The 144,179-nt window shown below is 39.1% G+C and overlaps 1 protein-coding gene across 2 annotated transcripts; it reads right to left on the reverse strand.

The window, feature by feature from the left end:
- Positions 1-16,042: 16,042 nt before the first annotated feature.
- On the reverse strand, positions 16,043-111,479 carry GAP43 (growth associated protein 43). 2 transcript variants are annotated; one of them, XM_019734880.2, is made up of 3 exons: positions 111,067-111,479; positions 57,554-58,169; positions 16,043-16,736 (listed from the first exon to the last, which is right to left on the reverse strand). In XM_019734880.2, the coding sequence occupies exons 1-3, from the start codon at positions 111,094-111,096 to the stop codon at positions 16,648-16,650; spliced, it is 735 nt and encodes a 244-aa protein (XP_019590439.2). In that variant the 5' UTR covers positions 111,097-111,479; the 3' UTR covers positions 16,043-16,647. The 2 variants fall into 2 exon arrangements, with proteins under 2 accessions (XP_019590439.2, XP_074187680.1); XM_074331579.1 differs by lacking the exon at positions 111,067-111,479 and adding an exon at positions 59,183-59,201.
- Positions 111,480-144,179: the final 32,700 nt, after the last annotated feature.

Below are 144,179 nucleotides of genomic sequence, written 5' to 3' on the forward strand. Positions count from 1 at the left end.
ACTGTACAAATGGCCTGACTTGACTCATGCCATGGACTTTCCTAAAATCTCTCAAAGGTTCACAAACCCCAAACAAGCAGCATCTGCCTCGGCATGCCCTGTACCTCTTGCTCAGCAGCCCCAAGCATGGCACTAGTGGCAGCTGGCCTCACTTTGTAGCTTAGCCTCTCCCAGGCACATGAAAGCCCATCACAAGTGGCAACCATCTGTAGATCACTTTGTAGCTCATTCCAAGTTGCCCTGGGCAGAGCAAAGGCAGCAGCTGACCTTGGCCTGCTACCTCCCAAGAGGCCCCAGAACCAACACACCTGGTGGCCAGCTTCAGACCACACCAGAGCACCACCCAACCATCTCCACAAAATAAACACCCAAAGGGCAGACTGGGAAAGCACCAGAGCCCCACTAAAGTAAATCATCTCCATAGGGTCAGCCCCTGCACAACCAATCAGTCCAAGGGTCAGCTCCCTCACTGTAGTCATGGTGAGTACTCACAACCAATCATTCTAAGGGTCAATTTCTCCCACTGATATGCAAACAGCAACCAAGCTTCATCTACAATAGGAAGGCACACACAACCCACATAAGAGACACACTTGGAGCACCTGGTTCAGGTGAGCAGGGAGATTGAGCCTCTGGGCACCACATGACACCTACTACATAAAGCTATTCTACTAAGACCAAGAGACATAGCACCTCTACCTGATACATAAAAACAAACTCAGGGAGGCAGTCAAAATGGAGAGAAAAAGAAACATGTCCTAAATGAAAGAACAGAAGAAAGCTCCAGAAAAAGAACTAAACAAAATGTAGACAAGCAATCTACTAGATGCAGAGTTCAAAATACTGGTTATAAGGATGCTCAATGATCTCAGTGAGAAGTTGACTGAAGAGATAGGAAACATAAAAATGAAGATAGAAAACATTAAAAAAGAATCAGTCAGAAATGAAGAATGCAATGACTGAAATGAAGAATATATTAGAAGGAATCAAGACTAGATCAGACAATGCAGAGGACTGAATTGGCAATTTAGAAATTAGAGTAGCAGAAAACACCCAATCAGAACAGAAAGAAGAATCCCCCAAAATGAGGATAGTGTAAGGGCCTCTGGGACACATCAAGTGTACCAACACTCACATCACAGGGGAACCAGAAGGAGAAGAGAGAGGGCAAGGAATTGAAAACCTATTTGAAGAAATAATGGTGGAAAACTTCCCTAACCTGGTGAAGGAAATAGATATACAAGCCCAGGAAGCACAGAGTCCCAAATAATATAAACCCAAAGAGTCCCACACCAAGACATATCATAATTAAGATACTAAAGTTTAAAGACAAAGAGAGAATCTTAAAAGCAGCAAGAATAAAGCAATTTTTCTTACCTACAAGGGAGTTCTCATAAGACTGGCAGCTTATTTCTCAACAGAAACTTTTGCAGTCCAGAAGATATTGTCAGGAAATACTCAAAATGATGAAAAGCAAGGACCAACAACCAAGATTACTCTACTCAGCAAAGCTATCATTTAGAATCAAAGGACAGATAAAGAGCTTCCCGACAAGAAAAAGCTAAAAGAGTTCATTACCACCAAACCAGTATTACAAGAAATGTTAAAGGGACTTCAAGAAGAAGAAAAGATAAAAAATATGAATAATAAAATAGTGGTAACTACATATCTATTAACAATTACTTGAAATGTAAATGGAATAAATGCTCTATTCAAAAGACCTAGGGTGGCTGAATGGAGAAGAAAACAAAACCCATATATATCTATACTGCCAACAAGAGTCTAACTTCAGATTAAAAGACATAGACAGACTGAAAATAAAGATATAAAAAAAGATATTTCATGAAAATGGAAACAAACAGATAATAAAAGCTGGGGTAGCAGTAGTTATACCAGACAAAATAGACTAAAACAAAGGCAATATTAAGAGACAAAGAAGAACCCAGTAATCCCACTTCTGTGTATTTATCCAAAGAAACCTGAAATACTGCTTCAAAAGAACATGTGCATCCATATGATTACTGCAGCATTACCTACAATGGCCAAGACGTGGAGAAAACTTGAGTGTCCATCAATGGATGAATGAATAAAGAAGAGGCGGTACATATATACCTTAAAAAAGAATGAAATCTTGCCATCTGCAACAACATAGATGGACTTAGAAGGTATTGTGCTGAGTGGAGTAAGTCGAACAGTGAAGGACAAATGTCATATGATTTCACTTACATGTGGAATTTAGAGAACAAGATAGATGAACAAACAAAAGAGAAACAAGATACAGAGAGCATTTTGATAGTTGCCAGATTAGGGAAGGGGAATGGGTGAAGAGGGAAGGTGATTAAGAGGTACAAATTGATAGTTACAAAATAGTCATGGGGATGTAGAATATAGTATGGGGAATATAGTCAATAGTATTATAATAGCTAGGTATAGTGTTAGATAGGTACTGGATTTATCAGGGTGATCACTTTGTAAGTTATATAAATGTCTAATCACCATGTTATACTCCCTAAACTGATATAATAGGATATGTCAACTGTAATTGAGGAAATTAAAAAAATATTGGAAAAAAAAAGAGTGGAGATTTATTTCACATAGATATCCACTGCTCTAGTGCTTTTTATTGAAACAACTATCCTTTCCCCATTGGTTACCTTGGATCTTTATCAAAACTCAACTGAATGTATAACTGTGGGGCTATTTCTGAATTCCCTATTCTGTTCCTTTGAGATATGGCAAATCATAGTGTCTTGATTACTGTAGTTTTATAGCAAATTTTAAAGTCAGGTAGTACAAACTAGTTCTGTTTCAAACTTAAGTTGCCTGTTTTTAGGTCCTTTGCACTTCCTAATAAATTTTAAATTTAGCTTGTTAATATTTCCCAAAAAAAGCTTGCTGGAATTTTGATCATTAATCACCAGTGAAAGGAAAATTGAAAGCACAATGAGATACCTCTATATACTCACTAAAATTATAAAGTCTGGCTATGTCAGGCATTGGTGAGAGAGGATTTGGAACAATTGGAACTCTGCTACATTGCTGATTAGAATGAAAAATTTCCACTTTGGAAAACAGTTTGCAAACTTCTTAAAAAATTAAATAGTCACTCACTATCTAATCCAGCAACTTTACTTAGTTATTTACCCAAGAGAAATGAAAACATATGTTAACACAAAGACTTGTACATAAATGTTAATAGCAGTTTAATTCACAATAACCTCAAATTGGAAACAACCCAAATATCAAACTACAGGTGAGTGAATAAACAAATTATAGTGTATCCATACAATAGAATGCTATTCAACAATAGAAGCCATGAACCACTGGTACATTTAAATAACCTGGAAAAATCTCAAAACAATGCTGCTTGAAAGAAGCAGACACAAAATAGTACATACCATATGATTCTGTTTATATGAAAATCTGGAAAACACTGTTCATATATACAATGATTGAAAGACGATCGGTAGTATATTTGGAAATGGACTGGGAAAGGATGAAAAAAGGAAGCTTTTGGGACTAAGGGAAATGTTCTCCATCTTGATTTTGATAAGGGTTACATAACTGTATACTTTTGTCAAAGCTTTTTGAACAGTGCAGCTAAAATACATGCACTTAATTATATGTATACTGTGTTTCCCCGAAAATAAGACCCAGCCGGACAATCAGCTCTAATGCATCTTTTGGAACAAATATTAATATATTTCCTGGTCTTACTTTACTATAATATAAGACCCGGTCTTATATCATATCATATCACTTAATAAAATAGAATAGAATCATATAATATAATACTGGGTCTTATAGTAATTTTTGCTCTAAAAGACGCATTAGAGCTGATTATCCAGCTAGGTCTTATTTTCTGGGAAACATGGTATACATCAATAAAGTATATTTTACATTTACTATGATTAACCCCGATATCCTTCTTGAAACACTCTTCTTTCTCAAAAATTTTGCACTTTCATGGTCTTTCTTCTATCTTTCTAGTTGCTGTCTCTTGGTTTTCTTTATTCCCATGCATGAGTGCCCCGGGTCTTAGTCCTGAGCCCTCTTCTCTCTTCTTTATCCAAGTCCATTGAAACACTATCTGCAGTATTTATTTTTTTTAGCTCCAGCTCAGCTTTTTCTTTCTATGTTAGAGACCCATAAATTCATCTTCCTACTGGATATCTCCAATTAAAGGTATCATAGATATCTCAAAATTAACATAAATAATGTTAACTCATTTAATCTTTCAAAACGGTTCCTCTTTCACTCTTTGCTTCCCCACTACATAGCACCATTGTATACCCAGTTGTTCATGACCACAGTGAGAAATATCCTTCCAATCTCTCTTTCCCTCACTCTCCGGACACAGTCTACCAGCAAGCTTTGTTGAGTCAACCCTTAATAACACCATATGTATTTGTCAGTGTTCTCCAGAGAAATAGAACATAAGATATGTTTATATAAAGATTTCTTATAAGGAATTGGCTTATATGATTATGGAGGTTGACAAGTTCAAAATCTGCTGGGTGGGCTGGCAGGCTGGAGACACAGATGGGTCAGTGTTCCAGTTTGAGTCTGAAAACCATCTGGCTGGAGAACCAGGAAAAGCCAATGCTCCAATACAGTCTGTCTATTGGAGAATTTTCAATTACTTGGGGAAGGATCAATCTTCTTATTCTAGTCAGGGCTTAAACTGATTGGATAAGGCCAAACCACATTATTAAGGGCTGTCTGCTTTACTCAAAGTCCTCTGATTTAAATAGTAATCTCACCCAAAAACACCATCACAGAAATCCTAGAATAATGTTTGATCAATTATCTGGACACCATAGCCCAGCCAAGTTGACACATAAAATTTTTATTTTGTTAATATGTTTAACTATACGTAACCTCTTCCCTCCTTACCTACCACCATTTCTCCTGTCCCAATCACCACTATTTCTTACTTGGCCTGGAACTTCCATTCTTTTTTTTTTTTTTTTTCTTTTTTTTTTTATCAAGGCTAATGACCTAATGACCTGGTCCATTTTATCCTGACAGTCTCACACTGCCCCACCTTCCCCTTTACTCATCACCTTCTAGCCACACTACTCTGCTTTTGTTTCCTAGAGAACAGACAGCTCTTGCCCACTTCAGGGTTTTGTACTTACTCTTTCCACTGCTTCATTTTCCCGTCACTTCTTTTCACAGCTGCCAACGTCTCAACTCTTATTTCCAGTGCTTTCATTCATACTCCTCATCTCTCATCTCAACAACAATTTAACTTCCTAATCAGTCTTCTTCTTCACAACTTCCTCGGACTCTGCAGTACTACCAGTTTTCTTTTCAAGCCACATACCCAGTTTCTAAAATATCATTTATACAAAGTTCTTAAACATTTTGTTCCGTAGATCCTTTGACAGCTGACTAAATGTATGCATTCATTATCTTCTTCTCAAAATGTTGTGTGAAAATCATAAAACATGCATACATTTATGACACAAATGACTGCAAATTACAGTTATTAATTTTTTTTCAAAATTTGTTATTAATTTGCTTCCTTGTTGATAACAATATGTAGCGGGTAGTTCTCATCACTAAAATTTTGAAAAAGTGATTAGCATGGACATCATTTCAAGGTGTCTGCAACAACTGTAACATGAAATGAGAATACCTGATGTTTCGTGTGTGACAAAGTCAGAGGTACTGCCGGTACCACTGTGGTTTGTTAGCTACAATCATAATTGAAGGTGTTATCACTGAATGTTTGTTTCCCCCCAAAATTTATATGTTGAAGTCCTAACACAGCATTATTGTACTAGGTAGGAGGTGGGGCCTTTGAGAGGCAAACAGGTTTAGATAAGTTGATGGGGGTGGAGGCCCCATGATGGGATTAGTACTGTCTTAAAAAGAGAAAGAGACACCAGAGCATGAGGCTCTCTCTCTCTCTCTCTCTCTCTCTGTTTCTCTCCCTCCCTCCCTGCCTCCCTCCCTGCCTCCCTCCCTCCCTCCCTCCCATGTGAGGATACAGCTAGGGAATAGCCAACTGTAAGCCAGGAAGAACCAAATCTGTTGTCACTTTGATCTTGGACTTACCAGCCTCCAGATCTATGAAAAATAAATTTGTGTTATTTAAGCCACCCAGTCTATAGCATTTTGTTATACAAGATGTCCAAGTAGAAAGAAACGCCCCTTAGTTGTATGGACCTTGTCTTGTTTCCTGTGCTATCAACTGTGTCTAAAACAGTACAAGTGTTTAATAAAGTTCTGTGAAGTCAATTGATGACGTCTTGAACCTGTAGCTTCTAGACTCCTGTGGAGTACCCAGAAGACAAAGATTGAGCACATACACATAGGAGATGTGAGTCCATCAGAGTTGCTCTAGTAATGATTTTAAAGTAGCAGATGAAGACTTGAACTTAATAATATGCAATAGCTCCAACTTTGGGCTCCCAAAGACCATTTGGAGAAAAGGCAAGCAAAGAGGAGAGAGAAACAACAATGTGACTTTGCCTGTTCAGGAATATTATAAAGCCCCTTTCGAGGGCAGGCCTCAGGTGCTAGGTAATCATCTCTATTTTATGTGATACCCTGGAAAAATGAGCTCTTTCTATCTCCTAATTCCTTTGGGAAAGGTCCAGGAAAGACACAAGTGACAATTGATTCGGTGTTATAGCTGTTTAGGTGCGGCTCCACTGTTTTTGTTTTTATTTTGTTTTTAATTTTTAATTTCTTATCTCATTTTCTATATCTGATCAATTATACATATATACACATATATATTAAATACATATGCAAGAAGTGGAGTACAGCATTAGGAATAGAGACAGTGGAAATGCAATGGCTGTGTGCGATGTCAGAGGGGTAGTAAATGGGCGGTGGGGGGTTATCACTGTGTGAGGGATATAAACGATAAATGTTTAACTATTACATTGTTTTGTATACCTGAAACTAATTTTAAAATGTTAAAAAATACATATGTACATATATACATGTATGTGTACATACATATATATCATGTTTTCTTACTCTAGGCAACAAAGCTACACTATTTTTTATTTCAATAAACACCCACTCATAACAGTAAAATACCCAGAGTAAATATTTTAAAATATTTGTTCAACGTAGTTTGCTAATAGGAAAGGATTCATGTTCATTAAGATGTATAATTACTTTCATACCATATGCTGTTCTAATGTAAAATAAGTTTCAATTTTTAAAGGGGACACCTATGATTTCAAGACTAAATCATATCCAATACTCTGTTCTAAGCATAAGACGTACTTTAGGACTTCTACTCCGAGTTCGGGGGTGGCAGGAATGTCATTGGCATCACTGAACCTCACTTCCAGATTCAGCTCTCTGTTATGTTCTCCTCCTCTAGAGATATAATGGTATTGTCTCTCAGCATTTTCTGTTTGTGCATTAAATCTTGAAAATATTTGATCAACATGTGGGGGGAAAAATGATAATGCTATACACGTTGGACAACAAATCACCATGCTTATGCCACAGATATTGTGAAAACGTCCAGGGGCCTGGAAACTAGGAACATCATGCATTGGGTTACTAATGTGTAGGGGTTACTGGGGTGGGGGAAGCACAGATGGGCTGATGTGTCAGGAACCTTTTAATTTGTACATTGGCAGAAGTGTGATTCAAATACACTTATTCAAAAACAGAAAAAAGGGGTATTAAAATACATAACTGAGAAGTTCAAGAACAATACTTGCTTTAGGAATTGTTAGAACTAGAAGACCAAACATTTTTCACTGGGACTCTCTCTTTCCATTTCTTGGGCTCTCCCCACATGGTGAGCAAACAGCCATTATCGGTGGAAGACTTGCATTTACTTGTCTAGAAATCCTACCAGGAAGAAAGTTTTTATTTCCTGCTAGCTCTGGCAGAAAATTGAAGGGGAGGACTTAGCGTAAGTTCTCACTTTGGCCAGGAGATGTGATGGTCTGATTGGCCAGGCCTGGTTCTTGTATATATTCTATGTTGAGAATGAGAGGAAAAGATTCAGGTCAGCTCCATTCAGACTTAATGGAATAGATCTAACATAGGAAAGAAGTGGTCTATTACTACAGAAATGTGAAAAGATGCTGAGTGGGCAAAACAATGGATGTCTATTACTAAGTAATATTATGAGACAGTGACCCATGGGTGAATGCTATAGTTAGGAGGAATCAGTTTTAAAAGTGAGAAAGTAAAAAAAAAAATGTTACAAATTCAAGGAGCAATTAAAAGACTTAAAGTGAAATTTGTGTTTTGTAATTTTGAGAGAGGTTCATTCATTTGCCATTTACTAAAATTGTGCTCAATGCCAGGCGGTGTCTTAAGATCTGAAGACAGAAACAAAATAGGGAAAGTTCTTGCATTTGTGAAATTTATATTCTAGTAAGGAAAGACAGATAAATAAAATACTGAATAAAGGATATAGTATTTTAAATGGAAATAAGACTTATCTTTACTTGAAATGCTTTTATAGCAAAGGGTGATGAAAAATATTGAGTGATCTGGTCATGGAAAGCTTCAATGAGAAGGTGATATTTGATAAAAGACCTGAAAGAGCCATGTGCATATCTAGAGGAAGAGTATTCCAAGCAGAGGAAACCACAAATGCAAAGGGAGCAATCAATTCATGAGGATCCACTCCTGCAAAGTCAGGGACAATAAGGGACAATGAGGTTGTGGCTGGAATCTCTCAAATTAAATTGCTTTTGCACTGCAAAGGAAACCATCAACAAAACAAACAGGCAGCCAACTGAATGGGAGAAGATATTTGCAAACAACATCTCCGATAAGGGGCTAATATCCAAAATATATAAAGAACTCGTACAACTCAACAACAAAAAAACAAACAATCCAATTTTAAAAATGAGCAGAGGACCTAAACAGATATTTCTCCCAAGAAGACACACAAATGGCAAACAGACATATGAAAAAAATGTTCTATTTCACTAGCTATTAGGGAAATGCAAATCAAAACCACAATGACACCACCTCACACCTGTCAGAATGGCTATTATCAACAAGACAAGTAGTAACAAGTGTTGGACAGCCTGTGGAGAAAAAGGAACCCTCATACACTGTTGGTGGGAATGTAAACCGGTACAGCCGCTATGGAAAACATCGTGAAGGTTCCTCAAAATATTAATAATAGAATTACCATATGACCCAGCAATTTCTCTTCTGGGTAGCTACACAAAAAATCAGAAAACATGAATCAGTAAAAATACATGTACCCTGATGTTCATTGCAACATTATTCATGGTGGCTAAGACATGGAAACAACCACAATGTCCTTCGATAGATGACTGGATACATATATACAATGAAGTGGCACATATATACAATGGAATATTACTCTGTCATAAAAGATGAAATATTGACATTTGCGACAACATGGATGAATCTTGAGATTATCATATTAAGCAAAGTTAGACGGAAAACGTCGAGAACCATATGACTTCATTCATATGTGGGATATAAAACTGAAAGCAACAAAGGGACAAAGAAACAAAAACTCATAGACACAGACAATAGTTTAGTAATTACCAGAGGTGTGGGGACAGAACCAAGAGTGCAGTTTCCAGGCTCTCACCCTTACATGGAAAGGTGCTCATTCGGGTAGTAAATGGCCATCAACTGTGATTGGATGGCCATCAGCTGTGGCTAATTGGCTGTCAGCTGTAACCAGTGAGCTATTGGCCACTAATATAACTGCCGAGGCTACACTAGCAGAAAATGGGGGCTATCAAGAAGATGGCGGCTGAGCTAGCAAGCACGATTGCTGTTAGCACGTCGGATTGCAGCTAGCGAGGGGAATCGGTCAGTTGGCAGAAAAGCGGACAGCAGGTTGCACTCGTATGAATCCAGCCTCCAGTGAGACTATAGTGGTGTGACTCCCCTACCTATGGCTCCATGGGTGTTCTTTTTATGCCTCACCATATCTTGTTGTGGAAAAATGACGAGGACCAAGAGACTCAAGCAGCACGCAGAGATCAGGGAGAACACAGCTGTATTACGCCGGTGGGCTCAGCGGGATTATTCCCAAAGACTGAGCACTTACTGGGGTCTGACGCTTTGTTTTATAGGGTTAGGCCTCTGGGTTTGGGGGGATTAGCGCTATTGCTATTGCAATGCTAGGGATTGGTCAAATCTGGCTAGGGTGCCGGGAGGTCCCTCCCTAACAGTTGTGATCATTCAACATTGTTTTGACGGGGAGGCCTCTAATTATGGTGCCCTCCGGGACAGCTCCAATAGGAGGGGGATGGACCTCTTAGCGGGGCCCGCCGGAAAAAAACGTTCGGATATCCTGTGTTCTTATGTGGGGAGAAGGACCAGAGACCCTGCGTGATACCCTGCACCACAAGAGGGTAAGGGGGGAGGAGGTCGTAGAAGAGGATAAGGGGGTCAAATATATGGTGATGGAAGGAGAACTGATTTGGGTGGTGAACACAAAATGCAATATATAGATGATGTATTATAGAAATGTACACTTGAAACCTATATAATTTTACTAATCAATGTCATCCCAATTCATTTAATAAATAAAAAAAGAATCGAAGCCCATTCATTCATTCATACATTCATACATTCATGAAGCACTTATTTAATATCCGACTGTTATTTTCAGGCACTCAGGTAACCAGAGTACAAAACTAAGCAGTTCAAAAATCCCACACGTAAGCAGTTTACCGTCAAGCAGGAGTCGTCTCTGCAGACAGGGTGGGCTCCATCAAGGACAGGAAGGCAGGATTCACAGGTTCAGGCTGGCTGGAGGTCAGGAAGTCAGCAAGGGCCGCTCGGCAGAGCACTGTCAGTGACCTTCCAGCCCAGCTAGGCTCCAGGTGGAGGCTGAAGAGCCTTCCGGGACTTGCTGTTGTAGAAGCCAGGTACAGGTGCTGCCCCTCTGGCTTAATGAACACTTCCCTTTGGCTTAATGAACACTTCAGTGTCTCCAGGCTCTGCCCTCCCTCTACTTACTAAAGGAAGAAGGCGGAATTAAAACAGCAGGAAGAGAAAAAAGGAAAGAAATGAATGTTCCTTCTTTTGTTTCAGTGTGTGTCTCTTTTCCCAACAGGGTGGAAGAGAAATGTTTAAAAAGCATAACTCTTCTTCCAATGCTTTAAAAAAATTCCAAGACAGAGAAATACCTTCTTTTTACTTCTATGTATAAAATGAAATAGATCTACAGTTGAAACAAAAATTTGCACTCAGGGTGAGTTAATACATGAGTGATTAGTTCCCACAACACTTAGTAATAGTTTCAGTTTATAAGAGGCCCTAGTTGATCAGCTTCATGAACACAAGTTTTGAAGTGACCATATTCAGTTTTATAACCCTACTCTTCCCAGACGAATGCAGCCGTGAGGAGTGGTGAAAGCCCACGAAGCATCGCAAACTGGTGGTTTGGTTTGGCAGCCCTGGTGTAATTCTTGTTTACTTTTTAATTTATGTTCAGAGTGTTTAGGTAGTCATGAATTCTTTCATTCACCACAGCCTGGACCAGCTTGGAACCATTCCATGTTTTCTATATCCAGCTGTTTCATAGTCTATACCTTCTCTAGAAAGCAAGGAAACATCTTAAAGCAATCGTATTCACTTTCTAGGAATATTAGACATTTAATTCCCGGCTCTTCATGGCCCAACCCACTCTCAAGCCTTACAGTCCCTGGATATTTACTAAGACCTCACATAATCACAGATGTCTAATCGTCATCAGAAAATGTTGGTCTAGAAAACAATGATTCTAGCCTTCCCTCAGGGCCCCGACTAGGGTGAGGTGAGTGAGGCACTTGTCTCAAGTGTGAAATTTATGGTCATATCAAAAAAACTGACAGTCAAGATAAAATTTTAATGCAGTATTTTAAAAAGCAAAATTAATTCAAAAATATCTATGATAAACAAAATATTAAAAACATCAAATAAAGACAGGTTGCTGTTTGTTTTACCACCCTGCGTGATTTCACAATGGTATCCGTCCTTTCCAATCAGCCCTCAGGCTCCTGGCTCAGAAATGCATCGCAGTTCTCGTCCACCAGCAGGAGGGTTTCTGAGTGCTGACAACAGGTGGGGCAACGTGGAGCTTTCTATGGAGCCATGGTTTTGATTGTAGAGCTTTTATTAACCTTCCCATTTAGTTCAAATAGGGGATACCATTTTAATAAGTGTCTATAGAATTGCACATTTTTTCCTTTTGTCTCAGGCTTAAGTAAGGCATCAGGAAGCAATGAGCACCACAAATGTTAAAGTTCTCTGTCTCTAATCGGGCAATCTATATGAAAATCTCTGCAATGTGTAAAGCAGTTTACAAAATAATATGTACAGCATGAGCCAATTCTTGACTTAAATGTACATATCTATAGATACATATGATTATAAATAAATAAATAGATAAGTGATAAATAGATAACTGTATAGAAAGGTGGGAAGGCAGATAAGAAGGCAGACAGACTATATAAAGCTCTATCTCTAGTATTAAAATGCTGAAATCTGGGTGGTAAACTGTAGATTATGTTATCTTCTTTTTTCTTATATTTTCTACCTTTCTAGAATGAAACAGTATTATTTGAGTGATTAAACAATAAAATTATTTTAAGATTTATATGAGAATCTCATGTGTTCTCATAGCCTGATCATATATGTTGTAATGACATTAAATGGAAACATTTATTTATTTTTTGTATAAAGACATCTCACTTCATCCAAAATATACTTAGTAAGGTACCATCTGTGACACTGAAGACGTGGTAATTACCAACAATGACACATACCGATAAAAAAACAAATCAGGTAACCAAGCTGCTGGAAAATGTACACTAAAAATGTCCTTGCCACTTTAACAGAATTCTCCAAGAATGTTTAATGACTCCACATTCTCATAGCTATAATCTTGTCTTCATTCCCAGTGACTGAATTTCCAATTGTATAGGACTAACTATGACTAAAAGAGATGGTGTGTGTGGATGTAGGCTTTGCCTACATGATAGACAGGCATGAGTTTTAATCTCCAAAGGAAAAAAGTTAAGTGAGGGTTGTTGGTATTTTGTTTTTTTTTAAATGAAGAAAGCCCATATTTCTAATACTCATTAGTTAACATTTAGCCAGAAGGGTCACCAATTATTCAATTACTTTTATAGCCAGCTTAGCAGAAACTGTGTTTCCATGACAACAGACAACGTATGGGAAGGTTAAAAAAAAGTTAATGGAATCAGTGGTGATCTTAATAATGCTTTATGGAAATCATACATTAATCTGATTTTCCTATTGCTCAGGCTTCCATGCCAACTGCAGAATTGGCTTTCCTGGGACTGGCTGATGTTGGGAATAATGCATTTTTGATAGTTCCAAAGTACCTTTTCCCTAGGGATATGAGACAGAAATTTGGTAATCCTTCCCCAGTTTCCTTTATGAGCTGAATATGGGAAGGGACAACTGTAAAAGATCCTGAGATAACTTCAAGCTCACCAATGACAGGGAAGGTTTGGCCAGAGCAGCAGGCACAAGTGTATCCTTATTTTCTTCTGGAATTCACATCAGCAGGTTTGCTCATGAATAAAATGTTATTTGGAAGAAAAAGAATTCTCAGGCAGCTTTCTGGATTTCTGAACTAACCCACTGGGTAGACGATGGTGGAAAAGATTGAAGGATGAGCAAAGTGTAAATAGAGTGATGAGAATAAAGGGTTCAATTTTAGAAATCCCTTCATCTTCAAAGAGACTCCAATTGTATCACAGCATGACAATGTTTTAGATCTGAGTAATACAACTCAGTCAAAAGACCACTTCATGCAGACATGGACATAGTTTTCTGTCAATGGGATATTGGGTCTGTTGGCCAGAATATTAAAGATCTTACCACCATTTGAAAGAATCACTTGTCAATGCTGAGGCCTTTTTTACTTGTTCTCAACCTAGTTTTTACTTTTTGAAAAGTAAACCAGGTGTAGATGTTTTAGAATCAACAAATTATGACACTTTTGGAACAGAGTTAGAATCTGTTTGTTTTTGTATCTCAAATGATCTGTGTTTCCCAGTATCACCTGACTTTGTATATGCTGTATACAAGCTTGAATCACACTGTTTTGCATCAGGGTGTGAGCTGCAATTATTCTTGGTATTTCTTTTAAGATTATTATGAACTTCCTTCATGTGTCTTCCCCCATCTTTAAAATTCTATTAAGGAGCCAAGACTTTATAAACCAAATAAAAAGATATTCATAAGTAAAAACAAAATCTCAACTCTGACAGAACTGGTTAAGGTCACTAAACAATGTATATTAATATAGACTTAAAACATCATATGCTACTGTTTTCAGTATAACCATGGATTCAGTGGAAACTCAGAATTTTATCCTGAAGAAGTTGAACTATTCCAAGTCATAGAAATGTTGCTTTGAAGTGTAGATTTGAGAAAGAAATCACAGCATTTATCTTACCAAAAAAAGTTAAAGTTAAAGTAGAATTCTAAAGAAATATACTGCCAATATGGTTCCAACCATGGATGATCTTTTCCAAAACCTTATCTCACATCTGATGAGACCCGAATCAGATCCAGATTGAGCCCCAGATATTTGCGCCAAAGTCTCCTTTGGAAACCACACCAAGTCAGAATGAATTCCAAACTCTTATTTCAATGTTATTGATGCTTTCTGACCTTTTTTCTTTATGATTGCTTCTCCCAATGAAAATCCCACTTAAAGTGTCAGTGCCATGAAATTATGCTTTGATCTAGTGAGGGCTGATCCTTTGCTTGACATCTGCTCTCTTCAAAGCATTAATCAGGCATCACCTCCACAGAGCTGAGTAGAGTTACCAAGGTCTAGGTTGTACCTCCTAAGAGCACTTATTTTTATGATTTTCATTATTTTGAATGTTTAGAAACAATTTTCACTTCCTTGCTAAAAAATTCCATGTGCAGATGAGTGTAAAAAGCTGAAGGGTGTCCATTGCCCAAGCTGGTCTGTGGGAGGAGATTGAAAGTCAGGCAGTGTATGACTTGTTAGGAATTTATACCAGGCTTGATTTAGGAAAGTTAGAGGAAAAATAGAACAGCATCAGATACTTCAAGATTTAGGACATTGCTGTTTCTCATGGGAACTGTTTACCTTCTAATAGAGGGTACTTAGAAAACAGGAACTGGAAGGAAAATTGAAAAGGGCGGATATGCTAAATGAACACCATTTCTTTATATACTATTAGTATCAGAAGAATGATTATAACTAATCAAGAATCTGACAGCTGCCTTGTGTGGGAAGAAGTCCAAGAAAAGTAAATAAGCAGAAAAAGAATGGACTGTGTCAATACTTGGGTTAAAATAAATCATTTAAACAAAAGACGGGGGGTTTTCAAGCATGATGTATGCCTATAATATTTAACTTAGCAAAACCTAGAATAACCTGCCCCTGGATACTTCTCCTGAGAGATGAAAATACTCTGAGGTGACTCTAGTAAAAAGAAGTCTTAGTGCCTGTTATGGGTTGAATTGTGCCCCTCTTCCCCAAATGTATAACCCCCAGTAACTCCAAGTATGACCTTATTTGGAACTAGGGTCTTGACAGAGGTAATAAAATTAAAGTGAGGTCATTAGGGTGGGCCCGAATCAAATATGACTGTAATTTCCCAATTTGTAATTTCCCAATTATAAAAAGGGGAAATTTAGACATAGAAACACCCATAGACAATGAGAGATATAGAGCAAAGATGGCCATTTATAGGCTGAAGAGAGAGGCCTGGAACAGATCCTACATTCACGGCCCTTAGAGAGAGCCAACACTGCCAACCCCTTGATTTCAGACTTTAAGCCTCCAGAACTGTGAAAAAAATAATTTTTTATTGTGTAAGCCATCGAGTCTGTGGTCCTAGCAAACTAATATACACAGCACCCAACAATCCCATCGAGGATTGAAGCCATTGGTCTGACCAGAGCTTTAGGCTTCATCCATCTTTTCCTTATCAGGGTTGTGGGTGTCAGACTGGGAGGCCAGAAAGAACATAAAATGTAAGACCCCAGTGTGTCAAACCAACTAATGAGAAGGTGGAACAGAAACACAGAGCCACTGGACTTTGATTACTCTCGTGATTTATTAATATTCAGATTGAAAAAGGAGCCTTAGAGCCGCAAGTTACGCTAATTGGCACATTTGCTTTATTTATTTGTTTTCAAAACAAACTGGGTTTTTGATTTTTTTCCTTTTTGTTCATTCCATCACATTGAAAAGGAGGAAAAGAAAAATGGTTTTGAATTCACTCAATATTTTGGACTCCTCAGATGAACGGAACATTGCACACACACTTGGAACAGAGAGAGAGAGAGAGAGGAAAGTGGACTCCCACAGGGCCACACGCACCAGATCAAAAAACTTGGATACAGTGCAAGAATTTCCCCAAATGATTGGATCATCATTACCAAAAACTCGCCATAACAACACCAAGAAACAAAAAATGTTTAAGCCACACTGTTTGACTTGGGATCTTTCCTGCTTTTTTTTTTTTTTTTTTAAACTGTTTGCCACACAGAGAGAAAGAGGGCTAGTGGGTGGGAGAGGACGGACTCACAGACGTGAGCAGGACAGGAAGGGAAACTTCAGAGTGGAGCTGAGAAGAGGGTGAGGAGAGACAGGGCCCAGGAGAGGGGAGGGTGGGGACATGGAAAGCCATTTCTTAGAGTTCAGGCATGTTCTTGGTCCGCCTCACGTTCTTCTCCTTTACCCTCATCCTGCCGGGCACTTTCCTTAGGTTTGGTTTCATCTACAGCTTCTGAGGAAGAAAACAAGATGGGGGTGAGGGGAGAGTTAGTATTTTTGTCTCATCTGTTCATATGAAAGCACAATGCATTTCTTCTTTTTATACCATTTCATAAGAGCTTTAAGATAAAAAGAGATTACTGCTATCTTAGTAATATCATTTTCAAGTTCAGAAGAGTTTACCTCCAGAAGGTTGTTCAATGACACATCTGGAGGAGAGCTCAGGAACAAAACTATGATGCTGGGGGCAAGGAGTCCAAATAGAAATCACCATGGTCTTTAATCTCTCAGCCTCACAATCAATGTATCCACATATAGGCTTTTAACGTAGGGAATCAACAGTAATCTTGCATCACCTTTCCATCAGTGTCACACTAATTGTGATAGATACTACATGTGGATCATTGATTGAACAGCCATCCCAATGCCCTTGCCCCTTTTTTTCAAGCATCATAAAGGCTGGAAAGTGAAATACTTGAATTTCCAGCTCCCCTTAAAACTAAGGATGCCCACGGAACACAGTGGTGGCCAATTAGATAGAGACAGAATTCCCTGGGGAGGACTCCAGAGGAGGTGTTTGCCCTGTACTTTCTCCTATTGCTGGTGACTGAGGCATCAACAATACCTGTCAGTGTAGCAGCTGTCTTGTGATCATAAAGACAAAAACTACACTAAGGATGGTGGAATAGAAAGATAGGGGAAAAACGTATTACTGAGTAACCGTAGCATTTCCAAGGTGACCATTATTAGCTCTTAAAGAAGCAGCACACCAATCACATTTTCCAGCAAAACATTTTGGATGAAACTAACTCATTTCTGACCATCGCATTACTCCAGGTACCAGTAATGTTCCTCACGGATTACAGAATTTTGGTACACTAATGAATCATTTAATTTTCTGCCAAAAGAAAGACTCCAGATTTATTTTACTGAGGGCCTTCTATAGCGATTGGAAGTCCTTTCAGAGAATTTACTTAGTTCCACAGCCCTGCCCAAATCTTTGGATACTATAGGTATGTCCAGGGTGGTTTATTATCCTTATCAACTCCAAAAAAACAAACAAACAAACAAACAAACCCAACATATCTAGTGACCTCTTCAACTGCAAAAGAACAGAACATTGATTTAAATTGTTTGGAAACATATAGAAGGATTAGCTATAGGGACAAGATAAGAATTTAAAATTCTCTTACAAAAATAAATAAAAATTTGGGAGCTATTATGTATGATTTGACAGAGATTAGGACACTCAACAGAAAAGATGGACAGAGGTGAAGGTAAGAAGAATTACATATTTATGGACTAATGGGAACAAAATTCAAAAGGTGAAAACCAAAGAACAAAGATTCAGGTAATTCTGAGAAGCAGCCATACTTTTTGTCCCCTATTAAAGCGGAATCAGGCTAAATCCTCCCAAAGTCCCCCACTTTTCTCTTGTCATCTTTTGCCTAGGCCTAGGAGAAAAAGTGAAACTTGGCACTCATCTCTTTACTGTGTCAGCAAGTCACTGCTGTCTATTTCCTATTAAAAGAGCTTCAACATCTACACATGGTCCCCTTTAAATGTTTCAAAGTATTTCAAATTTATTCATTTACTTATTCAATAAATTGTTATGAAGTGCCTGCAGTGTGCCAGACATTCTTTTAGGTATTGAGAAGAAGCAGTGAAAAAAAAAAAGAAACAGCAAATAATGTTCCCCTTATTTAAGATTTTTATAATATAATTTTAACAGACAATGAAATCTACAATCAGCAGTGAGAGGGAACTTTAAGAACATCTAGTCACTAAACCATAACTCTTCAAAACAATATCTATTTTTGCTCAACTTTGAACAACTAACCCCCCTCCCCTTCCCCTGACACGTCCAACCCGGAACCTAGTGCAGGGAACGCCTTCAATTAATATTTATTCAATGAAAGAATCCTCACATCCTCATATCACAGATGAGGAAACTGAAGTCCAGGGACATAAAGAGATTTTCCCTAAATAATAAAATTTGCTTATGACCAAGACAGGACTAAAACCGAGGTCTTCTACTTATCCAGGTTTTCCGATTTTATAAGTTGGCCAAACTCAACCAGAGGGGGTCCAGGTCCAATCTGTTTTAGCAATTCTCCACTGGGAACTAAGTAGCTAGAGTCCACAGTCTTTTAGTGACCTATACAACTTCTGTGATTAAAAAGGAATTGTTGGCTTCAAAATGTAAAATAAAAACCGTAATATTGAAACTGATAAAGTTCAGGTAGGTGACCGCAAAAGAAAACATATCATTCAGTTAGCTGGGACTCAAGTCAGCTGAACACACACAATTTTACATATACGTACATTATATTTGATATGAGATGAGAGTAATTTTATACTTGTTTGATATAATTGAACATTAAACAAAGGGGTCATCTTTATGTTACATGAAGGAATAACTAGTTAGTAAAAACAAAATGTGTCAACTCAGTGGATTCAGTAAAACTTTTATAGGCCACCAGGAAATTATGGGGGGGAAAAAACATGCAGGAAACTATCTAAAGTAATAATCTTTTACAACCACAAAAATGAGGTAAACTGAGAACTCATAATAAAATATTTTTTAAATTAACCTTCATGCAAATGAAGGAAACAATAATCAGATGTGGATCACACATCTACTCTAGCTAGATTAACTTTGATGGGAGACTGCACATGTATTTGGAAAAGGTTTTAATCTCAAAGGGAAACTTACTGTGAAAAGAATCTGAGTTACATATAACTGGGTCCATTTGAGCGTGAATGTCAGCGAGAACTTCTGAATATTGCTAACTTGCTCCTTCTCCCACTAATGCCAACTCTGAACATGTCAGTCTAGTTAACTAATCATGTTGACCATATAGTGTATATCTATATTTTCTAACCTGTTCTATTCAGCAGCTTCACTGCCTGGAAAGAACCATGAATTATGACTTTCTTGGCCCCTTGTATAAAGCATTTAGCTATAGTTAACATATTTGATCTCTTACTATATGCTCAGAACAGTTCTAAGCGTGCCAGTGTCATTCCATTTAATCCTCACAGGTACCTTAATCATCCATTTTATAGCTGGGAAGCTGAGGCACAGCAAGATAGCCTACCTAAGGCCACACTGTTTGTGAAAGACAGCAGTGAACTCCAACCTAGGACATAGCCCTCTAATCTAATTTAGATTGCTCTTCCTACCCTGAACTTTGCCCAAGAAGGGTGGGTGGGTGTGTCCAGAGTGGGAGCTAGCACAGGGAGCCCACAGGTATATACATCTAGGGCCTACAATGTCTAAAAACTGGTCTTGGTAAAAACAGCTCAGAATGGAGGGAAGAATCCTGATCAGTCTTGAATACTATGACATTTTGCCTTGGTACTCTCTGGCACTAATCACATAATTCATAAATGCTAGAGACAAGTTAATATGCAATTTTTTGTATTTTGTGCAAAAAAATTTGATCATCATGGTGAGTGTCAAAGATAGATGAATTGCTGAGGCCAGCTGGTCACTCCAATTATCATGATCTAATTAGGGTAAATAATCACCTTCCCCATCTAGAAGGATCAACCTCCCTCTGAGACAGTTATTGCTTAAGAGGCTGTAGAAGCTAAATACTGAATGAGATTTTCAGTACCAAGGGACATAGAACAAATGGGTAGAAGTAAATGGGTCTAGAGCTCACAAATGAGAAAAGCCTGAAGTTGCTGATATGACAGCTGAAAACCAGCAAGTTAAGGAGTAGAAATGCTTTCTCCTTTTCAGTTTAGTTCTGAACATACATTTGTTTATATTAAAATGTGAAAACCTAATGCTAATGAAGTTCAATTAGATGTTCATCTACTGTTAATAATACTAAAATTTTTGTTAAGACATTATAGGACAAGAGCAAGATTAATCACATGATATCTATTTCTTTCTATCATCTATCTATTATCTATCTATCTATCTATCTATCTATCTATCTATCTATCTATCTATCTATCATCATTTATCTGTCTATCTCTATCACCCATCTATCATCTCAGGTGACCGGTGAACTTACCTCACTAAGAGTCATTAATGTTCTGTCTAGTGATGGCTTCTCCCTCAAATCAGTCCTCTTGAGGGGAAATCAACCCTCAAATCCAGTTTTACCATAAGATGGAATATGTTCAAGAAAAACAAACAAAAACAAACAAAAAAACTGATGATGCATTTTAGTGGTCTGGTCTAAAAGGGGAAATAATGTTCTTTTTTAAATGAAATAGGGTGATTTTTATGATAGTTATTTATACTAAATAATATTTAAATTCTCAAAAATTATATCTTGTCAATTTAAACGGATGATGATGTTAAAATCTGGTCAAGGGCTATAACCTTCTCCAACTTTGGCATTTTAGCCGTCACAAAAACATTACATTTTCTGGTCCAAAGACATCCTAGAAACCACCATGTTCTCTAGCAGTTTCCATGAATTTTGTCATTTCTGTATTAAAAAGGGAAAGTGAACATCATAGACAGTAACACCAAGTATTTTTAATGTTTTAGACTTGAAGGATGCTTCAAAGGAGAAGAAAAAAATGTGTTAATTCATTTATTTATTCATTCAGTGAAAGATCCTGGGCCTTACTATGTGCCATGTATTGTTCTATGCATTGCAAATATAGCAGTGGTGATACAGCAATGAAAACAGCAAAAATCTCTACCTTCTTGGCATCTACCTACTAGTAATTACTGTCATGTGTACTGTTTGTTGGAGAAGGTGTGTAAAGAAAAACATAGTAACGAGACAACAACTCAGACCAAACGGACATAATTTCTCCTGGGCCACTGCTTCTGGATTTCCAAAGTTGAGCATCTTTAATGAATCTCTTAAGTTTTGAGATATGGAAAACCCTAGTAGTTTTCACATTCTGGATCCACAACCACCATTCCTAAAAAAAAGAGCAAGACCACATTAAGAAAGCAATAAACATGGAAGTCATTTCTGTACCCATTTAAAACACTGCGCTGATAGCTTTAAACGAGTAATGGTACCCACCGTGGTCCTTGAAAAACATATGCCAAACTGGCTCTCTGATTCTTGTTGAAATAAATTCTGGAAGCAGTTCTTGCCCTTGTGCATTCCATTCATTTCCTCGAAAGGGTGAGAATACCACGTCTGCACATTGTGTTGGTGAGCAAATACCAGCAGCATATGCAGCAGCGGCTGCTCGTGTGCTCAGCCAGGCAGCCGGGCTGCAATGCTGCTGGAGGGATGGCGGCGTTCCCAGCTGCCATCGCCTACACTGAGCTCTAATGGCCCTGTTTGCTGGCTCTGGTCCAGGCCCCTCCACAGCCCTACATTACTGAAATTAGGTTGAGTGGATTTCCGAGTAAAACATTACCTCTTGGGACCTGCCCAGCAATCCCCAGCCTTGTCAACATTGATTAAATAGAAGCTGCTGTCATCCTGGGGCCATGCCCACAATTACTCTACCAGTCACCACTGGGCTGGGGTGTTTGCTCCCTTTACTTTTTTATTTTCATCTTTCTTGAATATTAAGCATCATCATCTCAAAGGCTCAAAGGAAAGTAATAAAAAAAAATTCCTTAGCTAACTCACATACGTCCCTCATTACTTTCAAGATCTTCTTCTTCTTGAGCTATGTACCAGATGTCAATCTGGAGCCTGATCGTGGCTTTTGTGGTCACTGGGGCCACATTTTACTCTTTTCGTTAACATATTCTATACTTTAAGTTAGTTTCAAAGCACTGAGCCAGTGTACACCATTTTGATGTCAACAGAATGGTGCAAATATCACCTATGTCCCCTCCTTGCTTTCTGAGCTTTTGAAAGAGGGAATAATCCTGTTACATATAACACTATTCACTTGAGGTCAAAGAGTAACAGGTAAGAATTTAACCAAGAAGAAAACTCAGAAGCAGAATGGCAGGGCGGCAGTGATATCTGAAACACACTACTTTTCCTCTTATCAATTTAGGTCTAGGACCAAGCTGATTTATATTCTAGCCTTGACCGTGCATTGCAACCAATTAGTCATATTACGTCAGTGAAGTTACTTTTCCTTTATTTGTCTCAGTTTCCTAATCTTCAAAAAATAGTAAATAATGGCTGCCCCACCTTATTGGAGGTTGTTTGGAGGTTGAAGGAAGGTATTTGAAAGCACTTTCTAAAATTTAAATTGCAGAATGTAGTATGTCGAGATGTTAATCCAACCTGTTGGATTTAGATTTAAAAAAAAAAACAACAACAACACCCATCGAGTTTAACATTTTCATCCCAGGAAGAAAAAAGCAGTTTCCCAAAGAAAACAAATAAACAAACGAACAAAACCACTTCTTTGCCAGATAAAAGATTAAGAGAACCTCTTCCCCAGAATGTTCCTACAAAGTCTCTGACTCTGACCAGAAAATAAGAATACAATTGATTTATCAATTAAACAGTTACTCAGCTATAGAAGTTGGAAAAGAATCTAGGATTTCTAATCTATAGAACAAAAGTTAGTGTCTTTTTCTGAATTGAGAAAATACCTAGAGATTTAAAAAAAAACTACAACAAAAGTCAAGGTACAATTTGACTGGCATTGAAAACTTCTTACACGTTTTCTGTTCAAAATGTCCAAACCATCAAAAATTATTGTTCTACCTTCTTCCCCCATTAGAAACATCCAGAAAGATAAAAATTATAATTTATGCAGCTTGCATAGTTGCCACAAATCATTTTTGGGACAAGATGAAATAAATATATAAAATTCAATGGTGTTAACAACATTTCTTACCATTATCACAATGAATAAGTCAACTTTTAAAAGTTAAAAATTAAAAATTGGGGGATATTTTCATTTTAACATAATAGTCAAGTGGACTCATTTGTTTTTTCCTCCCCCTAGCTAAATTACTAAACGACGTGCTGAGCTGGCAGTTAAATGTGTAGATTTATTGAGGCATTGCTTAATGTCAGTATGTGGGAGGAATAGAAGATGGCGAGTTAGCATGGATAATGATTGATGGCTCCTCTGACACTGAGAATTTTTGAGAAGGGCTATGTCAGAGATAGAGAAATAATGTTGTGATATCGAATGTTGCTAATAGTGATGATTAGAAACAGTTCAGCCTAGAAATTAAGTTTGTTTTGCTCTTTTCTATAGAATTATGTGCGTTTGTGTGTGTGTGTGTGTGTGTGTGTGTGTGTGTATTTAAGTTCAAAATTCCATCTGACAAAAGTTCTACTGTGCATCTCTCCTTTTCACTTCATAGTATCCCAGGTGAGGAGAATCCTAGCCAAGAGAAAAATCTTAGTTGCATCTCTCTAGCTTTTATAAACTCAATTGTCTAAGGGGACAGGCAGATAATAACATTAATGTGAAAACCTAGCCATAAGTAAAACCAGTGGTGGAGTCTCTGGGGAACTGGAAAGTGCAGGCATTTCCTAAAGGCATTCAAAAATTTTGAATAAATAAAAGGGCGCAGGGTAATGCAATAAGACTCTTAAATTGTACCAGGAAGATACAATGTGGACTCCAATTTCAAAATGAAAGAGGTTCCCTTTAATCAGAATAAAATCTAGTCATATTTGTCTTCAAGAATGAACTTTAAATCGGAAGTCATGAATAACAGTGCAGCCTTTTCCATTTTGCTAAATATAAATTACTCACATTTAAAGAATTTTTTAGTGAATGATATAAAAAATAAATCATTACTATTTCATATTTTAAAAATGACTTCCCAAAGCAAAAAGAGATAGCAAAAAATCAATTCTCAATATTCTCTCTCCCCTCCTTGCCATTCAAATATTCTCAACATCTCTACATCCCTGCCTATACCTTCCAGATGTCCTACGTTCCTTGTCACAGATACTGTTGGTGACCCTCTCAGATTCTCTTGCCAGGCTCAGGTACCCATCTCCCAGCTACTGGAGGCGTTGGCTGCCAATGCCCACACCTGCCCCTTGGACAGGGAATATAAGAACCACCTCAACTTGAAGTGCCTAAAAGGTCATGCCTCCTTCACAACCCATGACTCCAGAGCCCTTGCTTTCGGGCAAAACAATGTCTGTACTGAAATTTGCGCTTCAGAGCTCACTGTGGGATCAAACTGAGATTACGCATTCCTGAATGCACTTCTTCCCCTGGCCTCTCCTCTTTCTTCACTTCCTTAGAGATTTCCACTAATGAGGTATTTGTATAAGATTCCCTTCTCAGGCTCTGATTCTAGAGAACAAAACCAAAGTTATTATTTTAACCAAAAATTAAGGACTAGGGTTGGGAGGCAGGCCAACGACCCCAGCCAATGTATCTAGCAAGTGCTGCTGAATGATGCCCCATGACCCAGCTCAAATGCCCTTTCCACACCTCCAAACCTATCTTAGGCAGAATCAATCACTTCCTTCTCTTTATTTATATGGAAAATATATCCTTGGCATTATATACTACTCTGTCGTATCCTTTCTAGTCTTCTTGACTAAGAACTAACTTCTCCAAGGAAAAGGATACATTCGTTAACATTTAAACTCTACAAAGGAAGAAATGTTTGATTTTGTTCACTGATGAATCCCAAATGCCTAGGAAATTGTATATATGTATGGCTGTATTAATAAATCAATGCATGTATATTACCCTCAACTGCTAGTATCATGTTTATAACAAGACAAGCATTCCATGTTTATAGAAGGAAAGAAAGTAATGGAAAAGGGGAGAAATCCCAAGAAGATTTGTGACATTTAAATAAAACCTCAATTAACCTCAGGCAGAAGAAGTATAGACCTGTAATGTTACCATGACCGAATAGCAGAGATTTGTCTGAATTTCAAAATATTGGATTATAAAAAGGAGCCCTAATATTATCCTGATTTATAGCCATGGAAAACATTATTCCATCATCTTCCATGTTTTTCACTAATTTTAATTTTATGTCTTCCAATTTATAACAAATTATTCAAATAAAACAAGCCCAAATGTAAAAAATAGGTAGCTACTATAAAGAGTAGTGGTTAAGAGAGCTAGTTCTAGAACTGAACTATTAGCATTTAAATTCTGTCTCTGACACCATGATTTTGAGTAAGTTACTTAACCTCTTATTGCGTCATTTTCCTATCTGTAATTGATGATAATATTAGTCTCCATTTCATGGGGTTGTTATGAGATTTAAACATGTTAATTATTTCAAGTTCTTAATAACGAATGGTGTGTTTCAGTAAGTTCTCAATAAGTGTTGGCTATTATTATTAAGTGACTGAAGAGGAACTGACATTGGTTTAGTGTTTGCTCTGTGCCAACCATTGCACTAAGGGGTTCCACATATAGTAGCCAATATGTATTTCCTTGCTTTCCCATTTCTTCCTCAGTAAAGTGGGGATAATAATATCTACCTCATAGATTTGTGATGAGCATTAAATGAGAGAATAAAACCTCACACAGTGCCACTACCTTGCTCACACCCATGTGCTTTAATGAATGACAGTTATCTTCTCCATCATCACTAATTCATGCTTATACGATCTTAGCCCACAGTCAAGGAGAAACTTTCTTCAAATATCCTGAGAAAGGGAGAGAAAAAGTCTGTGACTTAGGAAATTTTTTCTTGTAGAGTGAAGAAAAAAAAAATCATTCTTTTTAAAAAGGCTTTGACACCGAGGGCCGAGGGCCAGAAATTATCACAAGGGCAGAGATAACCATTGACCAAACTTGAGGAGCCTGATTCTATAATGAAAAAGATCAAGGCTGCTAAACAGTAATGTCTCAAAAGGCAAGAACTTCTCTGTTAGTGTCTCTACTTCAGAACAGAACAATCTTCTCTATTTTCAACCCAAAGAAGAGCAGCCAGTTGATTTCAAAAGGAAATAACCTTATCCTCGGCCTTAACTCCATTTGATTCCCTAAATTTTGTAGCAAGAATGTACCATACTGAATGAGCAAGAACCATCTCCCCCTGCTCCTGGATGTGGAGTAATTCTCGCATCTAGTAGGCAAATTACAGAGGGGATGACAAATCTGCAGGCTTAAGACATCATAGCATATGTAATTTTAAGAGAAATTTCCTTATTCAATAATAATTATTGAATCTAAAACTTGAAAAAGACTTAAACTTCTTGTCTTGTAACTTTGGGGAAAATAACCAGATACAGTGACATGAGAACGATCTTTTCATTTCCAAGAGGGCTTGCAGCCCTCTGGGGACAGGACATATGTTGGGGGAGAAATCATGAGACTGTGTAGAAGTTATTGTTTCTACTGATGCACAACACTCTCATTTCTGGGTCTTCTGAAGCAAGGAATTCCGGCAGACTTTGAAGAATAGAGTAGAGATGGAGTAGGAAGGGACCATTCTCTTAAAAAAGAATTCCAGGCACAGTAACACCATACTTCTCTTGGGTTAAAGGTAGCATTTTCCCTCCTCCCCTAAGAATTATCTCTAATTCCTCCTGCTGCATTTTGGAGGAAGATAATAATTTTCAAAAAATCTGACCTCAGGTATTTGATATTAACTATTTTGGTCCATAGTTAGGAGATGAGGAAAAAAGAAACAGGCTTTGTTTGCCATTTTTCACTGAATGTATTTTCTTAGCTTTTCTTTCTTAGCAGTTTTTCACATTTATTGAAACAGGCTGCTTAGACATTGTACTAGCCATTTCAAGTTTGTTTTTCCTTAGGTATTTCTATTATACTCATTGTTTTCAACAATGAGTCACTCTAGATCTTATCTACTGATCAGTTCCAAAAATCTATTAATTTGTGTTTGTCACATCTTGAGATAGTTAATGAACAATCCTCTAGGTTACACTGGTTTTCATTTAAAAAGTAAACTAATTATTTGCAATGTTTTAACATACATTGAGTTAATGTGCCTTATTACAAAGTTTGTATTTTCAACATTTGTCTTTAAAAACAAAAACAGATCTAGGTTTGTGGAATCCTACAATCTGAAATTTGATTACATGATTTGATTATCTGACTCCAGGGTTAAAATACAGAAATCAAAACTAGACATAATTCTACCTCTGTAAGAATCACTCCAATAGCAATGCAGCCGCCTAAATTATTTTCCTATGTGTGAATATATATCTATTGCTTGGGTAACATTTAAATTTTAATATAAAAGCACTACATTTATGAGTCATATTCAGCACATGCCCTGCCATCATATATTGAGGTAGTATTTGCGATTCGCCAGACAATTATGTATCTTTGTTGTTTAATTTTCCCTTATGTCTGTATCTAACAGCCCTAAGAAAACTAAAGACTTGGCAGTTGTTTTGCTAATTTTAACAATGCAAATGGATAAACCACATAATTCAGGACAAAAGTACAAAATCTGTATACATTGTCATAGCGTTGGCTTGTAATTATTTGTAAAATTACGGACTAGGGGAAGCTGAAGGAGCTCTTAGAGATCATCTAATCTCAGCCCCTCATTCCCTCTGAGAAAAAACTGAAGATGGAGAGTGTCCGTGACCTGCCCAAAGTCACACAGCTAATTAGAATTCAGTGCATCCTCCCCTAATATCATAACACCTCTCTCAACCTTTGGGGATGAGTGAATTCTACTGCTTGATGTCAATTTGCCTTTCTTTCCAGTAGTCCTCAATGCACTATGTAAACCTATTCTTCCCTTCCTTGTCTCCCTCCTTTTCTTTCTTACTGTACTCCCTGCCCTTATCTGTCTCTTCCTCCCTCCCTCCATTTCTTTTCCCCGTTGTGAAATAAAAGGTAAGCTCAATATAATTTTGCTTGAACGGCTACCAGAAGTAATTTTAGATACTATGGAGGCTTGCAGAACCAGGGCTGAAAATTATAGTTGTATCAGACATCCACATATTATGTACAGATTGTGACAGGTGAAGTGGATATTCTATGCAGGGAGGAAAAGAAATGGGAACCTCTAAAATTGTAACTTAGGCTGAGTAGTTGTCACTGATTATGGTTAGGTTTCATAAACTAAGTAACCAAAGAATTACTAGATAATGGAAGCCCAGAAGTAGCTAAAATTACTACAAATACTGTCATATCTAAGAATCCATAAGAGATTATGACTACGTCCTGAAGAAGAGAAAATAAAAGTACATGCCATTCCCCCATCTACCACCACACTCACTTCCCAAGGAAAGCAGTGTTAAAAAACCCAACTGAGAAGGTTTAACTCAATGTTGAAATTAATGTAAAAACATTACTATGACAAGAAAGTACTGTAAAAGGTGTTTGTGTTACATGCTTGCATGTAGGTAAATAAACGCATTCCCCATCTCTTACTGTGACAATTCATTTTGTACTCATTGTGAGTTTCAGCTTCCTGGGGTTTGTCAAATTATGGCACTGCCTTCGAGTGAAAAATTCTTTAAGAATCAATAGCACGCACTGGAACACAACCAGAAATATCAAAAAATTAATATTTGTATTTGTACTGATTTTTCTCTTTTTAGTCAAAGATCCCAAAGCTTTTTACTCATTTTTACTTATATTTAGTGGTAAAAAATGTAATAGCTTTGGCTATTACATCATGGGGACATGATGGTACAATACCCAGTTAAAGAATAAAGACTCCTGGTGAGTCTGAAGCTTATCTAGGATAGAACTCTAAAATCAAATATGTCTGCCCATCATGTAATACTGCCATTTGAAAAATCAGGGCTGGCCGGTTGGCTCAGTTGGTTAGAGCACAGCGCTCATAACACCCAGGTCGTAGGCTCAATTCCCACATAGGCCAGTGAGTTGTGCCCTCCTCAACTAGATTTAGCACAAACGATTTCACAACTAGATTGAAAGCAATGACTTGACTCAGAGCTGATGGGTCCTGGAAAACACACACTGTTCCCCAATATTCCCCAATAAAAATTAAAGGAAAGAAAAAGAAAAATCATACCGCGGAAGGCATTCTCTCTTTTCTTGACACAGTGTTGTTGTTTTTTCCCTCCTAACAAAGTCATTTTCCAAGACACACCTTATGTCTAGCATCTACCTCCTACTGTCTTCTGTCTTTCAGAACCTATTTATTTGAAAGTAATCAGACTATGTACCGAAACCTTAGATTAGAAAGGGTCTTAGGAGACGCTTCATTTACACCTCACCTAGTACAGGAATCCCCAAGAACACTTAAACTGGACAGCCTCTGCTTCAGCAGGTCATTTCGGCTCTAACTGTAAGTTATTCCTGATATTGAGCTATAATCTACCTCCCCTAAGCTTTTATGGAGTTCTTTCTTCTGGGATAACACAGAACAAAACAGATCCTCAATATATTTTCTTTTTGCTACAAGACTGTCCAAAAATGCAAAGATAACATCTTCTTTCTTCAAGTAGTTTACAAACCTGCTTTTTTCTCTTCAAGCTTCATGAAAGAACAAATTGTAATTATGCCATCTTTTCTTCATCTCACCTTCCTTATTTCTCTATGAGCTGACTTTAACGTTACCATTTTTCTAACAGTGCTTCCTCAAATTCACCAAAAAGCAAAAGCAAACAAACAAATACATATAGGTCGTAAGGCCTTTTCTCATTCTTGATTTTTTTCTGACTACACCTTATTTTGACACTGTTGACCTTTACTTGAGCTCTATGCTCCAGAAAACAGTGACAGTTAGGAGGTTCCCCCAACATTTTGTTTTCTGAAGTCTCCCCATTCTTTGGTGCTCCAGGAAATGGCTTCTGGCAAAACACTCTTTTCCATATGATTTACTGTCTACTCTTTCTCATGATTCCCAGAAGACTCATGGGTGACTCCCTTTTTTACCTGTAACAAGGCCAAACACAGATCTTTCCCCTGAACCTGCTGACAAAGCCAGACACAGACCCTCCAATTTCCTATTCTTTGCCTCATAAATGAGTAACTGAGATTAGAATTGTTTGTCCCTTTAAAACAAGTTAGAGGCAGAGATAAACAAATCCTGCTCAGTTAACTGACTACCCTTCTGATTGAAAAACAACTCCAGTTGTAAATCACCCTACCTGTAACTTATCTGCTCCTCCCTATAAAAGTGTAAGCAAAAACCACCCCACGGAGACACTATGACCTGGGGAGCTAGGGTCCATATTGCAATAGCCTGAACAAAATCATCTCCTCAATTGTTGGTGCATTTTTGTTTTTCTGACATCTTAAAACATTTCTTTTTTCTTTTTTTTTTTTTTAAACTTCAGTGAAGACTATGATCTGGATTTATTTCCGCTGTTTTCCAGCATTTCTTTTGCTGTTCTAGGTCTAGTTTTTAGTCCGTGTACCCTACTTTCCAAGATTCAACTCTATGTTCTATTTGTAGACTGTATCAAAAAACCCATTCTCTCTACTAAGTTCAACCCATAACCATATAACCACCAAATATATATTATCAGTGTCATATTGTTAATCCCTATACATCACTGTTACCAGTTTTGTGTTCTTTATCACAAAACTTCAATGATTCCTGGTATCATAATCAAATTCCAATTTCTACTGCCAAATATTTCTCCACAACCTTGACTCTACTTCTGGCTCTAGTCTTATATCTCAGGCCATATTGGACATCACACAATCACTATCATTACAAATATAACCAGATTGGCCTTATCATTCGCTCAGGCATCCAAGTTTAAATTCTTTCTCTCCACATGCACTTCTCTACATCTATTTAGTTTTCTTTCTCAACAACACATCTCTCCAATTGAGGACTTAAAAATAGAAAGAAAAAATAAAAATAAGAACTGTACTGATACACTTGATGAAAAATATGCCAAACTCAGAGGAAATAGAGACTAACCATACCACTACTATTACCGTATTTCCCCCAAAATAAGACCTACCCCGAAAATAAGCCCCAGTTAAGATCTCAGCCAGACGGACGCATTTAGTACGTTAGGATGATGTTCCAGAAGATGACATGACTGTATTTGAATAAAAATAGATTGTTGTACATGAAAAAATAAGATATCCCCTGAAAATAAGCCCTCATGGAGCAAAAATTAATATAAGACACAGTCTTATTTTGGGGAAAACATGGTGCTACTACTACTGCTACTACTACTTGGGCATGGAACCAGTAGGAAGCAATGGAAGGAAGCACAAGTGGATAAGGATAACACAGTATCTAAAGTACCTGGTTAAGGAACATAGTCAAGTATGAGGTCAATAACAGGGGAAGTCAACAAGCATTGGAAGCAAGTAGAACATAGCAACTGGAAAGAGGCTAATATAGAGAGACCATGGACATGTGGGAAAGTCTGTCAGCCAGGAATAGGGCTCCCTAATCATGGGTCCAAGAACAATATTCTGATCTCTAAGAGGATGATGAAAATAAGGCAGGTTCTTAGTCTCAGAGAAACCAGAGTACAAATGAGATGAATGAGACAGGGACTTAGGTAAAGCCAAGCAAGCTGAAATCCAGTTAGTGGGACTGTTTCAAGTAAGAGACCAATTACTAGTGTTTAGGCACAGGTTGATTTGATGCCAAGCCAGTTGTGTGTAGGGCTGTTTACTTTTCCCAGCCCAGTAATGAGAATGACATCAATTCCAGAACCAGACATAGAACTCAACCTGAAAGAGAGATGGTGAGTGACCTCATCAGTGGGGCCTACAGGGACAGACAGCACTACAGCAGGCTGGCATTCCAGGGGGTGCTGGAGTCACCAATGTCTGAACCAATGCAATCATCTCTTAATATGTCTTCCTGCTTCCGAGGTGGCCCTCTTGAAAACGTCTCTGTCGTTGATAGTGGTAGATAAAATCGTTATTTAAAGCCAACAGATGATAATGTGAAAAGCGAGAGGCTTTTTCGTATGGTTGCTGCCCCAACAAATTCTCTGACGTCACTGAGTTAAAAACAATGACTTTCCTTTTCATATAAATGACAGTGTACTAAATACAGTTTTTTTTGGTCATAATCTCACTATAATTTTGTGTAGACGTGTTTGATGTCAGCTGTCTGTTTAACCCACATGTCTTCGCCATCACTGCTGACTCAGGTCATAGAATTGCCAAAGAGTAAGTAGTACAGAGGCTTTTTAAACTCATCCAGGGGCCTAGGCTCTCTTGCCTAGTGGTTGAGACCAAAACCAAGAAAATACTACAGATAGGAAAAATAAACTAGGGGTTTTGGTTTTTGAAGTTAGATTTTTACGAGATCTTGAAAGGAGAATTGGTGAATTAAGGGACACATCAATTTGGGGATAAAGGCAGTATGGAAAATATTCAGAAGATGTGGGGGGGAAATAAGAAAAGTTTTACTGAGCCGGCCCAGTGGCTCAGGTGGTTGGAGCTCCATGCTCCTAACTCCGAAGGCTGCCAGTTCGATTCCCACATGGGACAGAGGGCTCTCAACCACAAGGTTGCTGGTTCAACTCCTCGAGTCCCGCAAGGGACTGTGGGCTCCGACCCCTACAAATAAGATTGAACACAGTCCCTTGAGCTGAGCTGCCTCCCAGATGGCTCAGTTGGTTGGAGCACAGGCTCCCAACCACAAGGTTGCCAGTTCGATTCCTCGAGTCCCGCAAGGGATGGTGGGCAGCGCCCCCTGCAACTAAGATTGAACACGGCACCTTGAGCTGAGCTGCCGCTGAGCTCCCGGATGGCTCAGTAGTTTGGAGAGCATCCGCTCAACCACAAGGTTGCCGGTTCGACTCCCACAGGGGATCGTGGGCTGCACCCCCTGCAACTAGCAATGGCAACTGGACCTGGAGTTGAGCTGCGCCCTCCACAGCTAAGACTGAAAGGACGACAACTTGAAGCTGAACAGCACCCTCCACCACTAAGATTGAAAGGACAACAACTTGACTTGGAAAAAAGTCCTGAAAGTACACACGGTTCCCCAATAAAGTCCTATCCTCCTTCCCCAATAAAAAAGAAAAAAAGAAAAGTTTTACTGATGGAAACCGAGTATAAATTATAACACAAAAAGAAATTCTATGGAGTGTCAATACCTTCTAGCCAAAGACTACTGGGAACACATCTATAGTTGAACAAAGTGGCGTTTATTGACATGCTGCAGCTCTGGGGAACATCCACCCTGGGGAACCATGAGGCATTCCAATGAGAAGGGGGTTAGAAAGGACTTATTTGGGCTTATGCTAGGGGATTTGGATTCAAGGAGGCAGAGCTTTGCTCTGGATTGGATGCTGTCATGAAATGGAGATCGTTTTATGATTGGGCATCTCAATAAATATTATCTACAAGGAAAGAAGAATGAAGCAAGCATCATCATTCATATTAGCCAGGTTAGGGAAATACTTGGACATTTTATGCTTTAGACGAAGTCCATTCTTAGTTTGTGGTCAAACAGAATTATGGTGGTTTGTTTTGTCTTGAACAATCACAAAAGTCTGACATTGATATTCTATGAAATTGTTCTTACAACAGGAGCATTAAGGCCTATCTGTGAGCACCAGGCCAGCTCCTGGCTGTCAGAGACTGCTTTTCTCTTTCTCAGGAGAAATAGGGGAGATGAAACTTGACTTTTCCATATCTGAGGCATCACTATTAAGGCCCGTCCTCATATTTGCCTGTGTCCCCCTCCAAAGTTTTCCATCTAGTAATATTACGGACGTGTGACTCCCTTGAGCATCATAAAAGAGAAATCATATTGATTGCACAGAGACAGTAAAAAGATTCTACCTCTACCCAGTGCCATCAGCTGAAGCTCTATCCTGAAATGCTTTTACTGGCTCTTAAAGATGCTTATGGATCCCAATGGACTAGTGGCACTGTTTTCTAATTTAAAATATTTTAATTAAATAAAATCCTTCGTGAGGAAGAAAGAGTGAGCCAGATTGGAGTCTGTCACCTCAGTTGTTTTCTCACTTCACTGATATGACAAGACAGCAAGTTTGGGGTTTTCCCCATCTCTCTCTTCCCCTCCTTCCTTTAATGGCCTGTCAAAAGGTAATTCCATCCTGTGTTGGCATTAATGCCTGCTGTAAATAAAGAGGAAATGGGAGGAAAAGGGAGGAGGGAAAAGAGGAGTATGTGTGATAAAAGCTAGATTTGCAGTTCAATTGCAAGGCATCTCTCAGTGTCTAGACACCAGCTGCCTGGTAACCATGGGAACCCAGTAACTTTGGCTGATGGGCTGAGGAGTAATGACTGTCAGGAGATCTGGGTGGGAACATGGTGGTGGGGGCAGAGGAAGGAAGGTTGGGAGAGATGGCACAGAGCGTATTAGAGTAATACGGGAGAGAACAAGAGAAAATAAAACTCTCTCTGTGAAAGGGTGGCATTAACCTTGTTACCATTTTTTCTCATGGCAGATTTGCACATGGTGACAAGGTACAAATCTGCCATACCGGGCAGGTGTCAGGACACAGGTTGTTAAAGATGAATAGCTGAGCTGGAATGATTATATTCCCATCAACCTCCTGCCAGTGCCAAAGTATTTCCTCAGTAAACCAAAGCTTTCCATGGTAAACAGACACGATCAACAATTGTCTGAAGTCTCAGGGGTAGGAAATTCCCATCCCCAAGAATGGCTGTCACTTTTACAAACACTCAGCAGTGAAGATTAATCACAGCTCTTTCCATCTACTGTGTCCTCCCTTCTTGCTGCTCCCATTTTCTCTAGTCATATGCAGGGGTTGTGTGCTGTTCAAATAAAGGCGGATGGTGGTAGGAAGGTTGAGGGAATGAGTCAGAAATGAAGAGTTACCAGTTTGGGGCCAAATCATCAATCATACAAACATATTTTGTTCTCTTATTCATGTTAGATTTCTATCATCAGAGGTTACCAGTCCCTAGATTTTGCAGCCTTGCAGTTGCTTGCTGTCACCCTTTTTCCTTCCTACTCACACATTCCTTTTGATTGGGATTTTAGGTAGCACTGGCACCCCATCCCATCCTTCTCATCACCAAATGTTGTGCCCCTTCCCACCCCCTCCTCACATGTCCCCACCCCATTTCCTTGACTAAGTGCCACCACATACACACATACTCCCAAGAACCTCCAGCCTCTTTGATAATGCAGAGCAGCCCTTTCTCATCCAAGTTTGTCTGCAGCTATACAGACTAGATGTACTGTCTGTCTCATAGTGTTTCACTTTTAGTCATGTGACCTTACCCACCACAGTTAGAAGTCGATAGGAGACCTGCTGGTTTTATTGGAGTTATCTGGGTCACAAAACTGTTTCCAATTGTGCAAAGCTAACAGATGATGTAAGTGTTAATCCTTGGACTCTGATTGAGAAAAGCCAACAGGGATGTCTGAATATGTGTAGGTACATATATATAATATACATTATATGTATAATATATATTGTATGTATATAATATATATACATATAGCTAAAAATGTATACACATTTTAAGAAAGGAAAACTGTATTAAAATTATAATAATACATACTGATAACAAAAGATGAATACAAGTCACGTTTGATTTCTGCAATTACAAGAGGTGCTCAAAGTGGTTACCATCAGCGCCCAGACACTTCTGATTACGGCGAACTACTGCTTGAGCAGCGTTGACCAAAGTGCCCACTTGTATACATTTTTTGGCACCCCTGGTATGTGTACATATATCACAACTGTGTATATGTGTATATACTCACACAAACATAATACTGTCTGTAGATTTTTATGCAATGGTTCCTCTCAAGAAATGCTCCTGTGTGAAAAAAATGTCTCAATCATATTACTCTATAATCAACATGTAGAAATATTCAACATACTACAAAGGGGCTACTGATAGGTAAATGCACATCTAACTATAATTTATGATAAGTAGAACATTTTAATCCACCAAAGACTCTTTATTAGTAATTAAAACTTGCATGACGTTGATCTGATGATCTAACATGACAGAAAGACAGCTTGTCCCTAAGCAAAGGCTTCTTTTTGTCATCTATTCCCAGTCAGGGTAGAATTCCCAGTGGTTTTGAACTGCTAAAATGGTCCTCTGCTTTTGGAGACACATCTTTTGCACGGGCAGATGAAACCGATGTGTCCCTATAACTCGTGCTCCCTGAAGGGAGTGACTGTGAAGCAGTAGCACTAGGGCAAGGACCTGGTCCTCTGGTGCCACTGACACCGCCCACTTACAGACACTGTCAAGTTGCCTACATCTTCCGGTCATTAGGAGGGATAACATTGCATGTGAAAACTATATGAGTCACCAAAGAACTTGTAGGGGGAAAGGAAGATGGGAGAGCATCTTCCCAGGAGGTAGAGGGGAGGCAAAGCAAATGAATGTAAGAGTGATTGGGGGTCACCCTTGCCATATATGCACTTGACCATCAACGTTGACTCAGCTACTGTAAGTAGCTATCTTCTTCCTCACTCATTGAATCAATCACATCTACTGGGCATTCACTATCTGTTCCAGTTGCTGGGGATATAGCTGTTTACAAAACAATAATAAAACAAAAAATATCCTGTCCTCATGGAACTTATACTATAAATAAAGAAGTAAAATATATAGCATGTTGGGTGATGGTAAGAGCTATGAAAAACATAAGGTTGGGAAGGGAAATAGAGCGTTCTGGGATGAGGTGGAGTGAGTGACAATATCAAACAGTGAGAAAGTGTCTTTGAGAGGTGACATGTGAATAGAGAGCTGAAGGTTAGGGCGTGAACTCCAAAGAGCATCTAAAGGAGGGAGCTTACTAGACAGAGGGAACAGTTACGGCAAATGCCCTAGATTTGAGCACACATGGTTGTTGGCGTTGTAGTAAGGAAATCAGTATTGCTAGAAAGGGACAGTAAAGGAAGATGATCTTCAAGTAGTAACCTAGAGAGGAGGGTGTTAATCACAGAGCAAACTGAGGTTATTTTAAGGAATTGGCTTTTATTGAAGTGAGGTGGGTGCTAGAAAAAGGGAGATGTGCTCAGAGTATAGATATATTTTGATGGTGGAGCCAACAAGATTTGCTGACAGATTTCATGTTGTTAAAGAAAAACAAGTCAGGGATAATTCCAAGGTATATGGCCTGAGCCTCAGGAAAAGATAAACTTGCCATTTCCTGAAGTGGGGAAGCCTTGAGGACTATGTTCAGGGAGAAAAGACAGACATTCGGTATCCAAAATGTTCAATTTGAGGTGCGTATTAGATATATAAGTTGAGACGTAGAGTAAGCAGTTGCTTGGAATGGGGAGAGAGGTCTGGGCTACAGATGGGGATTTATTAAGTTGTACACAATATTTCAAGCCATAGAGAAGAAGCGGTACAAGATGGAACCATGGGGATACTCCAACATTTAGAAACCAGGAGAAGAAGAAGGGCAAAGGAAACGGAAAGGGAACAGCCACTGTGGTTAGCAGAAAAATTAGGAATAGGTAATATGCTGCATGACCAGTAACAAAAATATTTCAAAGAGTAGAAAGTGGCCAACTATCAAATGCTGTTAGTGGGTCAAAGCAGATGAGGTCTTAAAACTGACCGTTACATTTTAGCCACGTGGAGGTCATTTGTGACTTTGGAAAAGTTATTTCAGTGGAGGCTGAGATGGAACGTATGATTGTTGTGGATTCAAGAGAGAACGGGAAGAAATAAGTTGGAGACAGTGAGTATAGAGAACTGTGGTTAAGAATACTGATTCTGGAACTAGACTGTTTGAGTTTCAATCTGGAACCACTTCCCAAATGTGATACCTTGGACAAATTATGTAATCTCCCTGGACCTTGATTTCTCCACCTCTATATAAAATGGGAGCACAGTACCTACTTCGTAGGGTTGTTGTAAAGTATGGTACGTATAAAATGCTTAAATGATGTGCTCAGTAAGTATGAACTAAAACAGTCCTTAAGAGAGTCACTTCTCTTAACCCTTAGAAAGATAGAGTCCTTGTGAACAAGTTCTATTATCAGCTCTGGAGACTAACATAATAAAAATTGTTGTCTGAGCAACTATGATGAAAGCTGCCAGCCTTGATTTACCCTCATATTGCTTTGTTACAGATTTGGATTGAACCACCTCAAAGGAGTGTCATACTTCATTTTCCACATAGCATAAGGTTCTGGTTTAATAAAAACATAGTCTAGGGATCCAGAGTACTTAATGAATTTGAGGTTTTACAAACACTAATATTCTTAAACTCTGAAAGACCCCAAAAGATTTTTTTCTGAACACATTGAACTTCAGTGGTAGTTCACATGAAGTACTTTAAAATATACAAAAATCAAAGTGTTAAGGCATTGATATTTCTATGCTACAGAAAGTTCATCTGGCATTCTGTGAAACAGACACCTTTATCAACTCACGCTGCTGCATTACAATAAAAATTGGCATTTATATAATGGTCTGGAAGTGTTTTATGACTGTGATTACTATACTTTTAATGCTGTATATATTTTATTATATCTCAAATCTTTTCCAATTGTAAATTCAATAACAGTATAAATGGGAATTATTAATCAAAACACTTGATTAAAACATTAGCCAGAATGTTCCATTCCCCAGTCACATTGGAGAACACAGAATTTACTGTAAATGCGTTGTCTTTAATTTTGAGGACACCCAAGTTAAATAATAAGGACAATAAAAGTGACTATATAGAGGGAGCAGAAATGAGACCCTAATGTAGTCACACTCACTAGTCGTGTGGCCTAAGATAAGTTCTCTTGTTCCCGTTTTCTCATCTGTAAAAGAGGGACAATGATAGCCCTCATCATAGGTCATTGTGAGGTTTAAACAAGAAACTCCATGTGGAGAATTTAGCAGAAAAGTTGGCACAAGACAAGTAAATGTTATTCATATTGTTATCATCATCATTATTATTTTGACTATCGTTCTTATTCTATGTTGAGGATCTAATAAGAAAACACCAGACCAAAGACTGAGTAATTCAAAGCTATCAAATATGCATTAAGTTGGCTTCCAATGTTAATTAAGGCTTCAGTTAATATTAGAAATTTAGAGTCTTCATTGTCTTTGTGAAGAAGTCTCAATTAATTATAGGAGCTCAATAAACATACACGACATATGATATATTCATATGGATTTATTCCAGATAGATGGCTTTTGGGGTGGGGCTGGAAAAAAACAATCTGGGCTGCCCGCAGCAGCAGCCATAGCCACTCAAGGCTTCAAGAGATGCTCACACAGGCTTCTGATTGACTGTACCCTCCCGAAGTGACAGGGGGACAAATGGCTGCTGTCTCATCACACATCCTCCCTTCCTATCTCCTCCACTCTCCTGCCAGCCCAGCAGGCACGTGCCAGCAATGAGTTGCCTGCCTCACTGGGGTCCTCAGCTCCATTAATAAGCCCTGCAAGGCTGATAATTGGGGATTTGTGGAGCCTGCAGGCTTTCAATAAGCCAGGTTGTTATGGAAACGAGAGGCAGACCTCCATGTCCACACTATTGATCCTGAAAAAAATAAAATGAAAGTGGGGTGTTGAAAAGGATCATTTCAATCCATCCTCTCTACCCCCCATCATTTTATTTAGAAGTTCACCTCCAATTTTCACACATGAGAATTCACAACTATTCTCTCTTTTGGTTTCCTTCTCAGCACTCCCCTACTCCTTTCTTAATTACAATTGCATCTTTTTCACCTCTAGCAAAAAAAAAAAAAAAAAAAAATCAGTTGAGCAGGGTACTATAGGAACACCAGAGCAGACACTCTAACTAATTTACCACCATGGCATCAATTCTGATTATCTGAGCCAAGAAATTAGCAATGAATGTCAATGTGCTTTCTCACCATTAAAAAAAAAATAAAACAAAAAAACCCAATAACTGAACAGGATAAAAAAATGGCCTCAGAGTCTCTCACTGGCCTGTCAGGAGGTATTGTTCTATAGCAAGATGGCCACCACCCACCATGAGTCATGTTTTGTGTTCAATGAAAGGAGTGTCCAGCTCTCAAACTGTCAGAGTAAAAGGGAATAGTTTTCTTAGACTACTTTTAAAAATTAACTGACAACCTCCTTACAATGAAAATCCGATTACTCCATCTGGTTAATAAAGTCAGGCATGATGCTAGAGTATAACTGACTGGAAGACCTGTAAATAGCTCTAAATGGGTCCAGCCTGAAGGCTGCTGGGGGCCTAGTATCATGGACTCAGAGCTCCTGCACTGCAAAGACCAGTGCACCATTGTTTCCTGCTGAACTTCCCATCTCCTCCCAGCAGAGGGCACCAGCGTAATTCTGTTCCCAGCTGTGGCGCCTCGGTGGAAGGCAAAATCAGGAAGTGACTCCAGGCAAGTGCTAGAGAGAGGCAATACGGTAAAAACAATCTATTGTGACTGGGTCTTACTTTGAAGCTGTCCTGAAATTAATTTTTATTTTTCAGATCTTCCAAAATGATTAAAACCTCAGCCTGAATACTGTTCATTAAAGCGGCTTTATCAAATAAACTAAAATTGTTATGTCTTTGAACTGAATTATTAAGTGTGGATTATACTTTGTGCAGACCTTGTAAAAACAAAAAAGTCATTCTTTGAGCAACAATAATATAATAAAGTAAGAACTTCAACCACCCTGTATTTCCTACTGCACGAAGAGTGAAGTTCTCTGACCATTTGAAGGCTTTCAATTAAGTGGACCCAGCATGTCCCACCTTCTCCACACTTACACAAGCTCCTGGGGCCAGTATCCTCACCAATACGCCAGCACTTCATGTCTTTCCTTTGGGCTCTACCCACCATCCTGACCTCTGAATTCCTTCTCTGCAATTGACTGCAGCTTGCAAGCAATGGCGCACTTACATTGTTCCTTACTGATCTTGGATTTTTTTTTTTTAAGACCATTACTTTTATCCTCAACCAGATTGTAACTTCTATGACACTAGATATTGACTTTTATACACCTATATCCTTCATAGTGTCTAGTGCAGCATGGAAATTATATATACTAATAAATAAAATTAATTGAATGGCCGGGAAGTACAGTTGTTGGGATATGTGGGTTTATCTTCTCTACTCTGATACTAACTCATTGTGTGACCATTTACAAACCACACAACCTGAATCCTTGAGTATGTTTCATCTTTCATTAAAACACACAGCTATACAACTTCTCCTAGAGACTGAGAACAGTGGAGCTTAATCTTTTTGTGTCATGGTCCCAGTGGAGTATCTGATGAAATATAAGGACACAAGACTATCACCCACACATACACACACACACACACACACACACAGTATATCACGTTGCAAATAATTTCAGAGGATTAAAGGACCCTCCTGAAGCCTAACCAGTTCCCAGGTCTATGTGATTTTTAAGTTTTCTTTTGGGTTTAAGACTAAGATTGAACCAAGATATGACAGTTGATAGCTGGTATCTACCTAGAAAGAGTACATTAGCTATTTCCCCTTAGGGAACCCCAACCTTCTTTTATTGAATCCCTGAATTGCAGTTTCTGAGGGACCAATTACCTGGAGCCTAGATTAATCCTAACGTCACTACGTGGTGGCCTTGGCTGACTTCCAGACTCAATCATTACTGATAAGGTAAGGACTTGGTTATCTAGCTGAGCTACAAGGTAGGCCAAATAGAATAGTCTCTGACTCCCAGCAGAGACTGCAAATCACTGTGTGTCTCTTTTGCTGGCCATAAAACACATCCTACTTGCACAGTAATTTCCTTTATAAAATGAGAAGTGTAGTGCCAAGAGAAAAAAGTTTCCTAATGGCTTCAGTCAAAAGGATCCAGAATCAAGGGTGACTTTCTATTAGGCCCTTAGTATGTGTTCAGTAAAACACCACAGTAGGCACTTTACACGTGATCTATTTAATAATTCTAACAACCACTAAGTTCAGCAATGAGAATATTATATTATTACACAGGTGACAAACTGATGTCGAGCTAGCGGCACAGAGCTGGTTAGGGAGCAGGTCTCTGATGCAAACCAAGACAGGTTCACTTCCAACACCTGTGATCTCTCTCTTGCCCTGCAGGCCTCCAAGGAACAGAGTTGGCTAAATCCATGGCCTTTGGAATTCTCTGCCTACTGTTCCAGGATCCACTAAGTAATGCGCTTTTCTTTTGTAGTAGTTTATACTCATTGAAATTCTTTACTTTGGACCAACAAAAAATAAAAATAAAAAAAGGGTTCTCTTTATTTACTGGATGAAAGATTCTCTTCTACTAACTATTTTATCTACGGAAATATGACAGACCATCCTTGCTTTTACTATCTCCAATGTGAAGATCATCTCTGAGGATCTCTATATTGGAAGTGAACTATTTACTTCAGACTATCAGAAGAAAAGTAAAGCAAAGTGATGTTCATTGAGGACTTACTCTGTACCCGTTTCTTTAAATATGTACACATCATTAAATTCTCACAACTGTTTGAGGTAGCATTATTATCTCCAATGTATGAATGAAGAGGCTGGGTGTTAAACAAATCATAAAAGCCACACAGTGAGAAACCTGGAATTGAACTTAGGGCTGTCCAGTTTCGATACTGCTTCCCTAGGAGGCGTTCTAAGTGAAAACAGAAAGGAAGGAAGAAAAATTTCTGAAACATGCCTTGGAATTCATAATGTATTTGTATGAAAACAGACCTACATTTAAACTTGTAGGATAATGAAGCTCAATTTTTCTTTCCTTTTCCTGCCTGGAAGCAAGCAGAGGCAGTGTCTCATCTCTCGGTTTGTTGAGGCAGAGCTGATTGGGGACTGATGCAGCGAGGGCTCTAACAATAGTCAGCCTGGTGTGTGTTGGGAGGTGTCTGTCCTTGGGGAACCAGGCCCCATCTGCCATGTAGGTCTGCTCAGAGACAGAAAATCTATTTGCCAGGGAGCCCCTTCAGGGCCTGCTATTTGTGAAGTCAAGAACAGAGAATGCTAGAGATGGAAGACGCCTTAAAAACTATATCCTTTCATAAGAGAGCAAAGTAAATTTGTCCTGCCCATGCCAGAGTGTGTTAGCAGCAGAGCTATAGGAACCCAGTCTCCTGATACCTAGCTCTGTGACTCTCCTCTTCTCTGGACTGTGTCTCCAGGCCTCTTATCCCAGGCTTCATGCTTTCTCCTCTAACTCCCCTCTTTCGCTTCCCTACCTTCTCTTCTTTCTCTGCTTCCTTCCTTGTTCTTTCTGCTCCCCCTGATACTTACGTTTCTGATTCTCTTCTAATTTTCTTTGCCCTCTTTTTTTCCCCTCCTATTTTCTACCTCATACTTCCTTCCATCTACTTCCTTTTACCTCTTCCTTCAGTGAAGAGTCCACGGCCACACCCCCAGCTGGTTCTTTCTAGGGACCCGAACTTTTCACACTCCCACCAATTTTCCTTCTGAGCCAAACACCCTCATCCAGACTCAGAGTGTCTGGGTACCTAGGTGATTGATGTTCAGAAGTAGGTCATGGAAAAGAGGTTGCTAATTTATAAAGTCTAAAAGAGTTGGGCTGCAAGCAATAAAAATGGACTGTTGCTTGAAAAATTCTTAGCTCCTTTTGTGAGCTGTAAACTGGAAAAATGAAATGATTCTTTCCCTTTCTCAAACTGCTTATAAAGAGAAATCTCTCCCTCAGTGAAATTTGTATTGTTAGTCAATCAGTGGGCGTCCACTGAGGGCTATCTGTGTGACGGGCTCCATTCTGAGCATCGGGAATACTGTGCTTAAGGAGCCTAAGCCCCTGCCTTTAAGGAATGGAAAGTCTGGTGAGAGATAATATAAATAAGTCATTTTATATAGACATATACAGTTATTTTAGGCATTGAGAGTGATGTGGAAAAAAACATGTAGAATTGATAGGGCTAGCAGGCGTGGCACCATTCTGGTCAAGTGATCAAGAAAGTCTCTGAGCAAGTGACCTCCAAATAGAGACCTAAATGCTAAGGGGCGGCTGTGGAAGATCAAGGAAGAAAGCAAGTGCAACGGTCCTGAGGCAGGAACAAACTGAATGTGTTCAAAAGACATTAACAAAGATTGTATGGCTAGAGAAGAGCAAAGGTCAGAGCAGGACAATAAGATCACTGAGCTAAGCAGAAGTCAGATCATATCCAGCCTTTAGGCCATGGTAATAATTTAGATTTCATTCAGGTTGCACCGGAAGATTTTATGTAGGGTAATTACATGGATAGATATAAGTTTGTAGCTTTGTATGAGTGATCTTCAGAACAGTCTGTTAGAAATTAAAAGAATTAGCTGCAGCCTCTCAAACCCAAAGCCTGATTATCATGACATTATTGGATCTACTCCTTTTACCAGATGGGTTGTTTCACGTGATATTAATCATTCAAGTGACATTTAGGATATTAATACCTGGAGTTAAATAAGAACTAGCCCCATCACTCATGAGTGTTTTCCTTTCAGACATCCTTCTGACAGTATAAATAGCAATCATCCACTAGGTCTGAGGAGTGGGAGAAAAAAAGGTGACAGATTTTTTAAGACTTCTTGAGACAGATTTTGGCTTTAACTTTCTAGAAATCTTATTTTTGTGGATATTTCAAAATTACGTAGATGGAATTCCTTAAGTGGTATCTCTTTAGAGAGAATGTTTTGTTTGTACAATTATGTTGCAAACTGAATACTATTATTGTGTTATTAGTGTTTCTTTTTCCTAAAGACCCAGAAGCCATGGATGTAGTAGTTTTACTTAGCTTTGATTAGTAGCCCTGGATGAGTCACTTACTTTCCATTTGTTTATAATTTGTATTATATGCAAACGCTTAGAATTTGAATAATTCCTATAATATATCTGGGAAAATCATCTGTTTGTAAAATAGATAATTCAAGCTAAGTATAGAATAGACTCCTGAATGAAAAGATGAGTTCTGAATTACCTTCAGTTAAGTTGTAATCATGCCAACATTCAAAGACTTTTGAAATTGGCTTTAGATTTAGAACAATAATTTTCAATAATTATTAGTTAAAATGTCAAAGTTTTACCAAGATTCAGAAATAGTCAGTGGGGAAATAGAGGATTGTGGGATTGTGGAAGACCCAGATCTCTGCCAGCCTGGCCTCTGCAAAATAACGCAATACCCATAAACCACTTCTGAGGTGCTTGGAATTCCTGGGCTCCAAGTGCAAGGAATTCCAGGGTTCCAAGGAGTATAATTCAAAATTCACTGATTCAAAGCTTTAAAGCAAGGCTTTAGAAAATAAAATGTTCTTGGGTTTATTATTTATAAAACATTATTATAAAATAAATTTTTCATGGCTTTATTACTATATGGTACCAAAATAAAATAGAACATTGTTTAATGTACTAACACCACAGTTAGAGGTTACTCAGACTAATCCTATCTGTAACTGAACACATGGATTATAATACAAGGGGATGGTTCTCGTTGACCTAAATAATATACATAATTTACTTTAATCAATATGATCACAGTTATCCAAACTTATTGTGAAGTCCAGCTGCAACAAGTGAGAGTGATAGATTTGGACTTGATGTTAACTATTTGCTGGTCATATACACAAAGTCATTAACAGGGAAAGTCCTTAAATTTATATTTTCAAGCTGCACTTAACATGCCAAACAAAATCCATGTGGAGAGGAGGGATAGAAACAAGAGTACCAGGAGCTCTGGACCTCTCCAGCCATCTCCACTTTCCCCTACCATTCTCAACCAGATCAGCTCTCTTTTGTGGGTTAGTATATATGTATTTGAAAGTCACTTGAACAAATGGTGCCCAGGCTAAGAATTACAAAAACTTGTTATACTACCCTCTATGAATTCATTGCTTCACAATGCTCCTCCTGGAATTAAAAACATCATTCACACTAAAATTTATTCGGAGGAAAGAAAGAGGCAACACTTCCTCTACATTAGAAGTTAGAAAAGTCAGCAGTGGTTGCAATTCAATCCCACCTTGAATACATCTCTGAAAAGATAAAAAAGCCTTTTGATTCATTAAAAAGGTGCAGCTCAGATCACACTTTTGAATACAATACACTCATCCCTTCAGTACAATTGTTTTCTTAATTGAATAGCAGGTACAATTCCAAATTTTACCCTTTTCCTTAACCTAAATAAGTGCCCAACACATAACAGAAATCAATGCAAATGTTAGAATTAGTTCTCAGGGCATCACATACATATGTATATAAGTAGGTGAGTGCTACATACAAATAGATATTTATGTGCTTCTATATTGATACATTGTTTGGGAGCTGATGATTTCTGTTCCAATATTTTAAAGTTATCAAAAGTAAAATTCATTAAATTATTAAAATTTGTTGATTTGGGGTATGATGGAGCTGGTTCACATTGGCTACTGAGAGCAAGTTTTTTGCATCACTTCCCAACTGTGTGTTCAGTGACAACTCATCAGTAGCTTGAAATCAGCCATGATGGGAGTATTCATACCATAGAGATTGGCAAACCCTATAAATCAGGGCCTTTTGAGTTTGGGGTGTTTTCTTTTTTCTTTTCTTTTTTCTTTTAAAGATCCAGTTTACCAGTACATCACTGCAGATATCTGATAAAACTATCAATCATGAATGACTTATGTCCTGTTTTTGTTTGTTTGTTCGCTTTACATTGTAACATACATCCATGTGCAATCATCATGTACCTCAGGGTAAATGGCCAATAACTAAAATGAATATAAGGAAAGACTGAGGAAGGGAAATATTATTTTACGATACCTGAAAATGTGAGAAATGCTCTTTCTAACTCATATTTCAAACTAACCGTATGATGCAGACTCCCGATGTGATAAACATGTAATCAGAGTCACAGCCTAATCTTGAACGTGAAAAACCATTTCTTCATTTGTTGATCGATAGATACTCTTACAAAACCCACTTTTTATCAGCATATTAGGAAAACAGAGAAGGATTTCTCCTCATAAAAGTTCAAAAGCAACATGTAATTTGACAACTGCACCAACTCTGTATCCAGACCACTATTAATGTCCCCGTTTTTCCTCTTTTAAAAACTGGCAAGACACAGGGTACTGATTTGTATCTGCCAATAAAAGCCAGGTTCTCCTATCAATGTACTATAGTTAAGCCATCCATATTAAAGGAGAAGGAAGAAGGGAAAAAGAAATCTTCCGCCGCTGCTATTCTTTCTAGAAAGATCTGATTACACCAACGGAGAGAAGGCTGCAATGACATTGCTAAACTCTCGCTTTCTTAGCCCTTTAAATCGGACTAGAGACAGTTTCACAAAGTGGGGCCCTGTCTGCCTTTTTATCAAATATGTGAGAGTTGCTTCAAGTTATATATATATGTGGGGGGGGGAAATTTGTTCAACCTCCCACTCCAATGTCCCCTGTGGTCTGCAATATGAATGGCTCACAAGCTGTACACAAATTATGCTTATACTACTGTGCGAATGGAGAATAGGCAACAGAAATGGGAAAGCCTATTTTCTGGTCTCTGTCCCAAAACTGTTGGTTTGGAAACATATTAACAATTCATCCTATAGTGGGGCACAGCAGGTTCAGAAGATCTTAACACCTTGCAAAGATTACTTAAAACATGTCAGATGGGGAAAAGGAGCCAAGGAACCTGGCAGATCATTCCTTCCCTGGGTGTACCTGTCACACACTGGCAAGAGCCACACACACAGGTCATTCATGGGGCTGGAATGAAATTAATCACCTGCTTTGAGAAGGGAGCAGCCTTGGTTTCCTCGAGTTCTCAATATGTTTCTAAACATAATGCAAAATGCTCACATTGGTCTATGAAGCTCTAAGTGATTTGAAATCTGGCCGCCTCTAGCATGCCGAATACCCCTGAGTAACAACAAAATTTTCAGTGAGCTTCTACATTCAGCTTCCGAAATAGCAAAAAGGTTGACGGCAGCACAGCTTTCTGTTTGTGCAAGTGCCTGTCTCCCCTTGCCACTTAGACTCTACATCTAAGGTTAGAATGTGTCATAACATGGGCATTGCCAAAATGGTGGTGATTTTGAGATCCTCTGTCTAACATTTTTGTTTTATGAAAGAAAAAACTCATACCCAAAGAACTCAAGGAATTTGCCTGACCAAAGTTTTAATCTAGTTTCCTGGGTCAGTTTTGGACTTCCTCTACTATAATAACATTAGTCATTCATTCTTAACTCATTTATCAAATACTTACCGTCTTCTATTTCCCAATCATTACTACAAGGGCAAAAGATTCAACAATAAACACAACGTAGCATGGAGCTAATTTTTTGACTGAGGGTTAATCTCTAACAGCTGCTGCTGAATTATGATGAATTAAATTATTTGTATTTTTATGTTAATTTGAATGAAAGGTAGTTTCTTGAGGTTTTTTATTTTGTTTTTTTGTTTGTTTGTTTTTTTGCTTTTTTGTTTGTTTTTTAAATAAAAAGTATCCCTTTTCATTTGATACATCTTATTGTTCAAGGCTCAGCTGAGGTAACCTCAACACCAAGAAGTCTTCCTGAATATTTTCCCCCTAATTAGCCTAAACAGATTTTAATTTACAGACATTATAAATTTCATCATAGATAGCCTAGTCCCAACTTCTAATTCTCCCCATCTCATTGTAGATTTACAAGCACATCCTGGTAATATACCCAGCAGAGAAAGGAGTATTACTCTCCACACATGCCAACAGAGAGACATTGTCTCGGAGCCATTCTCCACTTCTTGTTCTCCTGAAGAGTGAAGAAAATGTGCAGCTTGAAGTATATATTTCCAGGAAAGAACATTAAAATTGAGCATGATTTATAAGGAAAGGCAAAAGCCTTCCTGGGTACTTTTTTCCCTCTGAAGATACCTTAAGAATTGTAGTTTCCCTTATAAATAGAATGGTGTGAGATGATCAAACTGAAATATTTTACCGTCCACAATCCCATAATTTGTGATTTGAAGACTGAAAATATCTTCAAATATGAGAATTGTTGAGTAATCGTATCTAACTTGCTCATCATTTACACCCTCTTTTCTAAGGATGTTTATGGCCCAGTTCCAAACACTCAAGCCTGTTCGTCAATTTCACTAATGGTCAAAGATCAATTACTGTGACAATAGAGTGAATAAAAGAATTGGAGGAAAGTTGTTTTAGGCCTGTTTATATAATTCTTATGTTTTAATGACAGTCTACTGAAAATTCTTAAAACCTATCAATCACAGTTGTCTATTAGATGCTGCCTTTATTCTGTACAGGAACCCAAGGCTTTCTGTACTCTCAAAGCTGTTTTAGTTACTCTAATGAAATAAGATGGGTATAAAAATAAATTAATAATGAATTAAGTCTAAAATTAAAGTGAAAGTATTGACAGCAAATTATGGCCACTATAGCTGCAGGGTCCTACCTAGGGTTAGGAGGCCTATAAGCAAGACTGCCATGGCATACTTGCGTTTTGCTGTGAGATCAAACCACATAAGAAAACATCACTGTCAGCTCTTTATTTTCAATCTCAAGCGTAAGGTAGGTTAGAAATTTTCATTGAGATTTCCTTGCAGCCTCCTGGGCCTCTTGTGTAACCATACACTTCCTTAGAGCTAATTTATTCCTGGATTCTTTGCCCCTCTATCCAGACTTACCTACTGTCAGCCTATCCCCTAAACCCATTATCTAATAATTTAGAAAACAAGGGAACACAGGAAAGTGAGGATGGGAGATTAAGAGGCTCTTTGCCCACACTTCAAAGATGCCTCTTCAACCTGCCATGGCATACTTGCGTTTGGTCTAGAAGGCAAAGAAGACCTAGTCGAACACACTTACTTTACAGATGTTGGAACTAAGCCCAGAGAGTAGAAAGGCTGGTCTGAAATCATCAGCAGAAGCTTAACAAGAGCACAGGTCTCTTGATTGTAGGTGGTGTTTAGTCTATTGTGCTGAAAATACAGAATGTTTTCACTATATACTTCCTATAAGATATTGGATCTATTAAAAACATGATACTATTCATTATCCTTATGAAAATAATTTATGAGCAGTTCTTTTAAAGAAGTCCAGAAATAAATTATTTGCTTAGAGAGCCAAGCTTTATTGCTGTGAGATCAATAACTGGCTTTTCTGAAGAAGGAAGTAATTCAAATTTTCTTAATTATATAAATTGGCTTGAGGTTCAGCACCTTATTCAGCCACTTTTTTATGGCACAAAATTCAAACAAGACTAAGAGGGCTGGCAAAACTTACGTACACATCCCTTTCAAACCTTCCCCTCCTCTTATATGCATGCTATAAACCATATCATCTTGGAAGACCTTCACGGGCTCAGGTCTTATAGCTTTAAACAGCACCACTGGCTTCCTCCTTCCCTTGCTTTTATGTCTGGTTATACAAAGCTTTTCATTCTTTATTTAATGAAGCTGTGATTATGAGAACAAAATAAGAGTGGTGACCACTCAGTGCTTTTAGTCCATTAGATTGAGTGCTCTGCTCTCTCTCCATGCTTAGCCAAATGGACTGACTGTGTCATACTTGCTGCTCTTGGTGCTTTCGCCTCTTCCGTTCAATCCTTCTGGGATTGTGTGTGTGTGTGTGTGTGTGTGTGTGTGTGTGTAAAAATATATCTGATGAATATGCATTAGTATCTGAACTATATTCTACATTTTAAGAAGTATTGTTTGATTTTCAGTTCCAAAAATAGTTTCACTGTTCTAAAATTGGGGGAGTTATTTACATGCCTTTCTGTTTACTCACTTCTTTATAAAGTGATAGTAGTTACTTAAGATGAGCTATGAAAGAAATGGATCAAAGGCCTCACAATATGAGTTTCTTGACTGACTCTAAAACACATTTCTTCTTATTTTTTGCCTGCTTACACTTTTTTAAACGAAGAGATAATGATTGCTCCTCAATCTTTCCAAAGTTCTTCATTTTAGTTATAAATATAAAGGTATTGGGGCCCTTTGGAAATACCCCTGCCAAAAGGGGTTGAAATATAAACAAGAATTTAAAAAGATACTAATTCTTGTAAGGCAAATTTAGAGGAGGAATCGCCTAGAATACATGAAATTACTTTCATCTGATTGAGATCTGAAAATTTCAATTTCTAATTTTCAGTTCTCTCAGAATATTTAATGGAGTCCCGGTAAGAACTATCAATTTCAACTGATCTTTACAGCTCTCTTAGGACTAATAAAACTTGAAGATCTTCAAATTAAGAACTACTCAGAACTACTTTAATATTCCCAATAATTTTGGGGTGATGAGCCTATGAGGGAATTTTGACCAAGGACTATGGTTAGTTACTGGATACCCATCTGTAAATGTACATCTGGAATATCCAATTATACAAATGAGGGGGATGTTCTGAGATTAGGACATGATGTTGGGATTCTTAGACATTTCTCTTGATTTTCGTTTCTTCCAGAATAGTCCTTGTGGGGGTGTTAGAGTTCAATATTCGGCCTCTGTAATCAGGCCATCTGGGTTAGGCTCCTGGTTCAGCTACTTGCTAGCTGTTGACAATGATTAGAGGCCACCATCTCTCTAAACCTTAGATTCCTCATTGGTAAAAGGGGAAGAGGAAATTATAGTACTTACACTACAGTGTGGTTATGATGATGAAATGTGATAATCCCCACAGAGCACTTAGCACAAGACCTGCCACTTAATAAATGCTCATTCAGTACAATTACAGAAACTTTGTATTTTAAGCCTTGAAAAAAAAAAATCTTAAAAACCAACTCCCTAGCTTCTCCTCTTGAAGATGAGACAACTGAGACCCAGAGAGACGTAGTGGCTGGCCTAAGATCCCACAGCTGGTTAGTGAAAATATTAAGACTAGAATCCTAGTCTCCTTATTCTAGTCCAGCACTATTATCCTAGGGAAACCCTGCATTACCTAACTGCGCATGCACTCCAGAAAATGCCCGAGGAACGTCGTGGGTGATATTTCCCAACAATAATAAAAAAGTGTCATAACTGCTAAGATTAAGAGGAAAATGCAGGAATTGCGATAAAACATAGCACCTTAAAAGAGAGGTAAAGAATTGCAGAGCTGAAGTTAAGGGGAGGATTTTAGAGGTCTATCAATTTGATCCATTTTGTCACTGACTATGCCTGTGGGCACAATACCTATTTACTTAGCCCCTATTCTCAGAATGCGAAGTAGAAATGAAAATATTATCAAATGCTACTGGATTGTTGTCAAGAAATGCCAATAAAAATGATTACTCTAGCAATATAAAAGAGCACCATAAAAGCTTAATAATCAACAGTATTTAAGCAGCATGCCGCTGAGTATCTGACAGGGTGCCCATGTTTTATAGACAGCATTTATGGACTTTCACAATCCAAATTTTCACTCTTTATGAGTGGTGTATAAATTTGGGAAGTGGTTGAAACCACATTTCAAATCAAAACCGCCTAAGAGGCACTCTGCCAAATAAGTGTAAATATCCTCGGGAAATTTCACATCTAACAGAGCTTGGTGGAAGTGGATCTGGCTTTTGGAGAGATAAAAATATTATGGATGGTTACCTTGGTCCTTAGGCAAACATTTTTCTGGGGAACATAAATAATTTTTCCAACTCCAGAAATAAGGGCAGAGTACTTCACTTTCTTACACATAATTATCATTTCAGAAACTATAAATTTTGCATCTATTCTTTTCGCTAGTAATTTAGCTGTAAAGACACACATTATACAAAAACTTATTTATGGCATGTATCAAACTGCAAGAAGCACCGTCTCATTCATATTGTGTCCCACAATGCCTTGGCACTCTATAACTATTTGCAGAATTTGAGTTGAAATTATTACTGTGATTGTTTTCAACACCTCTCCCTGAATTTCATCCCACTCTCACTACCAAATAAGAACCTTTTAAGATCAGCAACCATATCTCACTCAGCTTTGTGACCTCAATGCCTAGCACAGTAGAAAGTTAATATAAATAGAAGGAAAAATAAAAAAGAAAGGAAGAAAGGGAGAGAGGAAAAGAAGGAGGGAGGAAAGGATGAAGGAAGCACACAAGGGAGGAGAAAAAGAGGTAGGGAGACACTAAATTAATTTTCCTAGTTAGAGAATGGCAAATAAAACTCCTTTCTTTCCCAGATCATTATTAATGACCCCAATTCAAAGGAGGCAATGAGACCATGAAAAGAAAATACAGCCATGATTAACATACAGAAAAATCTAGGGGAACTCAAGAGTTACACTTCCTACTAGTTATTAGTCTAGGACCCTGTGGCAGCCACCCAGTCAACATGTCTGATTTCTAGTCACCTGAATGTGTTACCTTGGTAATGCTATGTCACAGAATATGGCCACAGCAGAAGTTCTGGAGTCCGCTACTGTTGCCTTACAGCTGCCAAACCCTTTGTTCTCCCGCGCTCTTCCCAGGATTTCACAAGGGAGTGCCTCAGCAAACTGAGGCCTGGTGGAGAGATATCGGAAAAGCTCCTTTGAGGGGAAGTCTCAGCAAACTGAGGCCCAATGGAATTATATCGGTCCCTCCCCTTCAATGGATTCCTTGGAGTTGTGTGTGTGTGTGTGAAGGCAAAGTACAAGCTGGAACACAATGGGAACTTTCGGAGAGACAGGCAGCAGACTACGTAACACACAGATCTTGAGATTAACAATCTTTTACCTCCTTAGAAGTTAACCAATAAAAGCTATGCGTTGGCCTGATTTGGGGCCAGTCCTTGAGGCTGCAGCCCCTTGGCCCCGCTTGCACCCTATTCTTGACTACTGTCTTTTCTTAGCCCTGCGCTGCCCTTCTCGCTTCCCACAGCTCTTGTCATGTTGGATGCGACACGCTACAGGTGAAAGTCAATGGGATATCATGGAGAAGAAGAAACATAACAGAGAATTCCTTCGCTGAGAGCCCAATGGGCACAGGGACACACTGTCCTGGAGGAGACACCAGTGACACAGTCATTAAAGGAGGCATTCTCTCCTCATGGCTGAAGAAGGGTAATGTCCTAGAGATGCTTTCAACACTCATCTTCCTATAAAGGAATCATCATCAGAAACACACTGAAATCTTTTGATCATAGGCATGTCAAGAGATGGGAAGGCAGAGTGGCAAAGCAATGAGAGGGAGACATAGTTGGAGTATTAAAAACAACAACTCCAAAGGTCTTACTGCAAATGGCATCCACCTATAACAAGCCCATAAATGGTAAACGAAGTAAAATAAACATGTTTATAATTTACAAAGCATTTCCATATGTTTCCATATTAAAGATTTGGTACAAAGTTTTTGACCCTCTTAACTGACAGAAACTGTCTTGAATATCTCTTGTGATATGTTCTGCCCTAACACCACTCCACCTTTTCAGATTATCCCTCCAGGCAGTTATAGAATCCTAAAGCAACCCAAGGTAACCGTACATTTCCACACAGTACAGTGTTTCCCCAAAAATAAGACCTAGCCAGACCATCAGCTCTAACGCCTCTTTTAAAGCAAAAATTAATATAAGACCCAATATGATATGATATGATATAATATGATATGATATGATATGATATGAGACCCAGTCTTATACTAAAATAAGACCGGTCTTATATTAATTTTAGCTTCAAAAGACACATTAGAGCTGATGGTCTGGCTAAGTCTTATTTTTGGGGAAACACGGTAGAGCCCAATTAGAAGTACTGTTATTTTAACCTGGGTTGTAAATCTGGGTTAAATATATCCAATGGGAGACAGAGGAAAATGTCATACAGGGCCCCCTGGGAATCTGGGCCAGAGATGCTATAATAGATCTTGTCACCTTTAGTTTCTGTGATTCTGTAAAATTCACCATATCTAGGTAATTTGTGCTTGTCACATACAGCAGGCAAGGCTAATAGATACATCAGCCAGAAAAAAACTACAGGCAGCATTTCAGGACCTAACTCAGAGGGCAATACTGAGCCAAAGCTCAGAAACAACGTAAAATAAATTGCCCATTGCGATTACCTTCAAGTTGAACTTTACCTATACCTTCAATTACCTTTCAATACACATAATAAAATCAGACTGAGGTGTTTTTCAGCCAGAATTTGTAAAATCTGGCACAGAGCACAATCTCTATTTGTTTTCATAGACCAGGCATATTTTCAATCAGATAAACAAGTGAGTAAGCAAAGTTGCAGGAGGATTATATGAATGAGTGAACAAATCGTCTATAAATTAAATCTAGTCAATTTTCATTCATTCAATATTTGACATTTATTGTGTACTACATAAAATATTGTATTCATTTGGGTTATCATAACTTGAAAAGTAATGAAACTAAATGTTCTTAAAAATATATTGTATTTTAAACTTTTCATTGATTCAAGCAGTCTGTTTTTCTATTAAACAAAAACTTGACTGTACACCTAAAATCACATTGTGTCTTTCTGTGTGCTGACAATTTTAGAAGCCCCAGTTAAAAAATATGGTCTAAGCAATGTCAAACATTTTCTATATTTTAAAAGCATGATTGATTTCTAAGATTTATGAAAATCACACAATAGGTAGTCTATCATATGCAAAGCGGTTTCCAGCTATCTTATCTGAGGCTAGAATCCTCAACCTACAGAAAAGTCATGAACAAGATTTGTTTTGCTGAGTAAATTAAAACCAATACCCCATTCTTTACAACATGCCTTACCTTTTCCAGGGAAAAAATTCTTATCTTCTTAACCCCAAGGTGTGGTATACAGTTAAGACTACTCTGGGGCAGGTATATAATTAGAATGAAGATTTAAAATGAGTCTCTGATAGAAAGGTGTGTGATATACCTGTAGCTAGAGAATGCTAATAATAATAATAGTAATACAATCTGGCTTTTTACTCAGAATTTGGGGGTAAGATGAAAGAGATAGACCTGAAAATATCTAGAATAATCATCTGCCATCCTCTAGTATATAATTTGGAGAAATAAAATGAGGGCTCATGTCCAATAATTACTTTCTCAATCTAATGATCGGATGTCAAAACATTTCCCAGAGCATTCTCATGCAGTAGGTCCTTTCCAAGGGCACAGCATGGTCCAGTCCAAATTTGGGTCCTTGGACACATCATGGGTTAAGTCCATGAAGTTCTAAAGGATTAAACTCAACCTTTTAAACTGGCACAGAAGCAACTCTATCTTAAGATCTTTGGGGCTGAAAGATATTCATGGCTCATATGAGGCTAGAGAAAGACTCTGGAAACTGCTTCCTTCAGAACTAGGAATGGGTGGGGTGAGGCACGGGTCTAGTCTCCAGAGGTAAAGGTCTGTTAAATGTATCTTGCTCTGGGATGCTCCATTTCAATGCTGCGCGGGCTCTTTGGTTAATAATAGTGAAAACACTCCAATTTTCAAGTAAGAGCTCCAAACGAAAGAGAATCCAGAACCTTTCTACAGTCATAGTCAGCTCTCAGTTATTTACGCATATGGTAAGAAGTAGCGTCTTCAATAATAAAATGATGATTTATGTTTGATTTCACAATGTGTTCTATATTTGGGGTTTTTCTTTTGTTTTTGGCAACTTCAACAGACTTATTTTCCTAATTAGTTTGACCCTGATTAATGTTACAATTAACATTCTCTGAGTATACACACACAACGCACAGCGCTCACCAATTTGATGGTGGGGAGAATGCGCAGTAACATATTGTGAGATAAGGGAAAGGTGGTCGGAGATTATGTTTTTGCTGCTGGCAATTCACAAACTAGATCATTTGAATCAATAAGGAGTTGGCTGTATTTATAACAGGCACTTCTTAGAGCCAAATCATCACATTAGCTAATTCCCATCCACAAAACATATGTGGCCTCAGAAATTGCTTATTAAACTAAGTCTAACCACCACATAGAATATATATATATATATATATATATATATATATATATATATATATATATATATATTTTTTTTTTTTAATCAGGGTTACCTAGTTTTAGTGTTTATGCCAATCCAATTAACAAGATAATTGCTAGATCTTCTAGTACTGGCGGCTACACAGACCTGCCTGAGTTCTCTCTCAGGCTTGGAGATATTTGGGGATATAAGTGGCCAGAGTTGGTTCTTAGTCCTGCCATTTTGGGGAATTAAGCACAGCCTTCCTTGATTTCCTGAAAACACCTTATAGCCTTTTCCCTTCTCCCTTGATGGCCCACGTGGCCTGGCCTTCCAAATAGGCTCCAATGAGCTCCCCACTCCTGGCCTCTGGCTGTCACGGTTGCTCACCTATCTTCTCCTCGGCTTGGCTGCTCTCTGAAGTCTCCGTTGGAGGCTGGGCTGTTGCCTTGGTGGCAGCATCCTCTGCAGCAGGGGTGGTGGCAGCAGCAGCAGCAGCAGCAGTGACAGCAGCAGGCACGTCGGCTTGTTTAGGCTCCTCCTTGGCTGGGGCGTCGTCCGCCTTAGAGGACAGCGAGTTGTCAGTGGAAGCTTTAGTGGCACTTTCTGTCTCAGCAGAGCCGGCCTTCTCCTCTGAGGGGGCAGGAGCCTGGGGGGCTGCCTGCTCTGCAGCAGCATCAGGGGTGCTCTCCCCTTTCTTCTCCTCTGAAGGAGTTTCTCCTGCTTTGCCGGTCTCCTCAGACTTAGGGCCAGTGGCTGGGACGGCTTCAGTGGTGGGACCTTCTCCCCCCTTCTTCTCCACACCATCAGCAACAGGGGCTTCATCCTTCTTCTCACTCACTTCAGCCTCAGCTGCGTGGGCATCACCCTTCTTCTCTCCTTTGAGCTTTTTCCTTGTTATGTGTCCACGGAAGCTAGCCTGAATTTTGGTCGCGGCCTTATGAGCTTTATCTTCTGGTTTGATGCCATCTTGTTCGATCTTTTGGTCCTCATCGTTTTTTTCAACCTTTGTGGACAAAGTGGGGGAAAAAGGAGAGATAGAGTGATTTTTTTTTCCCTGCAAATCACAGCGTTCAACAAATATTTATCAAATGATTTATTCTGTGCCAGGTACAGAAATCTACAATACTGTAGAAATTCAAATCAAGCCTCCTCTCTCTGGTGGGGGTTTGAATAGAGAACACATTATTTTATGGCAAAACTCATGTCCTTTCAGGCTTCCAGAATCACCGGCATTATTTGATATGTATTTCTTTCCCCAGCTCAATGTCTCTCCATTGCCAAACTTAAACCAGCTTTCCTATAGATGTACTTTGATAATTCAAATAACATTCACCCTAGGTTTTACATAAACAGTTCTGAAAGGTAATGCTTTCTCAGGGTTTCTGAGTGGGACTCTGTTTAAACTTCACAATTTAAAAAAATATTATGGGAAAGTCTGATTATTTTATCCAAGATTTCAGGTCTGGTTGTGAAATCAACAGATCTGGGACAAAGAGTACGGTAGAGGTTTAGACAACAAATTCTATCAGGGTTTTATGCAACATGCAAATGAATTTGAGGGCTTTGAGGGTTTTGTTCAGAACGCGACAACTCAGAATGCTGGTCACAAAATGATGTCCAATTCCCCCGTGTGTGGTCCAACACCAGTAATCAACATACCAGACCTTCAAAATCTGAAGACAGAAAATGGCCATTATTCTTGAGTTTAAAAAAAGAGTGGAAAACACCATTTCCACCTTTGAAAGAGCAGCATATATTTACCAAACCTCAATTTCTTATTCCCAAAGCAATTTAAGCCTAAAATTAGTTCTATATTATTGTCGATAGAGCCATCCTAGTACTGAAAGCAAGAGATTAGAATACAAAATTTTTACCATTTGGTTGCAATATTTAAAATATTTACAACATGCCATAAATAATATTTTTCCACAGGGAAATTAAATCAGAAGATAGGTATCGTTATGGAAAGAAACATATAGGCAAGTACATAAAATTCCGTATCACTCCATTGCTCACCATGGTTCCCCAATGTGGTTACTGATAGTCTCCATTCATTCCTTCCTTCAACTTTGGAGCACATAACTTTTCTTCACTTTTGTGAACAATGTTCTAAATAATGGGGAAATACAACAGTGAACAATGCAGCAACTTTCCTTCAAAAGACCAATAATAAAAGAGTGCTTATCAGGTAACAGGTCCTGTGCTTGGCCCCAATCTTAACCTTGGCCTGACCTTCGCCTTTGTTCCAGTTTAGGAGGTAAGCCACAGCAGGCCAACACAATGGTATGCTTTCCACCTGTCATACCAGCTCTGCCCCACTGACCTAGATCCAGCTCTTCATGATGCAGGCCTGTCTGACATAATTTGGACAAGCAAATGAGCCTGCTGTTATGTAGGTCCATCAACATGCTAGTGGATATACAAAGGCATTTTTGAAAATACACTACATGTGAGAATAAAAGCAGGACTGACAATTTTCCAATAACATTCAAGAAAAGTTTTCCTCTTCCTCAGTTAACTGTGCATGTCTCCATACAAAGAAAGGAGTGGGTGAAAAGCACTTTGCAGAGGCTCTGCCTGCTCCCTCTTCCCAGCGCCATGTTGCCTCACTGCTGAGTTCTCTGATGCACCCCCACCTTCCCGCTGTCCTGCTGCTCTGGATGGTTCCTACTGGGACACACACAGCACAATCTGGGGCATAGGAGCAGCTGTCCCTGCCAGGAGCTCTCTGCTCAGAGATGGAAGCATAACCCTGTTAAATTAACAGTTGTGAATGGAGCATGGAGCCAAGATACGGTTAATTTATTTTACTCTATCTTGAGTTTTCTGAATGAGGCACCATCTTATGTGACAGGACATCTGCACTTGGGTGTTGACGCCAAGTGGTTCTTTAATACAAAGACTGCTCCTTGGGAAATAGATAAACCAATTATTTCAAAGTGGGCAGGTGTGCAGAAAAGACCCTCTGGTGACTCAAGAAAGCTATAAATTCAGACCCGCCTCTTATAAGAACATAAAGCAAAAATGCTGATGAAATTCTTAACAAGCTGGAAAACATAAACAGAAGGAAGCTGAGAATCTGCATAAAATAAAGAAACTTTATATGGATCAAGGAAGAGTTCCTCTCAATTCTCCCCTCACTGCCTCAATTTCTCAGATGATCTGCCACTTTACCTTTCCAAATTATCAGGACTTAAGCTTCTGTACATAGCATCTACGCTAAAACTACTATTTAAAAAGGCTCAGACTAGACTTGGGTGCCAAAATCGTGGGACCAGGCTTACCTGAACAATTCAAGCGTTTAAAGGATACAAAAGAGGAAGGGGTGGGCAGGAAGGGAGAAAATTTTGAAAGGGCAGAGTCAGGAGTGAGAGGAGAAGATGATTCTGTAAGAGCTAGGTACCCAGACGGGCGGATACACCCAGAGAAGTGATCAAAGTACTCCTTGGGCTTCTAGCTCATCTTGGAGGAATGGCTGGATCACTTACCATCATTAGAGATTTAGGGAAACTGGATTCTAGAAATTGGTTGGAAAAAGACAACTATTACACATTTTTCAGATAGAGGGACAGAGAGAGAAGGTGAAGGGAAGGGAGGAAAAAGGAAGGGAGGGGAGGGGAGAGAGGAAGGGATGAGAAAGGAGGGGGGAGGGTAAGGGAGAGAAGAAAGTAGCCTATGAGGCCAGACTTAAGTGGTTGAACAGATGCATCCAGGCACAAAAATATTTAAGTACAAACTGGATCTTAAGCCAGACAGTGCCAGATTGTGTGTGTGTGTGTGTGTGTGTGTGTGTGTGTGTGTGTCTTTTGTACCTCTAATTGATTCTATTAATATGTTTCAAACTATTGGTTATTTTCTGGCATAAATACTTTCGCAGTACTAGAAGTAATTGGACTGAAAGTGTATTTTTTTGAGAGACGAGACGAGAAGGAAGACATTTCCCAAGACTGGCTTCCACACTGCTAACCCCAAGATGTCAGGCCACATAGACTTTTTCCCAGCTAGAACTAGAAGACCTTACCTAAGACAAAAGGATTTCTGAATCCAGGGAAACCAGAGCATTCAATATATTCAGCACAACCCTTTCAGTTTCTAAAAGAAAAAACTGTGGGGGCCCAGAAAAGTGACTTGCCAAAATTCATAGAGTGAATGAGTGAGTAAGAGGCTCAACTTGTATTTGAACTCAGATCCTCTCCCCTCCCACCACATCCGAAGTCCAATTTTATTACATCAATGACCGGAAGCCCTTGGACTTTCTTGTAGTAGACAATCCATAAAGTATCCTGTCAACATTCTCATTCATCTATTCATGTAAATATACTGAGTGTCTCTGCTAAGCCTTCCAGTGAGCATGGATATGACATCTACCCACACAGGACACACAGGATTTTTTTTAATATGCCTTTTGAAAATAACCTGTTAAAATAGTATTTTAACAATCAGTAACTTACCAGGAATTCACAGTAGACACCTGATCTTATAACCATCCTGTAGAATAAGGCACATAGACTAAATATGTGAGTTATCTAAGGAGGAGGTCCATAAAAAGTAGATTCTGATATTTAGTGGCTAAAAGGTCAGTTCATAAGTTTCATTAAAATAGATTTATTTTTTAAACTTAGCCTTGCCACTGACAAGCTTTGTGCTGAGCTCTAATGTTTTCTGAGGGAATTTCAAATCTTTCATTTTTACATGGGATTGTTGCTGTCTGTGAATTCACTGGAGGACATTCCAGTGCAGAGAATTGTATGTAGGAAGAGTATCATTACAAGTTGCAATAACTTTCTTAGGAATCTTCATTGCTGTAGCTTAGTATTTTTACTGACCAATGTATTTGGGAGCTCTGTAATTTATGAAATCTGAAAGGAAGCCAAGGGACTATATGAAATCTTCACTTTTCAACCAAGGCTAAAATCTTGGATGACTACTCATTAGTTTGAAGAAGATGAAGGGTATCATTACATTAACTTGTCGAGATCTAGTCAAATTTCTAAATCCATTAGATGAAAGAGCTATAATTTTCATCAGTATTTAAGAATCACAGATAAGAAAGCCAAAACTAAGAAGTAGTTATTCAATACCCAACATTGTTGCTCTGGTGAATAGTTTTCTTTCCCTCTGAGGGAAGGAGGAGTGGACAACTTAGGATTCATTCTAAGATGTCTAAACATTGGCATTTTTTATGTTAGAAAAGAATTTTGGGCAAAAATCCATGAACGCCTGACTTTTAGAACTAAAATAACATCATCCACTCAACTGGGACACCTCACTTCATTTAACATTTTCCAATTATCATAGGAATACCTCAACCTTCTGAGCACAGAAAAACTTAGCCCCGTATCTACTTCTGCCAGTTATAAATATCACCATTATAACTCTTCACATTTTCTCTTAAGCAGGATTGGATTTTAAATGTTTTAAAAATCATTGATGTACACCAATTCCTCTTTCCGAGACTATCTTTAGTAAACCAAAAGATTTCAATTTGATTGAACAAAAGATATTTCTGAGAAGCAAAATCGAAAGGCCAGAGATGTCCTAAGCAAAGTTTTCTATAACATACCACAGTTTTCATGGCTATCACAATTTTATGCAGCCCATAAAGGAAGCAGAATAAAGGGTTTGTGGATATGTATGAAATCAGTCAAATATCTACTTATGACTCACTGCTTTTTATTAATAATGTATTGAGGTGACATTCACATCAGAAAATTTCACTCTATTTTTAAGCATAGTTGATAGTACATACTTTAGAGAAAATGTCCCATTATTAAAGTTTACAGTGGAGCTTCTGTGCTTCCTTTGAATCTAGTCCAAGATCAGACATCCAGTGAAATGCCCCTTATCGAGGAGAGAAAGGAGGATGGGCCAACCTCCTCCAGTTCTGTAGATGAATTGTTTTCATGTTTCTGGGCAGTTGTAGGAAAGAAGCTTTCCTACATTTAAAAGATGAATGTGCACTGCTGGAATACATGGGGTTCCAGGGATACTCCGTCTGGTTTAAAGCTCTAACTACAATGTGAGGGGGTGGGGAACAGGGTGAGGGCAGAAGCAATGAAACTGTTGTGCTTTTGCCAAGAATTGTCATCACTTTTTTAAACTCTGATTTTCAGTCCAGGGAAAAGGCCTTTTTTGGTTCCTAGGCAGGTGGGAGCACAAATATATGACTAAGCAATTCTCTAGGGGAATGTCAGCCATTAGGAGTGATCTTGCAAATCCTGGCAGAATGGTAGTAACGGAAGTCGGTTTCCTCCTTCAGTTGAAGGGTACAACATATTGCTGCAGCTCCAGAGCTTCCAGTGGGAAATAAATGCTCACTGATTGGCTTACTATGTAAGAGAACCAAGCACCCTATATTGAAAATTGAAATAGTATCATTAGCTTTTTAAATAATAGCTAGTGATCAAGATATAGGTCTTTAGTTCACATTCATATATTTATTTAACATATACAGACCACTTGCTTCTAAAAGAATACGAAGTGGCATATTCAACACACTATAAAGTACTATTGGAAAACTCATTTTCCATTAAAAAGAGTTAGGTTTTATTTTATTTTGTATATTTGTAACACTCTTTGTCCCACAAGACAGAGAAGAGACAAAGAGTATATTATAATTGGCACCTTCTAACAGACAAAAGTCAGCATAGGAAAGACCCTGTCTGTTTTATTCACAACTGAATCTCCAGTTTCTAGAATGGTGTCTGGCACACAGTAGATGCTCATTAATATTTCTTGAACGAATCCAAATTTAACCACCTCAATTAGTGTCACTTTAGAAAGATGATGATAGGCAAAGAAGTCTGGGATTCCGTTTTGTCAACTTTTATTAAAATCCTTTATTTCCCAGTGATGGACTTCAAGAGCATCCAACTAAGACAAGTATATGTTTCCCCAACACCTAACTGAGTAACTGACTTCATATGGTGAGGTTGAACACAAAAACGAATTATGAAAATAAATGAGCAGGGGTCAGACAAGGAGAGAAGCCATAAAACTATAGAAACGAAATTATGATAATAGTAATTGTAAAAGCATGTAGAAATGTCAATAAATCTAAAATAAAAACAACTGACTTATAGTCATCTTATCTATGGACTGGCTACAGTCATATCAATCAAATTATTTTTAAAATATATATTTCTATTTCTCTATTTGTAAAACAGGTGAAAATATTCATGGGATTATAGGAGTTGCTCCTCTTCCCTGTATTAATACTTAATCTGTAAAATGAGCCCCAGGGCATAAAGTTGTAGGCTGGGCTGACTAGTTTCTTCATTATTTAAGGAAGGAAGTCCCCTTCCTCAAACTGGGGTTGGGAGGAGCCCAAGGTTCAGATGAGACACATACTTACGCTGGTCCATCTGTCAGGGCACATGATGGATAGAATAATGTGACTAAACTCTTTCAGAAAACCTCTGGGTATGGCAGACATAGGTATAAGTCACCTGACTGAATCAAGGTCAAATTCACTGATGCCCAAGCAAATACCGGCTGAGAGTCAGCTCTGGGAGAAAGCGGCTCCACTCTTGAGCGGTGGGAGCTGATCCTCTGGTGAGCATTGCCTGTTCATTACATCTACAAGTGTTTCCTACCTTTACTAGTATTCACTACCTCTACAGTGTTCATTACCTTTACAAGCCACATGTTCAAAGAAAAAAAAAGGTGGGCAAGATGAGGGAGACACTAAATCCTGCCCTTGGAGAGGTCTCTGTGCCTATAGTGGTGACTGAGCTGGGAACTTCCCATAAGGCTGCTGAAAACGCTGAAAACACACACCAAGACATGAGAGGGACCATGAAGATTCTTCTGCTAACAACTGGAGAAAAAGGAAGAGCCACAGGCAGCCAGTACATCTGGGAAAAGATGGAAAAGCAGTCTACCAGCAGACAGCCCCTTGTATCACCATGGCAGGGGAATTCCTTTCAGTTACGTGTTCACAAAAGCAAACCACAGTCTGAGCTTCTGGAGAAGGTGCCCAGAGCCAACCAGCAGGAGAAAAAGCCAGAGTCCAGGGAACCAAGCAGAAAACTGTCTCCTTCCTTCCTTCCTTCCTTCCTTCCTTCCTTCCTTCCTTCCTTCCTTCCTTTCTGCCTGCCTTCCTGCCTTCCCTCCCTCCCTCCCTCCTGTCTTTCTTCCCTCCCTCCCTCCCTTCCTTCCTGTCACCACAAATTGTCTCTTGTTGGACACAAAGAAATAAAGGACACAATAAGTATTTAAATTACTATATTCTTCCTACTATGCTGAATAGTGATTAGTAATTTATTTTTAATATTCAACCACTTTCATAAATTACATTCTAAGTCGGTAGTACTTGGTACATTTTGTTCAATGAATAAATGATTGAAAAAAACCTTCTTTATCTACTTTAATATGTGCCCTTCTCCAAGTATTGTCACCCTTGGCCTACTTACCTTATTTTTCCTTCTGCACGCTTACAATCACTTGACATATATTTTTATTTCATTATTAACTGAGTCTTCCTTTGGAATATAAACTTTCTGAGAGCAGGACCTTGTCACTTTTCTACAATACTCAAAGCCTTGGTAGCTGAAATACTGTTGGCACAGAGTTGATGCTCCAAAAATATTGATTTGTAGTTAAGTGACTACGTGTCACGCTATGTTAGTGATCAGGGAGCATGTAAATGGGCAGCACCCAGCGCACTGGCTGGGTGTCCTTGCTTTGCGCTGAGAAACTAATGCTTGGGGTCTGCATCAAGCCACTCTCCAGCAGTCACATTCCTCCATCCTCTTACATTTATGCATGGACAGCATATAGTTAGTATGTCAATTCAAACCTCATCATAACCATGGTAGGAACACATCACTGTGCCTGTTTTATGACTGAGATAATTAAGGAAGCATAAAGGGGCCCAGTTTATCCAGCTTCTAAATGACAGCGCCCTTCTCAATCCCACTCCTCATCCAGTGCTTTTTAATATAGAATATAGGAAGCCAATACTCCCTGGTGTATAAGAGCATGGGCTGTAGAGTTAGAGGTGTGGAGGTCTGAATCTCTGCTCTGCCACTTAATTACCATCTCTTGAACTTAGGCAAGTCAGCCTCAGTTTCCTTATCTATAAAATGGGGGGAATATCAGGGCTATCTCATTGTGTTGTTGTAAAAATTAAATGAGTTAATGTATATAAAGTTCTTAGCATAGTCCCTGACATATTGTAATCGCTCAAAAAAGGGTAGCTCTAGTATTTTTCTCATCAGAATCATTGCCATTATCAATATCATCTCAGAGTAATTTCTATATTACCATTAGACTAAGGGAAGACATGTTAATAAGATAAATATCAAAGGAGGTTTGGCTGTGAGACCTTATTTATCTTTATGATTGCTGGTATCCCCACCCTGGGAGGGGAGAGTCCAGTTCCTTAACTCTATATAGTACTACTGAGCTATCTGTCCTCAGAGATAAGCAGAAAACTGTCAAAAATGTGCTATAATACTCATTCTGGTTCTTTCCTATCCTTGGGAAGGGGGCAGATCTGTTTACACTGTCCCCAATAAATCACAATCCCACTACTCTACCACCTAACACACAATAATTCTTTTATCCATCCCTAAACCTCCACATGGTCCAGGATCTTGTTGATGGAAATCCACTTAAATTAGAAGTCTATTCATTCTCAAAATATATGCCTTTTGCCTGACAATGCTCATCCCACAAAAAAATCTCATTTAGCTACTATTTCATATATCCATCTCACTGATCTAGCTGTATCCTGTACACACCCAGTAAAACAACTGTGCAGATTCTGAGACCTACTCTATTTACTCGTGTCTGATAAAAGCTGTGAATGCAACTGCCAGATACTTCGTGGGGGCTTAGCTTAGGAGCATCTGTTCCTGAGGAGAGAGGGGCATCGTGATTTGGGATTTCCAACATAATTTGGGATGTACCTCCACTAGATAGTTAGTAAAGCTCTTCTGAATGCCATTGTACTTCATATCTCATGAGAGTACATAATATGTCATCAGAGTGTATGTCATTATAAAGCCTAGCTGAATGGAAAAGAATTTGGAACACCATTTGCTAAATAAAATACAAAAAAAACACAGTAGTTTGAATTTTTAAACTACAGGTTATGAAGTACTTTCAACTTTACAAAATTGTTCCTCAAGGAATTACAATAAAATAGGCTAAATAAGTGTGCTATCCCCCTTACAAAATAAAGAAACAGATTGGTGGAAAGACCCACAAATGGTAGAATAGGTCTTAAACCTAGGCCTCCAGTCTCCTACATTTTAAGAAACCAAACAGAGAATTCTGTCTAAGAATTCAACACTAAACACTCAGAAAGTATTACTAAGCAGGAAGTAGTCCTAACATCAGCACTAAGACTATTTGAAGGACTTTTTGATTAACAGAATTTCAGATCTTATGACGGGGTCGGCTCCAGAATCTCTATGTAGGAGGGGCTATGGTCAGGAACATACTTGGAGGGGGAGCTAGGTGATTTTTCTTGAAACTGCGCTTGCACAGCAAACACACTGCTTTTTATAATATGCTTATTTATAGAAGGTGGTTGGTGGGATGATTTTACAGACACTGGTATCTATCAACACTCATTCACACATGCCTTAATGGTCCACGTCAATCACAAGGTAAGTGAGTGCCCATTACAACAGTACTTGAGAAATCTAAAACAAGTGCAAGTATAGTTTCTCTCTGATTTTTGAAGATATGTTGTTGTATTCTTCTGCATGTGGCAAGAACAACTGAATTTTTTTGTTGGGGAGGATGGGTGTCACGTAAAGGACATACAGTTTGAAGACAAATAGACTCCTACAGAGGGTGCAAAAAAATGTATACACATTTTAAGAAAGGAAAATACTATTAAAATTATAATACTTAATATGTACTGATAACCAAAGATGAATACAAGTCATGTGTATACACTTTTTTGGCACCCTCGGTATTTTAACTAGATTTCTACCCTGAGCTGCTAAACAGTTTAAGGGCAAATACACAAGACTAGAAAACTCTGGAAATAATAATTGAGTCTAAATTTGCTTATGATGTTATTACCCTTGTCATTCTTCCTTTCTTGCTGCTCCCTTTGTTTTTCACATCCATTTCTCTCTTGGTCATCAGTCACTGGCAGTCACTGATTACATGTTCCCTGGCATGGCTTTGGGGTCAAATGATTTGAGTTCAAATCCTGGCTCAGCCACTGTTTAAATGTATGACCTGGGGCAAACTACTTAATTTCTTTAGAGTTCAGTTTCTTCATCCCTCACTGGGATACTTATACCTATTGTGCAGAATTTTCTTGAAAACAAATAGTATTGGTAAAGTGCCTTGTACTTAAGAACTCGATAAATAATTGCTTGGAAGAAGACAATATAAATGAAGTGAAAATTGCTACTTTCTTTCTGGAGACTAGGGATTAGGTGCCTCATTTGATAAATATTTTATGTCCCCCCCCTTTTTTTAAACTTTTATTTAGGTGTGTTTTTCCAGGATCCATCAGCTTCAAGTCAAGTAGTTGTTTCAATCTAGTTGTGGAGGGCGCAGCTCACAGTGGCCCATGTGGGGATCGAACCAGCAACCTTGTTGTTAAGCGCACTGGGCTCTAACCAACTGAGCTAACCAATCGCCCCTATTTTTTTCTGATAGCTCATAGAGGAATTTTTTTCAGGGCTATGCACATTTCATAAAATAAATGCACCCCTCCCCCAAAATATCCTTTAAAGGTTAAGACTATAAAATCCTTCTATAAGGACCTTCAGATCCTTATAGAATACGATAATTAATAATACATTGAAAAATTATATAGTACTATGCACCAAGTACTTCTCTAAGCACTTTATCATGATATATATATATATATATATATATATATATATATATACACAAAAATATATTATATATATTAAGTAATTTAATTCTAACAAGGCTATGCAGTGTACTATTATTTTACAGCTGAAGGGATGGAGGCACACAGACATTAAGTACTTTGCTCCAAGTCACACACAGCTAGTAAGGGGCAGAGCTGGATTTGAACTCAAAATACTTGTACAGGTTGCACATGAGGTAAAATCACCCTAGGAAAACAGGGATGCTCTACACTTGCAGGTTTTCTCTCAAGGCTCCCAGACAAGGTGAAAAGTGGAATCGAGGGTGGGAGAGTCCAGAGCAGGACTTTGTGGTGGTCAGTGCCTGTCCATGCTGGGCTAGCTCTGAATGTCTAAAGAACCAGGCTTCCAATCTGTCACTGCCATTGCATCTTCTCCTTTCCAAATCACTGTACGATAGAAAAGCACAAATAACATTTCAAAGCTAGGGGTGAGGTATCATAACCTCATCACCCAGGTGACGCTGTGACTCATTTTCCTTGTGAAGATTTTGACAGGGCAGATTCACACTTGAGACATTGACAACAGCCCAGAGATCAAGTTTCCCATTAATTCTGAAAGCAGGAGAGAGAAAATATCAGAGAGCATAGAAAGCAACACTGGAGGAAATGGGAGGTATGGGGCCTCAGGCCAGGAATTACGGCTATTTAATTAAACGAGAAAAGCAGATGAATAAATTAGAGTCACCCTTATGCATTCTTATCAGAAGGAAGGGGTTGAGCAGGTGGTAAAGAGCAGGTTTCTGTGATTTAGTCCCGAGTCTGAGAATTTAAATCCAACCAGAGTTCCTGAATTAAACATCGCCTTTTCCTTGAAACAACTATTCCTGTTCTTTTCCTGACAATTGCGGCAGATAGAGAGATCCGTCTAGAACTATTCCATGGGCATCAGTCATACTTCTTGTTCTGATTATATTCTCCAAAAATGTCATATTATTTATGCCACCTAGCTGGCTGGAGGAATTTAGTGACGGTGTTCAGCATGACACAAAGAACCAGCACACCTCCCACATTATGGTTCTACAGGGAGAAACACTGCACCCTTTGGAGCCATCAAAGAGTGAGAATTACCTCTTATCTGTTTTTAAACAAGGCAGGCAAATTCTACAATTTCTGAATTAGTCCATATGAACCTACTGTCCAGGGATTTAAAATAACCTGATCTTTGAGTCAGAATAATTCAGCTGAATTGGGTAAAAATTTAAAAATATACTAAGTCTGATTCTGAGATCTTGAGGTCAATAAAAATTACTTTTCTTCTTGATGCATAGACAACTATGAGATGTGCCACAACTCTCCCATAAGCGATGTTACATGACCCAAAGTGTCACACAGAGAGCCAAGCCTGCCCAGCACGGTGACACGGCAAAAAATGAAAATCTTTACAGATGTGTCCTATCATGGAGTTTTGGAGATTGTCCTGGGCTGGAGAGTTCCAGGAAGGTAGGATGACACAATCACTCTTGCCAGAATTCTGATTCATTCATCAGAAGTCATTGATTCCCCATATTCCTGTGTCAGCTCAGGACTAGACCCAGGACTAGGAATAGAAGATTCCACAGGCAATCCAATGACCATCTTTCCTTGTGGTTGAGGCAATGCAACAAACAGCTCCAGGCTAAAATAATGCCCTAGTTTTAAAAGTCATATCAAAGTCCAGTGAGCTTAACAAAATAAAACTGCACGGCCTTGTGGGTGTACATCAGTCCAGCTCTGCCATGTTATATTAGGTTGGTGCAAAAATAATCGCGGGTTTTGCAATTATTTTTAACCTTTTAAACCACACTTACTTTTGTGCCAACCTAATAGAAGCACTCAGAAACATACCACAGGTTTAAAACACTATGGAGAATCAAGGTAATAATGGGAGTGGCTGGCAGTAATAGTAGAGGGGGTATGAAGGGAAAACCTAGACAAACATTCTCCTTTTGCCAAAAATCTGAAATTCTACCTTGGAATATTATTCCCTCCTTTTGTGGTTTAAAACAGACACTGAAAGCTAATACTATAGATGTTTTCTTGGTCTGTCTTCTACTCTATGTTATACATTTTATCAGATTGAGCTAATATAGAATTAGGGTTTTATAATATGCCCACTCCCACCCACCCCAACCCCATCCCCTTAAAAAACTTTAAATATTCCCACTGCTTATCAAGCTAAGAAGATACGCATTTTAGCATTTGAGAAATTCATGGGATGGACCCAGTCTGCCCTTCCCACTTCTCTTGTGAGCACACCCCTTCCTTTAGCCAAATAAATCCACATCCTGTTCACCGAACATGCTCCCTACTTCATGAGTTCTCTGACTTCTCTTCCAGCGTGGCCCCTCGCAAACATTTCTCTTTCCTATGGGTCTGCTGAAACCCCACATACCCTTCACAACTCATCCCAATTCTCACCTCCTTGGTTGGAGAGTTTTCTTGCATCACCCTAAATGGGCAGTCCAGGGGTCAGCAAACATTTTCTACAAAGGGCCAGACAATAAATATTTTGGTTTTCTAAGCCATATATATGGTCTCTGTTACAACTACTCAACGCTGTCATTGTAGTATGAAATAAGCTATAGATGCTACATAAATGAATGAGCATGGTTGTCTTCCATAAACTTTATTTATGAACGCTAAATTTGAATTTCATATAATTTTAAAGTATCACAAAATACCATTACTCTTGATTTTCTGTCAACCACTTTATAATGTAAAAACCATTCTTAGCCTACAGGCTGTAGATTGTCAATATCTGGGGCAGGGGATACCTTTATGTTAAAATCCCACTGCATCCTTGGTTGTTTTTTGTTTGTTTGTTTGGTTGGTTTGGTTTGCATTATAGTAGTTCGTGTACTTATTCCCCAAACTCTCCATTACTCTGCAAATTCTTTGAGGACAAGAATATTCTTATTAATAATAGAGTCTGTGATATTATGATTTATACGACCATGTTTCCCTAAAAATAAGACCTAGCCAGACAATCATCTCTAATGCATCTTTTGGAGCAAAAATTAATATAAGACCCAGTCTTATTTTATTATAATATAAGACTGGGTCTTATAATATAATACATAATATAATACCGAGTCTTATATTAATTTTTGCTCCAAGAGACGCATTAGAGCTGATTGTCCGGCTAGGTCTTATTTTCAGGGAAACACGGTAAGAATATATACTTGGATTTTTGTCCCCATTTCTATCACAGAGATCCTAAAACCCTTGGAATTTCCTGTGATGAGAGCCATAAAGGTATGTTCTGTTATGTTAACGGGGTAACTTTTGGACCTCACCTAAGGATGTGGGGGGGCTCTTTGCCAGGAGAACTAACCCAGTTCTTAGAGGGTTGGAAATTTCAGTTTCACTTCTGACTTCTTGGGAGGGGAGAGGGGCTGGAGGTTGAATCAAAATATCAATGGCTGATGATTTCATCAATCATTTCTATGTAATGAAGCCTCCATAGAAATTGAAAAGGATAGGGTTTGGAGATCTTCCAGGTTTGTGAACACATGTAGGTGCAGGCAGAGGGGCAGGTTCAGAGAAGTCATGGAAATTCCTCACCTTTTCCCATATCTTCCCTATGCAACTCTTCCATCTGACTGTTCCTGAGTTATATGTATAAATATAAAATAAACCAATAATCTAGTGAGTGAACAGGTTTCCCGAGTTGTGTGAGCTGCTCTAGCAAGCTAACTGAACCCAAGGAGGGGGTTGTGGGAACCTCTGATTCATAGCTAGTCAGTCAGAAGTATAGGTAACAACCTGGACTTGCCATAGCATCCTGAGTTGGAGGGCACCATGAAAACCTCCAATTTGCAGCTCATCATCAGAAGCAAAGGTTAACAACCTGGGCTTGTAACTGTCATCTTAAGTGGAGGGTAGTCTTATGGGACTGAGCCCTTTACTGATGAATCCGATGCCATGTTCGAGTACATAGTGTCAGCACTGAGTTGAATGGTAGGACACCAAGCTGCTATCTGGAGAATTGTTGTTAGTGCGGGAAACCCCTCCCTCCACACTGGAATTGAATTCAAGATCCTTTTAGAGGATAATATGTATTAATCACTTTGTGCCAGGCATTGATCTAAATGTTTTGCATGGTGTGGGTGTTCAGAACAAGCCACCCCAAGAGGTGCTCCTGTAATATGCAGATTGTTTTGAGCTAAAGGCAATTTTAGCCTCAGGTTAGAGAGAAACTTCTGCTTCCTCCTTTAACTATCTAGAATAACTCGAATTAGTGACTTTGCCCCTGATAACAGATTATCAGTGATAAACGTGACCCACTTATATGTCAGGGCAAACTTTTATTTACTCAATTTACTAAACATCTGCTCTTCTTATCATCCTGTAATGACTCTTTGAAGCCCCCAAGGTGCATTGCCTCATCCCTAGCTCAGAATGTCATGTATACCCATGTTCCCTTTCTATCTCTGAACCTCTCCTGCATGTGGGGTCTCTGATTCTCTCATGTGTGTGGGATTCCCATACATATATATGCATTAAATTTGGTTATTTTCTCTTGCTAATTTATCTCTTGTCTATTTGATTATTAGACCAGCCAGAAGAACCTTGATGATAAAGTTTGTTCCTCCCCCACAATGGAAAACCTTATAACAAATGTATAGTAGGTGTTATTAGAATGTATGAGGTAGGTATTATTATTTTTACACATGAGAAAACTAATACTTGGAGAGGTTCCATATTTAATAAGTGTAGAGCTAGGATTTGACAATTTAGGTAGTCTGACTACAGCACACACCCTCTCTACCAGTTTCACATAGTAAGACCTCAATAAATGCCTGGTGAATGTGTATTATAGTTGGATTAAATTCTGTTTCTTCCCTGAGAACAGCTTCTAATAAGAAAGAGGAACCTCTGAGGCAGGCAAGCTTCGGAGAATGAAGAAATGGTCGTCCCTGAAGATTTTCCGCTGTAGAAGGTCCTCTGCCCTGTTATCACTTAGCTAATTGCTGAACTCAGATGCTGCACAAAGGCACTCGGACCTGAATCTACTCGTAGGTATTACGTGCAGCTTGAGAAACACAGGACAGAAGTGAGTGGTGGGAAATGCACAAAGAGACTTGCTGAGCCCCAGATGAAAGGCCACGCCTATGAGCTAGCAGCATGCCAGCTGCACTCCCAGAAGGAGAGAAATAAGCTGCAGCTGGGAGGACACTTGTGTGAGAGAGAAAAAAAAGACTTTTTTTTTTTTTTTTTTTTTTTTTACCATCAGAGTTGAGTAAGTTGCTTATGTGAGAAAGGATTTGTGGAATCAAGTGAGATGGTGCTATCTCACTAGACAAAAGATCACACCCTCCGGCTCAAGATACCTGTCTCTGGGGACTATTTCTAACAGTCTCAGGTCTGGGTGAGGATAAAGCAGTGAAAGTCATCTGGATTAGCTGAGGGAGCACAGTGACCTTGTAACAGGGAAAACAAGGGGGCGGGTGGGGGGGCTCTAAATCCCCAGGGCTGTGTTATCTGTGGGAAAGGAAAGGCAAAAGGGAAGGCAAAAGGGAAGGCAAAAGGGAAGGCAAAAGGGAAGGCAAAAGGGAAGGCAAAAGGGAAGGAAGGAAGGAAGGAAGGAAGGGAAGGAAGGGAAGGAAGGAAGGGAAGGCAAGGAAGGAAGGAAGGGAAGGAAGGAGAAGGAAGGAAGGAAGGAAGGAAGGAAGGAAGGAAGGAAGGAAGGAAGGAAGGGAAGGGAAGGGAAGGGAAGGGAAGGGAAGGGAAGGGAAGGGAAGGGAAGGGAAGGGAAGGGAAGGGAAGGGAAGGGAAGGAAAGGAAAGGAAAGGAAAGGAAAGGAAAGGAAAGGAAAGGAAAGGAAAGGAAGATGCCATTTACAATTTTGCTGCTCCACAGCACCTGGGCGGCCAAGAGCTGGGTGACAATGCACTCTCACTCCACCCCAGATCTATTCATCAGGATCTTTATTTTAACAAATCACAGTGTGAAATGTACTGACCTATAACACTCATACGAAACACACCTGTCCTGGGCAGTCCACAGACCCTCTTGTAAACAAAAGTACAATTTCAGAGGTGCCTCTATTATGAAATTCAGAATATAAGAAGCAGTGGGTAAAGTAACAAAAGCCCTGGATTAGAAATCAGGAGACCAGGACTGTAAATCTGACATGTTCCAACCCGACTGGAACCTCATGGATGTCTCTTCACTTCTCTGGGCCTTCGTTACTGTGTCTGTGCATGAAGGGAGTTAAGACTCCCTTAGATTTAAGACTCAAACATTCTAAGTATGAAAGTCCTAATTGTGTGCAAACTTTGGCTGTATATGTTCTGTTTTCCTACTTTAGCGTCAAAGAAGTTGACTGTGATCTCTAATCCTACTCTGGCATGGACAGCCTACCCCATACATGTTGGCCTCTACTGTCACTTAACTTCTTAAATTAGTTATATACATTGAACACATCATGAGATTAAGATCTTTCTGTAATGTGCCAGTCTCCAGAGAAGATCACCAACCTGAGCGGACACAGAATTGATCCGTTGGCCAGTCTCCCATGCACTGAGACTCCTGACTCTGCACAGTTCAGGATGACTTCATTCATATGCTTCTGTGAACCAGTAAATGACCCACATCATCAGGAAAGCAGACACCACCTTCCTTTAGGCACCTAATTTCTTTAGGCACCTCTCAGAATGCAGGAACACATCATTCATCAGTCAGCAAAAAGTTGCACCTTCCCCACTTTCTCCAAAGCCTTTACATGAGAGAGTGAAGTATTCTAAAGGAGCGCTTTACTTGACAATTTTGAAAGGCAAATTGTCAGTGTGTGTGGAAAATCTGAATAAAATCCACCGTCCTAGTTGGAGGGGGAAAAAAAAACACCCGAGACTGCTAAAAATAAATAAATAAGATATGCAAATCATTCACCCTCTGCCACAGTTGGTTTCAACCTATTTTAGCAAGAAAAAGAGGTCAGAACACAGAGAGAGGAAGTTCCAACTCCCAATCAGCTTCCTACGCTTAGCACTTGCAAGTGTGCTGGTCTCCTCGGCAGCTCCTCCATTTTCCCATCTCTCTTCACAGTTGTTCCCCTTCAGCGCTGGGGACCCATCCAGGCCCTAAGTAGCTCAATAACTTGACACCTGGGCTCTCTTCTTCTCTTCCTTACAGCTTAGCTATCCTCTCAAGTGGACTCAGGTCACTTTACAGCCAGAAACAAAGTCCATCACAGCATAAGTGTTCAATACATAGTGTTGAAATAAATTTCTAGGCCCAAGATGGAGCCACTCCTTCCAGGGGTGTCATGTCAGCAAACGAAAACTTAAGTAATTTTTATGTCCCTGTAAAGGCTCCTCTTGACCAGCTATGCAGTATATCCACTTAGCCAATCCCAAACACCAAACCAGCTCTAGGCTCTATATTTACTTCCTTGTTCCTGTAGACGAAAAGGGGGCAAGGTCAGGGGAGGCCTGCATGATGGACTTTAGAAACTCTTGAGACCAAAAATACCCACACAGGATGGCCTGAAGTAAAAATTCCTAACTAAAAGAGGGTCATGGCAGGTAGTCACGTCATAGGACTATAGATTCCTTGACAAAGGTCAATCTTTACCTTAAATGAGCCCATCTATTGTCTTTTTGCATCTAAGATAACATAACCTTTGAAATGTCAGCATAATCTTTTCCAGACCCCTTGAAGTCACAACCGTCAGCACAAAACTCCTCATGGTTATCTTGTTGCCCTCATACCATCTCTACGTGCTGTAAATGTTTACTATCCTGTACCCACCAACGTAAAAGAAATATGTCTCCCCATTTTGCTTTTTATCCAATCCCAGAAATTTTCCAGCTTTGCTTTTTCCTGCCCCCTTAATCTACTACCAATGGATTCCACGCAACCCTCCTTATGTCTCCTCCTTTGATTCTAATGTATAAAAAAAGCTGCAAAACTGCCATTCTTTGGAGCATTTTCTCAATCCATTGAGATTTTGCTTCCTGGCAATTGTCATCAATTTGGCTCAAATAAATTCAAAAAAACTCTACAGGTTTGGACGTTTCTTACATGGCCATTACTTAGTCTTTATCTTATAAACACTTCCTGTCTTCTGCCCCATTTTGCTGTTCTATGGACCCTTGGGTAGGGAGACTGCCGGCTTCATGAAATGGTAAATAGTTTGTATCATCTAAACTGTCTTTTAAAATCATTTTTAAACAATACTATTGAACGAATGAACCAATACGTACTGGTGCCACGTGTCTCCAAGCTAAGAAAATCTCACACCAATTCTAAATTTGGCCACACCTACAGAAGTCATCTCCCTTCTCCTCACCTGCTTCATTTACTTTACCCACAACACCAAAATAAAGAAAAAAAGACTGAAAGGAAAACTCATTTGCAATTGTCTCTGGAGCCTGCATTCCATGTGGGAAACAGAAAGCTCACCTGAACAAGAACAGAAAACTTTTTCTTTTAATAAAAAAGAATCACTGTCTATGGGCGCAGACCTTAGCTGATATTTTCTCCTCTGCTATATTCTAACGACAAGGCATTCCCACTTAGTTTCCAAAGGCCTTTTCCTGCAGACGTAAAGAAACCTTCCTGCCAACCTTCTTTCCTTCCCGATGCTAGAGAAACTGGTGCCAACAGCCCTAGGAATGCTAATGTGTTCTGTGCAGCCCCTAGCAAGGAAAAACTGGGAGGCACAAGAATGCAACATCCAATCCACCCAGCTTCCCTCCTCTTCCTTCCCCGCCTACTGTGTCACCTTGACCTGACAGAGGGCTCTGTTTCTGGAAGCTGGCTGCTGCTGAAGCAGCCGGAGGTGAAGGTCAACAGACTAATGAAGGGCGGAGGGAGCTCGCATCGCCCCTCGCTACCGTGGCGAGGCCTGGCGCACGGGCTGATGCTTTTGTTGTCCCAGCCACTGAAAGAAGCAATTATCTCCCAAACAAGAGTGTGGAGGTTCGTTAAATGAAAACTCCGTAGGGTTCCTGAGAACCAAAACTCCTCCCCAAGGTTGAGGACATTGGAGGAGGGGCTCCACTGGCAACTCTCTCCCGGTGGCTGGCAGAGGCCACAGCTGGCGCAGGGTCCGAGCCACGCCCTGCAGTCCTGCGGGCTGAGGCCAGGCCCCGCCCACCACTGCCGGCCTGGAGCTGGGGATGGGGCGCAGGGAGGGGCCGACTGGTGGCAACCGTGCAGAAACAAAGGGATGAGGTCACCCTGAGAGGCCGGATGGAATGCCTAAAGGAGGCAGAGAATGAGACTGAAAGAGGGGCTATGGGAAGGAGACCAGAGTCCTAGTCCAGGGGGAGGGGTCTGGGAGACAAAAGCCGAGGCAAGAAGACACAGACTTGGGGAAGGGAGACCGAGCGGACGGTTTTCTGCGCAGGAGAGAAACAGTGGAGAGGCACAGAACCAGCCCTGCTTAGGAAAAATTTAAGTTTGCTAAACACTCTCCTTTGCTCCTCATCATGTTGTTTCACAAACTCCCACCATTTGGTTCAATTCTTTGAATTATATATAATCTGAAGTATTATGCAACGTACCTCATTTATATGGTTATTTTTCTGTTGACTGTCCATAACTTGACCATTTTGGGGTAATGGGCGCCTCTGACATTCCTAGAAAAGCTATGGATTGCATAATACTTCAGATTCACAGACACCCTGAAGACCATCCTTAGACCACTGCAAATTACAAAACAAATTATTTACATGAGAGAAGACTGAAAGCTGGATTCTGAAAGACCTAGAGGTATGTAGGGTGGAGAAGAAGCAGGGGAGACAGTCAAAGAGATATAGGCAGGTCAGTGAAGAAAATGAACTACTGGGCCTGTTTTTGTTTCTTGTTTTTTGGTTTTGTCTGGGCTAATACTGAGGCAAGTCACCAATGGAGTAAGCGTATACCTCACTATATAAGAAAAACGTTTACTAGTATCCTAAGGCCACTCTTGTGACTGGTTAGCCCTCCACCCAAGTGTAAGTTCATTCAGGGCAGGACTTTGTCCCCTTGGTCATTTCAACATCAGTTCTAGCATAGTTCATGGGACATAATAAGGATTAATTGTGTAATAAATAAATGAATTACTAAGTGATACATATATTCTCCCCTCTTCCCGATAAATTGACCAGTTCCCTAGAGGCCTTGGATTAATTTCGCCATCTGGTGGTAAATATGGGTAATTGACAAAAATCTCTTAACCACCCTTCCTTTCTTTGCCCTGGGGGTGAACATGTGAACACCCAATAATTTTTTCTCTGTAGACTTAAGCAGCTCTTCTGTCCTACACTTCCGGTCATCACCTGCTCAAATAAACCTCTCATTTCCTCTTTAATCCTCTTTTTCTCTTTGTTTTCTTCCTGATTCCAAACCTCCCTCCCCATTCCAACTTTTGCCCAATCAGCGTTGGAAATTTCCTTTTTCATCCCTCTTTTCATTCCACATAAGAATTCCATTATGACACAAAGGTACCTAATAAACCAGTTTTGCTATAATTTTCATTCTCACTACTGCTTAATGAGGCTAGCATAACACCTAACCAGAAAAGGAAAGTTATGTGCGCGCGTGCATGTGTGTATACATACATGTGCGTATGTATATATTTTTTCAATTGAAATTAGATATAAAGAACTGGTTATATTACTCTCCAAAACCCAGTAACATTATTGTTTTCTCCTGTGTTCCCATTACAAATGAATAGAATTTCAGCTACATTTCAGATCAATCTAAATTTTATAGACAGGTCTAGAAATCTTAAGACTGACTACACTATTTCTGTAGGGAAAGCATTTTAAGTTTCAAGTTGAACAATTTGTTTTTGAAATATAATCCATTTGCAACTAGGAAATTGCTTGCTTTTCTAAGAAACTGTGTTCTAAAAGGCCATTTCACTAACACTTACACTTTCTGGAAAACGAGGAAGGGCAGATAATGTTTCCTTTATTATAAAAATGAGGTTTCGGGTAGATTAAATTATTTTTTCCCCAATAAAATTTCAGATTAGCAGAAAAAGTACTCTTTCGCCTAGATGAGGGTTTTTCATACTTCGGCATATGTGTTTACAACGAGGGGCGCTTGTGTACATCAGATCCATGGCCCCGCCGCCTGCACTGACTGAGGAAGTCTGGTGTAGAGCTACGAAGAAGCTGAAATGCATTTTAATAAGTCTTCTCGGTGGCTTAGACCACCACGAGGCCTGAGCCACAGTCCTGTTTGGAAAAGCAGCTTCCTTGATTTGGATGAAAATATTTACATTAAGCAAGTCAGAATTTTCTATCTGTATCCCACTGCCTCCTGATTTTAGAGACAATTGGAGCTATCCCACACCTATGACCAAGAATTTGTGTTCTAAATTCCAACATGCATCGACACACTTAACACAGACACGAGCTCTAGAAGAGATCATCAAACCGTATTGTTTCAGAGCCATAGAAAGTGAGACCTAGAAAGGGAGGCAATCAGGGATAGAGATGGGGCTAGAATTCATTCCTCCCTGTGTTTCCATTTTGAGTCCCATGACCACGGAGAATGAGGCTGAATTTGGGACAAAGTAGATAGCTGAATTAGATCATTAGTGTCGAAAGGCATGCTTTGGCCTAAGACACTTGGCATGTTTCTTTATTATCCTTCCATTCTGGTCCTGAAAGATCCAGATTAGCAGACTAGATTGTTCCTCTGTTACATTTCAATCATAGAGACTTGATTTGGTGCTGAATAGTTTGTATGGAATTATGAAAGCAGAAAAGCATAGCCTGAAAAAAAATTATGCTTTTCTGCCGAGGAGCAAAATTCCCAAGTTAGGCATAATGTCACTGAATATTATAGTATGCAATGTAAATGCAAATTAGCTTCCAATGTTTTATCACATTTACTAAGTTATAGGATACGTATTTGTCTTCTGCAAAGTTTTGGTGCATGTGAAGGTAGAGATCCCCAGTCCAGGAGAAATCTCATGCTTTAGGCACACACTGGACCACTCTATAACATTCGCACACAAACATTTGACATAGTTTAAGAGGAAAAGAGAATTCATACAGAGAGAAGCTTATAATGACATACATACTTGTGATAACAGACCTGTCAATAAGCTATTTTAAGACTATAAGCTTACCTTGGTTAGACTTGTTTTAATTTTCAGGGATAAAATACTGAGTTCCATATATTTATATAAACATTCACCCTGAGGGAGAGCAAGTATTTTCAATGCAATAAATTACTTAGGAGAAATTATTTCATCTAATACTTCCAGTTATATCCAAGGATTTGGATATAAAAGAGTCAACATAGGCTTTTAAAGTAAGGAACCATTGAATTCTAGTTTTCAGAAGAGGACCTGGAGACCCCTGACCCCTGCCAGACCCTGCAGTGGTCAGTTTAGGAATATTCTGGTGTTCACATGTCAAAAGTATGATCACTTTGGTACAATCTGGCCTCGCTGAAGTCTTGTTTATATCTAAGATACACAGACCTCAGAGATGTATGGAGCACCAGAGGTTTCCTAATTCCATTCTCTACTCAATACGTATTTCTTGCCTAGAAAAATTTGGAATCAAAATTTGTTATTACCTTCTTTGGATATGAAGATTCAGTCATTATTGCTAGAAAGTTTTAAACACACTAAACTGAATCATTTTCTAGATTCCTCCAGACTTCCCTGCCAGGAGCCCTACTGAACTTCCATATTCTTTAAATATAAGCACATTCAGTTATAGACACTAAAGAGACCTTGGCACAGAATGTTACAGCTGCACTGCACTGTGTACATTTCTGGAAAGTGGACTTGGTATTATTTTCCCCAAGAAACCACCAATTTACACATCTGTTCTTTGCAGCAATGGTTATAATTACCACGATGCTGTTTGTAGGCACATGACCCTCTGAGGGGGCACTGGTTAAACATCTGTAAACAGGGATAAACATCATATTGTGTCTCCTTCTCCAGCAATTTGAACAATTTTTGCTGGAGGGAAGAAAAAAACAAAAAAACAACAACCAAAATACATCTTTTGTCCAGTCAGTATTCAGTTGTATCTGCTTTTCTGAGATTATGACTGTGAGAGATTGCTTTCGCCCCCACGAAGGCAGATTTTACTGAAGCACTCTTTTGACTCAGGAAAGTAGTGTTCAAACAAAACAGGGCTTTGAAAAAAAGACTGTGAGGAGTGTGCTGAAGTAGTATTGGGTTTGCTCACCGTTTCCTCAGCTCTCCCTGGAAAGAGCTGGGTCCTTCAGTGAAGAGTTTGTATTTGCCTGGGTCTTTTTCCAAAGAAGAACTTTTCAGATAAACTCTCGTAATTTGCTGTTGCATCCACTGTAGGTGGTTAGTGAACAAGTATGAGACTAGCTTAAGGTCATACTAAAGACGAATCTAATAGTCAATATTTGAATCGCTTGGGACTTTGTTCTGAGCACCAATTCTATTTTACACATATAGTGACCAACCGATAAATTAAACTGCAAACAATGCAATACTTGAAATATGCACTGTTTTACACCAGAGCAGAAAACTTCAAACCAATGTGATTCAACTAGCTGAGTTTTCCAGCCTTAAAAATGGCAGAATTATCTTATTGCACAAGCAATGCTTCAATGCTTATATACAGTAGATTTGGGTTAAAGGAAGGATTAGACAGGGGAGAGATGGAGAGTAATATTTTTTCCTACTGTCATTCCGTATATTCTGGAAAATATCCTTTAGAACTAATTTTTTAATTCCAAATGTTAAGTGTCTGAAAAATAAGAAGGGAATCTACTTTTTTGGGGTGTAAAAATCCACTAAACACAAACAGCACAAAAATCTTATTTTTAATAAAACAGCAATATTTTCATTTGGATGGAGTTATCCAAAGTTTAGGGCCAGGACAAAATTGGGATTTCAGAGACAAGGCCCAGAGGAGCAAGTCACATATCTCTAAACAGGAGATTTGAACTAGATGGTCAAGTCTCTTCCAGCTCATCAATTCTAAGAATCTGTAAACCTAGTCCCGGGAGATATAGGAGTTCAAGACGTAGAGGTTATCCTTGGTAAACTCATGGTGTAAAACACAAAGTAAGCAGAAATCATTCCTCCAACATTTTCCTACCCTCGCTTGACACTGGAATATCTGCACCATATTTTGGTCAAGAGATAGAAAAATGTATATACCTTGATATTCTCCCAAGTGAGGTGTACAAGTTCAGTCTCTGATTTTTGGCTCAGCCTTACCTCTCATTTAGGGGTCTGCTTAAACTAACCTAACTCTGGATCCTTCAACTTGCCTCCTAAGTTTTTTGACTGGTAACTTGTTCTGAATAGCAGGACACATTTGGTGCAAACTTGTATGAAATTGTACAGAATCGACTGTTAATAATATTATAGAAATTCTATCAGTAAATTTATTAACTACCATTTTGTCTCAAGATGATAGTCTGAACCACAATTAAATCTTTGTATCTATTAATTTTCATCACAATCTCAACTCTTTAAAAAAATGACCACAATGAGAGTAATACCTATATGCAAAATATTAGCAACTTAGTGGAAACATCTTAATAATAAAAATCATTTCTTGAACCTGGAGAGGAATCAGGAACATAGAGATGTAGAAAATGTAAGTCTTGCCCTCAAAATATTTATTATTTAGGTATGGTAACAAGCAATAAAACGAAAGAAGTAAATAACATATAGCAGCATACATTTGGAATTAAACGGGTGGTAAAGTTAATATGTGCTTTAAAAATTCAGATGAGAAAATCATCTCTGAGACTGGAAGAATCAACGGAAAGGAGGGAATTCAAAGGAGAAGACGGATTTGGAGAAAGGTGATGGACTCAGTTTCAATTATAAACATTTGTAAGGGGGACTCTAACTATAGATATCTAGTAAGAAGCATGTTAGTACAGGAAATATAAACTTGAGAGTCATTTATAGAAAGGTTATAGTTGAAGCTATGAAGGTGGATGAGATTTCTGATGGAGAAAATTAGAGATAAAAGGTCTTGTTTTGGGGATACCTGTATTTAGAAAACAAAAGGAGGAAGGTGATCCAGTGAAATGCAGCTTAGACGAGGAGAGTAAGAATTGAAAAGGTTCAGAATAGAAGCCCAGAGAAGAGAGAATCAATCCCAAGAAGGGGTGTACAGCAGAGTTCAATGCAGTGAACTGTTAAGTGAAGACTGAGAAAAGGTCTTTGGAAATGGAAATGAAGAGGCCACTAGGGACCTCAGAGGGCGCAATTTTAGAACAGTGAGGGATGGAAGGAAGGGCAGATTACATGTGTTTAAGAAAAGTGTGGGCCAGATAAAAATGGAGGAAATTACTATACTATTTTGAGCATATTGGCAAATTGACAGAAGGAAATTGAGAAACTAAAACCTCCTATTTCTGCATTGGTAAATAAAATGGAATGCAGAGAGAAGAAAGAAAAATATAGAATTTACATATGAAATGAGTTTAGGATATGTTTACTCTTGATGACAGGGTCCAATTCAATGTTGTGACATTCAGCGTTGACTCCCTTTGACCTTAAATAACTGGTAGTAATTTATTTTTTTTCCAAACAGAAAACCCCAATCAACCAATGAAACTAAAAACAAATAAGGTAATTTTCAAACACCAAGCCAAACTTTTCAAACAAAACAACTCGTGTGTGTGTGTGTGTGTGTGTGTGTGTATGTGTGTGTGTACGCGCGTGTGTGTGGAGAGAGAAAAAGAGAAGAAGGAGAAGAAAGAGAGAGAGAGAGAGAGAGAGAGAGAGAGAATATTTCCCTTCCCATCACGCTACAGTGTACAGAACTCCACCACCAATGCCTGTGATGCCCTATGGTAGGCCTCCTGGCTAATGGGTTCCAAATAATAAAAGCTATCCCAGTGTAGCAAAATTGAACTTCACATTTTTCCACACGTTTTCTTTCCCTTTTACTCTTTATGAGGAGTAATGCTAGATTAAGAAAGAATGACTTTTTAATATACAATAAAATAACAAAGTTAGGTTAGGGAGGGGGTCAGGATTAGCAAGTAAATGTGTTTTTCATCTTCTGCATGTGCAGCTTCGAAAGCTCTAGTGACCACATGTCTGAGGCTGCTAATGGTGACCCTCTAGGATAGAACATGGAGCAATGCAAAGAACTCTAAAGATCTAATAATGTCCCACTTCAAGTCTAGGATGAAACTGGGGTGGGGGAAGAAGAAGGACAAAGGGAAGGAAAATGGGATGTGAGAAAAGAGGGGGGAAAGGGGAGCCCAGAAAGAGAAGAGGACTCCCAGATATCCACCTGAAGTAAACTCTTAATGGATCGAAAGAAAAATTCAGTGGAAAAAAGTAAGTGGTTTACATCATCTAAACTTCGTGTGTATACGTGATCAGTATTGACATTTTCTTTGTGGTTGTAGGTATACTTTAATGCTTTCCTGGATAGTGTGGACCTAACCAAGAGCTCATGCCAGTGTACTCTGGGATGAGCTTCGTTCTTGTCCATGGAAATATACCTAGTACAGGGAGCACTATGAGGGATGTGAAGAGCTAAATGGACACAGGATGAGAGATACTGTAGCTTCTTGTTAGGTTCCTAAATTAGACGGTGTTTCCAAGATGGCTTCACGTTCTAATAAAGCACTGGCTCTTGAATTTGGATGCATAAGAATCATGTGAGGAGCTTGTAAATGAAGTCTCTCCTCCAGATACCTTCATTTTAACAACCTGCTCCAGGTGATGTGAAGTCAGATGACTCATAAACCACTTGGGAACATGCTCCTTAACTCATTCTTCTTGCTTGGTAAACTCTGCTGAAGATTTTTGTTTCCTCTTTCTACTCTGAGCTGCTGACCAAAGTGTTTCACCAAGAAATAAAAAAGAGGGGGGTGTTCAGAATTTTGACAGGATCCCCTGAATATCTCAATCCAACAAATTTCTCATCCTTATCTTTTTCCTAAGGGACATAATTTTTCACAAGGAACCCTCTTGAAATCTAAGAATTTGAACCCATCCCTTCACTGACGTCACATTTACTTCCTCCTTTAGCCTATCAGTCTCCCCTTCTCTACTGTTCCCTATGTTTTGAAACAGGTCTCTCCCTAGCACGAAAAATACATCCTGTAGTACCCTTTTACTACACTCTCATTTCTCTTCCTCCATTCAGTGCCAAATTTTTTGAATGTGCGATCTCTGCCAATTGTCTGTATTTCTTTCACCTCAATCCCCTTCTAAGCCCCTGCAATCTGGCTTCCATTCTCACCACTCTAATAAATTGCCCAGTTGGAGGCTATCAATGGTCTATTCTCCATTCTCATCCTTCTTGATCACTGATTTAATAGCGTTGCCCATTCTATTTTGGAGCTTTCTCCTTTACTGACTTTTCTTATTCCCTGTGCTGGTTCTTTTACTCACTGATCTTTCTGTTTCTTTAATGAAGTATCTTCTGCCATTGAAGGGAAAGTAAGCCCTTCCCTCAGCTCTTCTCTTTCTAACTCTCCTCAACTGAAGACTTTGAAGATGAATAAGCTTTCAATCACCCTTTGAATCACTTGCACCTGTCTCCTCTCCTTCCATTTCTGGATCTTCAACTAGGCATTACTTTTTGGATGCCTCACTCATACTTACCAGGCTACAAATCAAAACTATTGTCTTCCTTGCAAAACGGCTCTTCATTTCAAGTTTATCAGTTGTACCAATTGCACTTCCACTCCACTATCTAAGCTGGAAATCTTACAATTATGTTTCATTTCTCTACCCATCACAGGAAAAGTTAGGGAAATTGGCATGCCTTGCAGAGTTCAGTAGGCTTAAAATGGGGTGATGGAGTTCAATGCCATAGATGGTGCCCAAGGGTAGAGAAAAAAGCAAGGCGCAGAGCACAATGGACAGGAGATTCCGATCTTTGAAGGCCAAGAAAGAATGCTTGATAGGGTCCACCTGAAGGGGTCAGAAGCAGGAAATAAGGGTGGGATATAGAGCTAGCAATCCAAGAACTAAGGAAATAAAAATGAAAAGCAAGTAGGTCTGCAGAAGGGCCTGCAGTAATTTCCTAAAGCAAGGATGCTTCTGTGACTTGCCTTGTCACACTGCCTATACCTCATGTTACTTGGTCAGACAAATTGGAAGGGTCACAGACCTCATGTATTGACAGAGACTTTTCTTCATACCCCATAGGCACTGAAAATGGTTCATTGTTCTCAAAAGGTCTGCAGTTAGCTTTACATTTTAATTCCTGTTGTGAACATGCTAGTCCAAGGTTTCATTTCCTCATTGATACTTAAAAAAATAATCTCTTAACTTGCCTTCTTGTCTTTAGTCTCCCCACACAATCGTGTATGCATATATACTATACACCCATATCATATAACACCTTCATCAAGTACTCACTCCTTTTGCCAAAAGCTGCTAATGGCACAAATGCCTTGCTACAACAGGCGGAATAGTTTCACTAGGCTTCATCTACACACCTAGTTTTCCCCCTAATTCTTATCATTAAACACTCTTCTCGTTTTTCAGGATGGTCCCCTCAAAGCTCCTCAAGCATGCCCTGGGTCATCTCACTTAACTGAAATACTGCCTCTTCTTCCTCATTCTAAAACCTCCCTGCATTTCCCACCCTTAAAGTCTTCATGTTTCCCTGCTTCCTCCAAGGAGCTCTTGCTGATCTTTCATAGCACCCGTATCCTTTAATTATAGACTGCCTTGTCTTATTTTCATGTGTCATTCCTCAGTTTATACATATTTCTTAAACATCAACATTTTCCCCCTCCTTGATGGTGAGGTTTACATTCCCCAACCCCAACAGAATATGTCCCATAATACCTAACAGAGTTAGGTTCATAATAGGAGTTCAGGAAACACAAATTGGTAGTTTAATTTCTTGGAAAGAGATACTAAACAAATATATAAAACAGGGTGAGAAGGGGGTTTCTGACATAATATGGCATCAAGTTGCAAATGAGTATCAATGGAGAGATGTCTTGTGGCTGGAGTCTTCCCTGATCATATCTTCTCTATAAGAAATTACAACCTACTAATTTAGGGCATTGCAAATATTTCTGAAGGCTTATGTTTAATTTACGATGCCTATTGAGCACTACCTCCTTTGTCTTGGATTATTTCTACTTTTTTCCACTTCTTCAGAATGATTTAAAGGTCTCTCTCTCTCTCTCTCTCTCTCTCTCTCTCTCTCTCTCTCTCTTTCATTAAACCCTTCAGAATCTTCACCTATAGTAACCATCCTTGAGTCCTTCCTATATCACTAAGGCATACTGTACAAACCTTGAACACTATAATTTTGAAATCTTCTCCTTCAACTTCTATCCTTGACCAAAAAGCATGTGTCAATTAAGCCTTTCTTGGCTCCAACAAATAGGAAAGAAAGGAAAGAAGGAAGGAAGGGAGAAAAGGGAGAGATAGAGGGAGGAAAGGAGGAAGGGAAGGAGGGAGGGAGGGAGGGAGGGAGGAAGAAAGAAAGAAAAAAAGACCCAGCACAGCAATAATTAGTTGTATAAGCAAAGCAAACCTGGGAAATGACAGCTTTGTAAGTTTCCACTGTGCATATAAACAGTTGGCTTAAGCAGAGATGCTTGCAGGAAAAATCTTTATAGGTCACAAATGTTGGACAGATTGGTGGCCTAGGCCAGACAATCTGTTTATCTAAGGCTGACTTACCCTTGGCCCTGAGTTTCTGGACCCTGACAGTGAGGGAATATTAGGAGAATCTGAGATCATGGTTTAATAATAATCTTATTAAGAGGCATAATCTAATATGCTTTGGTTTTAGTATCTTTTAAAATTTAAAAGCCCAATGTTTAATTTTTAAAAATTATTATTAAACCAAAGTTCTGATAAATGATAATTGACCATTACCTTAGACCCAAACTAGAAATCTCAAAAATCCCTAGAATTTTATATGTATGTGTTTACAGGCCATTTGATTTTTCATTTTGTGGGAGCTCCTGATGCCGTAATCCTTGCCAAAGCCAATGCTGAAAAGCCTCAAGAAATGTTTTCCTTGGGATATTTCTAAGCATTTTACAAATGTAGGAATTTCATTTTCACACTTCAGATTTATTCCAAAGCTTGACTTTTCTATGCAAATAAAGCTAAACTGAGTTGATGAGGCTTTATTCAAAAGAAGGGAAGGTGTTCTGAAATACTTTAAGAGGTTTGAGGATATTTTTTGTGGCAATGAGACTAACACTCACTGGAATGCAAATATCCAAATTTAGTGCTTAGCTCCCATCTCTGGATGAACATGGGGACTTGTCAGGTACAGTGAACTTTGACAGGGACCGAGATAAGAAGACAAAGGTGAAAAAGTTCAGTAAATTAACTGTTCAAAGTTTCAAAGATTCTACTTTGATCTCTGCATCTGACTTTTTGAATGATGAGGGGTGAGCCAAGTTTCAGTTGGGCCTCTCTCCCTTTTTAAGTAAGGCTAACCTACTCTTTCTCATTTGAAGAGTGTGTAGGTGAACAACAACCACACACAAATGTTGCAGATACTCCAGCAAGGACTGAACTCCAACCTAACAAGATGTCATGAAGAGGAATAAATGAATCCTGTAGATGGGACAACCTTATTGGAGTCACATAATGGGCCTATAACCTTTAGTTTACAGTAGGCACTCAATCAATATTTCCTGATGGATAAATGAATGGCTCATAGACCAGGTGACTTCTAAAATCTCTTCTAACTCTGAGATACTGTGAAAGCAATAGGTGCTCTATTAATAAACCAAAATACAGTAATGTACCGCATAATGACATTTTGGTCAAAGATGGACCACAAATATGAGGGGCCGGTGGTTCTCATAAGATTATAATGGAGCTGAAAAATTCCTATTGTCTGGCAATGTCCTAGCCGTGGTAACGTCATAGCACAATGCATTACTCATGTGTTTGTGGTGATGCTGGTGTAAACAAACCTACTTCTGTCTGTATAGCCCATACAATTATGTACATATTATGTATCAAGTACATAATACTTGATAATGAAAATAAACAATTATGTTACTAGTTTATGTAATTACTATACTACACTTTTTATTCTTATTTTAGAGTGTACTCTTTCTACTTGTAAAGTTTGCTGTAAAAGACTATGTCATGTTATGCTAGCAGCCTCATACATCTCTTGTCTATCTCGTCTTTTGATTGCATCATTTTCTCTTGTGCTTGATTTAATCTCATGTTTTGTACAGTAACATGCTGTACAGGCTTGTAGCCCAGGAGTAATGGGCTGTACCATACAGCCTAGCATGTAATAGGCTGTATCATTCTAGGTGGGTCTAAGTGCATTCTATGCTTTTCCCACAAAGACAAAATTGCCTAGCAATGTATTTATCAGAACTTCTTTTCCTCGTTAAGTGGTGCATGACTATAATATACCATGTTTCCCTGAAAATAAGACCTAGCCAGACCATCAGCTCTAATGTGTCTTTTGGAGCGAAAATTAATATAAGACCCGGTCTTATTTTAATATAATATAAGACCAGGTCTTTAATATAATATAATATAATATAATATAATATAATATAATATAATATAATGTAATATAATATAATGCCAGGTCTTATATTAATTTTTGCTCCAAAAGACGCATTAGAGCTGATGGTCCGGCTAGGTCTTATTTTCGGGGAAACACGGTAGGGGACAGCCATACCTGTACCTGAAAGATGTCTTTCTCTGGGGAAACAGGAAAGATTGACTAATAGCTTTTTTAGGCTCCCTGACTCAATAAGACTGTCAGATGGACCCAGACACACCACAGATACCCTATATTAGCAGAACTATCACCTCACTTCTGTCTAAAATAAAGCTTCTGATGAAGATCGGGCTTCAAGAATGCCAGGGGAATAGGTTTGGATTTGAGGTCAGATTGGAACCACAGAACCTACTGCCTGACATTGCGCCACTATGCATTTCAATTTTTAACTTCCGCAAATCAAATTTTCTCTTAGAATGTCTTGAAAAAAGTTTCACTCTTTAAAAAAGTTTCATTTTTTAAAAAATCTCCATGTATAAGGCACTGATGCTGAGAAAAAGTATACACAGAATTCCAGATGCAACTAGAACTATGTGGAATCATGGCATGCTCAGTAACCATAAAGGATTTTTCTTTTTGCCTTGCAACTTAAATCTTCTCTAGAAGATCTTGCTATTTTTATCTTGGAATGTTTTTGCCATGTTGACTCTTTGAAGATTAACCTGGAATGCAAATAGGATACACGATGGATGTTCTTTTTTATTCAGTGTTTACAATACCTCATGGCATCTGACTTATTGCTACAGGTTTGTTATCCTTTCTCAACCAGTGTTTGAACTCCTCCCACTCTTACCCATTCATCACCCTGATAGTCCTGTCCAAAGACTATCAGGTAAAAATACAATAATCAGTCAAAGCCAGATGGTGCCAGTGGCAAAAGCAAGCATTTCCCCTCACGGTGCCTGCAGTAAATAAATAAATAATACAGTCACAGTTGACAATTTAATGAGTATAAATTTACCACAGCAGGAAATTCCTCCCCAAATATTTAAACAATTAAAATGTAAAAGGAAACATAAATAAGTATTTTGTGGTGGTAGGCAGCACCAGATTTCTCTTTCATTAATCTTAGAAAATACACTACATCACATATCTTGACACAGGTGGAAAGAAGTATATGGGATGTTGCTGGTCAAGATTAAGGGACAGAAATCGAGAATGACATGGAGGTAGGTGGAAGAGATGCATTAGCTATAGCACATTTTTAGCTCATTACTATCACTGCATCTGAGCAGAATTTAAATTCTTTCATTCATTCAAGAAATACTTATTGAGCATTCAATATGTGCCAGGCACTGTAATAGATGCCAGAAAATATCAGTGAATAAAAGCATCAAGAAGCACACATGAAGTTTGCATGCAACTGGTGTGAACAGATAATAATAATAACTACCGTGTTTCCACGAAGATAAGACCTAACTGGAAAATAAGCCCTAGCATGATTTTTCAGGATGACATTCCCTGAACGTAAGCCCTAATGCGTCTTTTGGAGCAAAACTTAATATAAGACCCGGTCTTATTTTGGGGGAAACATGGTATCTTGGGTGGATATAAGGACTAGAGAGAAAAATGGAAGAGAAGAAAAGGAGATAGGAAGGGCGTGTAGAAGTAGGGTGCTACTTTACATAGTGTGATGAGAGAAAGCCTCCCTGATGGGATCTACATAGATGAGATGTGAACATAGCCCTGAGAATGTAAGGAAGCAAGTCATGAAAATGAGGCTCAAAAACTAGTCTGGAACCGAGGGAAGCAAGCTGGCCCTAGGAAACAGACAAGGTGAGACCACTGACAGGACCATGGGCACCACAGCCAGCAAACCCTAGATGCCACCATCACCGAGGATAACTTATAACATCTATGCATCATTCCTTGAAGATTCAAAGTGGCTGAGTCTAGGTCTTGAGATGCTCACATTCCAATTGTTTGGAAATGATGGGCTTCTCTAGCTTCTAAGTGTGAGGCAGGCTGAAATTTCTATTCCTATTTTATTGACCATATCTATAAGCTAAGCTAATTATATTCCGGTTCCAGACTCAAGAATGAATATATACTAGCCCTAAAGAGCTTTGAATGTTATTAAACCTCAGGCACACACACACACACACGCACACACACACACCACCCTAAAGTCCAGAAAGTAGTCCTTGTAGAATTCCTACCAAAAGATGCTTAGACATATGATTCATTTAACGTACACATATCACTCTCATCAACAGCATCAACAATCACGAGCAATAGCTAACATCAAGTGCTTACTAGATGCCAGATACAGTTCTAAGTAGTGTACATGTATTAACACATTGAATTCTTAAAAATCCTTTGGGTTTTCACATTGTGGTATTTAAGTCTTAATACCTACAAATGTTCTCTTATTCACTAAAGGTATCCTTCAGGCCTCCAAGGCAGGTTGGATAGTCACATCTACGTGAAAACGAAACAAAACACTAATGCATTCCTATAATGGGAAGCATCTTTAAGCAATTAGGAAAATACAACTGGTTAATGAAATTATCTAATAGCACATTCTAGAATACAGACTTTTAAATGAACACATATGGGTCTACCACACTATACTGTGAGCTACTCGTTGGTAGAGAGTGTTTCTTTCTTTCTTTTTCTTAAAATTTTATTGGGGAATATTGGGGAACAGTGTGTTTCTCCAGGGCCCATCAGCTCCAAGTCATTGTCCTTCAACCTTCAATCTAGTTATGGAGGGTGCAGCCCAGCTCCAAGTCTAGGCACCGTCCTCAATTTTTAGCTGCAGGAAGCGCAGACCACCATCCCATGCAGGAATCAAACTGGCAACCTTCTTGTTAAGAGGTCACGCTCCAACCAACTGAGCCATCCAACCACCACTCTGGCAGCTCTGCTGCAGCTGGTTGTCTTCAATCTCGTTGTGGAGGGCGCAGCTCACTGGCCCATGTGGGAATCGAACCGGCAACCCACTCTAACCAACTGAGCTATCCAGCCGCCCCCATCTTTCTTTTTAAAATTATTTCTATATTTTCAGTACTCGGCATAGTTTCTGATTCAGTAGATTATGAATAAGTGTTTGTTGAATGAATAAATGACTTTCATATAACATTTGAAGAAAATACTGTCTCCCAAAATTAGTCCTGATGAAAAAGACTAATTGGAAAATAAGAGGAGTCAAAAGGTGGAAAACAGAAAAGTAACTTCTAGTCTTCATTTGCAAAAGAACCTTGTCCATTGACGAACCACGTAAATGCTGACTTCACAGATTTGGAATATTTAGGGGTATGGACATCCAGAGATTAAGAACACAAACCTCTTTCACCCCTCTGAAAGAAGTAGCACTGATACAGGAAGGAATTCCAGTTCAACTCTTTCTGAGGGGAATAATCTTAAGCACAGAACTTCCCAACTTCTGCACCAGGAAGGACTGAATGTAGCTCAGTGTTTCCAAAACGCTGCTCCCTAAACTTTGTCTGAGGGGCTTCAGAGGAGAGATGATGGGGCACACCAGACAGAGCTCTGGGCCACCAAACCCTTCGTTTGCCAAAATGGCCAATTTTATCTGTTTTGTGCATTTGGGTTTTGAGAAATATCTAGGACAAAAGTTTCTGTGGCTAAAAAGAAGGAAAACAACAACAAAAACACCTAGACAATCTCTAAGATCCCTTTAAGTCCACTAATCAGTGATGATTATCCCCACTGAGCATACAGTGAAAGAGATGACGACTTTTCCCTGGGAGATTAAATAAAAAGTTAGTTCATAGCTGAAACTGTAGACTCAGTATGTGCAAGCATTGTATAGTCCCTCGTGAAATCTAAAGAGAGAACTCAGGAATGAAACTTAAACTGTGTCTAGGGAAATAGCAAAAGATAACACGTGTAAGTATAAAACATATAAAACACACAACATACACACATGCATGAGCAACATGGGGGAGGAGGAGTTACTAGGAAGGTTACTATTGTACCAGCAGCATGGATCCAGATGTAGGATAAAGAAATGTCTGGAATGGTTTTATGAAGTAGGTAATTTTTCAACACAATTTTTGGAGGCACAACATGGTTTGGCAGAATGGAAGAATGAAAGCATTTCAGGAGGTGATAATAGCATCACTTAATGTTAGGACGTAATAAAAGCTTATATGTATAAAGAATGCCTAGAAGATTTTGTTACTCCCTAGTCTAATTAGTCTATTCTCTCATCTTCTTGTACCAACAGAGGCCTGACCTGTTGACCTTCTACTGGAATCCAAAGAAAACTCTTCTTGGTTCCAGAGAATTTGGCTGAAATTTAGTTTAATCAGAACAATGCAGATTTGTTAGCTATTCCTGGAGTATGATAAGATTTTTGGCAACTTAAAATTTACAGTGGCCTGACACTGCAGTGTCTCTTCACATCAATTGAAAAGAAGTCCAGAGCGTTGATGTGAAAATGGTTCTCCACTCTCTGAAAGGCTCATTTGAGAAAACAGCCTATGGAAACAAAGGAATGTACAGCTAGATCAGTGGACTGGAAAATGAATTATCTTCTAGAAATGGCTCCAAGGGTTCCACCCATGTCTGCTGAGTCTTTTAAAGTTCCACTATATCCCACCAAAGCTCTCCAATGTTGAATATTTGCTTCCCTCATATATTGTCATGCATCTTTGCCACCTCCCACATAATTACTGAAACAAAAAATGTACAACTGAGGAAAGTGACTCATTATTTTTTTTGTCAACTGTAGTCTGCTTCATCTCGCCTTCCTTTTGCTCTTCCATTCCTTAAACAGGAAAATTATATTCTTTAGGTCCTTTTCAAGTTTGATTTTGGAGTGAACATTACCCCAACCTAAAAATGAGATGTGTTTCCAAGTTTGCTTTCATAAGTTAGTTGTTTGAAACTTAGAATATCATTTCCTGAAGCAAAAAAATCTAAAGAAGTGTTAAAGTTTCCCATCCAAAACAAAAAAAAGTATATTTAATCTCTGTTATTTAGCTTTAGTTCAAAGGGACCTACCTACCTAATAACCAAGAGGCACTCTTCTCCTTCTTGATTCTCAAACATATTCTTAAAAAGGAAACAGAGTACATGGAAGAATATTTCTCCCTCTTCAGAATTCCACGGTGGGGGAGGGGGCATTGCTTCTCAGCTACACTCCCCAGAAGGAATCATTTTTGTGTGTAAGAAACATAAGTCGGATGTTGATAAGTAAATGATTACCTGGTCATTCGCTTCTTCATTTCCCTGTAGGGAAATCTACTAGTATCTTTCCTTTTGTTTATAAATTTGGAAGTAGGTACAACAACATCAGACAGATGGATGCTTTCATAGCACATATTAGAGGGACCAGGAGAAACAACAAGAACAACTAAACATCATACTGTATAATTTTTCTAACTAGAAATGAAAGAGAGTGAGAGGAGAGAGAGTGTGTTTATATATAACTACAAGTGGTGCCATGTTGTTCACAAAGAGGAGGGATCTGAAGCTTCCCCAGGATTCCTGTGGGGTCAGCACCAGGAGAGACCAGTTTTAGATGTTAGGAAAGGGCTGAAAGTTTAGCACCAGGCTGAGAAGGCAGATTAATGGGTTAAGAAAACGACTGTACCTATATATTTTAAGCTGCTACTCATCCTTAGCCTAGATCAGAAAAAGTTAATCATGCTAAGTATGGCCATGTTTTTGTCTGTGTTAACATATATTTCTACAAAACGCTTCTTGTTATTTGCTGAAGCAACCAGCTGGTACCACTTGGGTGAAATCCAAGTCTGCATGGTCTTAGCTCTGTGTGAGCTATCTCTTAGGTGCCCAATTATAAACTGTACCAGAATGGGCAGGTTCCATGATTGATCAGAGGGAATCAAGAAACCTTTGCTTTAGACCTAACCAAATTTTGCCATTACATACTATTCATTGGACATGGATGTTTGTTCATTTGTGTAGGCTCCATTTACTCAGCTCTTATTTAATGGGAGCCTATTATGTGCAAGGCATTGAACTAGAACTATACATAGGCAATAAATGAAACATGATTTCTTCCTTAAAGGAGCTCCTACTATAACGAAAGAGACAGACATGTAAGCGTATACTTATACAGTCTGTTGGATGTTGTCCTAGAGGTACATACGAGACACAATGATGGCAGAAAGGAGAGGGTATTCACACCTGCCTGGAAGGTCAGGGAGTCGCCCCCCAAAAGAAAACAACTCCAGCCACATTGGGGAAATAGATTGGAAATGTGCTACGTAGAAAAGGCGAGAAAAGATATTCCAGGCAAAAGGAACAGTATTTGGAAAAGGAGAAAAGGTGAAATAATATGGGTTCTTCCATGAAATTATTCAATTTCAATGGAGCATGTGATGTGAAGAAGAGTGGACTTTGAAGTTTTAAGAGATAGGCAGGGACCAAAAAATTAACAATATATATACAGAGGGTGCCAAAAAAAAGTATACACATTTTAAGAAAGAAAAACTGTATTAAAATTGTAATAATATATACCAATAACAAAAGATGAATACAAATCATGTTTGATTTCTGCAATTACAAGTGGTGCTCAAAGTGGTTACCATCAGCGTCCAGACACTGCTGATTTCGGCGAACTACTGCTCGAGCAACGCTGACCAAAGTTTCCACTTGTATACATTTTTTTGGCATATATGTATATATATATATATATATGTGTGTGTGTGTGTGTGTGTGTGTGTGTGTGTGTGTGTGTATATTTAAAGTCAGATCGAGAACAATCCTAAAAGAAAATTAAAGAAATGGGGCGATGTGTTAGAAAGTTATTTGGATACCACTCAGATTTGTCACAGAAGGCGTCTCAAAAACCCAGAGAAAGAGCATTCTGTGTAGAGGGAGCAACGCATGCAAAAATTTTGAAAAAGGAATCTGTGTTGTGTGTTTTAAAAACTTAAAGGAATTCAGCAGACTTGGTGATCAAGAAGGGGAGGTATAAGCAGTCAGACAAGAAGGCAAGGCCTGAATCATGTAGGATTTTGTAGGCCTTGGTAATAATGAGTTTGGTTTTGGTTCTAAGTGGAATGAGAAGCTATTTAAGGATTTTAAGTGGGGAAGACACATGATCAAACTAACATTTTAAAAAATGCCACTCTGGCTACCGAGAGGAGAATTATTTAAGGGATTGAGGGTAAAAGAAGGAAAATTAGAAGAGAAGGCTATTGCATTAATCTTCATGAAAGACAACTGGGTTAGAGTTGACAGTGGGGATGGAGAAAAGTGAATAGATCAAGACATAATTTTGAGGTAGAGAGTGAGGGAAAAGGAGGAATGAAAGGATTTTTTGTTTGTTTTTTACTTATAGAAGTTAGAAAAAGTAGCAGCATCTAGTGACAAAAGGCAGATTGGGGGAATGAATGAGGGCTGCATTTCCATTTAGGTGACGGGACAAGAAAGGGGAAGAGATTTGGGAATAAGATATGATGACTTATTTTTAGGATCTGTTGAGGTTGCGGCTCCTGAGGGTCATCAGAAAAAGATTTTCAGTAGACAATTAGATGTAAGACTCTAGAACCCATGAATTAGAAAGCCTGGAGAATTTGAGACCCACTGGTCCATGTGAGTTAGGGACATGGATTACTTTATCAAGGAGCTTCTGTTGAGTAAGAACATGCAAGAATAAGTACAAAAGCCCACCTGGGTAACACCAGCTTTCCAGAGACTGGCAGAGAAAGAGGAGCCAAGAATAAAAGAACAAAACAAACACACCACCAAAATACATATGCAACCAAAGATGTAGGAGAAAAGAATCAGCAGAAATGGGTGTTATGGATGCCAAGAAAGTAAAGAGATTCAAGAAAGAAATCATGATTCATGGTTTTGAGTGACCCAGAACTGTCATAATTCTACTTGTCTTTCTGAGAGTTTACAGGGCTTTGTCTTTGTCCTATACAGCCCGACAGAGTCTAATAAAGAACTATCACAAAGTAGATATCCATATATCAATCAGCATGTGGTTTTTGAGCCAGGCACTGAACTGGATATCTTACCTTCAGAGGTTTTGCAAACTAGTTGGAGAAAATTAGGTGCCTACAAATACAAATGGATAATCAGGTAATCAGGTAAGATTTAATGAATGCCAAAGAAACGGGACAGGTAATATGTACTACTGAAGAACTAAGAGGGGAAGATGGCATAGAGAAATGTGGTAGTCAGGAAAGCCTTCACAAATGAAATAACTCTTGATTCAGGCCTCAGGGGTTGGATGAGATTGAGTTAGGCAGAAAGGGAAGCAGTGGAAATGACAATAAAAAAAGTACATGGAAACTAATACTTAAATTCACACTAAGTCTGACTGGGACAGAATGCCAACGTGGAAGAGGAGCTTTGCTATAGAACATGCTATTTTATAAGCTGGAAAGCCTTAGAGGCAACTTAATTCAATACTTTTGTTTATATACAGATGACAATCCAGAGAGATTAAATTTGTTTAAATTCACAAGCCTCGTCAATGGCAGAGCCAGTAGGAGGTAAGGCAAGAATACAAGACTGGTATCAGATTCAGAGAAAAACAATCATAAATAAATACAATTAGCCCTGTAAACAAAGAAAAGTCATTGAAATTTTAAGGAAAAAAAGAAAGTAAAATGCAAGATTAACCAGTAAGCAGTGTGCAAAGGTGATGCCAAAAGCAGGGAATTTTGGTGACTATCCAGCCTTTTTCACCTGGGGTTTTTCATCTGATCAACAGAACACCAACAACAAAAAGATCCGAGTAATTGTTTTCTCCATTCTCACAAACGGTTGTGTGTAAGTAGTACCTGTCCTGTCTAGATGCTAGATGTTAATTCTGGTCTTTCGTGCCTTAGGACATTAGGTCTTGATTCTCTTAGAATGCTGGTTGAAAAAGGCTGGCAGAATAAGGAAAGGACAGATATGAAAGACATTGCAAATAGAATTTGGCAACTGATAAGATAGCATGTGTGGCTTTCATGAAGGAAGGAAGAGTAACCAGTTATTCCATGTAATGAGCTGGGTAACTGGGAATGTGCTGGTCTGCAAAAGATGTTGTCAAAAGTAGGGGAGTCAGAGGTCTAATCTAGGGAGAAAATAACATGACACTTTCTGAGGTGACAATAAAGAATAAAAGGAAAAATAATAATTTTAATAACTGTAGATCTTGAATTATGGGAAAGTTAATTTTTCTGTTGGTTTTCCTATGGCTCTTATAGTTTAGTTCTTTAGAGATGCATTTTACAATATACCCAAGTTCAGTAAAAGCAACACTCTTAATAAAATATACTTAATAAAATAAGCTTCAGTTTGTACACAAGCCAATCAGTGTCCAGTGATACTAGAATGATAATATAGGAGAATTACAGAGGCCTGCAGGAAAACCCTTAATCACTGAAATATAATCCAGCATAAAATAAGACAATGCCTGTGAAGACAAAATTAGCATTCCTTTTTTAAGCCAAGAATCAATAGTTTCTTCCCATGTAAGTGAGGATAAAATTGATTTTGTTCCTAAGTATGCTTAAGTATGCTTAAGTATACTTAAATATACTGGTACCCAAACTTCTTGAATTCTTTCCTGAACACTCTTGTTCTTGGGCTTATTGTGTCTTCCAGATGACGTTCAGAAGTGAAGTCTGAACCATCTGTGGTCATTAATGTTCTCATACAGTTTTCACTCAAGGATTATGGTTTAATTCTAAATTGAGTAATTCTATTTTATAACTCCTCCTCCCTTTTCAATCATAATCATCATTTCATCCTCTTTACTGGTTTTACCCCAAAGATGTAAAGTATGAAGTTCAAGATGGAAGAAAGAATATTCAAGAAACTAGATCTTGTTGATGTTTTCTATGGAGCTCTCCAGTTAACTGTCCTGTTACCACCCTGCATCTTCCAATGAGAGACAATCAAAGCCATGGGAAACACTGAATTTAGATTAGCACGAAAGATGTTTAAATGAATACTAAATGTCAACCTGATTTCTCCAGAGGAGGTTTCCCAGGTGATAGAGAAAACAGAATCACCTTCTCTTTCATTGGAGTAAATAAATCCTTGAGAGTCAAGGGTTAAGGGTAAGATTCTGAAGATCTTACTCTTTAGAAAAAAATATATTTGAATAAACCAAACCCCCAAGTGAGATTTGACTAAAGAAAGAGCCAATAATTTTTAAATGAGATAATACCATTTTCTCTTTCCTTTTGAAAATCTCAGAAATTGTTAGAACTATTAACCCAATAAAAATTCTCCAAATGCCGAGGTGAAGATGAAGTGAGGGAAGTTTATGATGTATCTCTGATGAGGCCTCACTATTTTTTTACATGTCTTAAATGAAATACTATTTTCTCCCATTGATTTAAAGAGAAAGGATTTTGAAATGCAATGTCCACCCTAAATATATTCAATGCCTTTTCCCTTCCCCCATTAGAATTCTGTAAGAGTCTGGATAACAAAAATAGGCTGCCCTCAATACAACTTTTTGTAGAAATCTAACTGCAAGTTAATTATTTGCAAACTGAGAATTTTTCTTCAAAAAAAAATCCTGCCTTGATTTTTTTTCTTTCTTTTTTAAAAATAATGGAGACAATTGCCTCTCCTGGAGTTTGAGTACAACTGTGGAATGCATCCCTTTGGAATACTGTTAAGGATCTAATTTGGCAATTAATTTTACTTCTCAGCATATATTCCAAGCAGATAAATTAGTTTTTGAACCAAAGCATATAGGAGTGGGGAGAGAATTTACATTCTAGCAGCTCCTAATCTAGGCTAGTTTCTAGGCTAATTGTGCTGACTAAGAAGTTCTGAAGCCACTTAGAAAAGCAGCGAATTCTTGAGTTTGCTTAACATTTGGAGATAATTTCATTTATTTTCTCTTTGCTTCATCTAGCTCCTTTATATATTCATTAATGGGAAGATATGAGGGTCTTTCAAATTTCCATTTAAAAATAACATTTTTGAACAGTTATTAGAACTGGGATTACAAATAATGGATGTAAGGCTAATTGCCAAAATTCTGCATTTAGAGCAAACTGGTGCATATGGAGACAACAGCTCAATATTTCAGAAAGTGCCAATTTGCTAAAAATAGATAAATATGATGATTATTGCTGGAATTAATTCAAGGACATTCAGAATGAGATGACTAATATCAAGGAGTAGAATTTCTCTGATATAGATCCAAGGGAGATGTTTTATACCCATTATTGACCAATACTTTCACAGAAACAGATTCCACAAACTAAAAAAAGAAAAGAGAGCAAAACCACACCATGACAAATTAGCAGGAACATATGGTATTCCTCTTAGACAAGCGGTACCTGCCAGAGTTCAGCTTCTGAAAGACGGTGAAAAACCTGTGCCTGTCAACTCCAAGTGTAGAGATTTGCCTTAACCATTCTTTTTTTAGATATAAAAGCTCATGAGATCAGTTATCTGTGTGGTCACTACTTCTTTTTAGAATCATTAGTGATGATTACCTATCAACAATAATATGTAATACCGACAAAGATGAAAACAACCAAAGGGAAAATTTAGTGGTCCATCACATTTGAGGTAAGTCCCTCCTGATCTGGGCAGCTACCGTGCTACAGGGATACATGCAAGAGACTCTTTTGCACAAAATTACTCTCTCATAGGTGTGGCCTTTCAGAACTGTGTCTAAACCATGTGACCTGGCCCTTCCTGTAGACAAAGATTGAGAGATGATTGGTCCATTGGTAACTAGTTGACCCAAGAAAGACCAATCAGATTCATTAATTTTCATTCTTTCTCTAACTCATTCTCTCTCTCTCTCTCTCTCTCTCTCTCTCTCTCTCTCTCTCTCTCTCATTTAGAATTTTGAATGGAGAGACAAAGAAGCTAGGGTTATTAGTTACTGAGTCTTTTAAATGCAGGGCTCCAGAAAGAAAGTCTATTAATTCCTGTTATTGAGGTTCCCAAATCTACTACTCTGGTTCCCCTAGGTTTGAAAAGTATTTTTCAAAATATGCATAATATTATTTGTTCTATTTCAGACTTTTGGCTTCTAGGAAAAAAAGAATCGTTTTAGATAAACTGGATCCAACTGTTATACTTAAAACTATTTTCAAATATTATCCATATATTAAGAAATAAGAGTCTTTAGTTTGCTAAATCCCATTGCTTATATGAGAATTTGATAAATTTAGTTTCATTACATTGTTAACTTATCCCAGTCAACTAGGGATACAGGAGAACTGAAATGTGCTTTGCAGAGATCCTGAAAGCTTAGAAAATTATTCATGGCATTTAGAATTGAGTTGGAAAAGGCTCAGGATTGCATATCACTTCTGATCAAGGTTAATTTCTGACGCACTGAGGAATCCTAAAGTTCTATAAAAATGGTGCTCAGGTGATAATCTTTGAACTTTCCCCAATCAGGCTTCACCCCATTTTCAGTTTTCCAACCAGTCCCGCATTCCCTCTCTACTCTTCTGCCTGACTGGGCCCTCATGTGATGGATGTGAGCACAGCATGCCTGGTAACATTAATGCTGAGAACCCAGTTTGAAAGGGAGGTGGGGGAGAGGATGGGGATAAAGGAGAAGCAGTCAACTTAGTGGGTGGAGACAAGAAATGTAAACAGGAAGAAAAGACTAACACATAAAAAGAAAAAAAGAAATATAGTGCACTTTTCTAATGTATTTGAACTGACCCCTGAGTTGTTGTAACACAGATATACTATACTCCCATTCATTTGCATGGTTAATTTTTACTCTGTAGAGAATAGAAGAGAAGAGATGAGAATGGGAGACCTATATCTATATTGTACACAGAGAACAAGGGTACTTCTTTGCATAGAACCATGAATACTTTAGGTTTCAATGTGTGGAATTCCTGAATTAGTGATATCCTACACTTGAAAAACACATTGTTTGAAAAACACTTTTATTTTTATAACTTTATTTGAGCCTCAAACCAACCTAATAGAAAATACAAGTGAGGAATTGGAGTGTTCTTTTTATGTGTCCACTACACAGATGAATAAACTGAGTCTCAGGATGATTGAGTTACTTACCCGAGGTCACATGACAAGCAATTGGCAGAGCCAGGTCTAGAACCCAGGGGAAAGGTTTATTCCACTACAAAGACATGAGACAGGACATTAAACAAACAACGTCTAAGAAAATAAGATCTGTAAATCATTAAGGATAGGAAACCTGGAGGGTCAGACTACCATACTACAATGAAAACTCACTGCAAATGTGCCACTCTGATCTAAGCGGACAGGAGAGGGGATTGTAACTGACCACACCACCTGTGAGGAGGACCAATCACTGAACATGTATGTACAGCCAGCTTTGAAAAGGTGTATGAGAATGGTCTTCTGTCCCAAACATCTCCCCTAATGGCCCGTCATGATGATACTTCCCTTCCTACTTTTATTACCTCAATAAATGTTTATTTATTGAGAAGTTAATATGTGTTAGACATAGCTTAAAATGCCTGTTTTTTCTAAAACATCCATTTGGAAAGTTGGACGAGACACCCTCTTTCTGAAAGTTTTTTTTTTTCGTAGCCTCACCCACTAAATACTAGTATGAGGTAGTATTACTTAATCAGGAAAACTCCCCTTGGATCTGGGAGGAGGAGAAAAAATAGAAAAACTCAAACAGATTGAGAGCAATGAGCCAGATATAGAAGAGTGTGGAGACTGGGAAGCACTACTTAACTTTAGCAGCTGAAGACAAGTTTCACCTATAAATCATTTTGTCTTACTGCTCTTCTCAAGGCCATGCCAATTCAGTCAGAGAAAACATACTATCTGGAGTCTGGCAGGGAGTATTTTCATGGAAAGCTGTGGCTGCAATGTGCCCCTTATTGGTCACAATAAGCCTACTTCAGAATTAAAATCCCTTCGGTGTAATTTTATCTTTCAAACCTAAAAAAGATAATTGATCTGATTTTCCTTCATTTAACTGACACTTGAAGGGCTGCTTACCATTCAACCTCCCTTTACCTCTATGCAAGACTTTTCTCTGAGGAATATTATTATGTGGCTACTTCAGCAGAAAGGAAAGAAACCCAACTGGAAATAAAATTAATTCTTGAACACAGGCCCCCTGAGCACAGACCAGCATATTTCGAACTTGGTGTGACCAATGAACTAAACCAACCAAGAGTAGCAATAGATTGAGTCGAGGTTTATCTGGAAATGTTGTGGACCAAAGCAATAAGCATAAGCCTTTGGGGCCAAAAGAAAGGGCACCAAAAGACCCAACACTATTGTGACTATGCATCTTTCCAGGGACTTTGCTAACCTCAGAGAGTGGGGCTATCTGTTGGTTGGTGGGGGAGGAGGACATCAAAGGAAGGTTTCCAGATAATACCAGTTATGGTAGTTTGGAGAAACACAATAATAATGGGCTCATTTGTGCCTGCTTTCATTAAAAGGATGGTTATCATCTTAGGTCAATAATAAGAATCAATGATGATCAGCTCTACATCAAAATTTGATGCCAATAAATTAAAGGAAAAAAAATACTAGTGGTTCCACCCATTTAGACAGGCTACAACTTCTGGAAAGTCGGTAAACCTGGTTCCATATTCATTTAGTAAACAGATTATCTACAGTTAAAACAAGTTACTATATTTGGCAAGTATTGTAGTAGGCACTGGAGATAGAAAAATAATTATTCTATCCTTTCCTTTAAGCAGCTCACAGTATGGACACCAATAGGTGAAAGAAAAGAAAAAATGAAAACAAAAACAAATGCTATACAGTGCAACAAGTGATATAATAGTGATATTACAAAATATAGCAGTCACAAAAGAGGTAGATAGAAGAAAACTTAGGGAGGGCAAGAATGGCTTCAAAGATCTAACTCTTAGAGGGCAAATGAGAATTTTTTCCAGGCTGAGATGGAATATAATGTGGGAAGAGAGTACAGTATGAGGTAGGCACCAAGATCTGAAAAATTGATGTGGCATCATATGGTGAAAGAAGGTGTTTAAAGATGGCCCTGGAAAAGTAGACAAGACTAGATCATGTCATCTATGCTGAGCAATTTGTATTTTAGCTTACAGTTAACAGGGAACCATGAGAGGATTTTAAGGAGGAAAATCACATGACCAAATTTGCGTTAGGTAAAGATAAATGCAGTGTTATGTGCAAGGAGCATTGAAGGAGAGCAAGATGGAGGTAGGGAGTCCATGTAAGAAGCGATTGCCTTTGTCCAGACGAGAGGTAGTGAAAGTCTGAACCCAGTTATTTGTGGTGGTGTTGAAAAGCAGAGGATGGATTCAAAATCTTTTTAACTAGAATCCAAGGATTTAGTAACTGGATGTAGGGATTGAAAACAGGATTATGTTTAGGATTACTTCCAGGTTCCTTGAAAGCTGGATAGACAGTGTTGATGTATAGGGAGGGAATTTGGAAGAAGACTCAGTGGCACACAACACAAGGCACTGAGTATGAATTTGTACCCAGTACATGTGGGTATCTATTAAATACTTAAGCGTCACCTATAGGTCAGGAGCTCAGGAGAGATATCCAGTATATAGATTTAGAAATCCTGCAGTTGGTTAAAACTCCAGACAGGAATGAGATCACCTAGAAATGGGATGTAAAGTAAGATGAGAAATGGATCAAGATCATGAACCAGGAGATAAATTCATATTTGGGGGAGAAGAGAGTGAAAGAAGCCAGCAAAGAAGACTGAGATGGACAGATCTGAGAGAGAGGAGAAGAGCTATCATGGGGGTCAAATGATGGGAGAGTTTCAGGAAGAAAAGTAGATAACACAAAATGCCAAAGAGATATCAACTAAGTCACAAACTGAAGAGTCAGTGGATGTGGTGTCTTTTGCAATATATTTCAATGGAATTATGGGAACAGAAGCCTTATTAACATAAATGGAATGGCGAATGGGAAGTGATGAAGAGGAGAAAGTGAGTGTGAAGAGTGCTTTTAGGGACTGTGTTCTAAAAGGGTGAGGCAGAGTACTACAGAGATGGGGACAGGAGAATCAGGAGAGGGTCCTTTAAGATTAGGGAGACAAGAGCATATTCACAGGCTATGGGGAAAGGAGTTAATACAGCAGAAGAGGAAACCTCAAGAGAGAGTAGGACATGATGGAATGAAATTCTGCAGAAAAAAACTAGGAGAAGAAAGAGCACAAGCAGAGGAATCATCTGTAACCAGAAGGAACTACTTGCTACCAGAAAAACGCAATATAGAAGGGACTGAACAGTCCTGAAAAACTGGCCGTTCTAAGCCAAGCTTCGCATTGCAAAACGTGGCCAGAAAAATGTTTGTACATTTGCCTTGATCTTTTTGTTTTCACATTAATTTTGTTTAGTATAATCCCTACAAAAACCCTTTAAGGCAAGCAGAACGGGGGTTTTTGCTTGTTTTTATTTCATTTTTGTTTTTTAGTCTCCATCTATAGGAGGAAACCGAAGCCCAAGATTATGTCACTCTTTCAAGATCACAGAATCAGTAAGTGGCATAAACTAAGTGCTCTTCCCAACACCTCAGAGAATGTTACAAAGATTTCAATGGCAACCTGACCACACTTCCGAAATTCAGAAGGGAGAATCCCTGCCCACAATCACTCCTTTGACAACAGACACTCTTGCTTGGTTGCCTGAATGCCTTTATGATAACTAATAAGGAAGTGAATGCCGTATCTTCTCTTGAGATGACCTGGGTATGTGCATCCTTTGAAATGTTCTTTTAATATTAGAGGATGATTTTAAAGTTGTCTTACTTTACCACTATGAAAAAGGAGAACATTTGGTTAATACATATGCTCAATTCTTGCCTGAAAGGAAACCCCCCTTCCTTATGGGGCCAGGTAAAACTGTAGTATATGGAATTATCAGGCCCAGGCATAACACTGACAATTTCAGTAGGAGGGAGCAGAGGAGACCACTTGCCACTCTCCCTCTCAGTGAATAAGAGCACTGCTCTTTAGCACAAACCATGAAAGGAGGTTTCTATCGTTTTGCCAGCTCAGCAAGAGAAAAAATTAACCCTACGTGTTCTTATCCCAGTTTCCTCAGCATGGGTGGGGAGGGCGGGACCAGAGTTACAGATTACAGGAAGGGAGAGCAGAGCTCATTGTGCATGAGTTAGAAGGAATTTCAGTCACCAGATAGGAACACATTTCTAGACTCACCATGCATTTTCTAAGGTTCTCTGCAAGTCCAGAAAATTTGACAGAGGGGGAAAAAAAAAAAAAAGCCCTTTAAATGATTTCTTCTGTTGAAATTTGAAAATGTGTGGTAGAAATCAGCATTTTAAGAAATGAGCAGTTTCAATTATATTAAGTAGAATGCCTCTATTTAATTAATTCACTTAGTCCCTGGTTAAACTGGGTGTGGCTCAGCAAGATTTCGGTGGAATCCAATCTATCACTAGGAGGAATGGTCTGCACCAGGCAGCAAGGCTGCACGCTTCCACACCTTTCCCATATACTGCAAGGGAGAGGCGAAGCTGGAATTCTAAACCACAGACCACACTCTCTAAGATAAGGATTATTTGTTGTATGAGGAAAAAGGCAGATGCTTGTGGCCTTGAAAGTGGGGGGTAGAGAGGCTATTTGCTAGCATTGCTGTTCTTTACACTTCAATTACAAAGTAAAGTCCTTATTTTTAAACAAAGGAAATACCTCACAGTTTTCTTGCTTTTGTGGACGCAGATCCTATCTTGCAAGTTTTTCATCATCTGCAATACGCATGGTAATTAAGCTATTTAAAGTTAGCCCCAAGATATTTGAAAATCATAAGCTAACAAAATCTCAGGAATTCTTTTATTTTATCCCTCCTTTGCCCACTCCTTTATCTTCATCTCATCTCCACCCCACTCCCATTCTCTTCTTCCTGCTGTAATAATCTATAGTGGTAGGTAATTAATGACCAATAAAGATCATTTATGCTTTCTTCTCACCCATGGGCAACATATTACAACTCAGAAATCCAAGATTGCTTCTTTATGCTGCTCAAGTGGAAGAGGAAGGAAGTGCAATCTCTCCAGCCCCCTCCCACGTTTCTGCTGGATTTCATGGGTGTGGCAGAGTTTAGACCTCTGCAGGTTTTTGCCCTTGTTTATTCCCTGTTAAGTACTAGGATGATGAATAGATGCCAGAAGAAAGATAAACACAGTCGGATTCTGCCATGAATGATATAGCATCATTTCACCCACAAACAGGAAACCTGTGTGAGACTTAAGTACTCACGCTATATAAATGCCAGTCACTGTAGTGTGGAGCCCACGCCCTGAACACACCATTTCTTTCAGTCTGATTTAGCACTACCCTAAACACTGACTACTTATGTGACCGATACATAACAGTGGTAAATAGGGAAACTGACCATTTCACACAGAAGCACACATTCATAAAATGCATGGGCAAAATAGGACAATTTCTATACCTTGCATTCTCTTGAATATAAATTATGCTAAAACACAGGCAGGCATGTGGAAGCCATACGGAAGAGCACATACTATATATGAAGTGTGCAGATGTTATACACATTTACGTGCCAATTTCTACAACTCTCTAAATACACAATTTCAGCTTCATCACTTTGAACATCCCAGGGAACACTTGGGGCTGTCACTGAGCTAGAACCCTGGTGAGGGCAGCTGTCCCCTTTTGGGGAAGGGAATTCCTTTAGCTCAATTCCCTTTCTAAAAATTATGCTTGGTTTCCTTTGTCGAAGGAAAGGTGTGTGTTTATACTTGCTTGTGTATACACGGAGTGGCAAAAAGTTATAAACCGGCATATTTTTCTTTTCAAAATTAAAGCTTTTTAAATGAATAGTGCTGGTTTCCTCAAGGCTCCGCCTTCCTAAATTTTATGTCCCCAGCTCACCAGTGGGGCAACCTCAGGACATTTCCTTGACAGTGTGCTTAACCCAGCCACCTGTATCTATTGCATTTATGTATTAGAATGAAGGAAGGCAAGGAGAGGAAGTGTCTTGGTTTGAAAAATGAGAGCCAATGGAAGCATCAATCTCTAGAACCATAGAGCAGTCAGTTTAGGGAAGTACTGCATGTAAGACTCTCATGCTCTTCCCCAAACACCCCTACAAAAACCACACACAAAATTTCAAGTGCCTGCTAGTCAGCTAGTTACTTGTTTATTTATTTATTTAACCTATGCCTTCCCACCCTCTCCACCCATTGCTATGACATTCTGTTTCAGTCTCTCTTCCCCTTCCTCTTCCTTCTCCTGCATCCTCACTCCCCACCCCTCCTTTCAGGGCGCTGGCTAAATGTGCAAAGCTGGCAGGCTGTTTCTTCTCCACTCCCCCGTCACCCCCTTCGGATTCAGCGAGTGTTTTACGATTTGCCCAATATCCAATACCTGCACGGGAATAATGCCCAATTCCTGTCTCTTGCACCCCATCCCTAAGGCAATCAATCTGCAAAGGGCTTCTTTGACCAAGACTGCCTCCCCTCCCAGGGGCACGCACATACACACACGCACAAACACACACTCACCCATATCCCACACCCATTTTTCTCCTTAACCTTCGCCAAAATCTCCAAACGTGTTCCAGCAAATGTTTGAAAGCTTCATTTGGCGAATGCCACAGCACTGTGGGTTCCTGCGGAATACCATACTCGTCGTTCCTCCCCACTCTCACCCCAATCAAGTTTCTAAAATGTCTTTCAAGAAATAAGTGAGCAATTTGAAATGGAAGGAAAACCTGGGCAGTGGGGGAGGGAGGGAGGAAGGGAGTTCAGATTCTCACTAATCTTGTATGTGTCCCTCTCCCTGATGAAAATGAGTCACCATGCTTATTATCCAGAATGTTAGCCCGTGTCTAGTCACTGGCAATCCCAGGAAAGATGCAAGGGAAGGGGAGAAAAGACCTGATTTCCAACAGGTAATACTCGGCTCGTCTTTCCCGGAGCTCAAAGCTCCTAGGGGCGTGGTCCACCCTCTCCCCCGACCAGCTGGTGCACAATCGGCTACGGGGATTTTCCCTTTCCACACCGCCAATTTCTCCCCCAGCCCCAGTTGTCTTGAGATTTTCTTTTTGAAAAAAAGAGAAAAGAAAAAAAAAAAAGAAAAAAAAGAAAATCCCAAATCAGTTTCATTCATTCATTGAAAAATAAATAAATAAATAAAACCTTCACATGTTCTTCCATTGACACCTGCGCCCATTTGAGGCGCAGGCATGTAGGAAACAAGGCTTCTTCCGCAGCACATGTGACAAAATTGTAGGACAGAACAAGCAATACTCATTACTGAATATTATTCCTTCAATCTGCTTTTTGCAAATAATATAAAGGGTTGCCTCCCTACCTTGTAGGTAGCGCCCACATCTTTCCCCCCACACCCCTTTCTACATGCACACCCGCAAAACCGGAGACCTGAAATGCTGAGCATTTACTAATAGCCCCCTCCCGAAAAATATTTCTTATTTCAGCCAAACAGGCGTTTTTTTCCTACCCTCATCCTAATTAAGAGCAGCATTCCAAAACCAGAGCACGAGAGAGAGAATAGAAGAAAAGCTGGGACGCAACCCTCAGTTCCCATATGCTAAGGAAACGCAAGCACCATGGCCAGAGCAGAAGCAGTTAAAACATTTTTTCTTTTTCTGTCTTTACAGGGAAATACTGTACTCCGGTAATTTCACATCAGCAAGAAGTAAAAATCTTAGCTCTACCTGTTTGGTTCTTCTCATACAGCACAGCATGGTTGTATCGTCCCTTGCCTTCTTCCTGCCTTCTCTCCTTTCCTCCTCTCTTTCTTATTCCCCCCCTCTCCACCTCTTTTCTGCTTGCTAGCTCACTCGCTCTCTCGCGCTAGCGCGCTCTCTCCCTCCCTCCCTCTCTCTCTCTCCCTCACACACACCAGGGCAGTTAGCAGCAACTGTAAGGTCCACAGCTATTGCTCATCGCACATGCTCTCTCTTCTCTCTCTCTTCTCTCTCTCTCTCTCTCTCTCTCTCTGCCCCTCTCCCTCTCCCCCCCACTTCCTTACTTCCCCTCTTTCTGAACCCCCCACCTACTCTGTCTTTTTCGCTGTCTCTCCGTCTCTTTCTCAGAATTATTCACTAGCTTTCAATGACTAATCACTTCCCCCAGCCCCCACCCCCATTCTAGACCATCGCCCCCTCCCAGTCCCCTGCCAACCTCATGAATATTTAAACAGCTCCAATCTGGACCCAATTACCCACCGACTTTCCCGCTGCATTGAGAGTGTGTGTGGGGGTGGTGGTGAGCGTGGGGGGGAGGGCGGGTTGGGTGCAGAGAAGGATGTTCCAGCTGGTTCTGAAGACTGGATGGAATGCGTTTTAGGGAAGAGGGTCTTGAGGGATGCTTGTATTTCTTTACTCTTTTCTTTCCCCAATATCATACAAGTAAAGAACAGCTATTCCAAATGGGTAGTCAGACCTATACAATATGTTATATCTGCTAGTTAGGTTTTATGCACAGTTAATAATTGTGAGGGTTAAGTTCTTTCAAAAAAATTGTATAATGTGTAAATATCATACACTGTATACATACTGTACTCAGTATTCATATAACCTAAAACAAATACATACATATAAGCTTAGATATGCATAAACATATCTCATATATACTCCAATATCAAAAAATCCACATGAATATGTTGCATTTTAAACGTTCTAAGCACTTGAGTTCAGAAATGATAACTAATGTTTAGGAATTAGCATCCTCATCTAAAAATCATAGTTGTTTTTTTTTTTCCTTAATGAACATACACCTGTTTGAAAATTGGGGTTTCTTCTAATTTTACTGAAAAAGCTGAGCACATTTGAATGTCTCTATAATATTAATAGTGCGCAAAATGATGTTTTACAGTTTGGGCAAGAAGAACACAAGTAAACTCATCTGTTATCAGAAGAAAATGTATACAATGAAGCCGACTTCCTTAATTCCTTCTATGGTCTTTTGTGACTTGGGTGGAGGAAAATCTGACTTGAAAAAAAGTAAAAATAACACAATTTTTAGATATATATACTACTGTGTGATTTTGGGGGATGCTACTGAACCTTTTTGCACCAATTTTCTAATCTGTAAACTAAAGATAAGAGTAATCTCACCTCTGATTGGTCAGGACCAAATAATATAATGTATGTAAAACACAACAGATCCATTCTCAATACAAAATAGATTTACCGCACAGACTGTACTTTTCTAAACTTTTGGTGACATTTTTAAGTGACTATCTCAAAGAACTTTCCAAACTTTCAAACTATCTCTTATTGTTCACTGGTGACTTTCAGCACCCCCAATTAAACAACTCATATTATTCCTATTCCCTCATAGACATGAGCCTAGTTAATAGGTGTCAACCAGACAGCTTATTATCATCTATATATTACCAGGACCACTGAGCTTAATATGTGCTTAATACATTTGAACAAAATTCAAGGTACACCCATCTCAGAATGGAGTATCTCAGAGAGATACCCAGGGAGTAATGGTGATAAATTGTCCCCAGAGTTCTTCCTAAGCATGACTGCTTTAGATTCAGCCTTCCTCAGTATTTTATTCCTCTTAATTTGCTTCTTGGTTTTCAGATTTTATCATTAAAATACAGAATTAGTTTTGAGTGTAATATTTTTTAATGCTGTAATGAGCTCAGTCAGAGCCAGGCTTTCAAATATTATAGCCAAGTTCTGGATTTACATGATAGAAGAGGGCAAAGAATGGGTCAGAAATGTCTTCATCAGAGACATTCCAGTTGTGGAGTAGGATCACCCCACCTAGAGGGAGAGTGATAAAGGGAGGAAGCAGAGGGGTTGAGGCCTGGGGGCAAGAGAGAAGAAAGTGCTTCTTTTGGTGATTAAACAGATTCAGAGATAAAATGAGTTTGTCAACTATGTGGCCAAATATAAGGCCACATCGCTGTGCATAGAAAGAGGCCAAATCCTTTCTTTTTAATGTACTCCCCTCAGACCTCCCATTTATAGCTTCTTTTCCCTTTTACTTAATGAAAGGAAACTTGGAGACAAAGTGGAATAATGAAATCAGACAGAGTCCAACATAAAACTAGGCATAGGCCCAGATGAACTTTGTGGCTAAATATATTAAACTCACCCTCTAAGCATCACTTTCCTCAGCAGTTTACATGCATTACTTCATCTGATACTCAAAACGAGGTAGGTGCAATCATTAATCCCATTCTGAAGGAGATACTGAAGCTAAATAAATTAGGTACCTAGACTATGTCACACAACTTACTAGGATAAGAGGTAAAGAAAGCTACAACTCCAAAACCCCATTAGCGACTAAAATGCATTGCCACTCAATGGGCCTCTATACTTCAGTACTTCTGCTCCTTAGGAAATTAGACTATGTAGTGGAAGTTTTTGTATTAAAATGAAATTAGCATTCTGAAAGGTCCACTTATTAGGCCCAGCCCTTACGTCAAGAACCATGGAGAACAAGCTGATACCCTCATCCAGTAGCGAGCCCTCCATGTGTTTCGGACCAAATATCAGCTACTTCAACCACCTACAGGTCGCTCAGTATTCAGAATCCTCCCCATTTTGGATCTCTCCCTCTGGACGTAGTACATTCCGTCAATGAGCCTCTAAAAATTACTTCCCAGAAGGGAACTTAAGATTCCAAATTTAATTTGAATAATATGGAATCAATTTCAATGCATGTTTTTCCTTTAAACAATGGAAGTTATGGGATGACAAAGGAATGAGGAAGAGAAAAGCACACACTGATCTTGGCAAAAAAAAAAATATACCTAAAATAAAAATAAAATAACCATTGTTATTTTGATCCCCACCAACCAACTATTCAATAGATTACCTAATCTGTATGCTCTTATAGCCAATCCCAGAAAATGCCTAGGCTTAAACCCCATGATTGAACCTTATATAATTTTCGATCAGCAGATTAAGTTATAAGAGTATCAGGTAACTTCCTGACGATAAACTAGGCAGTAACACCAATCTAGAAAAAGTGACGAGAGGTGGAGGCCAGGTTGCAGTTCTATTCTTAGACCTTTTAGAACTTCATGCAAAAGTGATATTGCTTTCATAATAAACCCAAAAGTCACTGAGCTTTACTAAGGGCTCTGTCAGATAGCCTGCTATTTTATAACTGGCATTTGAGAGAACTTATCATCAATTCAGGTAGAAAATATGTTTGTCATTTTACTCCCCCTTCTAGGAGTTTATTTTTTTAAAACTTTTAGTCTTAGCCTTTTACCTGTTGTATTAGTGTGCTAGGGCTGCCATAACAAAATACCACAGAGTATGTGGCTTAAACAAAACAGAAAATTTTTTTTTTCATAGTTCTGGAGGCTAGAAGACCAAAATCAAGGTGCTGGCAGGGTTGGTTTCCTCTGAGGGGCTGTAAGGGAAAGATCTTTTCCAGACCTCTCTGCTAGGCTTACTGACAGCTGCCCTCTCACTGCCCCTTCACATGGTGATTCCTCTGTAAACGTGCACCCCTGGGGTCTCTCTGTGTTCAAATTTCCTCTTATTAAAGGACATCAGTCTGATTGGATTAGAGCCCACCCATCTGACCTCATTTAACCTTCATTATCTCTTTAAAGGCCCTATTTCCAAATACTGTCACATTCTGGGGGATTGAGGGTTAGGGCTGCAACATAAGACTTTTGGGGTACACAATTCAGCTGGTGACACCTGCATTCTTTATCAGTACTTTCTCACTTCATTCATTTATTCAAAATTTTCTATGTTGCATAAGCATCCTTCCCTCAAGGACATATATATATATGAAAAGCAAAATAATGCTATTTGAACAAAACAGGATTCAATGTCAAATATGTTACAAGAATTCAGAATAGAAAAGAAATCACTGTGGACTAGGATTTGTCTTTCATTTTGTGATTAGGATTTGAACAAGTATCTTTACTTCTTTTAGAGAGTTTTAGAGAAGGGAAAGAAAGGCATCACGTTAGAAAAGGCCAAATGCACAAATAATCACTGCATGATCAAGAGACTGTCGAAATGCAGAAGAGGGGAAGTTGTAAAGGAGAGCAGTAAGAGAGAACCTTGGAATGGTAGGCCACACACCCCGAGTAAGAAGGATTTAAAGGTCAGGCTAAGGGGGTGTCTTAATGTCTTAGGGTCATACAAAACTTCCGCAAATGTGAGGGCTTAAAACAGCAGAAATGTGTCTCTCATATTACTGTAAGTCTGAATTCAAAGTGTTGGCAGGATTGGTTCCTTTTGGAGGCTCTGAGGGAGAATCCATGGCATAACTTTCTCTCACCTTCTAGTGGCTGTGGGCAATCCTTGTCATTCATTAGTTTGAAGATGCATCACTCCAATCTCTGCCTTCATCTTCAGATGATCTTCCCCTCTTCTTATAAGGACACCTGTCATTGAATCTAGGGCCCACTGTAAATCCAGGATGATCTCATCTCCAGAGTCTTAACTGCATCTGCAAAGACCCTTTTCTCAAGTAAGGTCACATTGACAGGTACTGGAATTTAGGACTTGGATACAGCTTTTTAAAGAACACAAGTCAACCCATTAATTATGCATTAATTGTGAACACAAAATGAGCTCTAATAATTCTGATAGCTATATGAGTCATTCCAGAGCATCACATGAAAGGCGTACTCAGTGAACGCCCTAACCAGGTAACTCCAGACACAGGGTGGAATGTGACCATCTGAACAGCTTTCTCCGACTGCAGATGGGTGCACCGCACCCAGCCTTGAGCATAACATCAGAGCTCTCTGACGGCTCATCGCTCAGGCCTCATCTGACAGTTGCACCTGCACTCGTCCCAGACGGAGCGCTTGGAGCCTCGCCTCTGGACCATCTTTCTCACCAGCCAGGCCCGATGCCTGACGCTATGCTCCCCAGCGCTGAGGGTACTGTCGCTGGACACCGGACTCTCTCTATTTCATCCTTCTTTCATAAGACTCTGTTCACCTCTCGTCCTATTGCTTCCAAACTTGTGTGACCCTCTTGTGTGGAACTGCTCTACCCCAACTATGGGAGACTATCCTCTGGCCGTAGCCTTGGTTAATGCCCGCGGTAAACTGAGTCAGTAGGACTAAACCCATGGCTTTATTCTAATAAAGTCTGACATTGTGGAAAGACACAAACGTGTGTGAGACTGCTACTCTGATAGCCACATCCCGCTCATGACAATAGGGAATTAGACATAAGATTTGTGAGGAAGAACATTTTAGAGAATGCCTATGGTCATGTTGTATAGTATGGAATGGAGAAAAGGATACAACAGGGCCCAGAGAGGAACGAGAAATTGTTTTAATGCCTAGATCAGGAAGGGAAGGTGGAAGAGACATGAACTCTTACTTGTTGAGTGCCTAGCACGTTCCAGGAATATTTTTTGCTTTACACATTCTGTCTCATTTATCTCACAAAAGAATATCTAGGAGGAAATGAAAAAATGGAAGAACAAAAATCGTTTGGAGATTGAACCTGGGCAACTTGGAGAATGAGAATATAAAACTCATATGTAAGGAGATCCAGAAAGGGACCTGGTATTGTGAGGAAGGTGATGAGTCAGTTTTGAAAGTGTTCATTTTATGAAAGCGTTGAAATGTTCAAGTGCACCACATGATCAGATTGTAAGAGAGAAGACTCAGAAATTGTCTGAGCCTGCCAAAGTCTTCCAGGCAGACATGGCTGCATCTGGTTCCAGGGAAAGGCAAGCCTCTATGGTATGATGTCACCATATTAATTAGGCTGATAGCATTTCAGTATGGCCTTACTGCCAGAATTCATCCGCTTCCCATAGGCAGATATGAGTCTGAAGCCAGGAGCTGGATGATTTTTAGGACCCTCTAAATCTCTGTCCATCTTTCCAGATTTGCCTCAAATCCTCTCAGAATTTCTCCTTCCAGCACAGCCTGGGGAACCATCTGAATCTCTGAGTAGCCAATATCCCAGAACAAGGAAATCCTAGGAAGGGAACCATGTGCTGGTGGCACAGGAAGAGACCATGAAAAACATGCAGCCCATAAACTAAAACTCAACTGGCTACCAGTTCTCAAGAAAGTTCGTGATTGCCTGAGTGAACAAATCTAACTCAGTGGTTTGCTTATTAAGCCACTGATGGTAAAAATTCCAACAGATTACACAAAACTCTACCATCAACACACCATCAGAGTCTGAAAGTACAGCATTTCACTTAGTTTGGTCATAGAAGAAACCACAGAACTTTTCACACACCTTTTTTATATTTCCCCCTGAAGTATTGTAACAGTTCGTTTACCAGCCTATCTTCCTGGAATGCACATTTCTGGATGGCAAGCTCCATGTACTAGGTGTTTTTTTGTTTGTTTGTTTGTTTGTTTGTTTGTTTGTTTGTTTGTTTCTGGTGTTTCTATTAGGGACGTATACGGGTTTTATGGGATCTAAAGCTTATATAATTTGGGGGAGATTTCTTTAAGAAAAAGAATACAAGTTAGGTATGGCAATGGATATTTATTTGAATAAGAAATCACAAGTTATGTATTTTTAAAAATGATATATAACACAAAAATTGATATATATCACAAAATTCAGAAAAATAAATGTAATATTTTAAAATAACTGCCTGACACATCTCTATAATTCCAATTTTTCTTTTTTTTGGCTACATGTTCTTTGATCATCTGTTTGTATGACAATGATTTTATAACACAATATTCTAAAGGAGACTAGAAAAATAATCTAGCCTTCTAACACAGTTGACTGGATTTGTTTTTATTATTAATAGTTGCAAGGCTTAAAATATGAAACTTTGTGTACAGATGTATTTTTAGTGTAGAGCATTAGCAGTAATACAAAAACACAGGAATTCTGAGAAATTCTATTTCAAACAATTTCTATGGAAACAGAAAATATATGTTATATATTTATAATTGAATTATGTGGCATTTTTAAATTTATTCCTGACAGAAGAGAATTTTGGTTTTGGTCAGGCTTTGGTGAGAACTGAATCTCCCACTTAGAATTGCACATGGTTGATTACTGAAAGAATTTCAGACTATCTACTGACTTCACACATTTCAAACCTTGCTTCTCATCTTCACCACTTGATCAGGAGCCACATTATGTAGGCCAGGTGATGTTTGCATTGTGATTTAACCTCTGCTCCTGCACTTCAGGTTGCCTTGCTTGGTGGGTTGGCACACTGTATTCCTTAAAGACATGGAGGACTAGCAATAACTTAACTCTACATAAAAGCTTCTAGGAGCAACATAGATATACCCTATAAACCCATTCTAAGTGTATAACCATTACAACCTCGTCTTATCCGGTTCCCAAAACTGCCTATAGCTATTCAACACAATCCTACCTGAAGGGAGGTGTTGCAGAGGGGAAGTTTGCATGGAAAGAGATAGGAGTCTTAATGGATTGCTATTAAAATATTTTACTATTTCAAATTTTATACGAATGTACAAAGCCGTAGCATATGTCCCATGTAAGTAAGGGGCTCTGAAGCTTAAGTTGAATTAGCTTCCTGGTAAATTTACTTCTGGTTTTTTGTATTGAATTCAGAGCCATTACATCTTGAGCAAATAATTGTTAAAATAGAATAGGAGGGTGGAAAAAAGGGAGAGAAGAAGAGAAAAAAGAAGGGAAGAAGGGAAAAGGAAAGGGAGGAAGGCTCTTTGAACTAAATTTCAAACACTGACTTTTAGGATCCCCAATTGCTTTAATCTGCAACTGTTATTTTGTTCTATATAGACACGGCTATGTTTCTCACCAGTTCTGCTCATCTACTGAATTTGTCCTATTCTAAATTTCCTTCTGGAATGCACATGGCTTGGAGAAATGACAAAACGCAGCCTTCCTGGTGGGCTCCAAACATGAAGCTCCCACTTGGGTTGCATTAAATGCTAACAGCTATCACATGGGGAATCAGGGAGGTATCCTTCTCCGAAGACGATTTCCCTAAATTCATCCCCTTTTATCTTCCTCTGTCTCATGATAACTCTTCCTATTTTCTATGGACTGAGGCAGTGTTAGGAGTTTTTGTATATTATACAATTTATAGTTGAAGAGGAAAATAAATTTCAGATATATAGTTTCTTATTAGTTAATTTGCTCACCTTGGCTTGAAGCATTGCTAGATTTCACTAAATATTATTGATTTCAACTCTCATTTTAGGAGGGCAGCTCATTCTGTTATCCAATCCTTTGGCTTATTTTCCCCTTTGTTCCTCGTCCCCACTCCACCATGATTCTGTCAAATCTAGAACTCAACTTTTGTGCTTAACAGCCTTGGTCTGTTTCTCTCTGAAATCCAAGACTATTCTTCTTTACATTAAAATTGTTCACAGTGAAGCCACAGAGAACACACCTAGGGTGTCTAATATACTTTGTCCGCAGAATTTTCTTGGACAGACTTCCCCATTCTCTGTTCTTAAGACTCTGGGATATATATGTATTCCCAATAAACCTCTTCTAATCTTCCTTTAAATCCTTTGTCGTACCTATAAGAGCCTCCAAAATTCCTGTTAATTATTTAGCTTTCTACCTCCAAATTCTCTATTCCTTCCTTTATCTTAAAATCCCCAACTTCTTTATAATTCCACAAAAACTTCTACCCTTCAAACCTTTCAAGATTCTTTGTTGACTAAAATGACCCTCTTTGAATCTCTCAGACAAAATTAGCATGTAATAATTTTCCCAAGCTATCTACAACTCCACTATACATCACACCATAGCCATTCTAACCCATATATAAATGTTGAGTATTAGAAGGTGATACTATATTTTTATTAGTTTATATATTTTTAATCAATTTCTTTAGACTGTACATCATTAAAAGGTTAGAATTACTGAAATTGGAGCTAAAAAATGTCATCTTGTATATCTTTCTGCTACTAATGACTCCAAAGTTTTATTTATTTTTTTTAAGTTGACAGAATCTCTCATTAAGGTTTATCATCTTCATTCCTAATATATGACATATTAGGAGTCCTTCCTTCATGTTAGCAAATTGTCACCTTTGGGGCCTTCATCAGAGTGAATGTTTAAATGGTCTGAAGGACAATGAGATAAGCTCCCTCTTAATTAGTCTTCCAATAACCAGCCTCACAGAAATTAGACCCCGCATGCCTTCAGTCACTTGGGTCCTGTGTGTCTTCAGTCATTTGCATTGCATGCCCCTGAACTTCAAAGATTCCAGGAGGTGGGATGACACCTATAAGGTCATCATCTGGCCCAGCTCCCCATTTGATGTTACCAAATGTTAAAACATCCTTTCCTTGAAGTTGTGAAAGCATGTTACTTCCAAAGCTTTTCATTTTTAACTTTTGACAACTGTTGGGATCTTCTGGCCTGTAGGAACTGATATTTGTCTCCCTATAAGGCCCACCTGTTTGTGTGCCCTAGGGCCACCAAGGAAAAGATCTCTTTCATATATTATTTCAGCAAGTGTCTAAATACAACTCATTCATCCTGCCTGAGTCTTCTGCATACCAGGCATCTCTTGAGCTATTCTTTATTCAACAAGATTTTGTGTTTTTCATTCTGGTTACTCTATCTGCTTTTAACGCACTACAGTTTGTCTATAGTTCTTAAAATGCAGCATCCCTAACTAATAATTATACTTGAGGTGAAAAAAAGAATAACCCAATGCCATAAATTTAGATGTTAAGTATCAATTAATACATCACAGAACTGTAAGAGGTGTGTATGTGTGTGCGCGCATGCATGCGTGGGTGTGTGTGTGTCCCACCACCATACCAATAATTGTGAACTAATTCAGTAGTGTGCTGGTAAATGTTTAACAACTGGCTCTTCAGGAGTGAGAGGAGAGAAATGATTTGTAGCATTTGCTTATTTCTGTGGTGTAACTACTCCCACCATGACCTTTTTAGGAAGTGATACATTTTGAGTATTTATCTTTGTTTTTAATATAATTAAAATTTTTTGAAGTTTAGTTTAATTTTTAATAATGGCTTGTTTAACAACTAGCTTGCAAAATTCCTGAAGGTTTAAAAATTAGTTTGCAAAGTTTGTACAGCTATGTCTAGTATACCACTTATTTACTCCAACTAAAATTTTGAAACATTTGTTTATTTATGTGTGATCCTACTATACTGAGTACCCTCCACACTGTCTTGAGGTCATCTTTTTCTACTGTTAATTTTGTATTTTATTTTTTCATCTGGATAAAATATTGTATATGTATTATTTATTTTTGTCTTGTTAGATTCAGTCAATCATTTCACCCTGTCAATAACTCTTTAGATCTTAATTCTGTCATCCCACATTTCTGTCATCTTTATCCCTTCTTGCACATTTGATGAGCAAGGTTTATATATCTCTATCCAAGGCATTGAATTAAAAAAAAAAAAAATGTCTGACTGGACAGAGCCAAGGACAAAATCCTGGGCCATGTAAATAGAATCTTTCCTTCACACAAGCATCAAACCATTAATCAGCATTGAATCAATGACATATTTCTCTACTGAATTGCCTTTGTATCCACTCCAAATTTCTCTACCTTGTCCATAAGACTCTCAAGAGATTATTTATAAAGTGCATAACTGAAGTTCAGAAACCCTCACCTTCTTCCTTCTCATAGCAGAGAAAAAGGTTACACTCCCCCTATGTAAAGCTGATCACTTTCTCCAGGATTCATCAACTAAGCCTCTTCTCTTTTGTCTTTTCAATCTGCCTCTTCTGTCTTCTCTACTCTCCTAGCATATAAACATAGCATATAAGCAGTGCCTGAAAATCTGTTTCTATACTCTGCTTTTTTTCCATTTCAAATATTGTGTATTACCATTTTTTTCACTTTCCTTGGGCTTACTATTCCACTTTCCCCTTTATTCTCAGCATGACCACTACCATAACCTTGTTCTCACTTAGAAAGTATACGCATTCAGGCAGGGTTTCACTCATTTTCTGCTTTGTCATCTTCAGACTTATTGGGCTTGACCTGGCAAAGTGCAGGTAGAAATTTCTCCTGCATATTTGGAATATCTTTTTGAAATTCCTTGGAGACCTTCGCCCTCCCATTTCTTCTATCATTACCATCTTCCTCTCAACTGAGTCTTTAGCTTCACCTTTTAAATGACTCTAGCTTCTTTCATTTCTTCATAAATAAAATATTCTTCCCCAACCCTAGCTCTGCATCTTACTATGTCCCTCAGCCCATCTTCACTTCTTCACCTCTTCTTCAATTCTCAGTTCTTGGCAATTTGCCTCCTGTGTTCGCCAATCCATTGGTTTTAATTAGGTCACCAGGAACTTCACAGTTGTCAGCCTGAGTTCTCTCTCTCTCTCTCTCTCTCTCTCTCTCTCTCTCTCTCTCTCTCTTTCTCTCTCGCACACTTTTTTTATTTCTTACCTTATAAGTCTTCTCTGCAGTTTCATGACTAACCACTCCTGTTTTGTTTTTTAATTGCCTTTTGCCTTCGTTTCAATGACACTTCATTCTCCTAATTTTCCTTCTCCATCTCTGGATGCCTTCTCTTTATCTTTTTCAGATTTCTCTTCCTCAATCACCACTTGCCTGGGCATTCTCAGCACTGCCCACAGCTCCACCACCACCACCACATCATTCTGCATGACTCCCAATTCTATATTTTCAGCCCAGACCTTGCTGGAATCCTGCTTCAAATACAGATCTCCATATGCATGATTCATGCTCCCAAAATGAACATCTCATCTTCCCCTGCATCCTCTCACTGAAATATTCACTTCTTCCTGTAATCCTTATTCTGGCTTAGAGGACTGCCACCCATTCACTTGCTCAGGCCAAAAAATGTGCTGGAAACTCTCTCTTCCTCCTCATCCACAGTCAGTAAGTCATGCAACCCTCTAGATGCCAATACTTGAGGTTCTTATTCTTGTATGCTTTTTTTTTTCTTTTTTGTGATAGGTTTCTAATTACTTCCTTGCCTTTAGTCTCATGTTTCTTCATCTTCTACCCACAACCAGAATCATCTTTCTAAAACAACCCTACCAGAACATGGACCTCCTCTACTTAGCATCCCACAGTAACTCCCAGTTAACTGCAAGAAAAAGTTCAAATGCCTCGCCACCACACAGCCTGTTAACGTACTTCACCAATGACTTCCTTAAACGTCTAATTCACTTCATTTTCCAAAGAGGTCTATGCAGGGATTTTCTCTATGCCTTTACACATACTGACTTCAGTTCACAGAATACTTTTCCCCATTGTTTAGTGATGAAATTCTCATTCTTCCAAGTAACAGCTAAAATAAACCCTCTTCTGTGAATCGTGACCACACTCCTCATGCCACCATTTCTCACGTTGCTATTCTTGTACAGGTCCCTGTCGAGCACTTATCACACATCATTGATAATATTTATTCATCTGCCTATTTCCATCATTATATGGAAGCTAAGAAACTAACAAATTTCTTAAAGGAAAAATTGAATTTTATTTATCCTTGCATATCCAGTTCTTAGCACGTGGCCCAGTACATTCTAGGTAACTCAATATATTTTCACTGAATGAATAACTTTCCCTTACTTAATATTTTATATTTCGATCAAAGGAAGAAATGTGGAAACTAGCATGATTTACTCTTGGTGAATTGATGTTGGCTCTTTGGCATCGGTACTTTTTCATATAGATCCTGAAACCAGAATTTCAATATTGAACTCTAGATAAATGCACCAATATTAAATCCATTAGTTCATTAGATAAATGCTTTTCTCCTTATTTTAATTTTTGAAAACAGAAATAAAATTTTTCCAAATCCAACTCTTCTGCCCCAGAAATGGTATAATACTCTAGACACAATTATGCCATTTACATAAGAGTCATCACTGTTGGGTAAAAGCTTTTACAGTGTGTGTATGTGTGTGCTGATACAAAACCAGGGACAAAAGGGAAGTATCAGGAAAGTCATAGAGGTATAAGTAACTAACTAAACTTAATTAATGATGACTTAAAAATATGTCATTCTATATTTTATAACAAGAAAAAGTGGTAGGTGATTGCATTCATTCATCCCATACAGGGAATCGTTAGGGACCCAGGTTCTTTCCTTGCCTCTGCTATCTTTTAGGTTTTATTTTGTTGTTTGTTTGTTTCAATCCTGTGTGTTTGCCTCTGGTGGTGATATGGTTGCTGTAGTTCCAAGAATTATGGATAATTCCAGGCAGGTACTAGAAGGGGGAAGAGAAAGCACTGATATCTATCCCTTTTATAACAAAATAACAACTCTCCCAGAATCTTCTGGGCAGATTTTTCCCTTTGTCATATTGGACAGACTGAGTTGAATGTTCATAATTGGACAGCAGGGAAATTGGAAAAGTAAGTACATATATATATATATATATATATATATATATATATATATATATATATATATATTTTAAACCTCCATAATGGGAGAAAAGTAAGGGAAAGGGGGTTGAAAACCAACTCCTGTCTGCCGTAGGAGATAAAATCAGGTGTGACTATCTGATCACTACTCTATGTTTCCAACTCATATTGGTTTTATTTTACGTTACTCCATTGCTTTCTTAATTCAAATTTTTTTTACCTAACTTGTGTCTGGATAGTTTGGAAAATGTTTCTACTGTCTTTCCCCCCTGTACACCACCTGTTTTGAATAATTTTTCTCCCCGGATGTATTTGTTGGCATTTTTGTAGTAAAAAATCCTATGTTTTCTATTCATCTTTCTAAATTCTTTACATTAATTTATATTACTTTGTCTTTATTAGTGCTGATAAATATTTAATATAATTTGCAAATCTCACTAGCTTTCTGATTACTCCCTTTTCTAGATCATGAATATAATACTAAATAGAACCAAATCAAAATATTGACCTTTGAATCATTCTGATGAAAACATTTCTTACCAACTGTATACATACATACTCATTTTATAATTTCTTCACATTTCTAAGCCAAATCCTAAGTGTTTTCATAGAGTTAAAGAAGATCAGAACTTAAAGGAGTCCAGCATCTCGTGCTCCAACACCCTTCATTTTATAGGTCAGATAACCGAAGCCAAGAAATGACTAGCGAGTGTTGGAAACAATGTTAGAAACCCTGGTTTCCTGGTCCCCAGTTTGATGTTTCCTCTACTAGGTGGAAGTTTGAGAGGGTTTTACATGAGAAACATGTTGGATATCAGAAACATCATGCTAGTGGAGTGAGAGCCGAGGAGATGGACTATGGAATTAGTCCCAGAAAAGGCAAATACAAAGCCCTGCTGGGAATCATGGAGCAAGCTCAGGCATGGTTCAAACAATCTTGGGCACAAAGTCCAATCTGGTAGGACAGGGCACAGCAGTGGGTGAGCCCTTGGGAGCCAGGCAGGTGGCAGTCATGGTTCTGGGACTTGTGTCCATATGTTGCAAAATCCTGGCCAGAAGGCTGTGTTTGGGCAAGACTCCAGTTCCTGGAGTGGAGAACTGACAGGTGCCAGGTGGGATCCAGGCTCTGGCCAGAAGTACAGCAGTTCAGAGTGGGGCTCTTGACACAGGGAAGGAACTACTGTCTCTGGATGACTATTTGTAAACCAAGTAGTAAGAAGTTAGGCAGAAGTAAGATCACATGGCCAGGTCTAATAATAGGGGTGGTACAATGACACGGGCTACCCAGGAACCCAGAGCTCACCCTGGAATTCTAGTACTTGGATCTGAGGGGCAGCAAAAGATACTTATAAGGCATGAAAAAAAACAAAAAACAGCCATAGTTAAATTTTCAGGTCTCAGGTCTAAGAGTGAGGATTCATTTAATTCAAGGTTTCAGCAGCCTCAGTAAGCACTGGCTCAGGATGGACAGGACCACGCCTGGAGGTTTGTATCACTAGTGAATTCAGGCAGGAGATCAGGGCACCACACCCTGTGGGTGCTAGAATCCAATTTATACTTAATGTTTGATCTAAAATTATACTGGGGCGGAGATGGAAAAAGGCATGTGAGGATCTACAAACCTTAATTTGATAAATTCCATAGGAAAAGTTTATCTCGCAGCTTTTTAAAAAAGCATCTCAGTAGTAGGTGGTGTTCATGAATTCATTATCTACAATATGTTTACAGATTTGTATGTCTTAATATAGTTATGTTGTTAGTTTTTGTTAATTTTAGATCTTCTTTAGCAGTGTCTTAGTTCTCTGAGACTTTAAAAAAATAGAGACAGCATGGAAACAGCTATAAGGACAGTATATGGATTATAAGAATATATCAGTTGGAAATGGAGGGAATGCATGGCAGTCTGGTTTCTGCACAGTCAATACAACTGGGTCATTAAGGTGACCAAGAGCACCAGACCATGAAACACTTGATCCAATCATTTCATCCATCTTAATAACCAATCCAACCAACTGCACAATGATACAATCAATTGCTCAGTAACTATCCATTATGATGGCAGAAAACAAAACAAAACAAATTGGCCGTGTTTTGGTCAGTTCAGTAAAGCTACAGAGAGAAGACTGCCAAGCAAATGCTGGCTCCTCGTTTCTATGCCTTTTGTGGTCCAGATGCATTTCCCGTACTCTGATTACTTAGTAATACTCAACTTCCCAAGTGTTTGTCTCCAGCTTGCTCCTTGCCATTGGTTTCTATCTGCTTTACTTTCTTCAACTTATCCTGTTAGTGACAGATTTTTTTTAAAGCAATTGGTACTTCATTTTTTTAGTCATCACTCATTTTATATCCTTACTTATTATGCCTTATTAGAAAACCTATTTTCCTCTGTGTTTCATCTTTTTCTGCTACATTTATATGAGCCTTCCAATTTGCCTTACTTCTGTTTGAATGCATTAACTCCAATAGAACACTGATATAAATTATATTTAAAATATAAGCAAAAATATAACAGATGCATGTGTTGTTGTTTTTTAACATTTACCTAGATATATAATTAACTTACATATATCTCTGCCTGTGTAGGTTTAGATTAGCTACAATCCACATCCAAAGGCTTAGACTACCCTAGATACATCACGTTCATATCTTCAAATAGATTGAGTTAATTTTTTCCCCTCTGTGGTTATACTTAACTGTATATCCAGCGTTAATCCCATCTTTTGATAGTGGTCAGATTCTACAAAGTTTTAGCATTGTTTTGTACTCCTTAGCTTTTCTAGGCTGAGTGTACACAACACTTCATCAAACAGAATTCCAATGTTTGGTAATCTAATAGCTTTTTTGTGTGTGAGTATCTGGCAAAACAAAGACAAAAACAAACAAACAAACAACAACAACAAAACACTAGACTAACTCCTTTACTGATTACTTTAATAAAATTATCAGAATTGACTAAATGTTTTGGTAGATTAGGTACTGAAAATAAGTTTGTAAAAGCTCTATTTTCTAGGAATTAACTTTGTAACAATCTGATAAGCATTGAATGCTGAGCTGTTGTGTGTAGATGTGTGATGTGCGTATGCTGTGTATGCGCATACACCCGAGTGCTTGAGTATGGATGTAGGCCGCTTTTTCTTGGCAGTTATCATAGTTAAACGGCAGCAGTGGGGGACTCACTCCGATAACTGGATTACAGATAGAGTGTCCCTGTGCCTCAGGCTCTGCTACAGGAACAGATGGTACTTGAGGTCAGGTGAGGTCAGGCCCAACCAATTGAAGCAGGGAACTGATTTATAAGGATTAATGGTGGGCAGGTGAGGGCATGATAGGGGTCAGGGTAGGCAGCTGCTAGTGGGGGTACTTGAAGTCATAGAGACAAAGTTCCAGGTGAGGCAGTCAGATGCGAGGGTTGGCTCTGGATATGTGATGAAGAGAGTACTTCAGACAGAAACTATCCATGGTCTGGGCATCTCTCCTGATGTAGCTTTAACAAACTCAAGTGTCCTGAGAGACCTTTTATTTTTAACGTCTCAGACTTCTGAGGCTATCTTTTCTAGATAGTAGAACTTCAGTTAGCATAGCTGACTGAAACCTTTGTCCCATGTATAGATTTCCTCTTATCCTTAGTCTATATGAACCCAAACAATCATCTCTATAATCTGAAGAGTGGGGATCTTCACATCAGAAAGAAATACCTTTTTTTTTTCTGCCCTGAATTGGGCTATTCAGAGACGGCAAAAACTGAAAGTTTTGACAATCTGAGGAGAGGAAAATTTTACTCTTCATGAATAGATGATTTGTCTTTCAGGGAATCCATCTCTCTGATAGACTGACCCAGGTTAAGAGCTTTTAAACTTTACTTCATAAAAAATGTTTTCCATCTGCCTAGAAAGAACCTGGACCTCATGGATGGCTTGTGGTAGAAATGTCAGATAGGGCCGATGTGACTTTGATCAACTAGCACTCAAGGATTATTTGCAGAGCTTTAAATTGGCTTCTATTGCTTCCTCTACTGGGTGTAAAAGTTGAAGATTTTATGCAGTTCCTACTCATTAACTGCTTTGGGAAATATTCTACAGAATTTGTGTATATGTCATTGGTATAGTAAGTTAGAGGGAGAAAAAGGAATGGGGAATGTGGTATAATAAGAAATACATTTGGTCTTTGTCCCATTTCTGGCGCAGTGTTCCTAATACCCTTGGAATTCCCTAAGTGATAGGAATGTCTTTTGCTATTCATAAAAAACACGTTTCGATCACACCTGAGTTTATGCTAATGAGGTGACTTAAAGTGGGGCCCTTAGATAACCTCAAGATGGAGGCTAGTCACAAGAAAGACTAAAAATGTGATTAGAGAGTGGGGACACTCGGTTCCCCCCCACCCCCCACACACACACACATACTTGGGGAAAGAAGGTGGGGCTGGAGAATAAAAAACCTTGAACAATAAAGTTTGGAGGATCTTCTGGGTTGGTGAGCACTTTTACTTGTTTGGAGGGTGGTGTACCCAGACAGGGCATGGCAGCTCTGTGCTCTTGCTCTCCATACCTTGCTACGTGCATCTCTTTCATTTGGTTCTTCTGAATTTTGTCCTTTATAATAAATTGGTAAACATAATTAAAGTGTTTTTCTGAGTTCTGTCATTCTAACAAATGATTGAACCCAAGGAGGGAGTAGTGTGAACTCCAATTTATTGCCGGTTAGTTAAGAGCACTGGTGGTCCAGAACTGGTGTCTGAAGTGGGCGCAGCCTGGTGAGACTGAGCCCTTAAACTGTGGGGTCTGGGCTAACTCCTGATAGTTACTGACTGTCATAATTGAATTGAATTGTTGGACACCAAGTTGGTGTCAGAAAACTGGAGAATTGGTTGGTGTCAGAAAAAATACCTCAGAGGGGAAGATTAGTTTGAAGGTCATTGTAGTCAATTGATAGGTTTAAGAAAAAAAAAAAAAAAGATGTAAAATAGGAACAGGGTTTTCATTTTAGTGGTACCATAGATCTTGCCATACTAAAACTTAAAAAATCTTCCATCTACCTCATTAGTGGATTAAAAGGAATGTGCAATTTATGATATATTAGTTTAAACAGTCTCATATAATTTTGCCAGTAATTAAGTTTAATTTCTATTTCTCACTCCCAATAAGCCAAAATATCAGACAAATGCATTTATTCTTTATCATTTACAAAATGATAAAAGTAGGGCCTGCTTGATCAATACTAAATTATAGCTCAGGAAAAAAAGAGAGCAACTGTCATGTTGTAGCCTAACTTTTCACCCTTCAATCTGCCAACTTTTTGAAGATGGCGCTGGATTCCTAAGAAAAGGCAAGGACACAATGTATATTAGTTATGATTAATGCTGTAAAGTAATGGCATAAAGAGAGAAGGTATTCATTTCTCTCATATAGCAAAAAGTATGCAGGAAGGTAGTCCAAGCCTGATTTGGCCATTCAGAGATGCTCTTCGGGACCTAGCATCGTTCTATCTTTCTGCCTCATGTTCCCTAGCTCAAGGCTTCCATCTTTGTGGTTACAAGATGATAGTTACAATTACACAAATCACATCTATGTTCCAGACAGGAGAATGAGTGAAATGACAAAAGCAAAGGGCAAAAGGAAGCAAAAGGTCACTTGTCTGTTCTTTTAAAAGGCTTTGTTTCCATGAAGTCCCTACCAGTGATTTCTACTTACTACTCATTGGCCAGAACTGAGTCACGTGTTGGTATAGACTGAATCTGTCCCCTGAAAATTTGTATATTGAAAATCTAATGACTATATCGTGGTATTAGGAGGTGGAACCTTTAAAAGGTGATTAACTCATGAGGGCAGAGCCCTCATGAGTGGAATTAATATCTTTATAAAGAGATCTGAGAAAGCTCCCTTGCCCCTTTGCCATGTGATGTCTCAGCTAGAGGTGCCTTCTCTGAATCAGAAAACAGGCTCTCACCAGCCACTGAATCTGCTGGTGCCTTGACCTTGAGACTTCTCAGCCTCCAGAACTGTGAGAAATAAATTCTTGTAGTTTATAAGCCACCCAGTTTGTGTGATTTTGCTACAGCAGCTTGAAGAAGCTGACCATGACATGATCACTCCTTGCTGACTGTAGTCTGGAGTCACTAGTGGTTTAGCTGAGCATATTGTACACTTACTACAAAATCATAGCTCTAAGACACAGATTATAGGGAAATGAATATCATGCTGACAACTAGCATTGATGCTTTACTAATTATAATGTAGTGACCAGCTACAAAACAAAAATATGACTTTACAGCTATTAACCAAAAATTCCAAGGTTCCAACACTACTCTTGACTATAATATTCTATCCTCAGGAAACCTATTACCTTTCCTCTATTTTCTCATTCTTTTTATTGAATTTCCTCCCTACATCTCATCTCCTTCTCTTGGTATTTTGTCCTCTCTTCTCTCCTGACCCCTCTTCCTCCATTCTCCTTTCTTGTTGTAACATATAGTTACTTATAGTACAAACTTACACTTTTCTCTAGTTTCATTAGGTAAAACACCTGTTTCATTAATCTACTGCTGTATAACAAATCACTGCTGAAGTCAGTGGCTTAAAACAGAGGTCAGTAAACTTTTTGTGTAAAGGCTGTATGGTAAACATTTCAGCTTTATGGGCTGTATGGTCTCTGCCATTGTAATGCAAAAGCAGCCATACATGATAATGTAAACAACTAGGTATGGCAGTGCCTCAATAAAACTTTATTTACAAACAAGTGGGCCAAATTTGGTTTGCAGGCTGTATTTGTCATTCCTTGGCATAAAACAGCAATGATTTATCATTGCTCATGACTCTGTAAGTTGATTGACTCAGCAGGACAGTTTCTCTGTTCCACATATAACTGAAGTCACTCACATGGCTATATTTACCTGATAGTTCAACTGGAGATGGAATATTCAAAATGGCTTCTCATCTTCTACTTACTCTCTCCAGATAGCTTTTCATTATTCAATAGCTTAGTCTGAGCTCTTTTGTATTAGGGAATATGCTTCCAAAAAGGAGTGTACCAAGAGGTCAAGCTCCAGAGTGCAAGTGCTTATCAAGCCTCTGCCTGATCATTTTTCTAAAATCTCATTGGCCAACACAAGTCACATGGCCAATCCCAGAGACAATGTGGGGCAGGGCAACACAGGAGTGTGAATACGCAGAAAGATGGATCATTGGGGGCCTCAGTCTGCATTCTGGCTCTCAATGATTCATGTTTCTCCTACATTCAAAATATACTCATCTCAATTCTAGCACCCATGCAATAACATCCCATTTCACTGCCAGGTTCAGGCTTGGTCCAGCATCTTGTCATATAAATTAGTTTCAGGTATAGATGAGGTCCTTTGGGTGTGATTCTCAGGTTAATAGAGCTATAAACTAAAACTAGTTATCTACCTCACACTTCCAACATTTACTGTTGAAAACAAGAAAGGATAACCTTAATAGACATTTCATGTCCAAAAACAGAAGCAGGGGAGGAGGCAAAAGATACATAGTTATTACTCCATAGCAATTCTGTAATCCAGGCACATGTCACTTGAGGGAAGAAAATTTTTGTTGTGCTCCCTGGGAGTGGTTCCTTAAACCACCGCTCTCTTCCACTCTTTGATTTTCTGAGTTCTTGGCTCCACTTTCTGAGATGGCCTTCCTTTCTATAAATAATGGCTTATGCTTGTAGTTGAGTAGTGCTTTCAGACTCTTTCCTACCAATAGTAGTTGGTGTCTCAGAGACCTCTTTTCATTTTGACTTAGCTCTCTGAGTCCAAGCTGATACAACTCCTTAAAAAATGCTGTGGAATTTCTAGATACCAAATTTAAAATCCATTCCATTTATTAAAAACTCACACCCACAAATATTGTGACTTGGTTTCTCCCTAGTTTGAGCTGAGAAACAGTATGCAGTTGTCAAATGCCCTTAAGATTCCCAGATGTGATTTTTGCCTAGGTGAGAGAATCTGCGAGCATTGCCTTAAATCTTTCAGAAGTTTAATCAAGGGATCAAACACTTGCAACCATAATCTGATTTTTACCCTCAGGTCTCATTTTACTGGCAGCATACTGGAGTTGGTCTTTATCCCTGACAAAAATTCTTCCTTTAAAGTGTTTTGCCTGTTGGAGAGATTGGAAATGAGAAACAGTTATGTTATCTAACCCAGAAAGTCCTGAGTTGGAAATATTTTCTCTAAATTCTGCTTGAAAACTGAACAGTATTTTCTTTAGCTGCTCTCTATTTCTCTTGCAATATCTTGCCATAAGTGACTCACAGTACCAACTGGCACACCCAGTATTCTGCCTGGAAATCTCTTTAACTGAACTCTCAACTTTATTAAGTATCTAATCTTTATTTATATCATGTAACCTATCACAAGTGACAATTTCCTTCATTCTTCTACCAATATATAACACACGTTCTTTTTTCTGTAGCCTTTAATAGAAACTTTAGTGTTCTTCCAATCTCCACTCATAGTCTCCTCATTTTCCAGGTTTCCATCTTCCATCTAGACCCAAATCATGTAGTTATGTTTTTTATTTTCTATATTTTGTGATGATTTGACATCTTGAGGCCTTGCTTACTCAGGAGAGACTGCCCTTCCCAGGCCTCATTAATTCCTAGAGATAGCGAATGAATACCCTCAAGTGTACCTTTCATATACAAAACAACCAATCCAGAACTGATACCCCAAACTACCTCCTTTAACAAGCTCTCACATATCACTTATTGCCCTAATAACTCCAGGGCCAAGTATCACACAACTCAAGACAGTCTCTATACCTCAGAGTCTGCTGAAATTATTCAAACTAACCAATCCTAAACCCGGTTAGCCTGGTGACCTGTGTTGACCATTCCTTTCCATGAAAACCACAATAAAGTCCCTTGTCCATGCTTTGCCCTCACTCCTGTTTCTTGACAGCCCCTGGTGGTTCCCTGTATGGCCCTGCATAATGTAACATGCATCTTCCTCTTGAGACTTGTGAGGAAGTGAACTACTTTTTCAATGGCAATCATCTTCTGATCTGTTCGCCTCACCATACCTGAATATAAAACATAATCTTAGGTGTATTTTAAAGCAATCCATTGTCATATGCTTTAGGTTTTTTTTTACAGCAGCACCCTACTTCTAGGTACCAATTTCTGTGTGAATTATTGCTATATAACAGTCACCTCTAAACCCAGTGGCTTAAAACATCAATGATCTTTTATTTCTTACAATTCTGTGAGTTGACTGGCTCAGCTCAGCATTCTTCAGCTCCATGTGGTGGAGCTGAGGTCATTCAAGTAGCTGCATTCAGCTGGGAGCTCAGCTGGGGGTGGAATGCCCAAGATGGTCTTCCAGGGCCTCTCTCTACTTGCCTTTTCATATTTCAGTAGTAAAGACTGAGCTTTTTTGTAACATAGCAGCTGGTTTCTAAAAGTGAACATTCCAAAAGATGATCCCCAATGTGCAAATATTTATCAAGGCTCTGCTTGAATCATACTTGCCAAACCATGGGCTAGCTCACACTCTCTTTGGGGGGAGGGGACTACCCAGCAGCTAAATTCCAAGAGGATGGGTCCTCTGGAGCCATCAGTGTAATAGTCTACTACACCATTATGATAATGCCATTCCAACTTTCTTTATATTCAAGGAAAACCTATGGAGTATAGCAGAAAATATATTCATGTTGTGATGTAATAGAGACAAAAGGTCTGCAAAACATGGATGTAGATAGAACAATCCTGATGGATTTGATTTTTCACTACTCAACTAGCCATGTTGGCATTCTAGAGATACAAACTCATTTTGTTAGAACACATCTTAATTTATGATTAAATGTATTTTTCTGGTCAAGATGGTGGAGTAGCTAAATGCTGTGCTCACCTCCTCTCAGGAATATATCAATTACAACTAAACTACAGAACAACCATCATTAAGAATTGCCTGAAGTTTAGCTGAACCAAAGGCCTACAACTACAGACATACAGAAGAAGCTACCTTGAGATTGGTAGGAGGAACAGAGATGTGGAATAGGCTGGTCCAACACCCATGTGTGACCATTAAAAATCAGGAGGGATATCTAAGCTGTGGAGATCCTCTCTGAAGCAGCGAAGGGTCCCAGTCTCACACCAGCCTCTGCAGCACAGCATTTCAGTGCCAGGAAGAGACGTCCCCATAACTTCAGGTTGTGAAAATCAGCAGCGACTGTGGCTGAGTGAGACAAGGGTGGCTGCAGTTCCAGGTGCTCCTCTTACAGGGCCTATGAATGGCCTCACTCACTCTGAGCTCCAGCCCTGGGGCAGCAACTCAAAAGGCACCAGGGAATTAAAGGGAGAAAGTGAATTGTCTAGCTTCAGGGTGAGGGCTGGAGGGGCAGCTTTCTCCTGGAGGGAGGAGCTGGTGGAAGCCATTGTTTTTTTATTGAACCCTCCCCCTTCCTGCATGTAGATGCAAGCAGACACCATATCTGAGTCTCCATCAAACAGGCAGGCTATTACCTTTCCTCTGCCCTGCACTAGTGATTCCATGAGACCACACCCCACACTACTTTTGAGCACACCTAAACCACTTCCAGTGTCTTTTCCATACAAACTGTCTTAGCTCATGATGAGAACTTTCATAAAATCTCTCAAAGGTTCATAAAACCCAAACAAGCAGCATCTGACTTTGGCATACACTTTACCTCTGGCTGAGCAGTCCTAAGTGCAGCACTAGTGACAGATGGCTCAGTTTGCAGATTGGCCTCTTGAAGCACCTTCTAGTCCAGTGCGGGTGGTGGCCATCTGCAGATTGCTTTGTGGCTCATACAGATGACCCCAGGCAAGGCACAGGCTGCAACTTGATATGCAGTGGGTCATCTCCCAGGGGGCCCCAGGGATGGCACTTCTGATAGCAGCTTCAAACCAAGCTGGAGCATCATCCAGCTGTCTCCAAGGATGACACACCCAAAGGACAGACTGGGCAGGCACCAGAGCCCTACTAAAGTGAACCCTGCTCTGTAGTGTCAGTTCTTGTATCACAGCTCCTCCGCTGTAGTTATGGTAAGTCCTCACAATCAATCAGCCTGAGGGTCAGTCCCTTCCATTGACATGCAAACAGCAAATGAGGCTCAACTATAACAGGAGGGCACACACAACCCACACAAGGGACTCATCTGGAGAACCCAGCTCTGTTGACGAGGGAGACTGCACCACTGGGTCCCAAGGACACCTACTACATAAGGTCACTCTATTAAGACCAGGAGGGATAGCAGTCCTATATAATACATAGAAACAAACACAGGAAGGCAGGCAAAATGGGGAAACAAGGAACAGAACAAAGCTCCAGAAAAAGAACTAAACAAAATGGAGACAAGCAATCTACCAGATGCAGAGTTCCAAACACTGGTTATAAGGATGCTCAGTGATCTCAGTAAGAAGTTCGTTAAAGAGATAAGAAACATAAAAATGGAACTAGAAAATATAAAAAAAGAACCAGTCAGAAATAAAGAATAAAATAACTGAAATTAAGAATACAATTAGAAGGAATCAACAGTAGATTAGGTGAAGCAGAGGATAAAATCACAAATTTGGTAAATAAGGTAGTAGAAAACACTCAATCAAAACAACAAAAGAAAAAAAAGTTAAAAAAATGAGAATTTCAGGGGTCTCTGGGACAACATCAAGCATACCAACATTCACATCATAGGGGTAACAGAAGGAGGAGAGAGAGAGAGAGAGAGAGAGAGAGAGAGAGAGTAATTGAAAACCTATTTGAAGGAATAATGATGGAAAACGTCCCCTACCTGGCAAAAATAATAATAATAATAATAATAATAATAATAATAATAATAATAAATAGATACACAAGCCCAGGAAGGACAGAGTCCCAAACAAGATGAACCCAAGAAAGCCCACACCAAGACACATCATAATTAAAATGCCAAAGGTTAAAGACATCTTAAAAGTGGCAAGACAAAAGCAGTTAGTTACCTACAAGGGAGCTCCCATAAGACTGTCAGGTGATTTCTCAACAGAAACTTTGCAGACCAGAAGGAATTTTCAGGAAATATTCAAAGTGATGAAAAGCAAGGACCTATAACCAAGATCACTCTATCCAGCAAAGCTATCATTTAGAATCAGAGGATAAAGAGCTTCCTAGATAAGAAAAAAATAAAGGAGTTCATCACCACCAAACCAGTATTACAATGAATCTTAGAGGGATTTCTTTAAACCAAAACAAAAAAGAAAAAAATATGAATAATAAAATAGCAATAACTACATATCTTTCAACAATTGCTTTAAATGTAAATGGATTAAATGCTCCAAACAAAAGATAGGGTGGCTGAATGGATAAGAAAACAAGACCCTTACATATGCTACCTACAAGAAACTCACTTCAGACAGAAGGGCACACACAGACTGAAAGTAAAGTGATGGGGAAAAGATATTTCATGAAAATGGAACAAAAAGAAAAAAAAAGGGAAAGAAAAAAGGAAAGAAGGAACGAAGGAAGGAAGGAAGGAAGGAAGGAAGGAAGGAAGGAAGAAAGGAAAGAAGGGAAGAAAGAAGGAAGGAAGGAAGGAAGGAAGGAAGGAAGGAAGGAAGGAAGAAAGGAAAGAAGGGAAGAAAGAAGGAAGGAAGGAAGAAAGAAAGCTGCAGTAGCAATATTTATACCGGACAAAATAGACTTTTAAACAAGAGACAAAGAAGGACCCAGTAATTCCACTTCTGGGTAGTTATCTGAAGAAACCCAAAATGCTACTTTGAGGGGATAAATATATCCATATGTTTATTGCAGCATTGTTTATAATGGCCAAGATTCGGAGGCAGCCTGGGTATCCATTGATGGATGAATGGATAAAGAGTAGGTGGTACACATATACAATAAACATTGCTTGGCCATGGAAGGCAATGCGTTCTTACCATGTGTGGGGGCATAGATGGACCTAGATGGTATTGTGCTGAGTAGAGTATGTCAGACAGAGAAGAACAGACGCAGTGTGATTTTGCTTATATGTGGAATCTAAAGAACAAAACAAACAAATAAACAAAACAGAAACACACTCAGATACAGAGAACATTTTGATGGGAGGGTGTTTGGGGGTGAGTGAAAAAGGGTAAGGGATTAAGAAGTACGAATTGGTTGTTATACAGTAGCCATGGGGATGTAGGGTATAGCATAAGGCATATAGTCAATAATATTGCAATAACTATGTATGTTGTCAGATTAGTACTAGATTTATCAGAGTGTAAAAGGTGAAGAGATTAAGAAGTAAAAATTGGTATTTTCAATATACTCATGGGGATGTAAAGTATAGCACAGGGAATATAGTCAATAATATGGTAATAACTATACATAGTGCCAGGTGGGTACTACACTAGTCAAGGGGATCACTTCTTAAATTATATAAATGTCTACCCACTATACCGTACACCTAAAATTAATATAAAATAATATTGCATGTCATCAATTAAGAATATGAGGAAATGGTGCCTGGGCCTGAGCAGAAGATAACATTAGACACAACAAAGAATCTTTCTGTGCTCCGAATGGACAATAAACAAATATCTAAGAAAAAAAGATTAAATGGCATTACACTGCCAGGAAGCTTTTATTTAATTGATATCCCCATCAATATTAAAGAGGCCTACAGTGGCTAACTCATAATCTTTGGGACTATGAGATTTTCTTTCTACTTAAAAAAAATTGTGTTTTCACTGCTCTCATTGTTTCTGTTCCTTTTTCCCACATAGACTCCTTTGGTTACATTGACATTCTGAGAAGAGATAGTCCTCTGCAATTATCCACATGGAAACAGTCTACTCTTGCTTGTTTCCTGTATTGCTAATTTTGTGAAATTTGTCATTCGTGAATAGTTACTTGATTACAGAAATACCTTACTTAAGCCTAGAATTGTTATAGAGACCCTATTAAGGTCATATACACAAATCTGAATCATTGAGATAAAAAGGGGATTTTTCAGGATACTATCTGACTACCAAATATCTATATGCTTAGGAATATCTTTGGGCTTTTAAATCATAAAGGGAAAGTCAAATTGATAGCTGTCTTATTAGGAAGTTGAAAAATAGCCGGGCCTGTGTCCATCAGACCTCTCATTCCAGATGTCATCCTGAGTCAGTCCTCTCCTGAATATAATCACTACTACCCTTTGTACATTAAACTCTCCTAACACCTTCTATTTATGATGCATTGCTGCTTCTGTGTCCCAGACTCATTTAGATAACCTCTGCCTTGCAGTTTTCTGCAGGTTTTCCAAAGTAGGCTCTACCTATAATATTCATGAAAATTACGTGAAGCGCCATTTTAAAATACAGATCTCCCTGGGCCTTGCCCGAGATCTACTACACCAGAGTTTCTCAGGTTTGAATCCAGAAATCTGTGTATTTGACCAGTGCTTCATGTACTCTAAAGCTTAATCACTGCTGTAAAGGGGAAGACAGAAACAGAGTATGAGAGCCAACCTGAGTTAAGTAATACCCATGTTTGGCTTCTGAGAGGAGGGGGAGGATCTGATGTTGGCACAATTCAGCACTGAGGTTTGTCTTTGGAGACCTCATCTCCCTTTCATCTCTGCTTCCTCACCTTCAATAATTCAATGGTAACTGTCATTTGTTCACCTACACTGTGAGTTGGGCACTGGGACCCACAAAATTCTATGGTGTAAGTAATAGCCTTCTCATTTTGCAAGTGGGGATATTGAGGTTTACGGCAGTTATGGAATTTGTCCAGACCAGGAGCAAAGGAGAGGTGGAGCTGGGATGTGAGCTTACATCACTTTCCAGAGGAACTAATTCACAGCACTGGTATTAGGAGCTTTAGGTTTTAGACACTTGAGTCCCTGCATCAGCCTCTGGCCAACCCTATTTTTATAACCTTCAATGCCAGCGCCCCTCACTAGCACCTTTCTCTTTCCTTTTTGATCAATTCCCAAGTGTCCCTTTGGTGGATATTTCTCCCAGTTCTTTACACCAAAGAATGAAAGGCTGATGGCCAGTGTCCTCCCCATTTCGTCACCTCTGGAATATTCCATCTCCAGAATATTAGGCAAAATGCAGCTTTTTTGATTACACAACTAGCCAATATCTTCCAGGAAAAAAAAAATGAGTAGCAGAGGTCTTACTGAATAAGTCCTTTTTTCTTCATAAATGATTCCTCTACAGGATACACTCCATGTCTAGGTCTTGGTCACTGTTTGGGCTCCAGCACCTAGAAGAGTGCTTTGTGTACCAGTACCTACAAAATGTTAACTGAGTAAGTGAATGAACCCACTGCATTGTAACGGTACGGTTCTCGTCAGAAACTCCGAAGGTGGGATAGCTAAGATCTGGGTTAAAATTTCTGAGAAGGGAAAGGTGATCTCCTTGACAGGTCAAACTTTGTCCTGTGCCTTGACTCGATTAAGCAAGATAGCTGTAGCTGTGTCCCAGTGTGTGGCCCAAGAACAGGAAATTCAAGTGTTTCACTAGAAGTATTTGGCCAAATGCTGATGGGTGTCTGTAGATATTAAAGCTAAGCCACGTACTTTCTGGTAAGCCTATATATTCATTCTTTCCCCCATTAAACAAATGTTTATTGAGCACCTACTATGTACAGGCACATTTCTAGGCACTGGGAACACAGTGACTGACAAAATTATGAAACATTTAGTCCTTTGTTGTATTCTGTTTTAGTGGCGAGGGCATGATTGGTAAAGAGGAAACAAACACCATGACTAAGTCTGCTTAACAGAAGAGAACAGGAAAACACAAACACTCAGACCAGCATCAAAGGCCTGTGCATGGGAGGAGGGAGGAGTGACGGACTGAGCGTGGTACACGAGAAAGTTGCTCTGTGCGTGGCCTTCTCTGCAGAAGGCTGTATCTCTGAAAAGGACGGGCTTAGACTGAGGGGAAAATGATGTCAGGAAGGATGTAACCATGGTAATAGTCTGGTTTCCCCCGTCACTACCTTCTCTCTGCCCACCCTCCTCCTTCTTTGGAGCCTGCATTTCCACACTAAAAATGAGAGAGCAGAAAGGACGTTTCCTGTTTACTATGAAGCTTGTGGTACATGTTCTGCTGCTTTGAATGCCACAGGGACCCTGAGTTTGTCATCCGGGCTGCCATGCATTGTGTGACACATGTCGAGAGAGAGGCTGCACCTGCCTACCCTGGGCTGGTGGGCAGTATGAGGTGGCATTGCCAGAACAGACCATGTGTGTCACCCTGCTTACTCTCCTGGCACAATCCTGCCTGGCCTGGGCCCTGGTGACACGGGGAGATTCTTGTTCCTAAGGGCCTAGAATGACTCCCCTTTCTGAGACCCCAAATGTGCTTATTTGGGCAACCTCAAACAGGATCAGGCTGGTTCCTCCTCCCTCCTCAGTAAACGTGCCTGTGATGCTAGACTGTCTGTGAAATTTTGTGTTTGCTCATTCTGTGCCAGGGATGGGATTCACGGTCCCCAAAATATTGTTTTCCCTCCTCCCAGAATGCATCTCGATCCCCTTCTGCTTGGACGACTGGGAGATTTTTATCAGTGTCTCACTTTGTATTTCCTCTTAAATGCAAATATTCAAGGGATAGTTAAATCACTAAGTTCCTAACACATGCGTGTGAATTAATTTCTCAGGTAGGTGACAAGAGAACTGAGAATAAGAAACATGCTAAGGTAGGTAAAAGGTGTATATGGGATGCAGAGGTGGGAACTGGGAGAAAGAAACATAAAGGGGAATAAAAATAAGCATGCATGCCTACATCTGCTACACACAGAGGCACACACGTGAACAGGCACACACAGCTTTAGGCCACGAAAGCGAAACTTTTCCTTCACTCTTTTTGCTTGGGACATCCCAGGCTGTGGCAGTTCAGCCGTAAGTCATAGGGGTAAGTGGGCAAGCACTGGAGTTGGACAAAATAGGATCTAACCTTGACTTCGTTTCTGTGTATCGTGTGACCACCTGCAAGTTTCGGAATCTCTCTGAGCCTTCATTTTCTTATCTGTAAAAAAAGAGGGTGGGGAGCATAATAACATTTATTTCTTAGGGGTGTTGTGAGGATTACATAAGATGATACATACTGAGTGACTGACACAATGCTAAACACACAAATCAAAGGGCAGCAAGCTTCAGGATAGGTTTGGGAGGATTTCCAGCTTGTACAAGGAAAGTCAGAGGACCCCAAGTCACATCCATCACCTCGGATGTTTTATTGCTCTGGAAGGGATTAGGAAGAGGGTTATGGGCGAGGCAGGGTAGCAGAGGTAATGTGCTTTTGGTGTTCATGCTAACCTGGCCGGAATCTGCAGAGATTTCTCCTCCAAGCTGGATCGCATTTATCTGATTGCACAGTGTCTTTCATCACTAGCTACTCCTTCTCCAGCCAGCACACAATTCTGCATGATTGTCAGTTCCTGTTGGGAACAGGAGGGGGTGTTACAGGTGAGGATGGAGGAACAGTGTGTGGGAGAAGCTTCCTTGGTGCCAGCCAGACTCCATCGCAGCCAGAAACACTATGACTCCAGCAGATAGAAAGCCCCTGTCCTGACAGTTGGTCTCTAGTCTGCTCTCGCCGTCTCCTGCGTCCACACAATACACAGGCGCACACACATGTCCTCGGGGGTTCTATTTGCAAGTCTCATCTCACCTTTTGCTCTCAGCTTGGGGCTTTTGCCAAGAAGAAGTACAGAGCCAGAGCAGCCTTCCAATTCATCTTTATAAACAGAAGCCAAGATTCCCAGAATCAGCTGCTATCTTCCCAGCTGCTCCTTGTGTGGGCCTCAACTGTGTCCCTGAGTGGCCTTGTTCACCAACTTAGGAACTTTCATTAAACTCATGGCTATGAAGAGACTGTGGGGGCAACCCTGTTGGGTTTCTGAGCAGAAAGAGAGCAGTTGAAGTCATAGTTCCTCAGTAGTTTATCAAGTGTAGCTAATAGATTAATCAGTGCCTTTGTTGCAAGCCTTGAATATTAGTTTGAAATTAGCTTGGTTAAATAACCAGGGCTGGAGTGCGCGTGCCTGTGCATATGTGAGGCAATGGGATTCAGTGAGTCTCCTGAGAAATGCTCTTTTCCCCAAGATTGACACCTTCTCCACCCACTCCTGGCTTCCCCAGCAAGGTGCACAATTTTATCCCCATACTGACCCCAAGCCTAAAGTTTCATTAGAAGAGTGAGCAGGATTTGCTCCTGCCCAGCTGTAGACAATGGTCGTGCAGACAATGGTCGGCTTTTCCCATAATAATTGAAAGCTGGTAAGAAGAGTGATTATGTGGGGGTCTCCTGAACCAGGTTGCCTGAGCCTGAAATCTCTCTGGGGCACTTACTCTCATGCAACTAACAACTATAAACCTTGGTTTCTTCCTCAGTGAAAAGTAGATAGTAGTATCTACCTCAGAGGGATGGGGGAGGGTTAACTGAAGTAATGGATATAAAGCGCCAGCACAATGCCTGGAACATAATGAGTATTTAATGTCAGAGGCTTTTAATAATCTACTACATTTTTATAGCACTCAATTATTTTCAAAGTACTTTTACATAGTTTCATATGATTCTTTTAACCATCAGTGGGGACAGAGCCAGGAGTGCAGTTTCTAGGCTCTCGGCCTCACATAGAAAGGTGCTGGCTCAGGTAGTAAATGGCCATCAACTGTGATGGGATGGCCATCAGTTGTGGCTAGTTGGTCGTCAGCTGTAACGAGTGAGCCATTGGCCACTAATATAACTGCGATGGCTACTCTAGCAGCAAATGGGGGCTAGCAAGGGCAGATTGTCGATTGCGGATTGCAGAGGGGCGGATGCCACCAGCGAGAATGTAGTGATGTGACTCCCCTATCTATGGCTCCATGGGTGTTCCGTTTTGGCCTCACCATGACCTGCGTTCTTACGCGGGGAGTGGGATTAGAGATCCCACACGACACCCTGCATGACACCATCCCACCAGGTATAGGATACAAAGCATGTAGTATTACCCTCACTTTTGCAATTCGGAAATTTAGTTTGTAAATGATTAAGTGTCATAGCTGTAATTAATGAGAACCCATTCTGGCGGCTTGTCCCCTTTCCAACACTCCCCAGCTGCTTTATGAAACCATACTAAGAAAAATTTTCTATTCACATCAGAAAAAACAGGAGACTTGAATTATAACATGTGCTTCTTATCAAATAACAACCTTAATGAGTCTGGTTTTCCCATCTGTGGTATTCGAGGGTTCCTTCCGGGGCTGGTAATGTGTGGTCTTGGTTCTGCCTTAACAAGGAGGTAGGTCAACAGAGATGCAGCAAGGAGAGCTGGAGCCACTGCTCACTGATGCTTACCTTCCATCACCCCATGACTCTTAGAACATATTGCCTGTATCGTAGCTACCGTTGTGAATATATTATCTTCTAAGGAGAGTTGAGCTCCAGGAGTGTAGAGGAACTATTTTAATTGTGTTTCCCCCAAGCAGTTAGCACACTACTTCCCACGTACTCAGTACTCAATAGCTACTTGTGGATTGGTGATTTTGTAACTTTGGGTTCTCTAATTCAGGTCTAATTAATGCCTGTGTCAAAGTCAGCTTCAATAT

The sequence above is a fragment of the Rhinolophus sinicus genome, linkage group LG01 (genome assembly GCF_036562045.2).
Source record: "Rhinolophus sinicus isolate RSC01 linkage group LG01, ASM3656204v1, whole genome shotgun sequence".
Lineage (NCBI taxonomy): Eukaryota > Metazoa > Chordata > Mammalia > Chiroptera > Rhinolophidae > Rhinolophus > Rhinolophus sinicus.

Excerpts from the sequence above, each read along its gene's own strand:
- GAP43 (XM_019734880.2), bottom strand. The coding sequence starts at position 111,096 with ATGCTGTGCTGTATGAGAAGAACCAAACAG. Across the intron at positions 58,170-111,066 it reads GTATGAGAAGAACCAAACAG|GTTGAAAAAAACGATGAGGA; the intron begins GTAGAGCTAAGA and ends TTGTCCACAAAG. Across the intron at positions 16,737-57,553 it reads CCAAGCCGAGGAGAAGATAG|AAGCTGTAGATGAAACCAAA; the intron begins GTGAGCAACCGT and ends TTTCTTCCTCAG.